At 57.4% G+C, this 140721-nt stretch overlaps 1 protein-coding gene and 1 long non-coding RNA gene across 17 annotated transcripts; one reads left to right on the top strand and one right to left on the bottom strand.

Annotated features, from left to right (window-relative positions):
* Positions 1-43535: 43535 nt before the first annotated feature.
* SCARB1 (scavenger receptor class B member 1) lies at positions 43536-116608 on the bottom strand. Of its 16 annotated transcripts, none has more exons than XM_058281232.2 (16): positions 115276-116608; positions 114036-114686; positions 113661-113730; positions 113220-113318; positions 70258-70415; positions 69373-69514; positions 67655-67858; positions 66227-66322; positions 63402-63517; positions 61403-61569; positions 55896-56014; positions 54347-54420; positions 52585-52636; positions 51589-51735; positions 44891-44938; positions 43536-44441 (listed from the first exon to the last, which is right to left on the bottom strand). In XM_058281232.2, exons 4-16 carry the CDS (start codon positions 113241-113243, stop codon positions 44322-44324), a joined length of 1467 nt encoding a protein of 488 aa, XP_058137215.1. In that variant the 5' UTR covers positions 113244-113318; positions 113661-113730; positions 114036-114686; positions 115276-116608; the 3' UTR covers positions 43536-44321. The 16 variants fall into 16 exon arrangements, with proteins under 16 accessions (XP_058137215.1, XP_071065852.1, XP_058137217.1 ...); XM_071209751.1 differs by lacking the exon at positions 44891-44938 and adding an exon at positions 47662-47790 and having other exon boundaries at positions 115276-116604; XM_058281234.2 differs by lacking the exon at positions 44891-44938 and having other exon boundaries at positions 114036-114334; positions 114588-114686; positions 115276-116604.
* LOC139436968 (uncharacterized) lies at positions 79839-81423 on the top strand. Its single transcript, XR_011646468.1, has 2 exons — positions 79839-80026; positions 80318-81423. It is a non-coding gene; the product is annotated as an uncharacterized lncRNA (long non-coding RNA).
* Positions 116609-140721: the final 24113 nt, after the last annotated feature.

The raw sequence follows: 140721 nt of genomic DNA, 5'->3' as shown, positions 1-140721 counted from the left end.
AGAATGCCAGAACCAGAGCTGTAGCTGACTTAAAATGAAAAAAAAAACCAAAAAAAAGCAAAAAACAGATGTCAGGAATCTTTCTTGCAAGCCAGTGCAAATCAAACTGGCTTAAGCAGAAAGAGGGGTTTATTGGCACAAGCAACAAATCTCAGGAATAGGTTCCTCTTCAGTCACAGCTAGGTCCAGGAATTTAGATCGGGCATCAGGCCTGGGGTTCTCTCCCCCTCTGGCCTCTCCTCCTCCATGTCGGCTGCACCCACAGATGCCACGTGGTGATAAAATGGCTGCCAGGAGTTTCATGCTCCATCTCCCAGGTCCAAGTCGAAGTCCGGCAAGACAGAGATGCTGCGTCAGGGCCCCGCGGCCAAGGCTCCAGGACCAGGCCTGACTGACTGGCATCCTGAACGAAGCCCGAGCCCAGAGGAACGCAGTGTGCCGACTGCTTAGGCCAGATCAAGGTGCCGGGTGCTGGAGGTACCACGTGCAGACTGAGAGCAGAGGTGGCCCAGACCCCCAGGGAAAACGAGGAGAAGGGGAAGGGAGCTGTGGCGGCAGGAAGCGTTCACCACACCAGGAAACGACCGGGCCACCCCGGGAGCTGGCACCCGCCGTTTGCCCCGCCAGGTCACTCGCCCCCTTGCTCCACCCTGCAGAAGCAGGGGAGGTCCCTGAGGGCGACCTCGCCTCAAGGTGGCCTCGCGAGGCCCCGTCCTCCTGGGCTCCTCCTCCCTCGGGCCCAGGGGTGGTAGCAGCTGCTTGGCCTCTCGCTCCAGTCCCCCCGTCCCTGCCCACACCCTGTGCACAGCCCTCTTGTTAAACCTTCCTGGAATTACCCACGCGTGACTGTAAGGCCATTTCCCTGAAGGAAGTCCAGTCCTAGTGGGGTCCCTGGCTGCTCCCTCGACCTTCCAGCTCCACCCCTGCCCAAGGTGCAGCCCCTGCCTTTAGGCGAGTCTTATAAGCCATGAGCACAGCTCTCCCTCCGGATTACCCCCAGAGATTCGCTCAGAGGCATTTGGCAAGGAAGACGTGCCGTTCAAATCAATGCCGCATTGATTCATTTTTCATGTGGGAGAACAAGGACACAGGCTAATTTCTTTCCAGCGCGTCTGAACTTCTGTTGCTCTCGGGGCCTCTGGTACAGAAGTGATGCAAGCCATTTCCGCAGCACACAGGGCGATGCTTCAGCGCCCCAGTCGGGGTGGGCAGGGAGAAAGGCGCTTGGCAAGCACCACCTGGCTGGGACCCACTCGGGGGCAGAGAGGACGAGGCCCGAGCAGACGCCGAGTTCCTCTTTCCAGCGCAGGAAATGAGTCACGCTGCCAGCGCTCTCCCAACGGTCGCCGTTCCTCCTGCAGGCTGGAAAGGCCCCGGTGTGGGCAAGTCAGGGGTGATTCCTGGGGCTGGGAGAGACTGGTCTGGAGGGCAGAGAGCAGGCCCCGCGTGAGGACAGACGGGGCGGCCTGCCCGTGCGAAGCTGCCCTCCAGGTCAGCACTGGCCGGGGACAAGACGACGGAGCCACCCGCGAAATTTAAACTCTCCTGGTGGCCACGTGAGAAAAATCCATTAGGTGATTAATTTTAATAAAGTTTCTTTTAGCCCAACCAATCTAAAATATAATCAATATAAAAAATTACCAAGGAGCCATTTACATTCTTCTCTTCATAGTAAGGCTCTGCAGTCCACTGTGTATTTTACACACACAGCCCATCCCAATCTGGAAGCCACGTTTTCATTGGAAATACCTGATCTATGTTTACACTTCAAAGAGTATGCAGTTCACCTACTCAAGCTGTTCCAGGGATTTCAAAGTTTCCCAGTGCCTGAACTGAGTATCAAAACTCATGCTCCTTACTCTTCATGTCCCACTGTGAAAACTGCTTTAGTTTTTAAGGCTAAGGTAATTCAAGTAAAATACAGTTGAAAATCCCGCCCCTCGGTCCCAAGGGCCGTGTTTCAGCTGCCGGAGCGGCCGCCGCACTGGACACGCAGTTTCAGAGGCAGAGAGAGTTGCTGGGGCATATGCAGGGAACCGGAAGGCAGGGACTCTCTTTTTTGATGTTTGTTGTTGTTCAGGCCAGTTGGCTTCTTCATTCCCCGCAATTATTTTGCGCCTCACGGGTGCCGGGGTGCGTGTCCACAGTGCATCCTCTCCCCGCTGAGCGGCAGCGGTCCTCGTGTGGACAGGCCACCCCGTTCTCAGGCCTTCTCGTGTTCATGGGTCGTGACCACAAAGAAGGCTGCTCTGCACATCTGTGCACATGCCTCCGTCATTGCTCCCTCGGGCCGACACCCAGGAGCAGGGCTGCTGAGGTCTCTGGTGGGCGTCTGACTCACTTCTTAAGAAATGGGCTGTTTCCCAAAGGAGCTGCGCCTTCTGCAGCCCGCCCAGCGGGCACCGGATGGCCGGTGCCTCCACGTGCGCTGCCACGCTGCCTTGGCCATCTTGGTCACTCCAGCTGGCGCGGAGAGGTGTCTCATGGTGATCTGGGGCTACGAGGTCTTTGTGGTCCAGAATATTCACTCGTGCGGTCAACAAACATCTGCCGAGCGCCCACACAGCCCCGGGCTCGCACCGGGCCGAGCCATGCAGAGCCTGGCACCACCGCTGCTCCGGTGGTGCTCCGCTGGGCATAGGAGGTCAGCTGGCATTTACCAACTGTGGACCTCCAGGGGACAGAGGAGCCTGGCAGGGGAGGCCTGACCCAGGCTTGGTGGGAGGGGACAGGCGAGTCCTCCGAGGAAGCGGCACATGCGCTGACCTCTCCAGACCGGGAAGAACGACCGCGGGGGGAGGCAGGTGCAGATGAGGCAGGCTAGATCAGGGAGTGAAAAGACAAACTGGGACTGGCAGAGGGGCACGGCCAGGAAGCAGGCCGAGGGAAGGACCCACCCGACTGCTGGAAGGGCCTCCCGGGAATTCCTCACTTGGAACAGGATTTCCTACAGGGTCAAGAAAGAGGCCCAGCTATTCTCAAGAGGCCCTGCCATTGGGCCCCCCGGGGAAGTGACGGGTGGGGTAACCCATCAAAACAGCACAGAGCTGGGACTCCTCCCCAAGCATTAACAGGGGCGGGGCAACTGGTGCTTTAAAAGCCAGTGCACGGTTGTCGGGGTACTCGGAACCCAGCAGCAGAGCCTGGAGCGGCGGGGGACGGCTGCCCCGCGAGGCGAGCGCGTTCGCAGCACTGCCTGGGGCTGGGTCCTGGAGCGCAGTTCACAGCGCTGCCTGGGGCTGGGTCCCGGAGCGCGTTCACAGCGCTGCCTGGGGCTGGGTCCCGGAGCGCGTTCACAGCGCTGCCTGGGGCTGGGTCCCGGAGCGCGTTCACAGCGCTGCCTGGGGCTGGGTCCCGGAGCGCGTTCACAGCGCTGCCTGGGGCTGGGTCCCGGAGCGCGTTCACAGCGCTGCCTGGGGCTGAGTGCGTTCACAGCGCTGCCTGGGGCTGGGTCCCGGAGCGCGTTCACAGCGCTGCCTGGGGCTGAGCGCGTTCACAGCGCTGCCTGGGGCTGGGTCCCGGAGCGCGTTCACAGCGCTGCCTGGGGCTGAGCGCGTTCACAGCGCTGCCTGGGGCTGGGTCCTGGCTTCTGGGTTCCTGACCGCGCTCGGCCTCAGTACCATCTGCTGAACTGTGGAGCGCGTCTTCGCCTCCCCGAGCTAAAGGCTGCCCATTGTACAATGACAGCAAGGACGTCTGCTCTGTTTTTGCCTTCCCCGAGGGCATCAGTGCGGCCCGGCAGGCGGGGCCCAGGCCCAGCTGGGACCTCGCGCCTGGTGGCTTGCAGGAAAAACAACCTGTTTGACCACACCACATACCAGAGCCGCGCCTTGAGGTCCGCCTGAGCGCTCAGCTGTAGTCAGCCCCAAATCGGCGGGCGGCATGTAAGCTCAAGGGTGCACTTATCTCGTCTAGCTGAGTAGTTGTTTGTTTTCTTATCTTCACAAATACGACGTTTCTCGTTCAGGGCATGGGGCATCAGCAGGCCCCGCACCTGTGGGCACCTTACACGTCTAACGGACCGAAGTACTGGGTGGGACCTGGACCGAAGTACTGGGTGGGCCAGGTCTGGGGAGGGACGGCCACATGAAGGTCCCGAGGACATACAGGAGGTGGCTGGGGAACAGCCCCGTTCCCGGAAGTGCGCTCTGCTGACCTCGGCCCGCGGTGCTTGTGCTTCGTCCGCCTCCCCCAGGGGTTAACTATGAGGACCACAAACCATTTTTTTTTAATGTTGGAAAGAGAGTCTTAACTAAGGATGTGTCCTAGCAAAGAGCATAAACCAAGGAAGAAGAGAAGGGAGTCAGGCAATAAAGGCCCCAGCCCAGGAAGCAGTGAGGGGAAGTCTCAGGAGGACAGCTGAGTGGCAGGCTGGGCGGCCCCGAAGCAGGGGACAGGAACTGCTGTGACCATCAGGCTTCATTACCAGTCATTCCATTTCACTTAGTGCTCTCACCTTCTACACAAACGGACAAATACTGTGTGACTGCGTTACTATGAATCTAATATATTGTGTAGCACACTGTATGATTTTTTAAAAATTTATTATGTATCCAGTACATTTAATTGAGAAATATATGTTTTTATTCAACTGTGGGGGTGGGGAAATGAAAGCCAGTGCAGAAGCTACACTAGCCCTTTTATTTTTCCCCTTCTTTCCCGTTTTGCCCTGCCTTTCCCTGCCCGGACCAGCATGCAGTACCTGGGGACTCCACTCTGTAATGGAGACCTGCACTCTGTAAATCTGCTCTTTTTAGCCCTTTTCCTCTCTCTGCCTGGACCAGCCCACAAATATATCTGTGACCCTTAATCTGTTATTTTCTCCCATTTCTTTTCTTTCATTTTCTTAATATACTGGCCTAACTAAACTGGCACGTATTTAAAATTCTTTTTTTTTTTTTTGGTCGCATAGCCAAGAACCTTGAAAAACCCGGCAACATAAAGGCCTTTGAACGAGTCGGAGTTTTGGTTACAGGTACGAGCTGTGAGGACATTCACTGACCTGATGTGATAGTGAGCCTGGAGAGGGGCAGTTTGAGGGTGACTCCAGCTCCACAATATAATCAAGAACCTAGGAGTGCCCAGCTTTCTGTGCCGTCCTCGGTGGCCAGCCACGTTTTGTCGTAGGGTGGGGGCTGTGGCTCCAGGCAACACGTGCTCACAGGCCCGGGGACCTAGCAGGAGGGAAGGGAGGCAGCGGAAGGAGCGTTCTCTCTAGACGCTCCCCTAACATTTGTTGGCTAGAGCTGGGCCTCATGCCCACCCAAAACCAACGAGAAAGAGGATTTCCTTAAATCTACCTCGATTAACACCTCAGGACAGGGCAACGTACCCCCTCCCCCTAAAATCCAGGTTCTGTTGGAAGAAACACAGGGCAGGGGTGCTGGCCAGCTGAGCCCCAGGGCCTGCAGGCCTGCCTGCAGGTGACTGTGGAACTGACTGGCCGTCTTCGCAAGGTCCAGACTGCGTGCCGGCAAGCGGCCACTCGAGGTGACGTGGCAGAAGTGGAGGCCCTGGCCAGGCGGCCTCATCTCAGACACCAAGACTGAGATGGCAAACGTCCCCCAGGCCCCCACAGAGCCAGCGGGGCCACAGCTGGGGCAAAGGCTGAGCTGCAGGAGCTTGCCCTGCGGCTTTCAGGGGAGGCTCCCGGCCTCCCTCCCCACCGCCCGCCTCGACATCTGGCCTGGGGGGGAGGCTGGAGGCTGGCGGAGCGCCGTGCCGCCTTGGCACCGCCATGGCACCGCCCAGCCGCAGCCCAGGCAGCCTCTGGCCTCCACTCAGTTCTCTCTCTTGCAAAACTGTTCTGCTGTTTCACTTCCCTGTGGGAAACATCTCAGCAATTCCAGAAAGCAGCCCTGCAGAGAAAGGTCAGCCTGGAAGAGGACTGGATGCCCGCCCCACCCCGCCCCCTCCTCCAGCCCTGGGGAGCACAGATGGGCCTGCGGGGCGGGGGGTCGGGGTGGTGAGCGGAGGCTCGAGAGCAGGGGAGGGGCGAGCCCCGTGCGGCCACCTGCATGGCTCAGCCAAGGGGACGAGGGCCGCCCCGCTTAGCTCCTCTCTTCCCGAGAACAGAGTGGGGAGCAACTCCCTGCACTCACGGGGCTTCTCTTCTCCCGGGAAGAGAGAGACAAGCTATAAGAAACCCCAACCGCCGGCCAGGGATGGGTTTGACTCCTCTACCCAAGAGACCAGAGAAAGCCTCTTAGCAGCTGACACTGGAGCTGAGAGCTGCCCAGGAGCCAGCTGGCAGAGCTCTCGGGGAGGAACTGCAAGGCGAAGGTCTGCGTGGGAACAAGCCACGTGGACCCACCCACGCGGGGGGAGCGGGCCTCGGAGGCGACCCGAGGGGGTGTGTGAGAAGGAGGGGCGCAGTTCCTTAGGGCACTCTAACTTGATCTGACGCGGGAGGTGCCATGGGAGGGCCGGGAGTAGGGGAGGGGGCCTGACCGAGTGCTCACCTGAGAAGCACCCCACTGGCTGCTTTGTGGAGAAGGGATTTTTCTGGAAAGCCCAGAGGCAGGCAATCACTCAAGAGGCTGTCTTTAGCTCTGGGGCTGGATGAAGAATTAGAACCCTGGGGTTTTTGGTTTTGTGGGGGGAGGCGGGGGGCGGCAGCATGTGCCCGGAAGAGCTCCATCTCGCAGCCTCCCTTGCAGACAGAGGGTCAGCGAGTGACAGCAGGAGTCAGGCAGGGCTCCTCGGAAGGCAATCCTCCTAAAGGGCAGACTCACTGAGATTCACTTTATCTAGAGGACTCAGTGGCATTCCTGCTGACCTTGAAACTTTCTGGAATTTTACATCTTGGACATCGGTGAACCCTACACATCAAGATCTCCCCATGCCCCCAATGATTTGGAAGTCCCCAGTTGACACATTTTACCTTTTTAAGAACACCTATGAGTGCTGACAATGCCTGGAGCCATATCGGAGCCCAACCACTAGTCAAGACAGAGAACTGTTCCCCCACCCTGTCGCCCTGAAAATTCGCTCCAGGCTCCTCTGCAGTCAACCCCCCTCCGCCACTGCTGTCCCTCTAGCTTACCTCTTCCAGAATGTCATATGAATGAAATCATATAGCACAGCCTTTTCAGTCTGGCTTCTTTCACTTAGCAAAATATACTTGAAATTTATCCACGTTGTTGCAGGTATCACTAACCGATTCCTGTTTCTTGCTGAGCAGCACTTCTTTACACAGACATACCACAGCTTATTTATCCACCCACCTGCTGGACAGTACTGGGGTTATTTCCCCCTGGAAAGCTTCTAAAGGAGTCCGTCTCGGCTGGAAGATGCCCTTCAGCCCTTGCCTCTTTCCCCTCCTTCTTGCTTGCACGCAGATACGATGGCTGGAGCTACAGCAGCTAACTTATAACCGTAAGACAAGCCTACAAGCCACACTAAGTCACGTTAAGGACACAAGCGCCAGCTGACAGGAGGAGCCGGAGTTCCTGCAAACGGCAGCCTTCAACGACCTACCTGCCTCCAGACTTCTTTCAGCAGCAGCAAAGTAACTGCTCTTTTATTTAATCAATTCTTAGACGAGCTTTCTTTCACTCACAGCCAAATCTAATCTTGAAACACTGGACAAAATCTGAACTTCCTTCCTCTCTCTCCTACAGATTTCCTCAGAAGGACTGCGGGGTGCAAGGCTGTTAAGCGAGACAGATCCAAGGGGCCGCGGGACAAAAGGCCCTCCAAGCTGAGGGCCCTCCCTTCCTCCCTCACTCTAAGCTGGGAGTCACTCAATGCCCGACAAAGCAAAACCACTGAGGAAACAGCCTCCAGAGGCTGCCCCACCACGAGCAGCCACGTGGGCGAGGGCCATGGCTGGGGGGCCAGGAGCTGCAGGGTGCTGCACAGGTCTACAGAAGCAAGGTACTTCCTCAGGGAGGACCCCATTTCACAGGGAGGAAATGGCAGCCCAAGCTCAGGCAGCTCAGGAGACGTGGAATGGTAAGAAAACCCAAGCTTCCCCATGCCCCCCAACACTCTTTCCAGCTACCTTGGAGCTGGGTGCGAATTCTCCCTCCACTCCTGTAGAGAACAAAATGGTTGCTGTCTGGGCTTCCCAGCACTCATTCCCCTCCTTCCTAGGAGCAAAACCCTGCATTCCCTCACCTGTCAGAGTCCAGGGTGTTCAGGGGGGCCGCCACCCCCTCAGAGGGCGGAGCCTGTGGCCTAGGCCTGGCCAATCAGAGCACGGCTCATCACATGATTGGCTCAGAGATGGGCGCCTGACACAAGCCGCGGGAGCCAATCAGAGCGACTGCTAGGATAAAGCAGCCTATTTCTTCCACTAGACTTGAACCGAGGGAGATGCGAGCGGATCGCCTGAGCGCTGGGGAGGTCAGTAGTCCCGACGAGTCTCCCTGGCCCAGAGCAGGGAGTCAGCAGGGCTGGGCTCCTTCCTGGAGGCTCAAGGCGAGAATCCATTTCCGTGGCTCTTCCAGCTTCTAGAAGATCCTGCATTCCTGGGCTCTGGTCCTTCCAGCAATGACGTCGCCCTGAACTCTGCTTCCACTGCCACATCTCCTCTGCCTCTGGCCTCTTACAAGCACCCCTGTGGTTATATTACCCCCGGAGAATCTCCCCAGCAAGAGCCTTAGTCTAACCACAGGCACACATGGTCACGGGGCCCCTGGGGCCAGAGGACTGGGCCTCTTTGCGGGCTAAAACCATGGAAAGTAAGGTGCTGAGAATGAAAGAAACACCATCCTGGCAAATGTGGGGAGTCCCTAGATCAAGCTGCACCTGAAACTATGTATTTACTTGTCAATTACATGACGACCATAAAATTTCCTTTTTGCCTAAGCTAGTTTGAAGGTTTTCATTGCTGTTTTGTTTACTACTCACAAACAAAAGGCCTGGCCAATACAACTCCTAACCCGTAACAATTTCACAGTGAGTCACCATGTCTCCCTCACCCGGGCTGGGAGGTCTTGAAGGCTGGGACAAAACCTTCTTTAGCGTGGCGTCAGTAGCGAGCAGAGCGGCCGGCACACGGAGCTGGGGAACGACGCCGCTGACTGACCGACCACCTGCTGGCTGAATGGCTGAGCACACGCCACCCCACGTGCCGCACTCACCAGCCTCACTGGAAAAAGAGGGCAGAGGAGAGCCTCAGCCTGATCTCGCAGGGGCGAATTGCAGGCCCATCATCTCCCCTCTTGCGGGGAGCTTCCTCAAAGTGAGGCCCCGAGAGTGACCCTGCCCAAAAACGCAGAGAAGGCCTGGCCTCCACGGTCAGCCAGCGCCCCCACCGGCCTGAGACAGCACTTCCAAATTCATCCCGGGCTGGCGGCTGCAGCCTCCACGGACAAAGTCATCTGAGTCATCTCTGGTCAGGAAGAGCCGTGCTCCTCATGAGTCACTGCGGGCCCCTCTGCACACCCAGGAAGGTAGGCTCGGGGCTTGGACGGGTCATGGAGAGGAGCTGCGTGCCTGTGTAGCTCGGTCCCCACACCGGGCTGTCATTTCCAGCAGCAAGCCCCCACGTCTGAGGAGCGGGCCCAGAGGGAGGCTACCGCTCCCTCCTGTGCAGCCCTCTGGATACACCGGCCCTTTCCCTTCCCGCCTCGGCTTGAAGGCTTGTGTTCATCCTCTGTGGACCCCAAAGGGCAGGGCTCAGCCTTTGCCGGATCTGTCCCGTGCGCTGCACGCAGCTCTCCATGCCTTCAGGTGCAATAATAATGCAGGCCTTTGCACATACTCTTCCCTCTGCCTGGAACACTGTTCCCCACACTGTTTTGACTTTGCCCGGCTACTCTCTGCCACTGATGACCAAAGACTAGGCAGAAACGGCACTTTCCTTCATTTATTCAACCAGTAATAATCAATGGCACTCATCTGGCACTAACAGTGTATCATAACATAATTTTCCTGATTGTCACCGAGCCTGTGAAGTGAGGCGTCCAAGGCACAGCTAAGCGGCAGAACCAGGGTCTGGACCCAGACGGCGCTGTCCTAGGCTGGGTGCTCAAGCACGGAGCTGCACGGCGCTGGAGGCTCGTGCCTGCCCTCCGGGGGCCGCCGGCTTTGGGGAAGACTGCCTGCCCTCCCGGGCTTCAGCTGCGCCCCCCGGGGCCACGGGGATGGGGCTGCCTCGGCCACCTCTGGCCCCACGCGGGCCCAAGGCCGAACGCGTCCCGGCGTGGAATACATAAACGGGTGAATAAACGAGCGTGTGGCCCACCGTGTGACCTTGGGCGCGTAACCTTTCTGTGCCTTAGTTTCTCATTTGTGAAATGGGGGTACGAATGGCACCCACCTTGGTAAGGGTGTATCTGAGCCTCTCTCCTGAGGAGCATGAGTGAGGGATGGGGGGGGGGGGAGACTCAAAACACACGGCAGTGACTGAGGTCGAGCGGCCCCGGGGATGCCCAGGCAGGGGTGGCACTGTGAATGTTTAGCAACCTGGGTGGCCTGGCACCCCCGCGTCAGGGAGCCCAGTCATGAACACAGGGACAGGGGTCCCGGTGTGGAACCAGGTGAGCGTGCCCCCGGGCACCCGCCGCCGTGCGGCTCTGCCAGGCCCGGCGCTGTGGGCCCCCGACAAGCCCACACCTGCCTTTGGGGGTGAGCCAGGGTGAGCTCACAGGAGCGGGCAGGGTGCCCGGGCCGCGTGAGTCACCGGGCCCGTTCGCAGATGACAGGGAGGGCAGCCAACCTGGAGAAACGGCCGGGAGCAGCTCGACGCCTTCCCACCAGGCTCCCCAGGGGCGGGCAGGCTCCCAGACCTGCGGCCTGTAGCGCCCCTCGTTTCCGGCTTCTGTCCCCCGGGGCCTCCCCCCAAGGCGGGCAGTGGGTGTGTGGGTAGCAAGGGGGCTCCTGTGCGCTATTTAAAAGCCGAGCTCAGGGCTGTGCAGGGAGCTGGGCTCAGAGGCCCTGAGAACCCACGTCTCCTGCTTCTCTGCTTGACAAAGACAGGCCAGGGCGCAGGGCCGCCCCCCACGGCTCGCTTCTGCTAGAGAAGCCGTGTCGGATCCCAGCGAGTACTAGCCAGGGAGCTGCGCGCTGCCTCTGGGGGCAGAAGGCCATTTCAGGCTGGCCCCGGTGGCAGCCAGCTTCCCCTTACACGCCTCCAGGGACGGTTTGCTTACTACCCCCGCGTGGGAGCGGGACTCGGGGTCACGGTCCGGGCTTGCCCACGCCGAGGGGCCCCCGCCTGGCCCTGCCCCTCCCTCCAGCTCTGCCCACACAGTCCAGCATGTCTGCACTTTGTCGGGGTCACGGATGGTGCCCTGCCCTGCAGCTGCTGACACCCCCAAATTGCCAGGAAACCTAGACCCCACTCCCCCAGGGCTTTCCTTCTCTGGGGAGCACATAATCAAATAAACAAATATGTAACTACAAATGGCAGTAAGCGCCAAGAAGAGAAATGACAGGCAAAGGATATGGGCGACTTCTGTGTGCGATTTTTGACACTGAAACATTTAGGATTTCTAGGATATTTCCTGGGTTTGGGGAAACAAGGGTATTGTTACAGGAAAGAAAAAGAGAGGGAGCGAGGGAGGGAGAAATAAGGAAAGGAATGAAAAAGAAAGACGTGAAAGGGAAGGAAGGAAAGAAAGAAAAGGGGCATTTAGTCCCCATAACTATGGCCTAATCCAGGGGTTCTCAAACTAAGGCTTATTGGCCAAATCCAGCCTTCAGCCTGCTTCTGTACAACCTGTGAGCTAAGAATGGCTTTTGCAGTGTTGAAGGGTTGTCAACACACAGGCACACAGAAGAAAATGCAAAAGAGCCCTCATCTTCCGTCACAGAGCTCGAGTGCCACCTCTGGACCCAGCTTCTAGCTCAGCGCCGCTTCCCTGGCCGTGGCCAGCTGCAAGAGACAGAGAGAAAGGACAGACCCCGGGGCCGAGAATTTCCATTTCTGCCGTGAGGCCAAGCTCCAGCCGCCGTAAATCTTTAAAAGCAGAGGCCCAGAAGGTTAAGTGATTTCTGCTCCAGCTCAGTGAGGCGAGGGCAGGGGCAGGCGAGAGAATGAATGTCCTCTCACGGCAAAGGGGCAGGAGTCCCTGGGCGGGCTGTCTGCTTAGCCATTTCTCACCAGCTTTTTAGAAAGCCGGGAGAGCCACTTTCTCCGCTCCGCGTGAGGGAGTGGGATTTCTGTTTTGGGAGCTGAAGGGAGAGGAAAGGCCTATTTACGGGTCGGGGCTCTTGGCTGCAGGTGACAACAAATCCCAATTCAAGTGGCTGAAGCTACAACGAGAGCGTGCTGGCTCACGTTCCTGAGGAGTCGAGAAGTAGGGCTACTTTCAGGCCCAGCTGCATCCAGCGGCTGAAAACGGAGCGCCAGGGCACATTTTCTCCATTTCTTCCGGGTCAGGCTCATTCTCAGGCAGGCTCTCGGCTGCCAAGTTCTCCCCTGAGGGTTTCAAGAAACTCACCTGGGTCACGTGACCCCCTGAACTAACCATGTGGTCAGGGAATGGGAGTCCCTGATTGGCTGACCTTGGTCATGTGCTCCTCCAGGAGTGAGGAGGGAGGGGTCGGCCACACCTGAATGGCAAGACTGAGTGGAAAGAAAAGAAGGCTTTCCCCCAGCAAGTTCAGGCACTGTTGTGGAAGGAGGAAGAGATGCTGAGCTGTCAGAAGCAACAGCTGTCCCCTGCAAGTGCCCTGGATGTCTCACTGTCACCCATTTTACAGTGGAGCAGACAGAGGGGCTGGAAGTGAAGTCAGTCCCTCAAAGTCCCAAACACAGTCCGGGCTGGAGGCAGCATTCTAATTTTGACCTGGGTCTGAGTCATAACCCTGCTGCCCACACTGCCCACCAGCCATCTCTAACCCCTCCCTCCACAGTCAGTGCACAAGAAATGTCACCAGCCTGGTCGCTGCTGAGTGTGGGCTCCCCCGGACCATGAGGGCAGAATCCAGGCCTGCCTTCTTCACTGCATTTCAAGCACCTTGTGCACAGCAGGTGCTTCACAAATACCTGGCAGAGGAATGAAGGCAGCCCTAGCGTAGAGTAGGTGCTCTGCAAATATTTGCTAAACAGGGAAACGGACTTGGCCCAGTGGTTAGGGCGTCCGCCTACCACATGGGAGGTCCACGGTTCAAACCCCGGGCCTCCTTGACCTGTGGGGAGCTGGCCCATTTGCAGTGCTGATGCGTGCAGGGAGTGCCCTGCCACACAGGGGTGTCCCCCGCGTAGGGGAGCCCCACGCGCAAGGAGTGCGCCCCGTAAGGAGAGCCGCCCAGCGCAAAACAAAGTGCAGCCTGCCCAGGAATGGCGCCGCCCACACTTCCCGTGCTGCTGACGACAACAGAAGAGGACAAAGAAAGAAGACGCAGCAAATAGACACAGAGAACAGACAACTGGGGGAGGGGGGGAATTAAATAAATAAATAAATCTTTAAAAAATATATATATTTGGTAAACATGTATAGCTGCATCACAAACAGCTGGCAAATGAATGAACATATCCTTTGTGCCTACACATAGTAGGTGCTCGACAAACATTTGGTGAATGAAAATAAATGAATAAATCTCAGCTGGGAAGCAGATTTGGCTCAACTGATAGAACGTCCACCTACCACATGGGAGGTCCAGGGTTCAAACCCAGGGCCTCCTGGCCCGTGTGGTGAGCTGGCCCATGCACAGTGCTGATGTGCGCAAGGAGTGCCCTGCCATGCAGGGGTGTCCCCCATGTAGGGGAGTTCCACGCACAAGGAGTGCGCCCCATAAGGAGAGCCGCCCAGCACGAAGAAAAAAAGCGCAGCCTGCCCAGGAGTGGAGCCACACACACGGAGAGCTGACACAGCAAGATGATGCAACAAAAAGAGACAGAGATTGCCAGTGCTGCTGACAAGAATGCAAGTGGACACAGAAGAACAAACAGCAAACAGACACAGAACAGACAACTGGGGGGGGGGGGGAGAGAAGGGCAGAAAAATAAATAAAAAATAAATCTTAAAAAAAATCTCAATGAGAGTCATACTACCTGGCTTCAGATCATTAACAAGATGGTAAACTAGACAGATAGACAGGTAGATAGATTGATCGATCGATAGATAGATAGATAGATAAGATATAGAAAATAAAGATAGATGATAGATGATAGATACAGAAAGAAGATAGAGAAATAGAGATAGATAGATAAAGATGGATGGATGATGGGTAGGTAGGTAGATGACAGACAAAGAGAAGGACAAGCAGAGACAGGAGGAGAGGGGAAAGCAGAGCTGCCTAACAGAACCCTTTCCCAGAACTTGAAGCAAAGAAGAGGGCCTGTGGCGCTGGGGGAAGGTCCGAGAAAGCGACAGCCTCTAGGCTGCTTGGAGAGTAAAACCCGCGTTGGAAAAGGGGCGCCGAGCCAGGATGGGCGGCGACCAGGGCCTGGGAGCAGAGGCAGGAGCGAGTCAGGCCGGCCAGGGCTCGCTGACCCGCTGGGCGGGGCCACTGCACGCCCCTGCCCCTGACCTTGCCTCCGCCAGGCAGGCATGCATTGTAAATGGGTAACTGGGATCCGGCGCATCCCCTTCCCGGCTGGGGGTAGAAGCAAAGGGAAACACAATCTGTTTTCTATTTGTCATGGCTGCCAAGACGGCGACTCCCGCCCCCACCCCCATCCGCCCAGCTGTGCCACAGCCCCCTGACATTCCTTGGCCTGGGCTGAGTGCGAATTAGTGCTGCCCGCCCAGGCAAGCTAACCCGGGAGAAACGACCTTACGAAAAGCTGAAAGCAGCCTCGCCCTGCCTTGTTCATATCCTCACCTTCAGGCAGCCACAGGTACAGCCCTAACTGGAGTACCTCAACCCAAAGGAAGGGCTCACCTCGACTCCTCTTAGCTGTGTGAGCTTGCGGCAGTCACTCAACCTCTCTGTGCCTATTTCCTCCTGTGCAAAACAGGACACCAGCAAACAAGGCTGACTCTAAGTGCTTAGGTTCACTGCAAGCTGGGCACGCAGGAGCTGCTCAACAGTCGCAGCAACCACTCCTAATTTCTGAGCTAGGGGGGTTCTGAGGAAAGGTGGACAGCTCCGGGGGCCAGGGTGTGGGGACAGCAGGACCCCAACCCTGCCTTCTAAGAATAAACTGAACGCAGCAGGAACGGCCGGCGTTTGCTCCGCGTCAACCTCGAGGGCACCAGGGTGCCTTTCGCCACCCAGGGGGGCTGTTTTATATGTTTACTTGCTCACCCATTTCTTTTTAAATTAATTACCTGTTGACTCTCGCGGACACTCACGAAGCGGCCTGCGAGGCAGCCCTGGGTCCCCGCCTCCCCCCAGAAGCGACCGCCCTTCCTCGAGGTCACCAGCACTTACTCTGCCCTCGCTCTGGTGGCTCTCCTAGGCTAGGCCTCCTGGTGTGTGCCTGTGTGTCCCAGCAGGGGTCCCGGGCTGCAGCGTGCACAGAAGGCCCAGCGCATCCGGGGTGGCGCCCAGGGGACGCGGGTGCTGCTGGCCGGGGGCCCCGCTTTGAGAACCGCCGCTCCCAACAGCGCACTGCGGAGTCGGCTTTCGTCTCAACCCTCGTGACAAGGAGTCGCGTTCTACGGGGGCTTTCTGGGGCTAGACCTGTTTCACACCCACAAGTGAGTCCCAGCCAGAGGTGACTCTGACCCCTGGGGGCAGGTGGCGTCTGGAGACACGCCTGGCTGCCATGGGGGGGGGCTCCCGGCAGCGGGGTGAGACCAGGGATGTCCCGGAAACTCACAGAGCAGCGCCCCCCAGCCAAGAACGATCTGGCCCAGAACGTCAGCCGTCCCCAGGGAAGGAAGACGTCGGACCACGGGAAAAGGCGAGCACGACGTCAGAGCAGCTGTAATCCTGAGAGCCCCAAGAGGACGCCGCCAGGGAGGCGGGCCGACACGGCGCGGCCTCTCCACACGCTGCGGGAGCATCCGGCCGTGAAAGGGATGGGGTGCCGACGCGTCACACCAGCAAGAGGGACCTGCCACTAAAGGACACACAGAGCAGGGCTCCCCTTGTGTGAGCTGTTCAGAACAGGCAAAGCCAGACAGACGGACGGAAAGGTCGGAGGCGGGAAGGGCCGCGGGGAGCAGGGAGGACGGCAACGGGGAGCGGGCGTTGCTGTGGGTGATGGAATGTTCTAAAGTGGACTGTGGTGGCGGTCGCCCAGCCCTGTATGTGAAAATCCACTGACCGTACACTTCAAATGCGCAAATTCCATGGTAAGTGATTACGTCTTAAAGCTGTGATTTTAAAAAACGAGGAAAGGAGAGCAGAGCTCGAGACAGCCTGCTGTGTGCTGTCACCAGGCTCCACCCACGCGGAGGCCCGCGGCTGGCATTTGTGCTTTTTAACTGCTGTATAATAGCCCATTGTGTGACTGCACCACAATTAATTTTTCCATCTTTGCACTGATGGTATTTGGGTTGGTTCCAGGTTTTGTTGCAGTGAACAGCTCATCCATGCTGCCAGGAGCACACATGCAAGAGTTTTGCTTTGGCATGAACCTAAAAGAAAAATTACTGAGTAGCAAGGAATAGGGAAGTTCAACTTTAGAAGAGCATGCCTGCATTCTTTTGAGCACTTACTACTTAGGTCAGGCACTGTTCTAAACTACCTCCCGACTTTCTCATTGAATTGTCCCGGCAGTGGTATCATTTGGCCCATTTTAGAGGCGAGGAAACTGAAGCTGAGAACAGTGAAGGACTGCCTGGCCCACAAGTGGCAGAACCAGACTTTCTGGCTCAGAGCCCAAGCTCTTAGCCCCCCGGCCTCCAGTCAATGCTCCTTCCAGCCGAAGAGGCAAGTCCCCAGACATGTCACCACGAGGAGGGGGGAGGTGACTCGCACAGGAACCAAGGGCCTCAGATGAGTGATCTCTGGATAATGCACCAGCCTTTTCCAGCTGAGGCTGGGGTGGAGGAGAGGAGAGCAGGTGACGCCCGTTCAGGAAACAGCCCATTCCTTCTGAGACGTCGTATGTATGAGCCTCCAGGAAGCTTCCCAGGGTAGGACCTGCTGAACTTTCCGGAGTGGTCTGCAAACCTACATGACATCAAAACTATTTCCTCAGGCCCCCACAGCCCCTGACCACCCCAGTTCCTCCTCCTTCCCCTGGATCCAAACCCCAAACGGTGCTTACAAAGCAGTGCAGGGCAGCAGTGATGCATGTGGCAGCTGCAAACTGCAGGCCAGGCTCCAAATCCACTTGCTGTGTGACTGCAGGGGAGCCCCCTGACCTCTCTGGGCCCCAGTCTACTCACTTACAAAGACATCAGTGCAGCAAGGAGAAACCCCAGGCCACAATAAGGCCTACTAGAAAAACGCACTTTTTTTTCTGGACAACTGAGGCTGATGTCAAGCTTTCGTCCTACCAGGATGATGGAAAATTCCACTTCAGGCTCCAGACTGGGGCTCCGCCATGCTGGATCAAAGCCAAATGCCCGGGAGGTCCCTTAGGTCACTGGTTCCCTCTGGGGACCCCCGAGACGCTCAGGATCCAGGCCGATGTGGTTCCTTCTGGTGGGAAATTCTTCGAGGTCTGCATCTTCCTGGGGCGCCTGTGCTCGGGGAGGCCCTTCCCGTGCCTGCCGGTGCCGGCCAGGGCGGGCCGCAGGGTGGGGTCCCCAGGCCTGCCCCTCTGCCTCCTCCACCCAGGACGGGGGCGCCTCGCTCCTTTCCCTGCTCCCCTCCAGAACTAATCACAACTCAGTGAGTCCAGGCATGGGAGACGTGTAGGTCCCCAAAATACGTGCGACTCTTGTTCCACAGGAGTAAAATTTTAGCTGGGCATGTGGCCGCTGAGCCAGAGGCACCATTTCCTGCCTCCCTTGCTCCCAGGAGAAAGAGAATGGAAATGATTCGTGCAACGTCTCCACCACCTGCTGCCTTAGTTGGCCGCGGGCTGCCGATGCAAAGCACCAGAAATGGTTGGCTTTTATAATGGGAACCTTATTCAGGCACTATCTTCCAGAAGATACTGGAAGATAGCTTTGGCTACTTCAGAGGGTAGTTTCCAGGCCTGCAGGGTTAAAGCACGGCCAAGCCCACAGTAACTGGCAAATGATCCCGGGAGGCCGCACTGAGCACTGTCACCTAGAGCACTGTGACGTGAGCCTGGCTTGGCGGAGGGTCCGACCTTGGATGCTTCTCAGGGTGTGTGATGTTGGGCAAGTCATTTCACAATTGCAACAGCAAATTATTGAGCACTCCCTGTGTGCCAGGCACGGCTCCAGAGGCTAGAAATACAGTGGGGGCTGAGTGAAACCCGCTCCCCCCACTCTGAGCAGGTCTGGCTCTCTCAAGGGGCTGGCCGGCTTTGATCCTTGATGTTCGCAGCAGATGGACTGATGTGGCAAAGGCAGCGCGGAGCACGATGAACCCCGCAGGGAAGCACGGAGTGGATTAGAGTCAGGTGATTAGCACCCCCGGGAGGGAAGAGAAAAAGCCCTGGCTCCTCCGATGGCTCAGCAGAACTGCTCTGGTTTTCCTGCTGCCAATCGTGTGGCATGATTTCTCTTCTCCCTCCTACTTGCCCATCCCCCCACCCCCACCCCAGAAGCTCGGTGTGCCCACGTGACCAGCCTGGACGTGGAATGTGAGCAGAAGTTATGTAAGCTGCTTCTGAGGAGAAACTTTAAGAAGGAATGCACAATTTGCCCCACGCCTGATGACAACGCGTGAAGTGGAGCCTCCATCAGCAGGGGTCCAAGAAGCCCCAGCCAAGCCACAGTGGACGTGCGGCATACGTGAGGAAAGAACTTGGATTCCTTCAACCTGAGGTTTGGGGGCTGTTTGTTACTGCAACGTATCTGAACCTACACTGCCTGATCCATCTCCACTTCACAGAGGAGGAAACAAAGTCTCAGAGAGATCACGTAGGTTGCCCAAAGTCGAATTCGGAGCAGAGGCACAGACAAGACTCTAATCCAGGCCTGCCCGTTGCTGTGACCTTCCCAGAGGTGGGGTGCCTTCCACGCTGAACAAACCCAGCCAAGCCCCTCACTGCTAACCCCTTCAATTAAAGCCAATTTCAAGGTCTCCTGGTTTCTAAATGAACAGCCCTGCTCATGTTCGTTATAGGCCCTGTCTGCTCCGGCTGCTCATTTTTATCAGAAGCCGCCAACAAGATAAATGGCCCTGTAACTTATTGTTCTGCTGCAAAGCACCTCACGGCGAGTGGCAGCACAGATGCCAGGAATAAATCACATCTGATCTTCCGGGAGCCGGGCAGAGCTCCCACCAGGAATGTCCGAGGGGGGAGGCCTGGGGGACTTCGCAGAGCTCCTGGGGGCTCTGTGCCAGGACCCCAGAGGCCGGGAGTGACCGTTGGCTGTTTTCTCTGCCCAGCACCACTTCCCCTTCCTCCTATGCTTTAGCAGCACCCCATTTTTCCTTGAGAAAACCATCCCCCCTCTGCTCTTGGTCCATGTGGGTCAGATGATGGACACATGATCTGGCCAATCAGAGCCTCCCATCCAATCACTCCAGCGACTGCTTCGGGTGGGTGTGAGATGGCCCCTGGGCCGACAGGACCCAATTCTGTGACTTAGTGGAAACCCTAGGAAAGGAGAAGTTCTCTTTTAACTAGGGTGGCTCATAGAAGGAATGTCTCATTCTTTGTGCTGTCTCTAGCTTCTAGCTCAATTACTGGCACATAGTAGGTACTCAATAAAAAAGTTCTCAATGAATGAATAAGCTAGCTGGAGTCAAGAGAATTGGTTCTTGTCTAGGCTTAGCTGCATTATTCTGTAAATTCAAGCAGCTCTCTTCACCTCTGAGCCTCCATTTTCTATAGTATTGAGTTAAAAATAACAACTGTCAGTAGCTGACTGTATCAGTTAGCTATTGCCACCAACATGCTGTGTGACAAAGCCCCCCCCCCCAAACTCAGTGATTTAAAACAACAGTCATGGCGGCGGCCTTGGCCCAGTGGTTAGAGCATCCGTCTACCACATGGGAGGTCCGCAGTTTAAACCCCAGGCCTCCTTGATCCATGTGGAGCTGGCCCATGCATAGTGCTGATGCGCTGCAAGGAGTGCCGTGCCATGCAGGGGTGTCCCCCCCCATGGGAGCCCCACACGCAAGGAGTGCGCCCCATAAGGAGAGAGCCGCCCAGCGCGAAAGAAAGTGCAGTCTGCCCAGGAATGGCGCCGCACACATGGAGAGCTGACACAAGAAGACACAACAAAAAGAAACACAGATTCCCGTGCCGCTGACGACAACAGAAGCGGACAAAGAAGATGCAGTAAACAGACAGAGAACAGACAACTGGGGGTGGGGGGGGGGAAGGAGGGAGAAATAAATAAATAAACCTTTAAAAAAATAAAAAAATAAAACAGTCACATGTTATCGTTTATGCGTCTGCCGTTTGGCTGGGGATGAGCTGGTCAGCTCCGCCCCACGCCTCTGTGGACCTGGCTCTGCCCCACCCACCTGGAATCCTCCGAGGACCAGAACGCCAAGGCAGGGCACCTTTTCCCCACGCAATGCAGAGGCGCAGAAAGTACGAGGCCTCTTAAGACCAGGTCGGAACCAGCACAGCATCACTGCCCCTCATCCCGGTGGCCAAAGTCAGCCATAGGCAGACGGGAGGTGGGAAAACGCATCCACGCCTCTGGGGGGAAGAGGTGCCAAGCCCTAGGCAGAGGGCAGAGGTGCAGGGAGGGGAGAACAGGCCACGCGTGCGCTCTCCCACGCAGACGCTGCCTTGTTTAGCGGCTGTGAAGGGACCTTCATCTGCTCTGGCCACTGCTGTATCCCCAGCACCTACAACGGGGCTGGAGACAGAGGAGATGCTCATCAAGCAGCTGCTGACCCACTGGGTGGCTGCCCACCTCCCCACCGGTCGTGAGGACTAAACCCGGCCCTGCAGGAGCGCGGCCTTGGGAGTTACAGCAGCTGCGGAGTTGGGATTGTGACACCCACACTGGTCCTGGAGCCTCCAGGGCGGGCGGTGCCCCTGCCCTCTCCCCTGAGAAACAGCTAGCTGGTGGGATCTGCCCAGGAAGTTGTCACAGCTGGAGGCGACCTCCTGCCTGGCTCTAGCACGCGCCGGCCCCATCCGGGTGACTCTCACCCATCCCCTCTGGCTCTCGCCCGTCCCCTCGGAGCAGGAGCTGCAGGGTCCCTGCCAGTGTCGCAGCACCCACCTCTGAAGGCAGGAGGAACAGCTGGCCCGGCCATGGGCATGGCAGAGCTGGGGGCCCCATCTCCGCCCAGCGGTTGCTCTGTGCCCCCACTCTCCTGTCTCTTGAAAACCCAATCACAGAGCTCCCCCGTAGCCCCCCTTGCCCCCCTTCCCTGGAGGCTGCCCCCCACCCACGCCCACCTGGGCCTCTGCAAAGCGGTTCCTCCCGTGGCCCATGCCCCTCCTCCAGGGCTCAGGAAACCTCCCCAGCCTGCCCCCGCACCCTACACCTCAGCACAAAGCCTTCCCGCTGCCCAGGCCCCACCCGAAAGAACCAAATGTTCCTCTATTATGCAAGCTCATTTCTCTCTTCCCGCAGTGGCCAAAATTGCAATCCGTGCGGGAGGGAAAAGAAGGCGACGGCTGGGCCAGGGCAGCCTCTGCGTCGGGGGCTGAACATCCGCGTGGGACCCTGCCCTCCCTGCCACGCGCCACGCTGCGTGAGCACGGGGGGCACCCACCCGCGGCACTGAGAACTCTGTGGCAGAGACGCTAACCCAGACTTCCCCGGGGAGTGCCTGAGGAGGAGACACTCAGAATATCCTCGTAGAGGAAAGCACCCCCAGTCGCTCCTCGGCTCCTTTACTGCCATCCTCAGTGGGCTGGGGGCAGCCTCAAGGGCAGAGGGCATCAGACAAGACCTCTGCGTGAACCTGCACGCAGCGCTGATTGATGGAATGCCGACTCTGTGCCCTGCACTGCTCTAAGCACCTTGCTCATTCAATCCTCAGACTTGAGGAATAGAGGCTATTGTTATTCCCGTTTTACAGAGGAGGAAACTGAGGCTCAGAGCAAGTGACTCAAGGGAGAACACCCAATTAGAAGGCAGCACAGGGGACTGGATGTGGCTCAAGTGGCTGAGCGCCTGCTTCCCACATGGGAGGTCCTGGGCTCAGTTTCCAGTGTCTCCTAAAAAAACAAAAACCACAAACAAGAAAACCAACTGATGGGAGCCGATATGGCTCAGTGGTTGAGCACTGGCTTCCTACTTACAAGGTCCCAGGTTCAATCCCCAGTCCCCCAGTACCTCCAGGAAAAAAAAAAAGGGCAGCAGAGTTGGGATTCAGATCAAGTGGTGTGACCTCAGAGCTTGCCCAATTCACTGCTGCTCCGCCAAATGCGTGGCAAGTGTTTAGGCTGAAAAGTACACTGCCGTCGTCACCAGGAGGGGCGCAGCAGCCACACATCATGGCACGTGGTCGCCGCCAGGTGCGTGCTCTTGGCTATTTGGTGGTTCATTTAAACTCTGCGAGACGCCTTGTCGCGGGCAGGCTACAGGTTTCCGCCTGTCCCCTGGCTCCCCTGCCGTCACCGCAGAGCACGTCCAAGCCAGCCGGCTGTTGGAGGCAACGTGGAGCCAGACTGCCCGGGACCCTCCAGGTCAGCCAGCAGCAGCTACCCCCGGCGCGGGGTGGCCACCCCTGCCTGGCCCTGCCTGCGGGGCTGACCTGCAGGCCCCTGAGCAAATGAGCGCGCAGGTTTGTTTCTGGGCCTAACAGCTTCATCCAGATGTAAGTCACATTTAGATACAATTCAGTCGTTTCAAGGCTGAAGGTCAATGGCTTATCGTCTGAGGTCACTGATATTTGGGGTGACTTGTTGTGCAGCATTACTTTGCCAACAGATAGGTGACACAGACTCCCCTCAAAGGCTTCCATCCATGCATTTGTGCACTCAGCGGTTCAGATACTGACTGACTGGACATCACTGTGCCCAGGGACAGACCTGGGGGAAGGCCTTGGCTCCACGGCTCAGCAGGGCGGCAGACAAGGAGCCTGCCGCTGACGGAAGGTGGTGACGTGCAGTGGAGCCTAAGTGCGGGGGCTGTGAGAGAAGCGCGCGGGGAGGGCACAGCCCCAGGCTCAGGGGGTCCGGAAGGCTGCCTGGAGGAGGTGCTGCCAGACTGGAGACCTGAAGACAAGTGAAGGACAGCCGGGCTGGAGGCATGGAGCAGGACAGGGGAGGTGCTCAGGTGGAGGGACGGCGGTAAAGGCTGATTTGGGGAGCTGCGGGGAAGCTGGAAGGTTCTGCTGGGGGGTCTGTCCTGAGGTCCTGGGGGTTTCCACCGACAAGGTCAGGCTTACACTTGAGAAAGCTCACGCCGGGCAGCAGCAGCAGGAGGATGTCACCGAGCACGCGACTCTGCAAGGCCACGGGACTCGGTCCGCTGGCTCAGGAGCCGGGCTCTGGCCGTCCCCGCTGCCCGCTGCGTGCCGGCTTCCTCACGGGCAGCGAGGCAGAAACCAAGGTTGTCCAAGGGCACGCCGCTCCATCGTCAGCCCAGCTCCCGAGGACAGACGCGGGGGCAGGGGGGAGGCTCTCGGCCCAGCCGCCACCCGCTCCCCGCCCGATCCGCTGGTCGCCGCCAGCTGCGGAGAACTCCCTGCGCAGTGGGAAGGTGGGGCACCCCGAGGGCCACCTTCGGCGCGTTGGCATGGAGCGAACATGCCGATCCTGGGCCGTGGCAGAGGCCAGCTGGGACCCACCTGCCGACCCCATCAAAATGTCACCGCCTGGCCGGCAGCCGGCACCCCTGCCCTGGCCGGCCTTCCTCGCCCCGGCAGGACCCCACAGCCATCAGACAGACTCACGCACTGGCATCCGTCACTCAGGAGAAGAGAAATAAAGACATGGCCATATCGTTGTCCCGGGATTAATGTCCCTGCTTTGGAAACAAACGTCGCGTCTTCCGCCAACATTTATTTTTGATAAATGCTGTGACTTTGCCTTGACATTTCAGAAGCAGCGGGAGACCATTACCCGGTGACAATGTTCTATTCCACTGACATTATCTCTTAATTATAATATGCAAGTAATGCTGGAAAAAATGGCCCATAAATAGCTCATTTGGAGTTGCTGCATTCTGCCCTGTCAGGGAAACACGCAACGATTTCATTCAGCGCTTGCAAATGAGGGGAGACAAATGGGTGTCGGGGGCGCTGTGTGTAGCCTGCATCCTCAGTGACAAAGCTCAGCGTGGTGGCAGGGGGGTGGCGAGGACTTCATGGCATCGGCGAGGCTTCCGTGCTTCCCGTCCCCCGAAGCAGAGGGCACTAACCCGTCGCCCACTGCCAGCCTGCCAGCCCCAGTCCTGCAAAACTACCGCGCCACTGCTCAATGCAGAGGGCGCAGGCACCGATTTTTTTTTTCTTTAGGAAATTAATTCTATTAAGGGGCAGGGAGGTTGAGCAAAGGGCTGCCTGGGGAGCCCCATTTGGGAACTCCTCTGGATCTTAAGAGGGGAAGAAACAGTCCCCAAGGTTCTGAGGGAGCACATTCTGGAAGGGGGTCTCGGGGGCAAGGCCGACAGAGGCTTTGGGGTGGCTCGCGAAGGAAATGAGGACACCCCCTTGGAGCTTGCAGAGAAGGAAAACAGCTTTCAGAGACTCACAGAACCACCAGTCAGGCTCATGCAATGAACAGTTCTGGGCCTGTCGCTGGGGGGCGGGTTCCGCTTTGACAAGCCCGGCGGCTCCAAACACGGCCAGCGAAAGCCACAACTCCAACCAGGCTGCTCGGCGGGGCGATTCGCCTCCCGCAGACACTGGGTCGTTTCGGGAGACCTTTCTGACTGGCACCACTTGGGTTTGTTGATCCTGGCATCCAGGGCAGAGGCCAGGGAGTCTCCAACACCCTCCGGCGCACGGGACACCACCCCCAGCCCCGGCCCCGGTGGAGGATCACCCCAGGATCACTCGGGTCCAAGCAGCCGTCGCGCTGAGGCTGGGAAACCGTGGTCTAAACAGTTACCCGATTGAAGGGGGCTTGGGGGCAGCTGGAGAAGGCCAGGAGCCCTGACATAGTTGAGAAGATTCCAGAACTCCTGCAGAGCTGTCAACTTCGTAGGGAAAATGTCTAAGTATGCAGCTTAAAAACACAAGGACAACCACCCAAGGAACTGAGCACGCACACGAGCCCCGCTTTCCAGAGGGCAGGGAAGGAGAAGGTAGCGTGAACTGACCCTGTGCCGGGCTTTCCCGCCAACAGAAGACCAGGAGGGGGCGACAGCCTCGCGCCGGCGCTCTGCGGCGTTATTTTCTTCATTGTACAGACAGGGAACTGAGGCTCTGGGAGGTGTGCGTGCCTGGCAGGGGAGTGCAGAGGGGACAGGGGCGGCCTCGGGGGCAGAGCCGAGCTCGTGGTCACTGGCTGGGCCGCTGGGGGTGGGCAGCTGGACCTCCTCGCGGGGCCTTTGCCTCCTCGTCTGTACGTGTCACGAGGCGCTGGAGGGATGAGACCACAAGTGTACCTCGAGCAGGAAGCACGAGCAGCTGAGCGGTGCCAGGGACTTCAATGACAGCAACAGCTGGCAGAGACGCGGAACCGTCGGGGGTGCTGCAGCACACGGGACTGCGACGGGGGAAGCTGTTTCCATCCACGCCGTGACGGGAGCCGTGGTGGACGAATGGCCACGGCCAAGCCCCCGGGAGTGGGCTCGGGGGCCTCTCTCCTGCCACCTCCCACCAGTGCCTCCCTCGGCTGAACCCAGGCGGCTGCCGGGGGCTGAGGGCAGTGGCGGGGTCAGCCTCCCAGGGCTGGGGCCGGGGGGACGGACAGAGGCGCAGGTGGAACAGGCCAGCAGTGAGAGCAAGAAGGCCCCGAGGCCCCTGGCAATGAGGAGCCTCTGCACTTGTGTCCCAAGACGAAGGGCGGATCAGAAGCCAGCCGCCCCGGTGCAACCCACACTGAACCCCTCCTGGCTGTGTGACCTGAGGCAAGTGGCTCACCCTTTCTGTGCCTCAGCTTTCTCCTCTGTTGAATGGGACAAGAATAGTGCCTCCTTTACAGGTTACGATGACCACCTGCGTTCACGTATGGAGAGGCCACAGGCAAGCAAAGTGTCCTGCCAGCTGCACAGATGCATGCTAGCTCTCCTCACCAGTGGCAGTGGCAGCACAGCCTCCCATGGCCACTGCAGCAGTCACCACAGACGCGCGGCCTGAAGCACCGCACACTGGCCCGCCCGGAGGTCGGAGGCTGCCACCTGGCGCGGGGCTGGCTCCTTGGGAAGCCTCTCCTGCTGCCAGAGCGGCTGCATTCCAAGCGCAGCCTCCGGCGGCCCGAGTCCCGTCTCCCTCCAGGTGATGACCTGGGGCTCACCTGGACGCCCCGGACACTTCCACCTCGTGGCCTCACGTCAGCACGCCTGCCACGCCCCTTCTGCTGCGTAAGGTCACGGGGTGAGGTCGCTGTCCTCGGGCTCGGGGGTGGGACGGGGGCTTTGGGGCCGTCCTCCGGGCAGCCGGCTTACTGACGCACGTATTCCCCGCGGTTCCATCTGGCCTGCGCTCCGTGATGCCTGTCGAGGCAGACACCTGAGCCCCCGGGGACCGCTCTCAAATGGCAGCAGGGTGCGCACAGGGCCCCGGGCTGCGGGACAGCAGGGCCCCATGCACGCCGGCGGCTCTTCGCCGCCAGGACAGCCAGGCTTCTGGGAGTTCCAGCTCAGCTCCAGGTCCACCCGGGCTGGCCCGAGTGGTGACGCACAGAGAGTACGTCCCTCCTCAGGAGCACGGCCAGCTCCCAGGCGCGAGTGAGGCCCAATGTGACCAGAGCTTCCCACTTTGCAAAAGAAGCTGGAAGGCAAATTTTTATACAAAATCCCTTGATTCTTACATATCGGCCACTAATTCAGGTACTTTCTCTCCTTTAAACGCATCATACGTCAAAGGAAACAGGCTGTTGGCCACTGGCTCACCCTCTGGTCTGACTCAGGCCAAGTCTGGAGATGACCCCACCCCAGCCTACAGTTACCCCAGGCCTTACCCTGCCACCAGGCCACGGCCAGGGACATGGGCCAACTGGCCCTCGAGGAAAGGGCACCCAAAGCTCACTGACCTTTCACCTGCCCCAGACCCCTCTTGGCACAGAAGTGTCTTCACGGAGCCACCCCGTGCCAGCTGACCACCCAGCTCAGGCGCTGCAGCTCTCGGGGCCCAGCCGCCTCGCCTGTGAAATGGGGAGGTGTGCACGGCCTCTGCGGGCCATGGTGAGTGTGAACTGAGGGCGCACAGGCGGAGCGCTCAGGGCCAGGCCGATGGTCACGTCTCAGTAAAGGGAGCAAAAACCACCAAAACCAGTGAGAGAGTAAGATTGCCTCAGCTGGGGGTCCCCGGGAGAAGGGCCCAGGATGTACCTTAATCCGGTCTGAACTTTTCCTCTCATTCACAAGAGTATCACGAGACACCAGCACAGGGACACACACAAGATGTGGTGGCAGAAGACCTGGGTTTGAATCCCAGCTGCCTTACCACCGTGCTGTGCAGCCTTTAGCAGGTCACTCGACCTCTCTGAGCCTCAGTTTCCTCACCGTAATGTGGGGCTAATCCTCCTTGTAGAAATTTTGTGGGAAGCGGACTTGGCCCAGTGGTTAGGGCGTCCATCTACCACATGGGAGGTCCGTGGTTCAGACCCCAGGCCTCCTTGACCTGTGTGCAGCTGGCCCACGCACAGCGCTGATGCATGCAAGGAGTGCCGTGCCACGTAGGGGTGTCCCCCGCATAGAGGATCCCCACGTGCAAGGAGTGCGCCCCGTAAGGAGAGCCGCCCAGCGCGAAAGAAAGTGCAGCCTGCCCGGGAATGGCGCCGCACACACGGAGAGCTGACACAACAAGATGACGCAACAAAAAGAAACACAGATTCCCGTGCCACTGACAACAACAGAAGCAGACAAAGAAGACGACACAGCAAATAGACACAGAGAACAGACAACCGGGGCATGGGGGTGGAGGAAGGGGAGAGAAATAAATAAATAAATAAATAAATCTTTTTTAAAAAAAGAAATTTTGTAGGAACTGAAAAGCTTAATGAATAGCAAGCACAGAACACATAAAAAGTCACCTGCAAAAGGTTAGCATGCTTTTAGAAAGTGCTGACGCTTTCTTTTCACTGCAGCTCCTGGTTCAGGCATGCCGGGGGTGCTTTTGAGTGGAAACCTTCACCCCTACAGGTGTTCAGAGCCGGGGCTGACTTCCCCCAGCCCTGGTGCTGCAGGTCTTGCACCAAGGTCTGTTCACATGCTCCCCAGGTAAAGTCGACACTGGCCTCTGCCCCAGGACGGGCTCAATCACTGTCGTCGCCATGGGCGGTCTGGAAAGTTCATGGTCTCCACCATCTGCGCACTCGTCCCTGAAAGGGAGGGTACCCCCAACTCCTATCTGTCCACTGTCGATGGCGCCCGCAGACTTGCTTTCCATCCACTAGTGGCCCCGGGACGCGGGGCCCAGCTCCGTTTCCCCAGCGCAGACGGCTGCGGAAGAAGGTCAGCTACCTGTCGCGGGAGTGAGAGCCCTGTGAGGGCAAGGACGGGGGTCGGTTTTGTTCACTGCTGTATCCCAAGTGCCCAGAACAGGGCCTGGCAAGGAACAGGCACTCAATAAACATCTGTTGAATGAATAAGAATCTCCGACTTACTGAGTGCTTGTTACGTGCCAGTTACTAAGCCAATTCAATGCATTACCTCGTTATAGGCCCACTCCATGCCCAGAAGGAGGGTTGTGTAAGTCAGGATGGCCTAGGTTATGCTGCAGTAACAAAAAACCCACAAAATCTAACAAAGGTTTACTTCTTGCTCATACTACAAAAGGCAGCTTGAGGCTCTGCTCTCTGCAGTCCGCATTCTGGGAGCCAAGCTGAGGGAGCCGCTGCCATCTGAGACGGCCTCCAGTGAATGCTCCGCCTGGGAGGGAGCCACGCCACTCCACTCTCAGCTCCTGGGCAAGACGAGCCAGGTGGCCCACCCGGCCACAGGAAGGGCCATCCTCCCAGGAGCCCAGACATGGGACTCAAAAAGGTTCGATGGACAGACTCCTAAAAGCCTCCACAATTATCTGTATTATCCCCGTTTTCACCAATGAGGAGGGCATTAGCCAAGGCTGTGCTGGTGCAAAATACCAGAAATTGATTGGTTTTTATAAAGGGTATTTATTTGGGGTAGAAGCTTGCAGTCACCAGGCCATAAAGCACAAGCTACCTCCCTCACCAAAGTCTCCTGCCACGTGTTGGAGCAGGATGGCTGCCCACGTCTGCCAGGGCTCAGGCTTCCTGGGCTCCTCCCTTCCCAGGCTTGCCTCTCCCTGGACTCAGCTGCTCTGCTCGCTCCACAAGGCCAGCTGTAGGCTATTAGGCAAACGGCTTGCTTCTCTTCCCAGGGCCTTCTCTCTTCCTCACAGCCAAGCTTCCCTGTGTGCTTACTTCCCAGGGCTCCAGCTCAAGACTCCCACCTCCCTTCTCTGCGGTGCAGTTTCTCTGTGAGTCCCTGCACACCAAGGGGATGGGGAGTCAACAGCCTACTGATGTGGCCCAATCAAAGCCTTAATCACTATTTGATCAAGTAAAAGTAAAACCTCTGAATCTGATATATTCTAATATGCCCAGAGGAGAAGGCCAGTTTACAAACATAATCCAATCTTTCTTTTTGGAATTCATCAATAATATCACACTGCTACAAGGAAGCTGAGGCTCAGAGAGGTAAAGTGACTTGCACAAAGTCACACAGCCAATAAATAGCAGAGTTGATATTCAAACCCAGTGGTGTCTGGCTCTAGAAGCTCTTAGCCGTTACCTCGCTTAGACCCCAAAGTAGGATCTGCTGAACACTGTTTATGCATAAGAGAAATACGCTTGGGAATCAGCACAATGAACGACACCCCCTCACACACAGAAAAGTGGGGGGCTGGAGAGACAACTGTACCATTTTAACTTAAGCAACCAACAAGCAGAGGCAAATACTGCTCAAATCAACAGACTAAGTCCTGTCTGAGACATGTTCCATTTGGTCCACATAGAATTTTTTTTAATGGAATTTGTTGTCAATAATTAAAATCCAGGAGACTTCACATTTTAAAAGCCCAGTTTCCATCCTCTCTTGATAGAGGAAAAGGCAGGCCTGGCTGCACTGGACTGCCTTCCTGCAGGGAGAGCCAGCCTCCAAGGTCACGGAGGCAGCCTGGCCTGGCGCCAGGAGGGGGCGGCACTGCACAGAGCCACGCACAGAACGCCGCGTCCTTGACCATGGGCCTCACAGCCGCACCGCCACACTGCGTCTTAACAATAACAGCGTGGGAAGCGGATCTGGCCCACCTAATAGAGCGTCTGCCTACCACATGGGAGGTCCAGGGTTCAAATCCCGGGCCTCCTGTCCCATGTGGAGCTGGCCCATGCACAGTGCTGATGCGCGCAAGGAGTGCCGTGCCATGCAGGGGTGTCCCCCACGTAGGGGAGCTCCACACAGAAGGAGTGCACCCCACAAGGAGAGCCACCCTGTGCGAAAAAAGCGCAGCCCACCCAGGAGTGGCACTGCACACACGGAGAGCTGATGCAGCAAGATGATGCAAAACAAGGCACAGATTCTGGGTGTGCTGACAAGTGGACGCAGAAGAATACACAGTGAATGCACACAGAGAGCAGACAAGGAAGAGAAATAATTAAAAAATAAATCTTTAAAAAAAAAAGTATATGAGTAAAACGTATCAAAGTATAAGTAGGAGGGTTACCTGGTTAGGACGCTCAGGGGGTATGGTCTGATGCGGGACGGACTCCGGAGGGAATAGCTGAAGGCTCATTTTGCCAAGGTGGGTTCTACCATTGGGTGGGGTGGACCCATATCCTGGGGAAGACTAATGCCGTTGAATAGAGAGAACTGTATCTCTCGCGAGAAAGGACGGCTCCCAGGGTATTAGATTGGCAGGCGTTGTGGGCCCTAAGGGGAGGGGAAAATGGATGTGGAATGGATGGAACAAAGGTAAATAAGGGGGCAAAAGAGGAGTTATGTGAGAGTACACGAGGATGAATATAAAACAGCTAATATTACACCAAAAACATATAGGGGATGACAGACTAATAATGAAAACCATAAGACAAAACATAGGATAACTAAAAAATTTAGAAAACTGTACAGCCTAAAATATGGACCACATAGTAAGCACAAATATCACCTTGTTTGAAAACTATAGTGTTGGAATCTGTACATCAGTTTCAGGAAATATGATATGAATAAGTTAAAAGATTATTGCTGTGCAAGGGGAAAGGTTTTATGGTGGATCTGGGGAAATACTATATATTGTATATATGAATTTCGGTGATCTAAGACTCTTCTGAAGCTGACATTATGTTGGGATTCACTTTACGGGAAGTTTTGGATCACAGAGTGGTTCAACAATTGCAGCGGAGGAATACTGATATGGGATGTTATTGACAGGATATATATGGTTGACAGGGAGTTATACAGGGCATATGCCCAGGGTATATGGTAATGTCTATATATACTCATAGTGGAAACAAAAACAACAGCTGGGGGGGTACTGGGCTCCTGGCCGGGGGGTCACTGTTGTGGGCCCTGGGAGAGCAGCGGCAATCCTCCAGGTGCAACGGCAAGAACCAGGAAGGAAGGAGGGCCCAACAGTGGGCTCGTGATACTAATGGTTACACTTTTGAGCCTATACACCTGCAATAAGAACAAGGCCTAGAGTAGCATTGTGCCTGGGGATTTCCTCCTGACAGCCTGCATGTTACTCAAATGTGGCCACTCTCACAGCCAAACTCAGCGTGTAGATGCGATGCATTCCCCCCAGCGTGGGACATGACACCCGGGGATGAGCCTCCCTGGCACCGAGGGATCACTACCACATACCAGCTGAAGAAGCAACTAGAAAATGACCTTGAATTAAAGATTCAATGCGGAACAGCAGAATATACCTGTCTACATATAATGACATGACTTCGGGAAGCTGTTTGACCTAATGTAAGGGGGAAATGGAAAGGAGAAATGAGATTATAAGGCTGTGAGTCTCTAAAAAAGAGTCTGGAGGTTGTCAGAAGGAATACCCCTATGTACAACTGAACAGAGTCTAAGAGACAGATAAGGTAGATACAACCCCAGGTATTGGTTCTTTTGAGGGATAAAGAGACCCACGGGTTCTATGGTCATGGCAGAAGGGGTTCACTGCCATGACAGATAGCCCTTCTTTGGAGCTGGTGTTTCTGCGTGATGGAATTGGACTCAGAGGGGATCTCTTTTCACAAGACTTGCATGCTACTTTATTGGAATTGTAGTCGGTGCTGGGTTTAAGATATATGTAGGGGATTCGAATCTCTGGACTGATAATATGACACCCAGGCCCAGAGCCTCAACAGACTTCAGCTCCTACACTTTGACTTATTGGACTTACCCCACTCAGCTAACATGGAGTGGAAGAAGATCAACCACCACAACATGGAGCCTAGAGTGTCTACAACTGGAAGCGGGAGGAGTGCATCCAGTACCCATATGGAATCTAAGCCCTCACTTGACATAGATGTGCAATGGACACAACCAATCCAATGTCCACAGAGAAAATGTGGAATGGGTGTGGGAACGGTAGCCATGGGGGCTGCTGGGTGTGGGGAACGGGAGGAAGAGATGAGATGTGGAGGCGTTTTCGGGACGTGGAGTTGTCCTGGATAGTGCTTCACAGACAATTACGGGACATTATAGATCCCCCCAGGGCCCACTGGATGGAACGTGAGAGAGTCTGGGCTATGATGTGGACCATTGACTATGGGGTGCAGTGATGCTCAGAGATGAACTTACCAGGTGCAATGGATGTGTCATGATGATGGGAGAGAGTGTTGCTGTGGGGGGAGTGGGGGGCGGGGGCGGTGGGGTTGAATGGGACCTCATATTTTTCATAATGTAATTTAAAAAAATAATAATAAATAAATAATTAAAAAATTTAAAAAAATTTAAAAAAATCAGTTGAGTCAAAAAAAAAAAAAAAAGTATAACAAGGAAGCTTCCAAAGTGCTCAAAGGGTGCCCTTTGGGGAGGCGAGGCCTCAGCCACCCGCCCCACGCCCACTGGCCTCATGCTCTGGGGCAGGGCACTCAGGGCACAGACACCGGGGCTGCTGGCCCTGTGACGCTGCCTGCCTCCCCCGTGCGCAGGGGAACTTGCCTCCGCTGACCTGCTGACCTCCAGGCATCTCCCCCTCCCAAGAAGCTAGCGTCGCACAACGCCAGGCCGGCCACATGGGGATGCCCGTGCTGTGCTGACAGCAGCAACTCCTGGTGACGTGTGGCATTACAGCTCAGCTCAGCTAGACCTGAAAAATACTTCAGCTAAACCCTGGGTGTTCAGGTTTGTTCCCAGAGTACTTGGTGACACAGATGACAGCAGGTTTCAGCCTGCAGTCCATGAAGCGTCTTTCTTTATGAACCTCGCCAGGACTCTGTGCAGTAGACAGGGCAGGAACGGGGATGCCTGGGGACAGAGGCGGGCACGGCACGGAGGCACCAGGTGGCTGGCACACGGGAACGCAGGGACTCCAGCCCCCTCGGCAGACAGCCCAAGCTCCTGAACCCTGCTGCCTGCCCAGCTGCCAAGCTGATAGCGTGACGGAAAACCACGTCCTTCCCCCCGGGCAGCTCCTGCCGCCAGGGCCGGAGACCACAGGCTCAGCACAGCACGAGCAGGCGGGGCGGCTGGCGTCCAGACGGGGAACCCCGCACCCTCGGACCGAAGAAATTCCTGCGGCTCTGGGAAGAGCAGAGGGAAGGTCCCGGGACCAGAAGGGTGCTGCTCGGTTCCGGAAAGCCACCACAGGCCTGGCCACTTGAACGCCTTCCACACCGCGCCGCTCCAGTCCAGCTGCCGCGAGGCTTTCCCAGCGGAGGGGAAGCGGCATTTCGTAATGGAAGGCGTGGAGGTAAATGAGAGCTCGTTTGCAGAAATGTGCACCGTGGCCAATGCTGCGCAAACATCTGTTTCCCTGAAGCAGAAAACAAACAGCCCCATCGTAAAGGCCTCCCTTCTGCCGCGCCGAGGACTTCTGAATGTTGTCAGATTTGCTTCATGGCAAATGTGACAGGAAATCTGGAAGCACTCATCGCGCCAGACTCCAAAGCTGGAGCCATGTGGCTCAGCGTTTCGCCCTCAAGAAAGAGCCCGAGGCCTCGGGACCTCCAGCTTGACTCCCGCGGCTCAGGGGGGAAGTCGGAGAAACGGGGGCCTGGGCCTCCCACCCGCCAAACCTCCTGGGCCGCCCCCGCCCGCTCTCCAGCCTCTCTTGCGAGTTCTGACGCAGGTTTGGAGAGCCAAGCACTATTTTTAGAAATGTTTCTTCTTACGCGGCTTCCCCTCCCGTTCTCAACCTCTCTGGAATGGGCCTGGCTGTTCCCCGCTGGGGGCCCTTCCGGAGTGGTTAGGCACATGGCTGGTGTACTGAGCCTCTTTCTAGATGGAGCTGGGATTGGGGTTTGGGAGAAATGAGCCTTGCAACCTCCTTTCCTCTGCCCGTCTGCTGGGATTCTCTAGAGTCAGGACCCACCAGGATTTGCTGCCTTGGGCGGGCGGAAACAATGTTCCTAGAAGCTGGGTCCCCAAAAGTGACTTCAGAAGGGGTAACAGAAGCCAGGAGTCTCTGGTTGGCAGCAAGAGCAAGGGGTCCTGCTTCACTGGACAAGAGAGGAGAGTCGTGGTTACGGGGCGTGCCCGGGCCAGGCTGCCCAAGTTCAAATCCAGCCTCAGAGTCCTCGCCTTAGACTGCGGACAGCTCACCTCTCTGTGCCATCTGTGAAGTGAGGAGGCTAATAGTAGCACTTACCCGGGTTATAATGAGGACAAAATGAGCCACGGGTTTCAAACAGTGCCTGGTACAAAATGAGTGCGTAATTCATGTCAGCGACACCCTGACGGGGCGTCTTAGGAGAGGAAGTCAGGCACGGGCTCAGCCTGACTGGGCCGGGCGCGGCCAGCATCGGAGACACCTGCTGGTGCTGATCAAGACCGGGGCCATCCTGGGGACTAGGGGACCACCTGGCCTGGGCCCCACCTTCACCGGAGCACCGGGAGTGGATCTGGCCCCTGGCCCCTGAGGAGCCTAGCGTGCCTACAAGAGGATGGCCCCTGCAGTGGCTTCCCATCACCACATCCGGCCCTCCCCGGACACAGAGCTCCTATTTTTACAAGTCCCACAACTTCAAACACGTTGCTCATCAGGCATTTGGTGTACGGAAACGGCTAACTTGTTAACTGTAAACATAGACTAATAAAACTGGTTTTGCAGCCCTGGTTCACCAAATTTTCACTTCTACTTTTAATACAGCCGAAGTCTCAAAATAGAGATGCGGCTCAGTCCCTCGGCCGCCCCAGGCCCAGCGAGCACGAGGCCCCTCGCCGGGGGCTGCCCCGCGGCAGGTGGGCCCACAGCGCGCCCTGGTGGCCAAGGCCTGCACGCCAGCCTCCGGCTGGGCCTGGGCTGGGCCCCAACCAAGGAAACCGATTCTGGAAAGGAGGCTGGTCCTCTCTCCTCCAGCAGGTCCCGCTCCTAACCCCACTAGCGCCCCCGATCATGTGCTCACTTATTCAGCAAATACTGACTTGCACACACCCCAGGCCCCAGAGCAGGCCAGGCCCTGGGGAGGCAGCGTGGACCACACAGCCCCCGCACCTGCCCGCAGCGCTGAGAGTCTAGAGAGGAGACAGGAGGAGGCACTTACACACAAAGCCAGGCCCAGCCGCAGAGCGGGCAGGGCCAGGAAACGCAGCCTCCTCTACAGGGACCACTCAGGAAGTGAGAAGAAACAAGAGGCAAAAAACAAGCCTCAGTTTCCTCACCTGTAAAATGGGCCTCACCCTCCCGCTCCAGATGTCTCAGGTGCTCCGGAGGTCCCATGGCAAAAGCAGGGACAAGCAGTGAGGAGAGGCAGAAGGCGCTAGGACAAACAACCGGAGCGCCACGACGGCCCTCGCCCCCTCCATCTCATTTCCTCTCCTGGGAAACGGGACCACGGAGAGTTCCTACTGCAGGGGGCTGGCAAGGGCTGGCTGCGCTGATGACGGATGATGATGACACGGGCGGAGCTGTTTGGAAGCCCTGCCTAACGTGGTTGTGGCCTTCGCTATTTCTGCGATTCGGGGGCGCTCTCTGCTCCTCACACTCCAGCACCTGGGGGACAGGGCAGCACGAGAACCCCTGGGCCCTCACCCCGCCTGTGCGCAGCCTGCCTGGGGACCGCCCAGCCTCCTCTGGGCAGCCGTTCAACAAGCACCCACTGGGAGGCTCCCGGCCTCCTTCCCCGCGCCTCCCTCCTCGGCTCACGGCTCCATCTTCTCCTGGGCGACCACGGCGGAGACCTGGGGGCCTTGTCCCTCACTCCACCCCAACTTAACACTGTGTTCTATTAGCACCAACCGCCAAAGTATGCCCCCATCTGTCCTCTCCTCACCCAGGCCCACCCAGTCCCACCCCGGCCCCGGCCGCCACCACCTCTCACCTGGAGGAGGCCACAGCCCCCTGCCAGGCCCCGCGGCCTGCTGGCCAGCCCCCAGAGCAGGAGTGCGGAGGCTTCGGCGGGTAAACCTGATCACGTCCCTCGTCAGATTAACCCCCCCAATGGTTTCCCATTGACCTTGGATCCAAACTCCAAGTCCCGCCTGGCCTTCCCCGTCTGCCTCTCCAAGCTCACCTCCCGCCAATCTTGACCACCTGCCCAGGCCTGCTGTGCTGCGGCCGCAGGGCACGCACTGCAGGCCATCTCTTTTTCCTGAAACACTCTTTCCCTGGCTCTTCATGTCTTTCAGGAATCATAATAAATGGCATCTTCTCAAGGGCAACTTCCACAAATGCTCTCATCTAAATACACACACACACTTACTCTTCCTTCCTGCTCTTGTCTCTTTCCTGACACCCGGCACTCTCTGGAGTTGACACTCCTTCACTGTTCGCCGCCCCCTCCGACGGAATGTGAGCACACAGTGACAGGGTCCTCTCCTGCTTTGTCTGTCACAGTATCTCTAAGACCAGCAGCGTCCGTGCTGCACCCCGACCCCCAGAGCACCCTGGGTATCCGTGTGCTTTCCGGTCCAAAGTCCAGGACCTGTGGCCCTCTCTGGGAGAACTGCCCCCGGGCTGCTGCAGCCCTCCTTGTCCTCCTGGGACACCCCTTGCCGGGGACGGTGGGCTGTGGGAGCATGCCACAAGGCTCCCTTGCCTTGGCCGGGCAGGCATCCTGAGGCAGTCGCGCTGCAGAGTCCCACACGGGATGAGGCCGGGGCCACCGTCCTCAGGGCTGCGCCTGGGCTCCCGCCCCCTTCTGCGTCCCCGTCCTCCCCCACGGACCCTGGGGTGCTGCCTCAACCACCTGACTGGGCCTCTGTCTCAGTGCTTCCTCCCGGGGAGCCCAACCCGAGACGGCGCCCGCCACACGCGGCGCCAGACGCGCGGTGGACACCCGACATTTGTGGAACGAATGAACACGCCTGCAGCCATCTCAGAGCTTGATTTTCTTTCAGGACCCAACAAGTGCTCAGCAGCCAGCAGGTATCTAGTAAATGCTGGCTGGAGACTCTTTCCTCATAGTTCCCACAGGGAACTCTCCCAACCCATTTCTACTGAGCCTCAAAGGGCTCTCAGCCGCTGCATAGCAGGTACCGCCACTCCCGTTTCCCGGTAGGAAACCCGAAGCTCAAGAGGTCAGGGGCTGCTCCAAAGCCACCCAGCTACCTGAGCAGGATGGGGACTGGCAGCAGGCAGTCTACAAGCCCAGGGCCCTCCTGCTGCATGGTAAGAGCAAACCCTGAGTAGCCCCGGCTTTTGCTTTAGGGCTGCCACACTTCAGCGGCTTCGAAAGGTCAGCAATCCCTTTGAAAATCTGAAGTCTATCAGGAAACATTTCCCAGGAAAAAATACCCAGCCACATACATAAAATACAACTTCTTAGGGCTCAGGGGTTCCCAAAGACAGGCTGTGAGTTCCAGAAAAAGAGCCCCCGTTTAAAATCAGTTCACTCAAGAAACAGTGGGGTGATCTGGAACCTCAGCCCGCTGGCCTCTGAACAATGTGTGTGCACAGCTCGCCCCCCAGTGGCCAGTCTCAGAATTGCCCATGAGCCCAACACTGCAGCCAACTTTTCCCAGCTGCCCTGGAGAGGGGGGACTTTATCCTGAGGAAGGCGAAAAGCTCCCCACAAGTTTAGGCAAGGCATGAACCCTGTGATAGATTTACATTTCAGAAAGGCCTCTGGAGCCACTGCATGGAGAACGGGCTGATCAGGACCCACACAGAAGCCGGGAGACCCGTGGCCAGGTTGGCAAAGCCGAGGGCCAGTGAGACACAGAGCGCCAGGACCAGAATCACTCCAGGGCACGGCGCTTGAACCCAGAGTCCCAGTCGGGACACGGCACATGGGGCTCCCAACTCTTGAGCTCCACGCTGACCCTGCAAGGCAGGTATTGCAGTATTCTCATCTTCTCAGATAAGGAAAACCACCTCTCAGCGGACATTTACAACACCCTGCAAAGCAGACTGTGCTCACTCCCTTTTAAAGGGGAAAAAGGGGCTCGAGCTAGAAAGTGGCAGGACTGGAAAGCTGCTTGAGAGAAGGTGCCATGTCTGTCTTTCCCACGATGGCGGGCCCAGCACAGAGTACTTGACAAGTACTTGTGGACTGAACGAACACAGAGTCACTGAACAAACACAGGAGAGTGGAAGCAAGCACCTTAGCTAAGCTGATTAAAATTGCCGGCACAACGCCAGGCTCCCAGGGTTACCTTACAAGCGTTACCTTACAGGCCCTCGGGTTTCAAGCTACAGCAACTGGAATTAAGGCTTCCTGAGATAAAAGATATTTTAGTATCAACTGAGGGACACACCGAGTGCCCCAGGAGTTCCAAGACAGGGAAAAGCCGTGTGGTCAGGGAGGCGTCCTGCAAGAGGGGGCATGGCTGGAATTGAGCCTTTTGATGATGACCAGGACTGAGTAAGACAGAGAAGAGAGAAACCATCCCTGCAGGGGTCATACTTACTCCACTGGACAGAAGGTAGGGGTAGGGGTGGCAGGGTGGGGGGAGACATCGCACGGGGCGGTGCAGAGCTCAGGGACTAGGGCATCTCCAGTGCTGACTGAATGAACACCTTTGGACTTTAATAGTTATGTCTTCATTTTAATGGGCAGGACCCGTAATTTCACAGATACAACTGTTTTCCCTCAAAATTCTTTAAGTAAAAAAAAGTGCATCAACTTAAAATATTAGGTAATGGAGTCACAAGGTAGGTGGGAGCTGGGGTATGAAATTAGGACATAAGAAGAGAGTTTCATAAAGTCAAAGACACCCGTGGAAATGCCTTAGGGCCACGCCCATTTAAGGCTATCCTGAAAGGGTCCACACGGCCCATCCTTCCACCAGGGGGCAGGTGGCAGTTCCCCCTGAGTCCCAGATGAAGTACCTGGCTGGGACCAAATTAGAGACCAAGGTTGTACCAAAATCCAACTCAGTTAAAACCTTAGAAAGACACAAGCAAGAGGTTCATACCAGAGACACAAGGGGGGCAAATTCACTTCCCCTCCCCTCTTCCCTTGGGACACACGCACACACAGTAGAATTCTGCTTTAGTTCCCCAGCTGCTAAAACAAACACCCTTCAAGGGGTCGCCCTAACAAGAGGAAGTGACTGGCTCACGGTTTCAGAGGCTGGAAGGCAGGCGTCCACCCGGGTCTGTGGCCTCTACCTGGCAGCCATCTTGGCGGTTCCTTGGTTCTTCCACCACATGGCAATGCACACTGCAGCATCTTCTCCTTTCTCTTCAGGTTCTGCTGATTTCCCGAGGCTTCCCATTCTGGGGCCTTCCCTATAAGGCCTCCAGTAACAGGAGTAAGACCCGCCCTTATCAGCTGGGCCACGCCTTAACTGGAGGAACTTCAGCCAAAGGGCCTACCGACCAAGGCTCACTCCCACGGAAATGGGCTAAGACTCTGTTCTTCTGGAGTACGTAACTTCAAGCCGCCCCAACTGCTTTAGGGGAACTTCTTTTTTTTCTCCTTTTTTATGAGCAGGTAGAGAGCTAAAGGCAAAAGTTACAAGTATCTGGGATGTGGCTCAAATGTAGATGAATCAAAAATCCTTAACATGGTTACCAAACAACTCAAGTTGAGGACGCACAGCTTGACTGTCCAAGGGAACAGGCATGGGAAGTCTTAAGGGAACCATCTTCACACTTCTGGGCCTTGACTCCCACATTTGCTGTTGCCCTTCAGGCCCCCAGAGCGCTGCCCAGGCTCATGGCTGCTCCCCCAGCCTCTTCACCAGGCCCTCCGTCCACCCTGCCGCGGGCAGGCGGAGCCCTCCCAGCACCCGACACCCACCGGAGAGCAGACAGTCTTGTCAGCTGACAGAGTAGAAAACATACTTTTTGATGACAGATCACCACATGATATTTGCTCACTGCTCAGGAGTTTTAAAGAATTGAGGGGCACTGCTATGAAGACCTTCCTTTCACTGGCAGATGCTATTTATGTAACCAAGGCCTCTCTGCATTTTTATCTACAAAATAAGAATGACGACAAAAATCAGTCTCATTATAATAAGCAATAGTCATAAAACATAGATGTTATTCTTATCATATGAGTACCTATTGTGGACTGGCAATCTGGACCAAAAACTCTAACCTTTACAATCACAGAAATAATAAATGGATTTATGTCGCAAAGAAGTGCAACACGGTGGTCCAGAAGCATAAACTAGATAACGGATAAAATGCTAAAGGGGAAAAACGGGAAACACAAAATCAAGGGGGGACAAAAACATACAATTCCTGCCACTAAAGAGCTAGCTTGTTCATTTTGAATGTTTGATGACGAGTATCTACCTCCCGTCGGGCACATTCAAAGCAGCTCGGGGGAGCGGACGTAGCAGCTCAAGTGGCTGAGCGCCTGCTTCGCACTTCGGAGGTTCCAGGTTCCCAACAAACATGAAAAAAAATAACTCGGGAGAGCCGGTGTAGTTCAGTGGTCGAGGGCCAGCTTCCCACCCTCGAGGTCCCGCGGCCAGTCCCCGGCCCCGGTACCTCAAAATAATTAAAAAAAAAAAAAAGGATGAAACGGCTTTATTTTCATAAAAGGGAAATTGCAACTATTTAAACTTGTAAAACGACTTTTGGCAGTCAACGTCAGCGAGTGAGCATGCAAGGACTTCTACGAAGCTCCGGGGCCGAGAGACATGCGCACAGGAGCGGGAAGGCCCGCGGCGGGGCCCAGGCCCACACCCCGCGGCCTCGGCCCCTGAGCGCCGGAACTGGACGGCCAGGCTTCCGGCGCCGAGACCTGACGTCATCACGGCGCCCGGCGGCGTCGCGGCGCCTCGGATCTGGACCGCCGCGTCTCTGGACCTCCCAGGGAATCGCCCCAGCATCGCTGAGCTTTTCGCCCCGAATTTCGGGCGCCTGCGCGCACCGAGGCCCAGGACGAGCGGCTACAGCCGCCGAAGCGCCCCCCGAGGGCGGACACGGAGCGGGCCGCCGGGGAAGTCGAGGCACCGGCCTGCGCCCCCGCCTCCGCGCCCCGGCCCCTAGGCCGGGCCCTGGCGGGGCCTTGGAGGGACCGTCCTGGGCCCCTTCCTCCATAAAAAATGGTAAAAGTGATATTTTCAACTGCATTGGTACAAAGATCGAATATTAATATAGATCGAAACATGTTCCTAAACCTAAACGCTCATTTTTTCTTCTGATTTTGGAAGAAATTTGGGTCCCTGAACGTACTGTGGGTTCTGTGCCAGCGGTGCCTGGTGGAGCAGGGGAAATCCCATCTGTCATGGCCAGTTGGGATCCCACCCACCCACTAGCCACGCACGCCCCACGAGGCTGAGGCAGGCGGGCCTCGGGAGGGCCACTGACAGTGTCCAGCAAGGCTGAAAACCAGTGGTCCGCTCATTCCACCTCCCTTACCCACCCTGGAGAAACTCATCCAAGGAAGCAAGTGTAGGGATGTTTAGCTCACGGCGCCATCCCAGCCCCTGGAGTATTCGCCTGGCACAGAGGCTGCCTGATATTCAACCAAGGAAGAAAAGAATGTAGACCAGGGGTTCTTAACCTTTTTTGTGCCATGGACCCCTCTGCCAGTCAGGTGAAATCCACGGACCCCTTACTAAGCCCACACTATACTGTGTATTATTTAATGTATCACACCTGCACCAACGCGTCCCCACACAAGAATGTTTTCGATTTCAATTCAAGCTCACAGACCCCTTAAGAACCCCTGACGTAGGCTGAAGCTGTTTGCAATAGGGGAAAACTGGAAGCAGCTCATGCATCCACCGGTAGGGGGCGAGGCAAATCAGCTGTGATAAACAGTAGCTGGGAATTCTACACAGCTGCTATAAAGAATGGAATGGAGGACACTGTCGAAAACAGCATAAGTAGGAAAAATCAAGTTGAGGATGATACATCACAGTAGATAATAACAGTAATGACAGCAAACTCATACAGGACTTACCATGTGCCAGCTGTGTTCTAAAAGCATTTCACGTATTAACTCGATGCCTCACAATTCCACTTGCGGAGGCATGTAGCAGTCTGATATTATTTATGAATTCCAAAACAAAGGATTGTTTGTCAATTGGTCTGTTCCTCTGGGTGTGAGCCCCTTTGATTGTGTTAGGTTCACCTGAGATGTCTTTGATTAAATTACCTGTCTTTGATTAAATTAGGGTTTAGATTTGACCTGTCAGTAGGGCGTGATGCAGGGCTGAGTCCCCACTCCCTTGATGGGCTGAAAAAAAGACACCCACTGAAGAAGACACATGGAAGAGAGAGCTCCATAGACACAGCAGAGAAGTTTGATCCTGTAGCCCCAAAAAAGAGAGAGAAGCCATTTGCCTGATACTTTGCAGCCTACAGCTGAGGAGGCCGGGAAAGAAACAAGCCCTAGGCTGGCCTGTAGCTGAGAGAGGAAGGCTGACCCCTCACAGAGATCAGCATTCATCCTGCTTCAACACGTGGCAGCTGCCTTTGGTGAGAAACCACTCTTGAGTTGGACTCTTTAGGGCCTTGTATCTAAGCTTTTACCCCAAATAAATACCCTTTATAAAAGCCAGCAGATTTCTGGTACTTTGCATCAGCACCCCTTTGCTGACTAATCCAAGGGAAATGCTATTATCCCCATTTAAGGGTGGGGAAACAGGCACAGAGCGGTCGAACAACTTGGCTGAGGTCAAAGACCTAGTAAGCCGCAGAGCCCACTCCAAACCACTTTTCTTTCTTGCCAGTTATGTAACAAAAGCCCAGAACAATATTACATATGCCTCACAGGCCTATGTATATAAAAACACAGAAATCAGTGTGTGCAGGCGGGGGTGGGGCTCACCACCAGTGAGGGTTGTGGGGGCAGCAGGGGACACCCTGCCAAAATGGCCGTGGTACTCACGCCCAGGGGTCGGGGACTGTGAGTGGTAAGAGGGGCTGGTACCCTTCTTCTCTGAAACTAGGGCTGTACTAATATAAACGTACACCAAGTGGAAATTTTAAAACAAAAGAATGGCAAGTTGGCCACCCAGCCCCAGTGAGAGATGTTCTTGGCAGCGGCCAGAAAGCTACCGACCAAGAGAAGAATCCGGAACTCCCCTGGAAGCCCACTCCCCCCAACCCAGCAAACAAGCTGTCTCGGACTCAAGCACTTGCTTTTTGAGAGGATTTATTATTTCAATAGTGTATTGTTTTTAAAAGACAATAAAATTCATTTCTCTTCCAGTAGAAAAGAGGCAGAGGCTTGCCAGACACACAGGCCTCCCCGCCTCTGCCCCAGCACCTAAAAGCTGAGGGGCCCCAGGGGGAGGGGCAGCTTGGGCAGAGCCCACCTCCAGCCCGGCCAGGGTGGGGCCTGCTCGGTGGGATGATGTCAGTTAGGCTGGAGGAAAAGGACTGAGACACCAAAACACAGTGCCCACGTGGACATCGCGGAGATGGCCACTCCTGCTTGGATGAGACCATCGGAGGGGCGGCACACCCAGCTGGCGCTTGTCTGCTGAGGCCTGTCTGCAGGTGCTCTGCCCTCGGCCCGGGCATGGGCACACGGGCTGCAGCTTTTGGCCCGGGCCCACCTGCCTGGGCTCAGGAAGCCTGCGCGCCGAGCCTGGCATTTCAGGACAGCGGCTGGCCTGTGAGAGCGAAAGCCCCGTCCTAGAGCTACCAAGCAGGGGGCTGCAGCATGTGGTGCCTGATAGGGAGGGACCCCGGGGAGGGCGGCGGGCATCACCAGGAGCCGGGCCCCACGACTGAACCCACGGGAGGGAAGGCAGGGCCCCCGTCGCCCGGGAGCCAGAAGAGTCCTTGTCGATGAGCCCCCCCCTCTCCCCGAGTCCCCTCAGCAGCAGCTCCATCCCTGAGTGTGTCTGCACCACCTGTGTACGTGCATGGACACGTGCTGGGGCAGGTGTGCAGACACGCGTGTGGACGCCGGGGGCTCAGGCTTTGAGACTGGCGGGCTGTCCGCCGAGAGAGTCCTGGAGCAGCGGGGCGTGCGGGCCGGGGTGCTGGTCTGGCGGAGCGGCCAGGCTATGCTGGCCCGTGGCGTCTCCAGGGCCCTGTGGGGAGAGGGGACGCTGCATCGCCCGGCTCAACCACCAGGCCCCGCCATCCCAGGCCGTACCCTGACCCCTGCACCCCACCCCGGCATGGGAACCACCCGGAAAAGGCTGGAGGGAGCGACAGGCTCCCGCAGCTGGCAAGGCCTCATGTCACCAGCCACCGCCCCGCCCGCCCCCCTCCCGTATTAGGGATGGGGAAACAGGTCCAAAGAGGCTTGCCTAATAGAGCAAAGCCGGGAAACAGGGCGTCCAGGCCTGATGTGAAACACTGATAACACAGCAAAACGGGCAACACCCTAACACGGGCCGAAGGAGAAGGTGTCTTTAAGACACGGTGCTGGGTGGCATTTGACACGGGCAGCTCTCATGCAGAAGCTGCGGAGGGGAAAGCCAGCTGCAGGCTGATGCATGTGACGTGAGCACCTACTGCCCAGGGGTACACTTACACAGGTGGAGGAGGGGGCCCTGAACCTCAAATCCACCACAATGCTTGCCTGGGGGCGGGGCGGGGGGATGGAGAGGGACAGAGGGCACAGGGAAAAGAGAGAAGGCCAAGGTTAGCATGGGGGGGGGGGTCATGGTGACTTATCTCACACTGTAAAAAATGCAGACACTGATGATAAGCCCTGTCCCCCTAACGCCCCTGCCTCCCTCTCCCCAGAGGCTCCCTTGTCCCAGCAGCTGTGGTTGGAAAACCCCCCAGTGCAAACCCCACGGGCCTGCTTGCCCCCACAGTGGAAATCCCACCTGGCCCTCTGGGCTGGACAGCGGAGCCAGGCTCCACTGGGACGGAGCAAGTGCCCAGGGCCGAGCCCGTTCAAGCTAGGGGGACCCCTCAGGCTGGCCCCCGGCCCCACGGCCACAGCAGGGGACGGTCAGGGTAACCAGAGCCTCAGTCACTTGGGCCCAAAGAGCCAGAACCTGAGAAAGTCTCACCCAAAAGTAAAACAGGCTGTGAAAGGGATCCTGGTCTTCCCAAAGACCAGAGCACTTGGTGACCCCCCAAGGGCCCGAGGGTGAAGCGAAGGCCTCCTCTCCCTTCCCTTCCAGGTCTAAGTGCGGAAAGGACTGGGATGGGAGAGGGCGCCAGGGAGCAGGGAAGGAGGGCCTGGGCTCGGCCAAGGCGGCCAAACCCGGCTCCCGCCTTCTGTCTGCCAAGCCCTCTGCCATTCCGGGCCTGAGACCACCCTGGGGGGCCTCCAGTGAGGCACGCTGCCCGGGCCGGGGGCCTCGGGACCACCCACCCCCATGCGGGGCAAGTCGTGGGGCCTCCCCCAGGGCCCCAGGCCCAGGCTGGAGGCTGCCCTGCCACAGCCCTGCTCCCCACCTCCCGGGCACCCGCCAAGACAGGGCGCTGCCTCCCCCAAGCGCGGGGGGCTGGGGGTTGGGATGGAGCCATCTTAGAGAAGGCAGAGCAGCAGGAGCTCTGACGTTGAAATACTTCCCTGATAACTTGAAAACTGAAGTCTGTTGGCAAAATGGCTGGTTTTTAGGGAGGTGGGGGGCTAACAGGGCCCCCCAGGGAGGGCAGGGAGACAGGCCTGGGGGCTCCTGGCTCGGATCCACAGCCACCAGCTCCATCTGTGCTCAAAGCGGCTCTGGGCTTTCCCAGCGCCCACCCCCTCCCCACCTAATGGCTGACAGATGAGAATTTCCCTTCTCCATGCCGAGGAGCCCCCACCCCTGCACCCCAAGCATGCCAAGCACCTTCCTGCAGAGGTGACTCTGGGCTGGAAGGGGGCATGGGGTGCCAATGGAGCCCAGCTGTCGACAACGACAAGGCATCCCAGAGGAATCTGGCGGGACAGGAAGGAAAGGGGGTGGTGTCTCTGGCCAGGACACCCCGCCCCCAAGCCTGACGGGGTCCTCGGGAGGACACCCCTGAGCGCTCAGCCCCAAAGCGCCCGGCTGCCCCCTCCTCCACGTCCCGGGGCAGGTGGCAGCCTGCTGACCCAGAGCGCTGCCGCCCACCGCTGTCTGGCTCGTGTTCCCCTTCGTTCCCTTCTCCCGTCTGGCAGAGTGGAAGCAGAGCGGGAAGAGACACGCGGCCTCACACCCTCACTCTGCAGCTCCCCAGAAAGCTGCTTCAACCCGCGGCAGGCCCAGCCGCGAGCGGCACACTTTGCAGAGACTAAAATAACAGCTACTATCAGAGGCACGCTGGAGTGGTGACTCATCCTTCCCTTCCCAGCCCCAGACCGTGGGGCCTGCAGCTCTGGTGTCACCTCCCCTGGGAGGACACCGCCACCCCTGAACACTGCTCTCCTGAGACCTCAGGACCTGAAGAAGCATGGCCGAGGACATGGAGACGCCCCCGAGGTCCCTGGCTGGCACCTACTCTTCTCTCTCAGGTTATGATGTCAGATAAAACCAGGGTACCCGGGTAAATCTGAATTTCAGGTAAACAACAAAAAGGTTTTAGGGTGGGCAAGTTCCATGCAATATCCAGGGCATCCTTATACTAAAATTTATTCATGGGTAGCGGGTGTAGCTCAGTGGTTGAGCGCCTGCTTCCCATGTACGAGGTCCTGGGTTCAATCCCTGCTACCTCCTAAAAAACCAAACAAGCAAAGTATTCACTGTTTATCTGAAATACAAATTTAATTGGGCATGCTTTTTCATTGCTCTTTGCTTGTTCTCGTCAAATCTGGCAGCCTGACTCTCAGGTCAAGTCCTGGGTAGACAGTTGGTGCTCAGTTAATGCCTAAATTCTTTTTGCTTGGCCAGGCATCCCAGATGTAGACCCATGTTTCTCTGGGGGGGGGGGGAGTGTGGATCCTCTACATTGGCACCTCCTGAGGGACCCATTAATCACAGATCTCAGCCCCCGCCCCCCGCCCCCGATTCTCTCCCTGGAAGTCTAGAAGAGGCCCCAGGAATCTGTGCTTTCAGCAAACTCTCCCCGGAGCGGAGCGCCTATTATTCCCAAGGCTGGTCTGGATCTTGACCCCTCCCTTTCCACTACCACCCTGCAAACAAGACACCAGCCCACACAGCATTAGTTGCCCTTTATCTCCAGGACTGAAAAAAACTGCCGTTCACTCTGAGTGCAATACGGGCAGTCTCTCCCAAAGCAAAGCACGCAGCTGGGTATTTTAAGGCTGCAGGCACTCCAGGAGAAGTTGAAGCTGAAGCTACGGGCAGAATCCCAAGTGCTCCGAGCAGCAGGGTCCTACTCGCTACGGGGGGGGGGGGGGGCGCGTTACCTGGTACCCACCTACAGTCTTGCTTCTTGCAGCACTGTGCCCTTGGGAGCTGAGGTCATCAGGGATTCAGAATAGGCCTGAGCAGCCTCCTTATCCTTTGAGCCCTTTTTACTACTACTCCAAAATAAATAGCATTTCTCCTAGAAGATAACCAAGCTAATTTATAGTTGCCGTTGCAGCCAAGCACCAAAGGGTTGACACAGCTCTTCAATTTTCAAAAAGCAAAGAGGACGGGGGGGGGGGGGCGCAGTTTAGAATCTGAGAGTCCAACGACAGAGAACGACTGGGGTTGCCTGAGACTGGGGGACACTGACCTTCACCCAAGGCAGAAATAAAATCACCTTCGGGAAGCACGCATGGACAGTCAAGCCAAGTTTAAAAGGGGGCGTCCACCCACTAGTGGGCTTTAGAGAGGAAATGGGGGGGGACACGGGCCCGCCAGGCAGGGCTGGCTGCCAAGCATCAGAGGGGTGGGGCGGGCAGCATTCTAAATCAACCAGAAACTGAGTTTTCTGTTTAAAAAAAAATTTTTTTTTGGAAGAATGGCTTGAACAGAAAAGGAATTAAAACACGTTGATTTACCAACATGCAGTTACTATCATTATTCAGTACAAATTCACCCGAGCGCGTGAGGCCTAACCCTGTGAAACCAAAGAGCACAGAACGGGACAAAAGGCAGTCGCTTTGCCTCCAGCAGGATGAGCGGGAGGCGAGCTTCAGCCGCGCCGTCCACAGCCACGGCAACGGGTCGGATCCCAGGGTGCCTCGCTGACTTGGGGGGAGGCAGGGGAAGCGGAAGCTAGAGGCGTTCTCACATTTTGTACCCCCTCCCCCCTTCTCCCCCCCTCTCTCAAGCAAGCCTGTCTTGGCCGTCCCTCCTCTGGCCCAGGCCCCCCCCAGCCAGCCCCACCTGTCCTCAGAGCAGCCCACATAGCTGCTCTGCCTGTGCTTCTGGACCCTTCCACCCCCTTCCTGACTGGAGTCCAGCCCCGCCCTGCCCAGCCCTAACGGGGGCAGCTGCAGAGAAGGGGGTTCCCGGCCAGGCTGCTGACACCCCCCAGTCATCAGGGACCCAAGCACTAGGGCAGGGGCTCTTAACCTTGTTTGTTCCACGGACCCCTTTGCCTGCCAAGAGAAAACCACAGGCCCCGTCTCAGAACGTAGCGGCAGAGAGTTAATGACGCTCAGCGTCGGGGGGTCGGAGAAAAGAAAGATAGCAAAAGTTGATGTTTTTCAATTCGAGCTCACGGACCCCTGAGATCCAAGAGGGCCGTGGACCCCTGGTTAAGAAGCCCTGCGCTAGAGGACAGCCAGCGGCGGGGAGCCCCTAGGGAGCCCCTGGGAACCCCGCACCAGGGACGCCCTCTCCCCCGAGGGGCAGAGGCACGTGGAAGGGGAGCTGGGCCAGGGTCTGAGCTGAAGGCACCGGCCGAGAAGGGCTTCCCATCACCCCAGCAAGCAAGCAGGTGCACAGAGCACCCTCGAGAAAGAAGGGAAAGACGAGCAGCCGCAGGAGAAGCAGGAGAGTCGGCTTCGAAGGGGGCCCAAAGCCAGCAGGGGGCCTCGAGCCGGGGCCGGGGGGGCCCCTGGGAGGGTTTCTGAACCGGCCGGCCCCTCCCCCAGGCAGCCCCGGATCAGGGCCCTTGTTCTCATGAGGCTGCAATCACCTCCTCAAAATCCTCTCGCCCACTGGTCTCCATGTTCTAGGCATTTCTGTAGCCCCCAATTTTTCAGTGCCTTAGACAGTAACCTGCCTGGCCAACGACTCTCAGGGAATGGCACAAACGAACGACTTCACACGAGAAGGGGTACCTGTCGCCGCCCCTCTACGTCCATCTTCAGAGCCCTTCTCCAGCTATGCTCCCCCCACCCCAAAATAAAGCCGCCTCCGTGGTCACGATTCCAAATTCAGCTCTCCAGCCCTGACTGCTACACTGAATTCCAACTCGAACGTCCACCTGCCTGCTGCTTCTCTCCCCCCGAGGTCCCACCTGCAGGGTGCCCCAGCAGCCTCGGGGGCGGGGGGTCCTGCCGGCTCCTGGGTATGGCGTCTCGTTTCCCAGGGCCACGACAAGCACGTGGCCTGTCCCTACCCGGAAATAACCAGAACACCGCCACTCGAAGCCGAAGGCCCCACGGGGGAAACGGACGCCCCACGGGAGAAGCGAACGCCCCCAGTGCTCGCCTGGCATTCGGGCAACAGGGTCGGCCTTCCTGGGGCCCCTGCGGGATCCAGGGCCCCGAATGTGCTGGTGCAGCCTGCGCCCAGTCCACCAGCAGCGGCAGCCAGGCCCGTGTGGCCTGGGGTAGGGTGGGGGTCGGCCAGGAGGCAGCCTGGGTGGGGGCAGGCACCGTCCCCCTGGGGGCCGAGGAAGAACAAGAACAAGCCTCCCAGCGGCTCCAAAAGTGGACCTCGGGCTGGAATCCACGGGCACGGGATTTGTTTCTGGGAACAGAGCGCCAGGCTGCCTCGCAGGTCCCGGATGAAGAATTCTGTCCACGGAGCCTGCGGGTCCCGCGTGGAAGTGGGGGCGCTGCCCGGGCTCCTGCACCGTCCACGCCGCCCCACGCCGCCCACCCACCTGCCACCACCTTGGCCAAGGGGCTCACGCCTTCTGCCCAGGCCATCAGGCCACACACCCCAGGGCTCCCTCGGAGTGGAGCCCCCGCCCCTCCCGTCACCAAAAGTAGGGCCTGTGGAAGACCCCCCAGGGAGACCCAAGCTCCAGTCCTCACCACCCCTGGGCCCCCCAGGTCTCCCTGCTTCTGCTGCTCCCGAGCACAGAGCTGATCCTGATTCTCCTCTCCTTAGAAGCCTCCGCCCGCTTCCTGCCGCTCCGGGAATCACCTCCAAGCCCCTCACCGTGCCGCGCAGGGTGACTTTCCCCCCCGCTTCTCAGGTCCCCCTCTGCCCCTCTCCCCCACATTCATGCCACTCCAGTCACCCTGGCTCTGTAGGATCCCCCAACCTGCCACACCCACGCCTGCCCCAGGGCCTTTGCACAGGCCATGCCCACTGCCTGGAGCACTCTCTCTGTGCCTCCTTAGCCTTCACACCTAAACTAAAACTGTACCTCTTAGTCCTAGAGTTGGCCCCAACCCCTCAGGCCCCCATTGCCCATTCTGACAGCCAGGAGGCACCTCTGACTACCGAGGCCTCCTGAAGGGGCTCCAAACGGAGATGTGCTGCGACCGTAAAATGCACACCGGGTTTCAAAGACCCAACATGAAAAAAGAGGGCAAATATCTCGTTTATACTTTTTAAATTGGTTACACGTTGACATTATATTTTGGAAGTATGAGGTTAAATAAAATACAGGATTAAAACTTATTTCACCTGTTTCTTTTTCCTTTTTTAATATGGCTCCCGGGAGATTTTAATCACCCTTGTGGCTCACACTGTATTTCCATCGGCCAGCGCTGCTCTAACCCGTCACGTGGCCACTCGTCCTCAGTATCGGTGAAATTAGCCTTTCTGCATAGTTACTTGTTTCGACTGGTCTCCCGGCTAGACTGCAGGCCCTGCCCTCCCCCACTCCCAGGAGGGCCTGTGTCTGTCTTAGTCACTGCTGTGCCCCTGGCACCCGGCAGGTGCTAACTTGAACACAAGATACAAATACCAGGTCTCATTATCCAAGACCCAAAGGGGGAGGTGGCCCGGGCCATCCAGAACAAGCAGAGCAGCTCAGCGCAGGAAGCAGGAGCAGGAGCAGGTGGCATCTGGCTCCCAAGGCAGAAGCCGGGGGTCCCCGAGCAGCCAGAGGCCCAGGGCGGCAGAGCGGCAAGGAGGCACCCCCCGCGCAGAGCCCAGGGCAGGTGCACTGGCCGGGCGTGGGTGCAGACAGCAGGAGGGGTGGCTGGGGGTGGGAGCTCGGCTGCCCCCTCCTGGAGGCTCGCCGGGGCTGCCGCGCCCAGGCCACGCTCCGGCTGCCACCTACTTGGCTCCGGAGCTGGCAGGCGATGGAGACGAGCAGCAGGACGCAGCCCAGGGCGAGCAGGACGTACTGGGCGTACTGCAGCACCTTGGGCAGCAGCACCAGCTGGGTGTAAAACGTCTGGAGCGTCTGTCCCTCCATCTCCCCGCTCTGGGGACGCAGAAAAGAACGACAAGCCGGTGAGCTGGGGCGGCAGGCGGCGGCGACGCCCCCCACCCGGCCCCCGGCCCTCCCTCACGCCCGCCCCCATCTCGAGCTCCCAGGCCGAGGCCTGCGAGAGACACAGCCAGGGCCTCCTTTTCTGCCAGACACGCAGTGAGACTGCCCTTCCCGGGCTCCCCAGCAGCCTGGCGGGGCCATGGGGCCGCCTACTGGCGGGTGGGAACTGGGCGCAGCGCCACACACCATTTCCCAGCTTGGCCCTTGGGCCTCTCCCTTTCTTTACCCCGGAGCAGAGATGGATGCTGGGGACGTGGGGCACAAGCGGGAAGGGGCCTGGGCGCCCCCGAGGGACCCGGTGGGCAGACCCCACCTCCCCCAAGCCCCATCTGATGGATGTGAACAGGGAGAAAACCCAGGGAGGAAACCGAGATTCCCAGCCCGTGTCGGCTGTTAGCTCAGCCTGACTTAACAGCGAGCCGGGCCGGAAGGAACCCCGAAACACTGGGGAGAGGAATGGCCAAGTGAAAGCTGACACCTGAGGACCAATTCCACCTGTCTCAGCAGAAGCGGCCACGAGCAGAATCTACCTGCGAGGCCCGGGGCCGCTTCACGCTGCTTTGTCTCCCGCTCCTGAGGCATCCCGGCAACCCAGCGGGCTCCCCAGCATAAAGCGCCGGGGCCGAGCGAGAAGCTCCCAAGACGTCGTTCACCATGGCAGTCCGGTGGCCGGCCTTGACCTTGCCCCCCGCCCCCACCCCAGACGGCCGGGGTTCTTCCCCGTGGTCGCCAGTGCCAGCCCAAGGACACGCTGGGGAAGGGAGAGGGACGCAGTCTCACCTCTTCAAACCACAGCAGGGGCAGGACCACGGGCTCGATGCTCCCTGTTTGTCTGCAAAGAGGCGAGACGAAGCAGCGCATCACGGGCCTGCGCTTCTGTCGCCGCGGTGGGCATCGGGCGGCCTTGGCCGTGCGGTCGTGAGCGCTGGGATCGGGCAGGCTTTGACTGCGCAGCTCGTTAGCAGCGGAGGGCTCGGGAAACAGGTATTTGGAGGTGAAAACTGGGAGAGTTTGTGCTACAGGCCAGAGGCCAGCTCCGTTTGAACGAGAAGATGTGGCTGCAGCTGGCCAGCGCTGGCCCTGGCTCCAGCCTGCCCGGCTCCTCCGCTGGTCACCTGCCCGGGCCTGGTGGCACCTGAGCGTGCAAGCAGGTGCCACACAACTGTGGGCATGAGTTAGCGCCCGGGCTGCAGTCTTCCCTTGCAGCTTCACTGCACAACGAAAGGCCGGGCTGGGAGTGCAGGAAACGCGTTTACGGTTTTCCTCCCCCACCGTTCTCTGTTATCCTCGCAAGCTGAGGGGCGTTTCACAGAGCTGAAGAGACACACCGCTGTGATTCTTTCCATGGGAGATGGTTTTTAGTGACTTTCAGATACGCTAAGAAGCGCGGACACTGACGTGCAGAGCTGACGAACCCCTCAGCCAGCTCTAGCGAAATGCAAGGCTAGCAGCAAACGGTGAGGGCGTGCAGAATCTGGAATCCTCATACGCCGGGATTATAAAACAGTGCAGCCACGTTGGAAAACAGTGTGGCAGAGCCTCAAAAAGTTAAACCTCAAGTTACCCTGGGGAGCAATTCCACCCCAAGAAATGAAAACGTGAACACGCAAAACTATGTACACGGTGGTACACAGCTCCGCTAGCCACAAGAGCCAAAAGGTAGAAAGAGCCCGAGTGCCCGTCCACTGAGGATGGACAAACGAAACGCGGCCTGTCCACAGGGCACGATACCGAGCAGGCGTCCGAGGCTGCGACGGCGTGGAGGCCAGGGACGGTGGCACACAGAGCTAGCGAGCCGGACCTGGGCTCCGTGGGGTCTGATTTTGTCTGTATGAAATGCCCAGGTGATGGGCAACAGCCCAGCCCGAAAGTTCACAAGAACAAAGGAGGGGCGGTTACATCAAGAGACAAGGAAGGGGAAGCGGACTTGGCCCAGTGGTTAGGGCGTCCGTCTACCACATGGGAGGTCCCCGGTTCAAACCCCGGGCCTCCTTGACCCGTGTGGAGCTGGCCATGCGCAGTGCTGATGCGCGCAAGGAGTGCCGTGCCACGCAAGGGTGTCCCCCGCATAGGGGAGCCCCAGGCGCAAGGAGTGCGCCCCGTAAGAAGAGCCGCCCAGCGTGAAAGAAAGTGCAGCCTGCCCAGGAATGGCACCACACACACGGAGAGCTGACACAACAAGATGACGCAACAAAAAGAAACACAGATTCCCGTGCCACTGACAACAGAAGCGGACAAAGATGACACAGCAAATAGACACAGAGAACAGACAACCAGGGCAGGGGGGAAGGGGAGAAAAATAAATAAAAATTTTTAAAAATTAAAATCTTTAAAAAAAAAAGAGAGACAAGGAAGGATTTGGGGGCAGGAAGAAGAGGGGAGGGGCCTGCGGCCCAGACCCCCCAGGAGAAGCCCGCGGGCACTGGACCTCGCACGCACTGGGCCATCCCCCTCCTGATGCCCTTGCCCCCCGGGGGGGTCCCTGGAGCCACGGCCCTGACATCCGTGAGCCGCGCTGCCCAGCCCCGAGCCCCCCACTCACCCGATGCCTTTGACGGCCTTGATGTAGAGGCTCAGCTGCAGCTTCACGGAGCAGTTCATGGGGATTCCTGTGACCTGCACCCACGAGCACACACGGTGAGGGGGCCTCCCGCGGCGGCCGGGCCACCGCCAATCCGCCCCCCCTGGCTCCTGCCCGGCTTCCTGGGCCCGGCAGGGCTGCTTTCCCTGCCCTAGAACAAAGCACCGGCTTGGCTCAGAAACGGAGCGCACATGCACCCAGGCCTGTGATTCGGCAACATGTCCCAGGGCCCGCGGCCTCGCTGGCGCCTTCTCCAAACCAGAACGGAGGCTCTGCCGGGCCTGGGCAGGCCTGCGAGATGGTCCCGCTCCCTGGGGTGGCCTCGGGGACCCCGACACGATCCACCAATCCTTTCCCCCCCAAGAACAGCTCTCCATGTTCTGGGGTCTCCCTTAGGCCACCTCCTTTGCCCAGGAGTTTGGCCCACCCCTCCTGGCCACCTGTGCACAGGGCCCCCCCCCCCATCCCACAACCCCAAGAACAAGGGCATGGCTCTACGTGCCCACCCAGGCCGTCCAATCCCGGTTTCAGGAGCAGGAGAGTGGCTGCCACGCAGAGGGGGCTTCCGAGGGCCACAAGGTTTCAGGGTCACTGGTTCCGGCAGCTCATGGCTCCCAGGCTGGCCCTCCCCGAAGAGCCTCAATCCACAGCAAAAGAAACTCAAAGGCACTTCCTCTCCCACCCGCCTCAAGCTGACCCGGACGCAGAGAAGCCCAAAGAGCCCACTTAACTCCCCGTTTCCCGACTTGGGGGAACAAGAGATCCACGCACTAAAATAACAGCGAGAGCAGGGACAAGTCGAGGTGGCATTCCCTGGAAGCCAACAGAGTGGCAGTAAAATAAACTAGTCCCAAAGGGAGGAGGAGGCAGGCCAGGAGGCCGGGAGGAGGTGGTTCAGAGTGCCTGGTGGCGGCAGGGGGACACGGGGTCAGACAGCATCCTGCAGGGGTTCTCTGTCCGGGGACAAAACGCTGCCGGCGTCCACCAGGAAACAGGCCCCCACGGAGTATCTAATCGGTAGAAGTGACTGACTCCGACTGATGGCATTTTACCGGCAGGACACAGCGATGCAGAAAGGGGGCACGCCGGGGAGGGCCACACGTCGGGCCCGATGCCCTCCCACCGCCCCTGGAGATGGACTGCCACGGGGGCAATTCCCCCACCCTCCTTATCGACAAGACGTCCCAGGCTCTCCTGGCCTCCTGGCACGGACAGAGGGCTGCTTCTGGCTAATCTGCAGGTGATACACCCAGCAGATAACTCCTAATTAATTTACTGTCTTAGGGCCCTTTTATAGAGTCAAGCTTCTTATAAAGGGATAATAAAAATACTTGAACTATGGAGTCAGGGTAAAGTAGGTACCGTGCATGGCTCGATATTCTAGAAGCCATTGGCGCCAAAGAAAGCCAGGCTTCCCTCCAGCCCAGCCCTCGAGTGGCTCTGTGCCCAGGGCCAAGGGGGCTCGGGTGTGCCACCCAGACGCCCCTTCCCCCAGGCAGCAGGGACTCACCGGGTGCAGGTCCAGGAACAAGGCATGCTCCGCCGGGCTGGGGTGTAGGCCGAGCACCGCCTCCGCCAGGACCGGGTCGGCGTTGTAGAAGTGAGGGTGGGACAGGAAAAGGGGTGCACCTGGAAGGGGAGGCGTGGGGAAGGGGCGTGAGGCGAGGGGCGCCCACGAGCTCGTCCAGGCAACGGAGGCGCCGTCGCCTGCAGAGCACCCCGTGGGGGGGCTGGCGCGTGCGGCCCCCTCGCTCATTCTGTGAACACTGCTCGAGCGCCCTGGAGATGCCAGGCACTGGGGACACAGTGAGGGACGAGGCCGCAGGAACGGTGACATGGGAGCCCTTGATTCTGGCGGGAGAGAGCAAAGGAAGGAAGAGAAGACGGACTCCGAGAGATGCCAGGCAGAGGTCAAGGGACGGCATTCCAGGAGGGAGGGCCAGCGGCAGCCAAGGGGGGGAGACGTCGGTGGCGCACTGGGCGGGTGAGGAGTGAGAGGAGTTGAGGCCGGAAAGGGGAGTCGAGGCCAGGGGTGAACCTGGGGGAGGAGGGGAGCCGCCTCTTAAGCGCCAGGCCGAGCGGCTGAACTGTCCCCTGCAGGCCACGGTCCAAGATGCTCGGAGGGCACCTGCCGTCCAGCCGCCCTAGCGCCCGGGAGAGAGGAAGACACGCCTGCTCTGCTCCTCCTCTCCCAGAAGCCCGTTTGCTGGACGGACGCCGACGGGGGTGAGCCGGGAGCGGCTGAGACCCTTCTGAGGGAGAAAGGCAGGCTCAGGCCCCGAGGCCCACCCTCTCCAACAGCAGCCCAAACGAAGGCAGCGCCTAACGGGCCCCCGCCAGCCCCGGACCAAGCACGGCACGGAAAAGGGCGACCCCCTTCCCGCAGCCCACGAGGATTCAGGACGGGCAAATCCACAGGGCCCGGGAGCAGACCACTGGCTGCCAGGGCGGGGGAGGGGGCAGGCGGAGGGACGGCTTGGGGGGTCCGGGTCTCTTTTGGGGTGACGGAAATGCTCTGGAACTAGACGGGGTGGCAGTTGTAACCCTGTCAATGTCCTAAACGCCACTGACCTGTTCCCTTTTAAAATGGTTTCATGTCACACGAATTGCATGCTTAAAAATAAACTAAACTAAAAATCCCTAAAAGCCCTCCTTTGCCACCAGTCAGGGGGTGGGTGTGCCTGCTTAAGTGTCGGGCAACCTCAAGTTTCTGGATTCTGGATTATTTCTGCATCTTTCCAAAGCCAAGCAATGGTTTGCCGAAAAGTCTGCCTTGGTTTTCCCAGAGTCCTTTTCCGTCCCCGGCCTTCAGGGGCGTCAATGCCAGGACCCCTGCAAGTCTGCCACGTCTGGATGCTCCCTGCACCGCTATAGAAGGTGCTTCTGGAAGTCAACTGCCACCACTTTGCTTCAGTAACTATTTTTTTAAAGGGAACTTTCTATTGTTCCCATAACTGCCGCCACTAGACAGTAAGTAGGTGAGTAAACACAATGGAAACCGAGAAATGCCCTAAATTCTAACTAGAGGCGGTTACTGCTCCGGGCACCTGAGAGGGGCGCCTTCTCTTTCTTGACAGAGGGAAGAGGGCGCTGTCTCTCAGCACTGACGGGCAGTTTCTCTCGGAAGTGAGCAGGAGGGAAAGCGAATGGAAAAGGAAAGCCTCTCGCCCTCAAAGCCCAGGTTGTTACGGCCACCTCCCGGGACTCTTGAATCCGTCTCGAGCACCCCAGGGGGCAGTACCACACTTGGGAAAACTGTGTTCCCCTCCTGCCATCTCAATGGTGAAAGGATATAAACATGAAGGTGACGAAGCTCTGGAGCCCCTCGGTAAAGCAGGCAGCCCCTTGAAGGGGGAGAACCCCAACAAGCCCCGTCACCCCCAGACCGGACTGGCTGGCCAACACCTGCCCTTGCTTCAGACAAAGCCTGCTTGGTGTTTTCCTGGCATGCACGCACGCATAATTTTCTCTCCACTTCACTTCCAAAGTGATAGAGACCTGCCCAAGCAATAAGTGGTAATTGATTTATAGCTTTATGGCATATCTAATCACCCGGGATCATCACATACTATGATCAACGGCCCTCCTGGGCACATCTGAGGCGTCTACTCGGCAGGAGGGTTGATGCAAGAGAGTTCTCTGTTCCTGGGAAGTGTTCAGAGCTCAGAAAGGGCACGTGTGGACATTTCTTAGCTTCAGATAAGACATCTCAGAAATAGAAACAAGTGTGCACCGAAAGACATGGACATGGAGGGTCCCACCAGCATGACAGAAACAGCCAAAGCACAGAAGCTCAGCCGCCGTGAAGAGCAGGAGGGGAAAGTAAATCAGGCGGTGGTCTCACAACACAGCCCACCGCCCACGACAGCAAGGGGAGTGCCAAAAACATGGTAGCAGACGAGGGAAGTCAGAAGAAAGTCCCACTTACGCACTGACCCCAAACAGGCGACGCTTCACCTGCAGAGCTCAGGAGAGCGGCCAGGAGGGGAGCATGGGGGCCTGGGGAGGCCCGTCACAGTCTGTTTCTTAATCTGGGAGCTAGTTCCACGGTGTGCTCGGTTTGTGAAAATTCACACTGCACAAGTGATGCGGGCCCTTCTCTGAACGGAAGTTTATATGGAGAGTTTGTGTGTGTGTGTGTATGCGTGTATCTACACCACGTATGTGCACCTATTAATTATACAAACTTGAAGCCTTAATTAAATAACTATTTTTTAAATCCCTAGCAGACTAATCCTTTTTGGCAGCTGTGCTACGGCAGTTCAAACCTCATCCCAAGTCCTCTGTAATGAATGGAAATGTGCTGCTTCTGCCAGCCCGGCACCCGCCCCCTTCTGGCACCTCCGATTTTGGCCCTCCCCTACTCTTAGCCACCTGCTTTAAGTACTCCAGCCCTCCCTATGGAGCCAGGAGCTGAGCATGTGACCCAACCTTGGCCAATCAGCATATCCCGTCCTTGGGTGCAGTGATTGGTCCACAGCTGGGCATGTGACACAAGGCAGGCCAATCAAAGTGAACCCCGGGACTCTGGCGTGCAGGAAGTGGATTGAGGTGCTCCTTTGTGCCGGCTCAGAGGTGGGAGGCTCGTGCGTGGAGCCGCTGCGGCAGACACGAGGGAGAGCCCCGAGCAGCGAAGCCAGCTCCGAGGGAAACCAAGCTGGGACATGCAGGAGGATGGCTCTGGACCACCTGAGCTCTGGTCCCCTGCCCTGGACCCTTCGTGAAAGAGCCAAGAAGGGCCCTTGCCTGAGTCAAGTCGAGTCTGGCATCCGCCAGTTTCCACAAAAACCATCCTAACACGCTAGCTGCCGGGTATGCGCATCCGCCCCCAGCCCCCATCCTGCAGGCAGCCATTCCTGTGGATGCCAGTGAGGAAAGAAGGACAGAAACAGAGGACAAGAACGGGGGGGCGGGCAAACAAGGCGGGAGGTGGGCACTTCCAGGCCCATCTCCAAAGCCCTGTGCTCACAGAGGAAACCGCCCAATCTGCTGGAGTCCATCCCCCAGTCCCTGCCACAAACCAGTCCTCCAACCGCCATCTGCTGCTGGAGGACACGACTGCAACCAAGAGGCTCCAAAGGCAAACAGAGGGGGTGTGACACAGAACACTGGCTCTAGCTCACCCGTCCTGGGACCCCGCTCAGGACACCCGTCCTGGGAGCCTCGGGCCTCAATTCCCTAAACAGACTGTGCTCGTGCAGTCACATGTTCCACTATTTGACGAGTCGCACGACATGCTGGGCACAGCTCGACAAGCTGAAGGCAAAGAGAGAGACAAGGTGACCCAGCCCTGCCTTACAGTGTGACAGTCCAGGGCAAGGGACAACAAGAGAGAAACAAGTATAATGAGGTTCACGGTCAGTGATTTCAGGTCGTGACAAGTGCCAAGAAGATGGTGAAAAGATGACGCCAGGACTTCAGAGCCAACTTCTTGAGGGACATGACATTTCAGCTGAGCATGAAAGAGAATGATCCACGTGGACACCTGGGGAGAGGGCTGTCCAGGCAGGGGGAAATCGCCAATGTAAAGGCTCCAAGGTGGGACTGAACTTGACATACTCGAGAAACAGGAAGAAGGCAGAGGAGCTGAGGAAGAGGGAGTGGGGGGCGTGGGAAAAACAACCTTAGAGCAGCCGGCAGGCTCAAGGCCACGGCAGGAAATTTGCGCTTCCCTATAAATGCGGGAGCTGTAAGACCTTTTCAGCAAAGGCTAAGAAGACAATCAAAGATCCCTGGGGCTACTGCGTGAAGCAGCCCTGCTCAACAGAACTTTCTAGAAGCTGAAAGAAGAGTCCCCCTCTGCACTGTCCAGTCGGGCAGGCGCTGGGTGCACGTGGCTACTGAGCACTTAAAATGGGTCCAATCCAACTGAGGAACTGCACTATTGGACTTAATGTAAACCAACTTCGATTGGAAAAGCCACACGAGGCCAAAGTGACATGCAGATTAGTGTGGGGAAGACCACGCAACGGTGAGACTGACAGGGTCAGGGACGCAGTCGCCAAGGTGGCAGCAGGGGCAGGAGGAACGACGCAGGACTGACGTGAGAAGTGGAGCCGGCGGGGGCCTGTGGACAGGATGGCCGAGGGCGTGTGGCGGGGGATCTGCTAACACCCAAGCGCGCAAACGGAGCAGCCAGGCAAAGGCGTCCAAAGAACGCAGACGCCCGTGGAGACCCGGCCGGCGCCATCGCCCCCCACCACGAAGCCCGCCCCACCGACAAGAGGGTTTCACGCAGCGACCGGACCACCACCAAGGTCTGTCCCAGGATGGGGGGAAGGGCCACATACCACAGTGCAGTGGGCAGAGCAACGCCCCCCACCCCGCAGAGGCCCACGTCCTCGTCCCAGAACCTGTGAACATGTTAGGTCACGTGGCAAGGGGGAACGAAGGTGGAGAAGGGGTTGACCTTGAAGGAGGGAGAGTGGCCTCAACTACCTGGGTGGGCCCAATGTAATCACAAGGGTCCTTAAAAGGGAAAGGGGGAGGGGAGCGGGTGTGGCTCAGTGGTTGAGCACCTGCTTCGTACGTACGAGGTCCAGGGTTCAATTCCTGGTATCTCTTTAAAAATAAAATAAATAAATGGGAAAGGGGAGGGGGGCCGAGAAGGAGATGTGAGGACAGAAGCGGGATCAGAGAAGTGCAGGAGGGCTGGCTTGGGAGGCAGAGGAAGGGGCCCCGAGTCAAGGCTTCCCTGAGAAGCTGGAAAAGGCCCGGAAACGCTGGCCCCCAGAGCCTCCAGGAGGAGCACGGCCCCGCCGACACCTTGGCCCAGCAAGACCTGGAAGGTCGTCCGTCTGTGCTGTTCTAACCAACCAAATCAGCGGCAGCTCCCTCCGGCAGCAGTGGACGCGCCGGGCCTTTCTCCCCCTCCAGTGATCCTCCTCTGCCCTCGTTATCTCCAGCCCCACGGGATTATCAAGAGTTCAGAGGCTAGAGATGAAGCAGCCAGGGCTGGACAGATAAGCCTCCCGTCTCGCCCGCCCTCCGCCCTCCGCGCCGTGGGGTGGCACGTACTGAACCGGCAGGTGCTGACGTTCTGAATTCCCGACTCCATGCAGGGGCAGAAGCCTTCGTTGGGCGGGTAGACGGACCCATTGGCAAACAGGGTGTTGGGTGCCACGAAGCGATAGGTGGGAATGCCTTCGAACACCCCCGCCTCCTTGTAGATCAGCTTCATGGACCTGCGGGGAGAGCGGAGGTGAGGGGCGCCACCCCGAGCCGGGCCCACCTGCGCCGCCGCCTCCCGGCCACGAGCCGCCGTCATCTCTGCCCCCAGCAGCCTCCCGACGGGTCTCCCTGCCTCTCCTCGGCCTCGCCGTCTCCGTTCTCCTCCACCAGAAGGATCTTTAAGCCAGGAATAGGATACTTCCCTCCCGTCTAAAGCCCTGCAGTCGGCGCTGTCCCCAACAGCCGAGGGGGGCAACAGCCCCCGCGTCCATCAACAGGGGAGCTGTGGTCTCCCCACGCGGTGCACGAGGATTCAGCCGTGGAAAGGAAGGATGCGCGGAAACAGGCAAAAGGTGGACGAACCCACAAGGGAGGACGCGGGACAAAAGAGGCTAGCCACCAAGGACTGATGGAATGATCCCACTTAGCGAAATGCCTAGAATGAGCGAATTCAGCAACAGAGCGGACAAGAGGCCGCTGGGGGCTGGCGGGGGGGATGCGGAGCTCCTGCTTAACCGGGACAGAGTTTCTGTTTGGGTGATGGAAAAGTTCTGTGATGAGTGGTGGTGATATAAGGAATGGAAATACGCCCTTAAAAATGGTTCCAACGGAACATTTGTTGTTATCCATATATACTACCACAAGAGTATTTTAAAAAATGGGCAGCTGTGGCTCAATCAGTTGCGCTCCGTCTACCACATGGGAGGCCCTGGGTTCGCGTCCCGGGGTCTCCTTGTGAAGGCAGGCTCGCCCGCACCCTGCAGAGAGCCGACGGCCTGCAAGCGCTGCGGAAAGCCGACTCAGCAAGGTGACGCAACAAGAAGGAAGATAAGGAAAAAACACAGAAGAACGCGCAGCGAATGGACACAGAGAGCAAATAGCAAGCAAGCCGCAAGGGGGAGAATGAATAAAAATAAATAGACACAGAAGAAGGCACAGTGAATGGACAGAGGAGACGGCGAGCAAAAGAAAAAAAAAGTCACAAAGGGGTGATTGAAAAAAAACAGCTTAAGTAATATTCCATTAAAAACAATAAAACCCCGTCCAGTCCCTCCAGCCGCGCCTCCAGGGATGCCGGCGTCCTCGCCAGGGCTCACGGAGGCCTATGGGTCCAGCCCTGCAGCTCGTGCCTGCTCATTTCCCTTTGAAGGTCTTTGCCGGGGTGACCGGAGCAGGACAGAAGATACGGCCACACCCAGAGAAGTGGCCGAGCTACCCCTGTCCTCTCTCGGCCCGCAGGGACCACGGGGACGGCAGTCCCCCGAGGAGCCCACGACGCTTGGGAGCTGGTGAGCGAGGCGGCCGCGGGACGCCGGGCTGGCGCTCTCCCTGCAACTCCCGTCCCTGGGCTGCAAGACGAGCAGGGGCTGCTCTCAGCCACGGCGTGGTCCTCTGCTAGGGGGTGGGCCATATACCCCCACGGGGGGCCTTCATCATCGCCAGGGAGCCCGAAGCAGAAGGGAAAGGAGACAGCGTCGCCGCGACACCCCTGGCAGCCTGCGCCGGAACGTCACCAGCTCTGAGGAGAAAGCGTCGCCTCGTGGACGCCTCAGAACCCATCATTTAGACCAACCCATTGGACGTAACGTCCCTGTCAGCCTGGCAGGCCATGACACGTCCAGAACGCCCCAGGGCAGCAGGGAGGGCCAGGAGCCCAAACCGGCGTCACCGCCCGCCCGCCGGGGCCCACGCCGCTGCCAGCGGCCCCTCTTTGGGCCTCCCCAGAACATCGGCAGCTGGAGTTCGGCTCTTCTTGAAGTCACAGAAGAGAATTCAGGACCGTGCCGGAAGGGCCGGCGCGCCACCCTCGTGCCGCCCGGGCAGCGGGTCCCGCCGAGGCCATTACCGGCAGGCCTCGGGGCTGTAGAACTCCAGCGGGGACTCAGGCGTCATGAAGGGCGGCCACATCTGCCCCGAAGTGCCGTTGATCATGTTGCACTGGTCCGAGTGCCAGTAGCTGACCTGCGGGAAGGTCCAGACACGCCGGTTAGGGCGCCCACCGTCTCCCACAACACACCCCCAGGCGCCCCACGAGGGACGCGGGGCCTGGCGGGAGCATCTCCGCTCGCTCCCCGGCGCTCTCCCTCAAGAGAAGCCAGGCCACTCGGGCAGGCGGCGGGCGGGGAGCAGGCTGCGTGGCCCGACTGCAGCACCCCGCGCCCCACTCGGCGGTGCCGGGCCGTGGCACCCTGCTGAGGCCGGCAGCTGCACCTGGGAAGTGGGCGGGGAGCCCCCCTCTCCCTCTGACTAGAGCAAGGAAGGCAGCAAGCAGGCGGCGAGAGGCTGGACCCCGATACCCTCGACCTTCACGGCGGAACTCAACAGACGTTCCCTAAACGCAGATAAAGTCAGGGAACGGCGCAGGAAGTAAACTATCATTGACACGTGGCCACCGGAAGACCTCGGGACAGAAACTGGCAGAGGAGCTGCTCCTGCAGAATGACACCCGGAGGAGACACGACGGACTCGTCCCTCTCTGTCCTTCTGTCCACTGGCTTTTTTTAAGAACCACGTGCATGTGTGTGCTTTAATATTTTTAACACCAGCCAAAAAGAACCGACAGGTGAATGGACGAACGTGGTACATCCAGCCGCCGCCTGCGGGACGGGCGGCTTCTCGGGCCGCGGAGCAGAGTCCTCCCCGCGGCCCGCTGCCTTCGCCCCTCACCTGCACCTTGGCCTGGACAGCGCTGCTGGGTGGAGGGCCGGCCCTCGCCAGGAGGCGATGTCACCAGGCCTGAGCGCCCCGGGGCAAAGGTGACGTTCGATTGCCAGCCCTGAGCCAGGGCGCCAGGACTCGGGGCAGCGGGCGATCCCGCAGGAGCCCGGGGTTTGGGGGGCCTCCAGTCGAAGGGCAGGGGCGGGACCCCCGGGGGTGACGGGCGGTTCTGGAGGCCCCTGCTAACGGCCACCTCTCATAGGGGACATTTTTAACCTCGTGCAGCAAACGGACTCCCGAGATGTCATCTGCATCAACATGAGAAATGGGCGGCTCCTTAAAATCACCCTAGACACGTCCCCCAAACAAAACCCACGGAATTTAACCAGGCGACCGGCCATCCGGCTCGAGGCCTTGACCCCAGAGAGTGGAAAACGCGCTCCAGCAGGTGCTCGTGGGCCCATGCTCACAGCAGCAGCCTTCCCAATGCCCGGCGCTGCCAACCACCGAGTGTCGGCGGGCGAACGGGCAAACAAAAGGCGCTCCCTGCTTGCACCAGAACGTGACTCAGTCTTAAAGGAGACGAGGTTCTGGGACAGGCCGCCCACGACGGGCTTGGAGACGTGGGGCCGAGGGAGAGGAGCCAGGCCACGAGGACGGGCGCCGGGCGCCGCCACCCACGTGAGACGCCCACAACAGGCAACGCCAGGGGCAGGAAGCGGATCAGAGGGTCCGCGGGCTGGGGGGCGGGGCTACTGCTTAGGGGGCGGGGCTTCTGCTGGTGACGAATCCGCCTTGGGAGCGGAGGGTGGGAGGGCGGCACAGCAGGACTGTAGTTCACCACCCCCGAGTGGCACACTGAGAAACGGCTGAAATGGCAGTTTTATGTCATATGTTATATTTTCATTATGGTTATCATAGAAAAATATTTTACATTACCATAATTTTTTAAAATATAAAAAAACAAAGAAAGAACCTAAGCACCCAGGATTTTAACGGTGTCCACCAGAATGGTTACTAACGGCTCTGGGCGCTCGCCCCGGCCCTCCAGGTCTCTCCACACCTGGGCAGCAGTTCCCATGGTGTGAGCGACACCACCGTACCCCCTCCTTCATGCGAATTTTTAAAAAGGCTACTATGGTGGGAAAAACACAAATTGCAAACTGAGACACATAATTTCATTATGTTCAAAGAAGCAAAAATAAAATTTTTAACATCATATTTCTACATGTGTAACTGGACAAAAATAAACAGGAAGAGGGAAGCAGAAGTGGCTCAACCAGTTGGGTGCCTGCCTACCACACGGGAGGTCTCGGGTGCGGTTTCCTGTGCCTCCTAAAGAAGACAAGCAGATGCCCACACCCGCCGTAACAAGCAGACGTCGCAACGAGCAGACGCCACAAGCCAGTAGACGCCGCAGCCCATGGGGAGCAGATGTGGCTCAGGCCGTTGGGCACTCGCCTCCCACATGGGAGGTCCCGGGTTCGGTTCCCGGTGCCTCCTGGAGAAGGCGAGCAACCAAGGAGCAGACGGATGAGAGAACCATCTGGCGGGGGAGGGATAAACTTTAAAAAACAAACACAGTAAATCAATAAATCTTTAAAAATATTTAAGTTTGGACTAGGGGTTTTTCCTTGTTTGAAATTTGATGATGAAATTTCATAAATGGAATCATTACCCCCAACCCCCCAACCCCCCCCAAAAAAAATAGGAAGAACAGATCCAAAGCTGCTAACCAGGGGTTTCCTCTGTGGCCGGCGCTGGGAGCGGCGCGAGGAGGGGCCTGCACTTGATGCTCATCTTGACTGCTGCAGATGCTCTTTAGCATCAGCCACTCTGAGTTTCTAGCACCCTCCTTTCAAACCATTGCTCTAGAGCGAGACCCAAAGGCAGAGCTGAGCTCTCGGCACTCGCTCGGCGCCCCCTCAGAGCGTTCCCACTCCCCACGCACTCCAGGGCTGCGTGGAGACCGGGAGGACCCGGCCTGAGCGCGGGGCGGCCGGCCCGCCTCACCTTGCTGAGGCCGTTCCACTTGTCCACGAGGTGGATCCTGCTGATGTTCTGGACCCCGGTGAAGACGGTGAAGAGCCCGGAGTTGGAGTCGTTGAGCTGCAGGTGACAGCAGAGAGCGGCACCCCTGAAGGCCCGGGCCGGGGGCCGGGGACCCAGGCCCACCCCAGCCCTGCCTGTCCAGGTCCAGGCTGTGCTCCCCGTCCCCAGGAGGCGGGGGCCCCGCGGTCCTGTTCACTGCCGCACCCCCGGTGTCTGGGGGGGTCTCGGGGGCTTCCTGGGAGGGACACTGTGCTGATGGAGCACCCCACTCGCCCTTCCGCACACACGCAGAGTCTGGTTCTCCTCCCAGACACGTGGGAGGGCCAGCTCCCCCACAACTCAAAACAAAGCGTGGCCACGCGACCGCGTTGGTCAATGAGAAAGCAGCCGGAGTGGCACTTCACTTCCGGCGGAAGCATCAGGAGCCAGTGAGCAATTCACCAGGTGTGTGTGGAAGTGCGAGTCAGGACAGACTCTCCCTGGGCCTGGGTCCCTCGGTCCACTGGGCATGCAGTGTGAGAAAGAAAGAAGCCTGGCTGATCTAAGCCACGGAGATTCCAGGGCCACTTGTCACAGCAGCATAACCTGGCCTATCCTAACCGATACAGCACCCAGTATTAACTGAGCATTCTCTAGATCACACGCTCCAGGCTTTGGCACTCTCAGGGTATTTCCTAGATATGGTGGTTTCCAGTTCACAGCAAAGACAGGCAGATCATACCAAACCGTGGTGACTACTAGATGAGATCTAGAAGTGCTGTATGATGTAAGGTGCAGCACCCAAAGACAGGGCAGAGCTGGAGCAAGCTGGAGGGCCCGTTAAAACCTGTGACCGAGGGAGCCTATGCCAGGGGTCAGAGGTCCCTTACGTGGACTGGATATTGGCTCAGAGGCCCAATAATGACCTATCAGGTTATCTGGGGTCAGGGTTAGGGAAGAGGAGGGGTCAGAGGTCAAGGGCCCAACCTTACATGGACTGGATATTGGCTCAGGAGCCCAAGAACTGACCTACCAGGTTACTTGGGGTCAGGGATGGAAAGAGGAGCCTGGTGTAGTCCTGTAGGTGACATCGGGGATCTGTCTCCCCAGCATCCATTCCCCCTTCTTCTAGCAGCACCCTCTGATTTTCTAAGCCATGCCCCGACACATCGCTTGAACCCTGGATCAAGCTGCGCCTGAATCTATCCTAGAGTGTCCAGTCACACGAGCCAAAAACCTCCCTATTTTGCTCAAGGTGGTATGAGTTAGGTTTCCTGCCATTTCCAACCCCCGGTGCCCGGCCCCCCGCCCCCTGCCAGCTCCAACGAGCCGGTAACGAGGCTGCAGGCCGTGCCCACGGAGGACAGGACGCAGGCGTGAACCGCCGGCTCCTCGCCAGCCCACACTCACCTCAGCAAACAGCCCGAACTTGCCCTTGAAGGGGATCATGTCCGGGAAATACTTGTTGATGAGGTCCACGAGGGGGTCCTCGTAGCCCCACATGATGTCGGCGACGGTGCGGTTCATGAAGGCGCGCTCGCCGAGCGTGCTGAACGCCAGGGTCATGAGCAGCTTCAGGCTCATGGGCCTGTCCTCCATCATCACGGCTGAGCCCTGCAGACGGAGGCGGGCGCCACGCTGGGGGCCGGCACGGGGGGGCCCGTCCCCCTGCCCGCGAGCCGGGGCCCCCCAGCACGGACACGGGGGGGTCGGGGGCGTCTGGAACCATCCCCTGGTCCTCTGCCAAGGGGATCGCCATCGGCTCGCGCGCGCCACCCGCACCCGCCCCCCGCGAGTCAGGGTTAAGTCGCTCCTGCCCCGGGGGCACGGGGGCCCAGCCTGGCCGGCAGAAGCCTGCCTCCTCCCCCCGGCTGCAGGGACTGGCTTAGGAAGGTGCCCAATGGGAGCCGAGCAGCTACGCGGGGCTGTGCTGCCGGGGCTGGGGGGAAGCGGCAGGCAGCTCCCTCCGCTGGCCTTGAACCAGGAGTGGGAGGGAGACAGAGGGCGGGGGTGGGGGCGTGCGCCGCCACAGCCTCCACGGAGGGCGGGTTCTCCGGAGAATGGAACCAACCCAGATCCAGGTGATCCTGTTTGCAGCCTGGATGAAGCCATACCTGAAACTAGCGCGTCCCTGCCCATAAATTCCCTTCTGGCTTAAGCCAATTTGGAGCAGGTTTTATTGTCACTTGTAACCAAAAGTCTTTTTTTTTTTGGAGGTACCAGGGCCGGGGATTGAACCCGGGACCCTATATGTGGGAAGCTGGTGCTCAACCACTGAGCTACACCGGCTCCCCCCAAAAGAGTCTTAATGGAGACTCGACTCCACTTCCTTATCTCCTCCCCAAACTCCAAACGCCCATTCTACCCAGCATCTGGGTGTCGGGAATAGAGTGAAATCTTTTTTTAAATTTATTTCCTCTGGAGACGCTGCGTTGACACTTGTCTGTTTTAAAGGCAACGCACCCAAAAGCCGCCCGCCACCTGCAGAAGTGAGCACCGCCAGGTTCCGGGAACGCGGGCTGTGAAGGCTCAGCTCCACGGGACTTACAGAGTCTCCTCATCAGTTTTCAAAAAGGAGTAAGCACGTGTGTGTGTGTTTAAAGGCATAAAAGGACATGAAATAATGCCTCGCCCCTCTCCGGCCTCCGCCCCCTCTCTCCCTGTCCTCCTCCCACGAAGCAGCACCTGCTAACGGTTCTCCTTCCAGATCTGTCTACACCAGGGGAGGGCAAACGACAGCCACGGCCAAGGCTGGCCCGTGATGGGCACCACGACACGGTGAGCCCCGGGGGTCCCGCTAGCGAGCCAGCGAACTTGGGGTGGTCCCGGGGACCTGCGCCCCGTCACCACGACCCCCAACTGCTCGGGACAGGGGCCTTGTCCACAGCCCCCGCCACGTGGGGCAGGCACTGACGCGGCTCGGGGGTGTCCGAGCCAGTCCCCCCGGCTTGGGGACTTGCTTTCGGAGACGGCGGATTGGGAAGCCAAGGACAGTGACACCGGCAGAGACAGCCCGGGGCAGCAGAGGGAGCACTGGACGGGGAGTCCGGGTCCCGGGGAGCCTCCCGCCGCGGGCACGAGAGAGACGGGGCGGCGAGGGGGCGGGGGTGCACAGAGGGCGGCCTCACCAGGACCAGGATGTTGGGCATGACGATGTAGTCGCTCTCCAGGCCGCGGGACTTGGCGGGCTCGAAGCGGAAGGTGCGGTACTCGAGGAAGGACACCGTGTCGTTGCCGTTGAAGGTGATGTTCCTCTTCTGCCGGAACTCCCTGTGGGCGAGGACGCCGGCGGGAGCTGCCCGGCTCGGGGCCGCCGCGCCGCCCGCACCACCCGGGGGGGCCCCTGGGCGTCGGCGGGCATCTCCGGCCCGGAGGCGTGGCGCCGAGCTCGGCCGCCTCCCCGAGCGCGTCCCCCCTGCCGTCTGCCCATCGCCCATCAGCACCCATCTCTCTGCGAGTTTCAGGGCCCCCTCCGAAGAGGACCCCAACCTCCCAGCGCTCCCCGCTCCACCACCGCCGCCGAGCGCCACCGTCCCTCGCTGAGACGGGGTGACCCGCGTGCCCTTTCATGGGGAGGCAGTGCGGTGCAGTGGTTGGGGCATGGACTCTAGCACCAGGTGACCAAGGAGCACAGGCTGCCTCGGGCGCTTACTACCGCGCTTCAGTGTTCCCGTCCATGACACCCGTTAGCAAGCCGCAAGTATTGAGCGCTTACTGCATGCCGGGCACCGGGCTAAGGGCTTCACACTCACTGTCTTGTTCAAGCCTCAGAACCACCCCACGGTGGGTCCTGTTAGCTCCGCTTCACAGATGGGGAAACTGAGGCCCAGGATCAGAACGCTGGTGAGTGGCAAAGCCACCTTTCAAACCCGGTGGTCACTCTCCAGACTCCACGGTCCCAACCACCGAGCACGGCTCGGGAGAAGACGTGTGACCTTCGGCAAGCCCCTCCCCCCGTCCAGGCCCTCAGCGCACTCGGGGCCCCCCCGCCAGGGCCGCCCGCCAGGCCTCACCTGTACACGTAGGGCCCGCGCTCCTCCACCTGCGGCTTCGCGCCCTTCAGGATCTCGCTGGGGTTCACGATGCTGAAGAAGTAGACGGAGAGGTGGAACGGGACGGGGATGTCCTTCCACATGTTGAAGGACAGGCTGCTGGGGTCGATGCGCACGTTCTGCAGGGGCGAGGCCGGCACGCCTGTGAGGGGCGCACGGGCCCCCCCAAAAACATCTTAAAGAAGCGCGAAGCCGGAGGACCCTCCCTTCCGGACTTTAAGTCATCTTGCCTAGCCACAGTGGTAAAAACAGCATGGTGCTGGCATGAAGACAGATGCACAGACCAAGGGAACCCAACCGATGGCTCAGAAACAGACCCTCGCATCTACGGCCGCGTGGCTGTTCACCAGCCTGTCAAGCCCTCCCAGCCGGGGCAGAAGAGCCCATTGGACAAACGTTGCTGGGAGAACTGGATATCCACAGCCAAAAGAAAGAAACAGGACTCCTATCTCCACCTTATATAAAAACCAACTCAAAATGGATCAAAGACCTAAATATGAAAGTAAGAACCATAAAACTCCTCGAAGAAAACATGGGGAAACATCTTCAAGTCCTGGCAGTAGGTAGTGGTTTCTTAAACCTTACACCAAAAGCACGAGCAACAGAAGAAAACATGGATAAATGGGACCTCTTCAAACTATAAACACTTTCGTGCTGCAAAGGACTGTGTCAAGAAGGTGAAAAGAGGGAAGCAGACGTGGCCCAGTGGTTAGGGCGTCTGTCTACCACATGGGAGGTCCACGGTTCAAACCCCGGGCCTCCTTGACCCGTGTGGAGCTGGCCCATGTGCAGTGCTGATGTGCCCAAGGAGTGCCCTGCCACGCAGGAGTGCGCCCCGTAAGGAGAGCTGCCCAGAGCGAAAGATAGTGCAGCTGCTCAGGAATGGCGCCGCCCACACAGAGAGCTGACACAGCAAGATGACACAGCAAAAAGAGGCACAGATTCCCGTGCCGCTGACAACAACAGAAGGAGACAAAGAAGACAACGCGGCGAATGGACACAGAGAACAGACAACCGGGGCGGGGAGTGGGGGGGAAGGGGAGAGAAATAAATAAATAATAAATCTTTTAAAAAAAAAAAAAAAAAGGTGAAAAGACAACCCAAAAGACAACCCACTCAACGGAAGAAAATATTTGGAAACCACATATCTGATAAGGATTTGATTTCCATGCTATATAAAGAGATCCTACAACTCAACAATAAAAGAACAAGCAATTCTATTTTTTAAATGGGCAACAGACTTAAATAGACAATTCTCCAAAGAGGAAATACAAATGGTGAAGAAGCACATAAAAAAGTGTTCAATATCACTAGCTATTAGGGAAATGCAAATCAAAACTACAATGAGATATCATCTCACACTGCACAGAATAGCCATTAATTAAAAAACGGAAAACGATAAGTGCTGGAGCAGATGTGGAGAAATAGGAACACTCTTTCACTGTTGGTGGGAATGGTACAGGCTCTGTGCAAGGCAGCTTGGCAGTTCCTCAGGAAGGAAAATATAGAACTGCCTTATGATCCAGCAATTTCTCCACTAGGAATATATCCAGAAGAACTGAAAATAGCGACACAAACAGACATCTGCACACCGATGTCCAGAGCGGCATTATTCACAATTGCCAAAAGCTGGAAAAAAACCCAAGTGTCCATCAACCAATGGATGGATAAACAAAACATGGTATGTACAAAGGATGGAATACTATGCTGCAGTAAGAAGAAATGAAATTGGGACACACATGGCAATGTGGATGGATCTTGAAGGCATTACGCTGAGTAAAGTAAGCCAGACACAAAAGGACAAATATTGCATGGTCTCACTAATATGAACTAAGTACGAAGAATAAAAGCATGGACTTAAAACCTAGAATACAGGTTATCAAGAGATAAGAGGAGAGCTGAAGAGGACTACTGATGCTTAGTGTATATAGAACTGCTGGTGTTTTTTGTTTTTTCTTCTTTATTTTCTTTTAGATGTTACATTCAAAAAATATGAGGTCCCCAAATACCCCCCACCCCACCCACATCATCATCACGGCACATCCACTGCACCTGGCAATACATTCTGGAGCACTGCTGCACCACATGGACAGTGGTTTACATTGTAGTTTTCACTCTCCCCCAGTCCGCCCAGTGGGCCATGGCAGGTCACACAATGTCCAGCATCTGTCCCTACAGCACCACCCAGGACAACTCCAAATCCTGAAAATGTGCCCACACCATATCTCTTCTTCCCTCTCCCGACCATCAGTAGCCACCATGGCCACTTTCTCCACAGCAATGCTGCAATTTCTTCCCTTACTAATCACAATAGTTCCACAGTAGAATATCAGTAAGTCCACTCTAGTCCATACCCTATTCCTCCATCCTGTGGACCCTGGGATGGTGATGTCCACTCCCCCTCTACATCCAGAGGGGGCTTAGATAGACGTTTTAATTAGCCTGACTGTAAAAGTGGGGAAATGGATAGAGTGGAGGGTAACATAGTAAAGCGAATATAATGAACACAGCTGCTTTCTAAATGGGATTACGGCCGCCAGGGGGGGTCTAAGGACATAATGTCAGCTGAAAGAAAGCTAGAGAATAATCTAGGGACTGACTGGCACACTGACCCTCGAGGTGGATAACGACTGCTGTCAACAGTACAAATACAAGAACGATCTTCTATGAACTAGAACAAATGTATGTCACTATTACAAGGTGTAAGAATGTAGTGAAACATGGGAAAAATACAATTAATATGACTTAAGGACTGTAGTTAACAGCAGTATTATAACATTCTTGCATCAATGTCAAAGAAGGTGCTATATCAACGCTAAGGGTCAATAATGGGGGAATGGGACTTTTTCTTTTGACCTAAGGAAAATGTTCAAAGGTTTACTGGGGCAATGACCACACAATTCTGCGATGAAAGTGAGAGCCGCTGAGCGTGCACTTTGGATAGACTGGACAAGGCATGGGGCTGTATCACAGTGAGTCACGTCGTGGAAGGTGGACTGTGATTAACAGTACAAACATGAGCGTGTTCTCTCATGAGCTATAACAAACGTAGAACACTAATACGTGGTGTTAGTCATAGAGGGTGTATGGAAAAATATACCAAGTGTTAACTAAGGATCATAGTAGGAATAGTCTGGTTCTTTCAAAATCTGTAACAAACGTTTCACAGCAGTGTAAGGTGTTGGTGGAGGAGTGACATATGGGAATTCTGTACATTATGCATGATTGCTTTGTAAGCTCACAACGTCCCTAATTTAAAAAATACACATAGGAACTATTACAACCCAATAATCAAAAGGCAAATATTCCAAGTTACAATGGGCAAAGGACTTGAATAGACATTTCTCCAAAGTAAATACACAAGTACATGAAAAGAGGTTCAACAACTTTAGCCATCAGGAAAATGCAAACCCAAACCCCAGCGATACACGGCGTCCCACACACTAAGATGACCACAATAAAAGAGAAAATAAAAAGTGTCGGTGGGGATGTGGGAACATTGGAGCCCTCACCCACGCCTGGGAGGAACAGAAGATGTGCGGGCCCCCCAGAAAACAGCCTGGCAGTTCCACAAACAGTTAAACGTGGACTCACCATGTGATTCAGCAACTGCCCTCCTACGTATTTACCCAAGAGAAGCAAAACCTGGGGAGCGGATGTAGCTCAAGTGGTTGAGCACCTGCTTCCCATGTACGAGATCCCAGGTTCGAGCCCCAGTACCTCCTAAAAATTAACAAACAAAAAACTAACTCTCACTGGGGAGAAGATGTGGCTCAGTGGTTGAGCACCCACTTCCCATTTATGAGGTCCTGGTTCAACCCCTGGTGCCTCCTAAAGAGAAAAAAAAAATGAAAAGGTCTCTCAAAAACCTGTACACAAATGTTCACAGCAATATTATTTACAACAGCCAACAGGAGGAACAAGCCACATGTCCACTGTGACAAATGGATCCCCAGCCTGTGGTATGACCATACAGTGGGGATATTACGGGGCAACACAAAGGAACGGGGTACTGAAGCGTGCGACAACATGGTGAACCTTGGAGACCAGCTCAGCGACAGGGGCCAGGCACAAGGTGCCTCACGTGCGACTGTTACTATGAAATGTTCAGAATAGGCAAGTCTTACAGTCAGAGAGCGAAGCGGATTTGGCCAGCAGCTAGGGCGTCCGTCTACCACATGGGAGGTCCAGGGTTCAAGCCCCGGGCCTCCTGACCCGTGTGGAGCTGGCCCATGTGCAGTGCTGATGCGCACAAAGAGTGCCCTCCCACGCAGGGGTGTCCCCCGCGTAGGGGAGCCCCACGTGCAAGGAGTGCACCCCGTAAGGAGAGCCGCCCAGCGCGAAAGAAAGTGCAGCCTGCCCAGGAGTGGTGCTGCCCACACGGAGAAATGACGCAGCAAGATGGCGCAACAAAAAGAAACACAGATTCCCGGTGCCGGTGACAAGAACACAAGCGGACACAGAAGAACAAACAGCAAGTGGACACAGAGAGCAGACAACTTGGGGGGGAGGGGGACTAAAAAATAAATAAATCTTTAAAAAAAAAAAAAAGAAAAGTCAGAGAGAAGACGCCAGGCTGCCGGGCGCGGCAGGGGCGGGAGCGGGGAGCAGGGGGTGGGGGCGGAGTCCGCGGCTAAGGGTGGCTGGTTTCCATGGAGACATATGAAGAGTCTCTAAAAGCGACTCCGGCCACAGCTGCGCACCTCTGTGAACACACGAAACCAACTGAACGGGGCACTTGAAACGGGGGAAGGGTGTGATATGTGAACTCTATCTCAGGAACCTGTTACAAGCAGGGGAAAACGTCACGCTAACAGGTGCGGTGGCCGCGCCGCGGCACCCAGGCCCTCACTCAAACACGACTCCAGGGGCTGCGTGCGGGGGCCCTGGGGACTGGTCTGCGTCTGCACCCACTGCCGTGAAGGAAAGGCGACTCCCCCGACAACGTGGCGGCCATCCCCTCCCTCGAGAGGCCGCAGGTTCAAATCCCGAGGCCTCTCAGGGAGGAAGTCCTGCCTGGCGACGAGAGCGTGGAGCCCACCCGCGTGTCCCGTCCCCTCCCCGCAGGCCTCAGGCGGGCCGGCCCATGACCACCCACGCGCAAGTCCTTACACTAAAACAGCAGCAGGGGCCACAGAAACGGGGGCGGGGCGAGACCCCACCTGAGGGAGTGGCTGCCGAGCTGCGGGGGCATATAGTACCACACAGGGACAGGCGCCTGGTGCAGCCAAACGAAGTCATTCATTCGCTCGTTCATTCAACCAACGCTTATTGAGCACCTACTGCACGCCAGGCCCCGTTCTAAGAACCGAGAAGAGGACTGTGAAGAAGACAGACCCCAATCCTCAGCTCCGAGAGGCTTATATGCTAGCGGGAGCAAGTCATGTATCAAAGAGCTAAGGTAAAATCGGTGCCATGGAGAAAGCACAGCAGGGGTGGGGAAGGGGATTGCAGGTTTAAAGAGGACAGTCAGAAAGGAAAGGTGAAATGGAAAAAAAGAAAACGAACCAAAATAAAAACAAAAGGCAGTGAGGGAGAGAACCAGGTAGAGTCTAAGAGAGCTGAGATCCACGTAAGGAATAGCCAGTGCAAAGGCCCTGAGGCCACACTGATGTGGGCTATGGGCGGAAGGCTCTGTCTATTCCAAGATAACCTTAACCTAAGCTGTCTGTCCTGACTTGTGGGTGTGGGATGATGAAAAGCTGCAGCCCTGCCCTTAGTAACCACGGCAACACCTCCAGTCCCAGGTAACAGTTTATCAGTGCAAACTCTATAAACTTTAAATATTCAGGGAAAATGCAAACCAAATGTGCTAAAAGCTTATCTAGAATGCCTGAAGACCATGCTAAAAACTTACCTAGGAGGTGGAAGATATATACTAATTCAAGCCTACTGAGAACTGAAACAAAAGAACCATTTGGCCTTTCCTCTCTGTATAAAAGGGACTCAAAACTCTTGTTCGGGGCTTGGGATTGAAACAGAAAGCTCCCGAGTCCAGCCGGCCGTCAATAAACCATTTTTCCTTCTCAAAATCATTCCTAGTCCTGGCCTTTCCATACACAAATAATTGAACCTCTCTCAACTTCTACAACCACACGACAGAGCGCTAGCTCTGAAAAGGCGTGAAGCTCTGCCTCCTTCTACCCCACGGGTGAACCTCGAAGCCATCAGGCTGAGTGAAGCATGCCAGGCACAAAGGACAGAGACCACAGGACTCCACGGGCAGGAAGGATCTAGACTAGGCAAACACAGTAAAGGGCACCGGGCGGGCGGGGGCAGCGGGGAGCGGCCGCAGCGGCCGCAGAGCTGCCTGGGGCGAGGAGGGCCTCGGCCATGGACGGTGGTGGCGACGGCAGACCCTGGGAGCGCGGCGGCCGTCACTGAGCTGCACACGTGCAAGTGGCTGGGATGGGAAACCCGGTGCTGCATATACGTTACCAGAATGAAAATTAAAACCAAAAAAGGCAGAGAGCTGCTGAGAGTGTGCAGCACAGCCGGAGGCCCAGTGGGGCCAGGGCAGAGGCAGAGGAGGCAGGTCCCACGGAGAGCGGGCACCTGTGCCAACTCGCCCCATTTATCAAGTTTGGCAACCGCTTCGTTTTCCCAAAAGGCCCAAAGAAGCCCGCCCGACGGGCCTGCCCCCAACCCCGCCTCCTCCTTCAGCTCCGCAGGGACGTTCCCACCCCACCACCCCACCCCACCCTCAGCCCACGTCCTTGGCAGCCCAGGCCCAGGGGAGCGGCCGATCCCGCCAAACGCCCGCAGCCCGATGTCGCAAGGCCGGCGGGCCGGCTCCCGTCACCTCCCCCTTCTCGGAACACGGCCCTCCAGGACAAGGACAGCCACCCCCAGGCCCCAGAACAGCCAGAACCAGCGGGCAGCCCCGGGAGGGGGCCGGGGCAAGGGCGCAGCTGTGGCCGGGTGGCCTGCCACGTCGTCAAAGAAGAGTCGAATTCGTTGCCAAGAACTACAAATTGGGCGATGGAATAAAAACCCCGATCGGTGGGTTCTCTTGAACACAATCAAGGATCGGGTTGTACCTGCTGCTCGTTCCCAGCAGCACACCTTCCTCCCCGGGGCGGCCGCCAGGGTCAGTTCATCTTCCCAAGCCAGGCATCCTGGGTGCAAACAAACAGCGCCAATAAACACAGGAGTGACAACAAAGCAGCCGCACGGGCCCTGCCCGGGCACACAGCATGCCGGGCGCTGGTCCAGAACCTGCGCCTGCACCAGCGGCTCACCAACCTCTCTGAGGTAGCCACTGCTGTTTTTTGTTATCCCCACATAACAGATTAGGAAACTGAGGCACAAAGCTCCACGCTGGGGAGACATGGTGCCGATAAGCCATTGAAGGGCCTCGAGCGGGTCTGGGAAGGCTTCCTGGAGGAGGAGCTGGGGGAGCCGGGCCCAGAACAGCCCCGCCCCCTCTCTTGATAAGGAGTGCGTGACTCCACTGACGTGAAATACCTAGAAAAAGCAAATTGGCAGAGTCATGGCCTCAGAGGTGGGGGAAGGGGGGAGGGGAGCTGCTGGGTGGTGGGTTGGGGTTTCTCTGGGTGGTGAAAAAGCTCTGGTCCTGGCCAGTGGCCACGTAGCGCAACACCGTGAGTGGGATAAACACTACTGGACTGCACACTGAGAGCTCACAGAGGGCGGAGCTCAGTGGTTGAGCACCTGCTTCCCACGTAGGAGGTCCTGGGTTCGACCCCTTGTACCCCCAGCACATGCCACCCAGTAGCCATTTTTAAAGCACCAGAACGTCCCCTGGGCCACCCGCCTCCCCAGCCCCGTGTCTTGCGAGGGGCCCAGCATCCACCGGCGCCGTCCTCCTGCCCGGCTGCTCGCCCTCCCCTCGGGATGAGCCCAGCTAAGCCGGCGAGGCGCCAGATAAAGCCACGCGCCCGTCTGTCCTTCCCCCGGAAGGGACTTCGGGGCTGCGGGTAGCGCCGATCTGCCCCATATGTTCAGCGCCCACCCACGGGGAACCTCCGGGACCCTCCCGGGGTCCTCAGCTGTAAAACAGGCGTGACGGGTGGGCGTGAGGCTGAAGGGCCGCCTGGGTGGAGCCCGGCCCGGAGCCCTGCGGAGCCTGGCGGCTGGGAGGGCGGCCCTGCAGCCGCGGGCGTGAACCGCCTCCCGCTGTCCTCTCGGCACCCAGTCCCGTGGGGGTGGACTTTGCTCCGCTTTTGAGCCTTCTGATCGCAGGATGACTGTTTTTCCGTCAAAACCAAACCAAGCCGCTGATTAGATACGAGCTCTGAAGCTCTGAAGCTCAGGGCCCTGCGCCTAACGCAGAAGACTCCGTACCCCACCCCCAGCCCACCCCAAGGTCAAAGATCCAAGGCCACGGCCCTGGAGCGCAGAGATAGCGAGAGAGGGGGTAGGGGAAGCTGGCCGCCAAGATGCACACACAGCCCGTTTATGTGGCCTTCTGGGAAGAGCAGAACCACAGGGACCCAGGCAGGCTGTGATGGCCAGGGGCTGGGAATCATCAAGGAACTGTCTGGGGGGCTGAAAATGGGCCCCATCCCAGCCCAAGTGCCTCAGCGGCTGAGCGCGGTCCAGCCTCACGACGGTCTAGCACGCGGCCACAGAAGGAGCGGCGCTGTGGCGCAGGTTACCACGCCGAGCAGCCTGGAAACACGGCGCTGAGGGGGAGAATCGAACAGAAGAGGACACCTACGACCTGATTCCACGGAAGAGAAATACCTAGGAGAGGCAAATCCACAACACAGAAAGTAATGAGGGAAGCAGGCGTGGCTATAACTGCTGGAGCATCCGCCTACCATATGGAGGGTCCAGGGTTCAAACCCCGGGCCTCCTTGACCCGTGTGGAGCTGACCCACGCACAGTGCTGATGCGCACAAGGAGTGCCGTGCCACGCAGGGGTGTCCCCCACGTAGGGGAGCGCCACCTGCAAGGAGTGCGCCCCATAAGGAGAGCCACCCAGCGTGAAAGGAAGTGCAGCCTGCCCAGGAATGGCGCCACACACACGGAGAGCTGACGCAGCAAGATGATGCAACAAAAAGAGACACAGACTCCCGGTGCTGCTGACAAGAATGCAAATAGACACAGAAGAACACACGGCAAATGGACACAGAGGGCAGACAATGGGGGGCAATGGGGGGAAAAGGGTGGAGGGTGGGGAAGGGAAGAGAAATAAATAAATAAATGAACCTAAAAAAAAAGAAAAGAAAAGAAAGTAATGAGAAGTGACCAGAGTCCAGGGACAGGAGGTGGGAGACGGGGAGTTATTGCCTAATGGGGACAGTTTCTGTCTGGGGAGGCTAAAAATGCTGGTAATGGCTGGCAGTGAACGCCACAGAATTGCACACTTAAAAATGGTCACAAGGGCAAACATCACGTCATGTACGTTACCACAGTCATTTGTTTTTGTTTTTTTAAGTATCGCCACAGCGCCGCAGGGCAGGGGGCGGGCGGCTCCTCGGTCAGCGCTGCGCGCGGCAGCTGCACGTACACCGCTGACCGCTGCACGTACACCGCGCTCGACGAGCTCAACCTCCTCGGGCGGGTGACAAGGGCAGGGGCGGGGACAAAGGCTGCCGAAAGGTACGTTCCCACTGGCCTGTCGAGGAGCCGCCGTCCACGGCACAGAGCCCTGATTCTGCTTCCAGAGACGAACCCCTGTGGAAACGCAGCAAAGCATTCAGGGCAGCCAAACTCAGGAACCTCCAAGCCACCTCAGGAGAGGCCGGCAGGGGCGACCCGGGTAAGGCTTAAGCTGCTTCGTAACATTTTATTTCTTGAAAATAAAATTAACGTAAAAGCCACTGCCTTAACACTGGCCTCTAAATGAACAATATTTATCAAGAGTCCACTACTTGTCAGGCTCCATTTTAGGGCTGGAGACTACAGCAGTGAACAAAATGGACAAAAGACCATCCTTTCCAAAGCCGCCCTTCCCCCAGAACAGTCTATCCATCAACCCGTTTTAACTTGCGGGATACCAATATCTGAAATTCTTACGTATTTGTTCATGGGTCTCCCTTTCTGCTTCCAGGAATGCAGTCATGATGGACAGAGCTAAAGCAGCCACCGTGGGCCATGAGGCAGCCTTGAGACTGGAAGCCAGATGCAAAGGATGGTAGGAAAACCGGAAGACTGGCTCTCTAAGGGACTACATGGAGTCACCTAACCAGCCCTTGGGTGGCCTGGTCATCAGAGAAATGTTCTTTATTTTTTTTTTTTAAGATTTATTTTTATTTATTTAATTCCCCCCCTCCCCCAGTTGTCTGTTCTCCGTGTCTGTTTGCTGCATCTTGTTTCTTTGTCCGCTTCTGTTGTCATCAGCGGCACGGGAAGTGTGGGCAGCGCCATTCCTCGGCAGGCTGCTCTTTCTTTCGCGCGGGGCGGCTCTCCTTACGGGCGCACTACTTGCGCGTGGGGCTCCCCTATGCGGGGGACATCCCTGTGTGGCAGGGCACTCCTTGCGCACATCAGCACTGCACATGGGCCAGCTCCACACGGGTCAAGGAGGTCCGGGGTTTGAACCGCGGACCTCCCATGTGGTAGACGGACGCCCTAACCACTGGGCCAAAGTCCGTTTCCCGAGAAATGTTCTTTAAATCCACAACAGAATGAATAACATGAAAACGATCAACAATGCCAAACGCTGGAGAGGATGTGACACACACTGCTAGCGGGCACGGAAGTTGGTACGATCCCATTGGAAAGCTGGCATCATCGACAGAAGACAAGCAAGTGTCCCTACAATGTAACAGCCCCACTCCTAATAGTTATCCCAGAGAAACGGACATACGTCCACACCAAGACAGCACACACGTGCTAACACGAGCTGCCCTTGGAATAACCCCACACTCTACGCAATACAGAGATCCGTGAACAAGTGAACGGAAAATACACGGCGGCACGTTCCCAACGCAGGATCTACTCCGCCAGGCAAGGGAGCGAGCCGCCGAGTGACACCAGGACACAACGAGCCGCAGGCGTAAGGCTGAGCACACGCCGGGAGTCCATTCGCGCGATGTTCAAGGGAGCAGGCAAAGCTACTGGACGGTGACGGGTGGGAGCGGTGGCCCCTGGGGGAGCTCTGTGTACCTGGGTCCAGGCGTGCCCCGGCGTGCGCCCCTGTACAAACCCCGCGGACCGGGCATCCTGTCGCGACGCTGTGAAAACCCTCGCTGCGGGGCGGGCGCCTTCGAAGAAGCTGGGCACGTCCTGCAGGCCCAGGAGCCTCTGCCAGGAGGGCACCCGGGGTCCCAGCAGATCTGCATTTCTGAAAGCCCTTCTCCTGTCCCAAGGAGCGGGGAGACTCGCCAGGAGACCGCCGGCCGCCCGGGGGAGAGGCCAAGGGGGTATGGCCCCGTCGCCACGTAGCAGCGGCTGCCACGACGTCCTGTGCCTCGGTTTCCTCAGCTGTGAAACGGGGACCGACACAGGCCCTACCTCGACCCCGATGAGCCACACCGATGGCAGGCCCCCCGAGACACGACGAGGCGGCGGCAGGCCCAGCTGAGGTCTCGGGCACCGGCCGGGGCCTCCCCCAGGCCGGCCGGGGCCCCAAAACCAAAACCGGAGGGGCCTAAGGGGACGACAGCCAAGCGGAACGCGGGCTGCGCGACGGGAGCTGGCCAGCGGGGAGGCGCTCAGGAAATCGGGAGAAACCAGACCACGGGCTTCGGTTCACGACAACGTGTCCCTCGTGGGTCACTCATTGTCACGGGTAAAAGCAACGCAAGACGTCACCTGCAGGGGCCTGGCTTCGGGGTAGCGGGGAGCTCCGTACTAGCTGCACCGTTGTTCTGTAGATCTAAAACTCTTCTAAAAAATAAGGTTAGGGCGACCGTGGGGCTCAAATCAGCACTGAGTTGAGTTATAAAAGAGCTAAAGGGAAAAGAAGAAACGGGCACCCCGTACGCACGTATTCCACTGGGAACAGTATGCAGCTGAAAAACTACCGGAAAACATATGTGCGTGGAAAGTGACATTATATTTAGGTTTAAATATTTTATTTACCCCAAACCAGAATTTATTCTAATTCCACTTCCCCGGTTGTGATGGAAGCGAGTTCCCTTCAGCGGCCGTAACTGTGGCCTTGACCAACACAAACCTTCCCTCGCGGTTCTAGGGGTCAGAAGTCCGGATGGGCTACCATCGAGGCGTGGGCAGGCCGCGCTCCTTCCGGCAGCTCGCGGGGTCAAGCGCGTCTCGCCTTTTCCATCTTCGAGGGCCGCCCGTTCCCCGGCCCGCGGCCCAGCATCCCGCTGCCTCTGCTTCCAGCGCACGCCGCCTCCTCGGCCTCGCCCTCCCGCCTCCTGTTCACCAGGGACCCCCTGGCCCTCCAGGCCGCTCCCCAGCACAGGACCCCTGGCCGAACTGCTCTGCCAAGTCCCTTTGCCACGGGAGGCCACATAGTGACTCAGAGAGGCTGGGGTCCTGTCCACACAGCCCCCTCCACACCCGGCGGCACCCCACCCCGGGCCCTTCCCAGGCAGGGCCCCGCCCGGCCGCCACACCGGGCCACCCAGCCCGGGGAGCCCGAGGAGCTGCAGGGGAGCAGCCGGGGCGGGCCACCGGTGCTGAGGCCCCGCCGTCCCGTCTGACGACAGGCCCGCGCTCAGGTGGCTCCGTCGTGAGCTCCTCTCTATTTGCAGCCTGAACCGTCCCTCGCAGGGACATCCCGCCATGCAGGCCGCTCCCCAGAGGGCCTCCTTGAAGTGGCATGGCGGGGGGCCTGGAGAGGAGGGGGCCTGCCGTCCAAGAGCAAAGAAAACCCCGACTGGACGGGGACACGAGGGTGTGGGAAACACACCTGAGTCGCGCCCTAAAAGAGGTTCGTCCTCGGCCACAGAGGAGGGAAAATGCCAGGAGCCACCAGCGGGCAGGCACGGCCCCGGGCAGGCACCACGGGCGGCTGCAGAGCCCCAGAGGGCCAGCCTCGCGACACGGGGACAGCAGGAACCCACCCGAGGCCACAAGTGCAGATCCACCCAACACGTCGACGCGCCAACAGCACAAAAGCAGGGGCTCAGGCTCCCGCAGGCCAGCGTCGCCGCGGCATCGTTCACAGCAGCCGGATGGTTCTGGAAGCCACCCCAGAGTCCGTCAGCTGGCGAATGGATAAACGCAGCATCGGCCACACAGACAACGGAATGCAACCCGACCAGGAGACGAAGGACGTTCCGCTCGGGCTGCCACGTGGGAAGCGCCTCCGTCAACAGCCAGACGAAAAGGGAGGCATGCCGTGGCATCCCCCTGACGTGAAACATCCAGAACAGGCAGGCGCGTAGAGACAGGGAGACCAGAGGCTGCTACCCCGGGCAGAGCTTCTGCTCAAGGTGATGAGAAAGCTCTGGAAAGAACGGTGATGATGGCCCAACATCGTGGATGTACTTACTGTGCTGTCCTGTTTACTTTAAAAAGGTTACTGCGATGCATTTTAGGTTAAGGGTATTTTACCCTGTAGCAGTCTGGCATTGTTTATGAATTCCAAAGGGAGTGACTGGATTAGGTTTGTGAACTGGTCTTTTCCCCTGGGCACAGGAGATGCTACTAGAGTCAAAGGTTTACTTGATTAAACACCGATCAAGGCTTTGACTGGGCCACGGCAGTGGGGCACTGCATCCCCAGCCCGTGGAGACACAGAGAAAACGGCGTGGCACAGGAGTTAGCTGGAGTTTTGAGCTGGAGCCTGGGAAGTGAGCACACAGAAGGACACAGAGAAACAGGCAGCTCCTCAGACACCCCCTACAGGCCCCTGACGTGGTTTAGCACCGGGCAGAAGGCCCTAAAGCTCAGGGACTCTAGGCCAGGAGCAGACCTGTGACCCTGCTCTGGTCAATGGGAAGGAAGGGGAAATTCTTCCAATAAAAGAGGGAGACTTGGACGGGTCCCTCCCATGCACCAGCCCTCCCTTCTGGATTTGAATGATGTTGCAGCAAAGTGTGATGGCCAGTGCTGTGGCAGTCGTATTGGGGCCATGAGGGCAAGGCCAAGTGAGTCACAGAGAGACTGACCCATACGCTGACATTTTGAACTCTTGAAAAAGTCTGGAAACACGTATCACCCCCAGTCTTTTATTAAGCACAACAACGAATGTTTAATATACAAGCCACTTAAAGGCAGGTTTTATGTTACTTGCAGCCCAAAGCATCCCATCTGAAACAATGCTTTCTTTTACTTATCCCTAACAATCACTCTTGGAGACAGATACTATCAGTATCATTTCATAGACGAGGAGACTGAGGCAGAGAGAAATTAAAGCATTGTCCAGATTAAACCCCAAAGCCTTTGCTCTCACCGCTGTCTTCTTCTGCTTCAGCGAAGGCTGCTGCATGGGCAAAGAGGCGCGCGTCACAGGGAGGTGGGCAGGCGGTTGACTGGCACAAGCAGGGCCATTCCATGTCCCCAAGACCTATCCAGCACAACGGCACCCCCCCTCCGGCGGGGCCCCCAGCCACGCCTCCGTGATGCACCGCCAGGCACGCTCTTTTGCAAGCGCAGTCTCCGCCACGAAGGTCAAACCCTGCTTGGCCACACAAGTCAGAGGGAACGGAGCCCTCCCTCCAAACACCTTCCCGTCATCCCCAAACAACAGAGCTGCCTGTTTCCAACAAGAACATTATTCTCCAGCTCTCAGTCTGGATCCCCGCAAACCGCGGCCCCGGGCCATACCCAGCCCGGCTGCTGCAGAGCCCGCAACCGTTTTGAAGTGCTTGGAAAACTCTAAAGAACATTCTACCATGGTACGTGCAAGTGAGATGGAATTCCCACGTCAGCGTCCATAAGCGGTTTCCGTGATGCACGGCCGCGCCCTCGGCTTCCATTGTGTGTAGCCGTTTGGCGCCATGGTGGCACGGCCGCGCGGCTGAGTCATAACCTACGTGGCCCACGAGGCCAAGAGTGTTTACACTCTTCTCTTTATAGAGGAAGTCTGCCAATGCCTGCCCTGGACATTCAAAAATTCTGCAAGAGCCGTCCCCACCCCCCAACCCCCGCCCCCAGCGGCCTGAAGTCAAACAAGAGGGCTCCAAGAGAGACAGCCCTGCGCGCTGCTCACTCCCTCCACTCCACCACGGTCTCCTCGCCTGCCACGTGGGGCACGAATCCCCCTCCTATCTGGGGTTGCAGAGAGAAACAAGGGCGAGGAGCTGGGGCTGCCCGGTGGGCTGGCAGCCTCACCCACAAACTCACGGCCACGGCCTCCCGCCTCTCAGGTGAAACCCAGCCAGGGAAATCGGATTTGGCTCAACTGATAGGGAGTCCACCTACCACGTGGGAGGTCCAGGGTTCAAACCCAGGGCCTCCTGACCCATGTGGAGCTGGCCCATGCAGTGCTAATGGGTGCAAGGAGTGCCGTGCCACGCAGGGGTGTCCCCCGCATAGGGGAGCCCCACGTGCAAGGAGTGCGCCCTGTATGGAGAGCTGCCCAGCCCGAAAACTGTGCAGCCTGCCCAGAAGTGGGGCTGCATACATGGAGAGCTGACACAGCAAGATGATGCAGCAAAAAGAGACACAGATTCCCAGTGCTGCTGACAAGAAGGCAAGTGGACACAGAAGGACACATAGTGAATGGACACGGAGAGCAGACAATGCCGGGGGGGGAGGGGAGAGAAATAAATAAAAAATAAATCTTAAAAAAAAAAAAAAACCCGGCTGGGAAGTTAAGACAGGGTTTCCGTCCCCCACTCCCCATCTGCCCTCACTGCCCGCCCTTCCCGTTCTGCTTCCGTCTTGGAGAAAGGCCTCTTGCCCCCACGTTCCCCCCCGAAACCGAAGCCCCATCCTGGGTTGGCGCCCGCCCTCACCGCACCCCCAGCCTGCCCCCAGCCACCCCACTGTCTCTCCCCAAATCGCCCCCTGCTTCCTGTTCCCGCTGCCCCACGCGGGTCCAGGCGTCATCCTCTCCAGCACGGGCAGCCGCCTCCTCCCAGGTCCCGCGTCCACCCGGGCTCCACAACCACCCTTCATCCCACGGCCACGGGACGCGCGCACGACCAGAGCCCGGCTCTGCCCTGCTCAGGACCTGCCAGGGGCCCCCGCCCACAGACCTGGCGGTCAACACCAAACCCACCGTGCCTGGACCCCGGCCCGCCTCCCCCCGGCCCGCCGGCCCCGCCCACCCGCTCCCTCTGACCCACGCTGCCCGCCGCAGGGCCTTTGCGCTTGCTGCCTCCCTGGCCGTAGCGCCGTTCCCGCCCCTCACCCCTCCTGGCTCAAACGGACCCCCCCCCCCGCTGAGGTCTTTCCAAACCACCGCGCCGGTCACCAGTCGTCCGTCAAGCCGCCGTGCCCTTCCCTTCCCGGTGCCGACGCTCCTGTCACGCGCCTGGTGGCTTGACCCCCCTGCTAGGACGCCAGCCGCGGTGAGCAAGCCCTGACCTGCGCCATCCCAAGGCACGAGGAGGTTGGCCCGTGCCGCTGGCAGGTGCACAGGCAGAGCCGCCTGCGCTGCCCTGCTGAGCCTCCCCCCACCGGGTGCCACCCGAAAAGCGGAGACAACGACCAGCCGCCGCCCAGGGGCGAGGCAGAGGCCACAGCAGTGGGCGCCGAGAGCTCGGGCTCGTGCCTGCCGTGCGGGGACACCACCCTGCCCGGCCACGTGAGGCGGGCCCACCCCGCGGGGACAGCCAGGCCGCGAGCCGAAGGCCAAGACGCTGCGGAAAGCAAGGCCGTCTTGTAATAACGTCCCTGGGCACTGGAGGGTCAAGGACCCCCCCACACCCCCACAGGGCTGGAGGGAATCTCACTCTTCACCGCGCTGTCCCTGGCCCCGCCGCCGGCCTTCCCTCCCTCCCCACCAAGGACGCCGGCGCTCCGGCGCTCTCATCGCACTCCAGGGCACGTATCGGGGCAGTGGAGCTGAAGGAAGGGAGTGCGGAGATCAGCGAAAGGTCCCCAGGAGCTCCCATCTCCCTGGGTCACGCTGGGTTTGTGCCCTCCTGCTCGAGGCTCCCTGGGCATGTCCTCTGCCACCACCGTCACCTCGTGGCCGACCCGGGCACCACGGAGCCAAGGGCAGCTCCCTCACCGGCACTTCACTCACTGGACCCCCACCGCGGCCCCGCGAGGCCCACGTTGACGTCACCCCGCCCGACGGGGGTCGCCACCCAAGGTCAGGCCGTATGCACGGCAGGTGCTGGCGTCATCCGCTTTACAGACGGGGAAACTGAGGCTCAGGGAGGTCAGAGCCTGAGGTCACGACAGCCTGCAAAGTGGACTCTGGCCCCATCTGCCTTGTGGAGGGGGAAACCGAGGCTCAGAGAGGTCACTGCCGAAGGTGAGGACAATCCGTGAAGGGGACGCCAATATCACGCCCCTTATAGAGGGGAAACTGAGGCTGCGAGGAGCGGTAGGTGGCCTCCCCGAAGCACGGCGAGGCACTGGGCCTGTTCCAGGCACACCCCCCGCGCTGCACACACACTGAAATAGTCACAGCGACACACGTATTCCAGCCCTCTCGCTGCTACCTCCTTGATAAGGTAGAAAGAGCAGGTGGTGTCACAGATGAGGAAACTGAGGCAAGGGTTTTCCCATGTGGCTTCCTCCGGGCTCCCTCGGCCTGGAACTCTCCCCCACTGCCCCGGACCCCAGGCCCCCGCACCGTCCCTGAACTTCTCCCGGCAAAGAGGGGATTAGCAGCCACCTCGCCCGCCCCAGGCCAGCCCCCGCCCCAGGCCAGCCCCCGCCCCAGGCCAGCCCCCGCCCCGGGACCGTCCCACCCACCCGCAACGCCACAGCTCTTACGCCCATGTTCCAGGCGAGGAAACCGAGGCACGGAGAAGCCCGGAGCGTCCTCGTGGTGAGGAGGGGCCGGCTGGAGAACGGGGCCCTACCAGGGCAGCCGTGCAGACGTCCAAGGGCCCAGGGGCCCGGAAAGCCAGGTCGGGGTGAAGTCCGCTCACCTTGCCGTGCTGGCAGCGCAGATGCACAGGGCGTGCACGGGCGCCGGCAGTATACACACACAGGGCGTGCGCAGGCGCCGGCAGTACACACACACAGGGCGTGCGCGCGCGCCGGCAGTATACACGCACAGGGCGTGCGCGGGCGCCGGCAGGGTACAGGCACAGGGCGTGCATGAGTGCCGGCAGGGTACAGGTGCGGGGCGTGAGTGCTGGCAGTGTACACACACGGGGCATGCGCGGGCGCCGGCAGTATACACACATGGGGCGTGGGTGCTGGCAGTGTACACGCAGGGCGTGCACGGGTGCCGGCAGTGTATGCACACGGGGCATGCACAGGCGCTGGCAGTGTACACAGGCGGGGAGTGAGTGCCGGCAGCATACACACGCGGGGAGTTGAGTGCCAGCAGTGTACAGGCGCGGGGCGTGCATGAGCGCCAGCAGTGTACACACACGGGGCGTGCGTGAGCGCCGGCAGTGTACACGCACAGGGCGTGCGCGTGTGCTCTGGGTGTCCACCTCCTGGAGAAGGCCCACTTTATTCTCAAGAGGAGCAACAGGTGCAAGAACTGGGAGACCCTCTCCAAATACCTCCCGGGTCGCACAGGGGCCACCACGCAGCCCTTTGGGGCCGTGGGGTCACTTTCACAAGTCCTCCGCCCCAGGAAGCCCCCCGCTGGCCCTTGGCTGCTTTTCTAGCAGAGCCTGCCCTGCCGGCGGGCTCTGAGCGCCTGACACACCTTCCTCTTTTCCACCAGATTTTCTGGAACCAAGGGGCTTTTCTTCTTGGTTCTTCTGCCATCTTTCCAACGCTGCAGCGACTCTTCATATATAGAGAGAGATTTTAAAATAGCAGCATGAGCCAAACAAAACCCATCTCCAGCCCGGCCTGGGCAAGCGGGCAGCCAGGCCGCAGCCTCGGGACAACAGCGAGGAGCCAAGGTCCTGCTCCAGGCTCCGCTGCCCTCAGCAGCTGTGTGACCTGGGGCCAGTACCTTACCCTCTCTGAGCCTCCATGCCTTCTCCCGGAAACAAGGATCCCTGCACCTCGTGGGGCGGCTGTGAGCATCGGGAGACTCAAGCCTGGGCCGCGCTCCAAGCGCGTGCTCAAGCCACGCTGGTGGCTCTTGTCACATCACCCCTCCTGTAATGGCCTAACTGGAGGCCCCAAAAGACATGCCCCCCCAGAACCTGTGAAATGACCTTATTTAGAAAAAGGGTCTCTGCGGATGGGGAGATGGGGTTTAGGATCTCGAGATCGCCCCCGAATCGGGGAGGTCCTCAGAAGAGAGGACACGGAGACACCGGGTCTGCAGGGAACAGCCCCGAGTCAAGGGTCGCCTGAGCCGCCAGGAGCTGGGGGCAGCAAACCAAGATGCTCCCCCCAAGGACACCTGAGCCTCAGACCATCAGCCCCCAAAACCGAGAGAAGCTATTTTTGTTGTCTCAAACCACCCACAGGTGGTCACGTGCTACCTGGGAAACTGACAACCCCCGAGAACGCTCCGGAAGACACGCGTGCGTTTCCAGGGGGCGGTTTTCCTGGACCGGCCCGGCCTGCAGCACCTGCTCTGGGCTGCGCCGGACACCCCTCTCCTCGAGGTGCTCTGCCCACAGGGCCCGCAGGGAGGGGAGGGGGCTGACGGGGGCCTGAGGATGGGGCTGACGAGCCGGAAGGAAGGGTTCTGAGCTGGACCCCACGGCTGCCGGGAGGTGCAGGATGGGCACGGCGGCACGCAACCATTTTTTCCAGAAGAATCTATTGGACACTGTTAAAACCAGGTTCCCGCAGAACCCAAGCGCCCGGATTGGAAGTTGGAATTCTGTGGGTCCAAGCGTCCCGCTGGAGCTTCAGATGGGATTTACGCGGACACAGGGTCTTCGAGATGGAATGAGGCGAGGACCTGGGGACGCCCCTGGATTTGGGCCGGCCCGAAAGCCAACGCCAGTGTCCTCGGAAGAGATGAGGACAGAGATGCACAAGGAGGCGGCCCCGGAAGAGGGGCAGAGGCTGGAGGGCTGCGGCCGGCAGTCCCGAGACGCCCAGGACCTGGGAGAGAGCACGCGGCAGTCTCCCCACAGCTTCCGGAAGGAGCCGACCCTGCTGACCCCTTGATCCCAGGCTTCTGGCCCCCAGGGGGTGGAATATCTGTCCAGTCGCCCGGACTGTGGCCACTCGTTACAGCAGCCACTGGAACTCACACCCGCCCGTGCCGGTACCCAGCAAGGGGCAGAAGGGACCACCAAGCCAACTCCCGGGGAGGGGGGACAGACGGGCCAGCCACCCCCAGCCCCCGGGGCAGACCTCCCGTGCTCAGGGCTGCCGGCCAAGGAAGGACGCGCACACCCGCTCCCCCGGCCACCCCTCCTCCCTCAGCGGCCAGAGGTGCTCCCCCAAGTGCAACTGTGCCCCTGTAAAGAAAGCAAATTCACCACCCGTGACAGCTAGCTCATTCCAGCAGCCTTACCAAAAACCAGCACCGTCCAGCGCCCACGGCACGCTGGAGGCTGCCGATCCCAGCGGCCCCGGCACGTGAACGGGTAACGAGCGGCAGTCCAGCCACACAACGGAGCGCCATTCCACTGTAGACAGGACGACGTGCTAACGCAGCGACACACCGTGGACAAACCTCGACGACATGAGGCTCGGAGCCACCAAAGGGCAAACAGCGTAGATTCCACTCACACAAAATATCTAGAAAGACCGAATACCTAGAGCAGGGCTGGGGGGAGGGAGGGGAGTTACTGCTTAACGGGCGCAGAGTTTCGGTTTGGGTGATGGGTGGTGGCGACGCCAGGACAACACTGGATGCCACCCACGCTAGTAAACCTTCTGTATGGCTAAAATGGCGCATTGTTATGTCATGTCCACTTTACCAGTGTAAATCAAACAAAAAAACAGCACCTATCTACTCTCCCTCCCGTTTTTTTCCTCCATGGAAAATTCTTCCGCGGCTGCCCACGTCTTTCTCCTTCTCTTCGCTGGGTGCGCTGCCTCCGCTGCGGCTTGCTGCGGCCCTGTCCGCGGCCGGGCCCTGGAATCCACGTCGATAAGCCGGGGCCAAAGTCTAATCAGACTTTCCGTTCTCTGTGAGGTACTGTTTTCCTGGGAATGCTGTCACGCTGAACTCTTGTTTTGCCTTTTCCTTTATTTTTAATTGTGGCAAAACATATAACATAGTTTTATGCATTTTAATCATTTTCAAGTGGATAATGCAGCAGCCTACAGTAAGAGTTGTCATGTTTTACAACCATCACCGCTCTCCAGTTCCAAAACTTGGGCCAAAAAACTGTTTAAGTTTTTATCGTGGTAACTAGCACATGCGCAAGGCAAAATTTCCCACTTTCACCGCTTCTATGTGTATTACTCAGCAACACAATTACATTCACAATATATCTTTTTAAGATTTTACTTTTGTATTGTTTTATTTATCTCTCCCCGCCCCCCTCCACTGTCTGCTGTGTGTTCTGTGTGTTCACTGTGTGTTCTTCTGTGTCGGCCTGCATTCTTGTCAGCAGAACCAGGAATCTGTGTCTCGTTTTGCTGCATCATCTTGCTGCATCAGCTCTCCATGTGTGCAGCTCCACTCCTGCGCCGGCCGCGCTTTTTGCTCAGGGCGGCTCTCCATACGGGGAGCACTTCTTGCCTGTGGGGCTCCCCTATGCAGGGGACACCCCTGCGTGGCACGGCACTCCTTGCGCACATCAGCACTGCGCGTGGGCCAGCTCCACACGGGTCAAGGAGGCCCGGGGTTTGAACCCTGGACCTCCCATGTGGTAGGCGGACGCTCGATCAGTTGAGCCAAATCCGCTTCCCCACATCCACAATATTGTGCCACCATCACAAGTTTCCATCGCCCCAAACAGAAACCCCGCACCCCCTAAGCAAGGACTGCCCACGCCCCGCTCCCTGGCCCCGTCACCTCTTCCCTACTTTCTGACTCTGAGAATTTGTTTATTCTAGGTATTTCATGTCAACAGAAACAAACGACATCTGTTCTCTGTGCCCGGCTTCTCTCGGCGCGATGTCCTCCGGGTTCACCCGCGTGTAGCATGTATCAGCAGAGTGCCCCTTTTCGTGGCTGAAGGACGGTCCACCATAGGATTTTACTCATCTGTTCATCCGCTGATGGACACGTGGGGCTTCGACAGGCCAGAGATTCTGATGAAAGCCAACCTGAGCCCCGATGTGCACCGTGACCTCACTCACGCCCCCCGAGCCTCAGATTTACACACACACGGTCCCGCCAGCACCAGGAAAGGACGATGGCTCACACGCAGGACTGAGAAACACCAAGCAAAACAAGCCACGGCACTCGCCCACAGGAACCACGGACGTTCCAGAAGGCCAGGCCACGCACGGGAGAGGATGTGGGGCGGAGGAGACCGTCAACAGCACCGGCCCTTCTGGAAAGCAGAGCGAGCGGCCTGAGGCTCCCCGGTGCCCTCCGACCCAGCAGTGCCGCTCCCAGCACATCCTGAGGAAATTCTTGAGAACCACGGGCGTTTCCAGGATGCTCCCCACCGAGGCAGGAGGCGAACACAATCCAGGGATCTGCCACCACGGGAAAAAATAAAACGTGACGAAGGCAGAAAGGTGGGCGGGGGCGCAACGAGCAGGCACGCGGGCAGCAAGCAGAGCGGGCCGCGGGGTTACGCTCGTGGGGGCTGCGCTTGAGGTCTGGGGGTGGCTGGACCTGCTCTGCAGGTGACGTATCAGAGCCCAGAGCTTGGAGCCGCTTCTCAGGGTCCCGCGGTGACAGGACTTGAACCCACGCCCGCGTCCTCTCGGCCCCTGCTGTGTGTGGACTTCCAGCAGGACGTGTGGCTCAGGGACCCGTTCATGGTCAACGACCCCCAGGGGTGGGGAGCTAGAGCGAGGAGGGCTGGAGCCAGGGGGTGACGAGGGGACCATCTGCCGAAACCAGGAAGTCAGCCCCGTGCCGAGGCTTGAGGGGGACAAAAGGCACCATCGGGGCAGCTGCTGAGCCAGCGTGCGTCACGTGCCAGGCTTGGGTTTAAGCACTGGGGAGTCCACTGCCCCACGGGGGCGGCAGGTCTACAGACAAGCAGGCCAGGGCATGAGGTCATTTCAGAGCAACCGTTACTGGAAATGTGGAAGTAAGACGGGGAGGCACGCGGATGCTGGAGCCGCAACCAGGATGGCAGAAGTAATGCAGGCACGTGCTGCGGGAAGGCTGTTCCACCCGGAACAGCCAATGCAAAGGCTTGGAGGTGGGGCGGAGCTTTGGCACCCAAGGAGGGAGAGAGACCTGTGTGGCTGGAGCATGGGGAGGGGAGGGGAGTGGGCAAGGGAGGGGCATGGGGGGGGCAGCTATGGCGTGAGATGCGGGTGGCGTGAAGTGGGCACGAGGGGGCGATGACCAGAGTTGAGGACTAGTCTAGAAGCTGAAATGACCGGCCTTGCCGGACCCAAGACGCAGGGCGGAGGACGCCAGGGCAGGCCCTGGGCGTGGGGCCCGCGCGACGTGGCAATCGGGGTGTCACTCGCTGGGGGAGGGGCAGGTGTGCCAAACGAGAACCCCGACAACTCAAGGAAAACATCGAGAAGAGAGGGTGCAGGAGCTCACAAGAAGGTGGCAGCTTCCTCGTCAGGACCCGGAAATGAAACCACGGGGCACACCGCTGCGCCCACCAGGCCGGCCAAGCTGCCCAAGCCCGGCAAAGGACCTTTCCAGCCAGAGGTCAAGGCAGGCCCCCAAACCTTCCAAGTGTTGACACCGACTCTCGAAACTGAGTGGCGGAGTGAAAACCGCCGCGGCGCCTGGGAAACAGCCTGGTACCTCCTGGTAAAGTTACACGTGTACACAGCAGGACCAGCAGCTCCTACTTATAAACCCTGGGGGGATTCAGACACACGGACGTGGGAGTGGAGATACAGGAACATTCAGAACCCAGAGCTGGACCCCAACAGGAGGGACGAGCCAGGAGAGCCGCGGGAACGTTACGCAGCCGTGAAAATGAGGACAGCCTACTGCGGCAACGAGGTGAACCCCACAACCACGGGACAACAGCAGCAAGGCCAGAAAACAGTCACAGCACAGTAAAGTGCAGAGACAGGCGACCCCAAAGCCCAGTGCTCGGGGCCGGACGCAGACCCGGCGACGCGCAAGGCCAGGCCAGGGGGCACGGCTTCGTGGCAGGGCCCCTGGCCGGTGGACCCGGCTCTGTATTTTCATCTGAGGGTGGACGAGGTCTCGTCTTTATACGGGTGGTGATTACAGGGTGCTCGTTTTAGTTGTATCCACAAGTGCCTTATACACCTTACTCAGAGAGGGCAATATTTAACAATAAAAAGAAATCAGAGACGCCACGTTAAGAACGAGTGGCGTGGGATTGCGGCGGGGGGCGCTGGAGGCCTGGAAACACGAGGCAGGGGTTCCGCAGGCTGGAAGCCGCACGGCCCACGCTGACCTGGCGCGGACGTAACGCAGGGCTGAGCAGGACGGGGAGGGGGAGGCAAAGTGGGAGAAGACCCCCGTCCCTCCGGCACCCCAAGGGCGCCCAGGATCTTTCCAGCCCAGAGGTCAAGGCAGGCCCCCAACGCGGCCCCCAGACCCACCCCCGCGCTCCCACGGCGCTGCAGCTAATCCTGAGACGGGGAGGGCGTGGGAGGCACATGAGCACAGGCGGGGGATGGGGGCTGAGGGCAGGAGGAGGAGTGGCCGCAGGCGGGACCAGGAGGCGTGGGGGTCCCAGCCTGCGGGGGCGAAGGGCGGCCAGGCCGGGGTCGGGCTCGCCGGGGGCGTGCGCCTCCGGCCCGCACAAGGAGGTTTTTGTGTAAGAGGCCGCTGGAAGAAAAGGTGCCGTCAGGAGGAAACAATCGGACAAATCCACAGGGGCGCCCTGCCAGCCGCCCGGCCCCACTTCACAAGTACCAGGGCCGTGGAAGGGCGCCTTTGACAAAGGGGGGACAGTTCTGGAGTCAAAGAGGATAAAGCGACACAACCAAGCGCAGCGCGTCAGGCCAGACTTAAAAGCCCAAATAAAGAGCCACTAGTGGGGCACGCTCGGACGAGGGGCATCGGACCCAAGAGCAGTGGGCTGCCAACTCTCCGAGAGGGCTCACGGCCCAAGGTCGCCAGGCCGTCCTCGTTCCACCGCACGCTCGCTGAAGGGCTGCGCGGTGTGACACCACGGATGCCACAAGGAGCCCGGGACGGCTCAGCACCCGAGACGGACGGTGCAGCGGTGAGGGGCGGCGATGGGCGGCACCAGGAGAGGCACTGGGGGCTCGCCGCGCTGGTCTCGCAACGTTTCCAGGAGAAAAACTCAGGACGGACAAAGGACACGGCTGGCTGCTCCCTGGACTGCTTCCCAGGCCTGAAAGCGCCTGGCAGGAACGGCTAGATTCCAGACCCCGGACACAGCGGGGGGCCCGGGGCCACTGCGCCGGCCATCAGCGGGGCCGGGCGACGGGAAGGTTTCGGCCCGAGTGCCGAGTGAGGAAGCAAGACGCGGGAAAGCGGGCAGGGCGCCGCCCTCGTTTGGTAAACTGGAGACAGAAGTCTCCCTTGCGTGGCTGTGTCTAGAGGGTGCCAAGGGCAAAGTGGAAACGCAGCCCCGCTCGTCCGAGGGCTCCCGCGGCCCAGCCCCTCTGCCCTGCATCGGCCGACCCGGGGAACGCCCTTATAATCCCATTCTACAGGTGAGGAGACAGGCACAGAGAGGTTGCCGCTCTTGCCCAAAGGCACACACTGGTAAGTGGCAGAGCCACGATCCAAACGCGGGGCGCCTGGTGCCAAAGTCCCTGCGCTCGGAACCACCTGGATTCCCGGAGCCGAGCCCCACGCTGGATGGAGGGAGCCGGGGAGTGTGCGGGCTCGCGCTGACCTGTGACGCCGGGCGCCCTTTCGGTGGCACCTTCAGCCCCCCTGTGCTCCGGCCTGGCCCACGCCTCCCGCCCAGGTGGGAGGGGACCCCCGTGGGCACCTAGGGCACCCTCCCAGCCCAGCTGGCCTGGCGGACGCCACCCCATGCTCCCGAAGGGGCAGCTGTGGCCCCCGCGTGGTCCAGGACGAGGAGGACCCCGCCCAGGGCTGGTGGCGAGGGCCAGCAGGCCGACGCGCCGCGGACGTTGGTGGCGCTGCCAGCGGTGGGCCCGGGAGGAACATGCCCTCGGGACGCGTTTCCAGACCGACTCGTCCACCCCTGCCCTCGGGCAGATGCTGGCAAAGGCCGCAGAGCCCCGCGGGCCCCGCCCCGTGCAGGGCCTTCAACTGGGGTGGACAGAACCTGACCTCCGGCACACCCCGGTCCTGAGAACTCGCCCAGTTTATTAGAAAACGCTTCCTGCAGGCCAGCCGCCAGGGCGCGGGCGGGCCGCGGGGACCTTCAGCCTGCGGGGCGCTCGTCGACGGCTTCCTCCTGCACCTGCCGGGGCCCTTCCGGCCCTGCTGCCCTGGGCTTCCTGGCCCCCTCCCAGCACCCCACTGCCCGTGAGCCTGGAGCAGGCTGCCCTGCCATCTCCCACTGCCAACTAGGTGGCGGACCTTGAGTTACTGTTCCCGCGAAGGGAAAATCAAAGATGGAGTCCCAGAGCTAATCATCTGAGAGGTTATAAACCCTCCCCCAAGAAAAAAAACGATTAAACTGAAAGGTACCATCCACCTCCTCAAGAAGCATTGGGTACACATCCCAACAAAATCATCTCTAATACTGTAACAGAGACGGAGAGAGGCAGTGAGAGGCAGCATGGGGGTCCAGCGGGGACGAAGAGGCCCGTCCTGGTTTCTGCTGCCCGTCACCTTCTCCCCCTTCTGCTAACAGCCCCTCCGTTTTCTTTGAGGGAAATAGCTCAACCTTGGTCCCGGTGGTGGAGGGGAGACTTTCCATCCCCAGCTCCAGGGGCGAGCATGTTGAGACCAAGCCTGACCATTCACAGCGGTCCAGTCCTCGAATGACAGTGATTGGCTCGAGGATGAGCATACAACCGGGGCCAGCAAATCAGAGCCAAGAAGCCTTCCTGCACCGGGTTTCCCCTCTGATGACCCTACAGCCTCCTCGGACGGTTCATTTTGTAGCTCTCTTGGGAAATCCAAAGCAGCCCGCTTCCCCCAACGTGGCGCAAATGGCCACATATGTCCACCTGGTGACCGAGGTGACGCTGTCGGCAAACGATGCAGACGCAGATACGGAAAACCACGAGTCTTTCCCCCCGGTGGCATCTGGCCCGGAGCGACACGCCATCATGGGACCCGGCCGAGGAACGCAGGTCACGGGAAGGGCTCGCGCCACGCCCGGCCCCGCTCTCCGGGACGACGCGTGGGGAGCTAGCCTTGCAGTGTCACTGCTGTTTTTTCCTTTTTTTTAATTGCACGCGTATGAACGGCTCGAATGCACGTCTGCTACACCTTGCCAAGCCTACCGGCAGTCAAACCACAGCAGGGCGGCCCGCGGTCATGCACTAGAGCCGCCCGTGGTCACGCACTACAGAGCGTACTGTTGCTGCGGGTGAGGATAAGAGAGTGCAGCGATGGTTCTCCTTTGAGTGCTGACCTCAAGCGTCCAGGCGGCAAGGAGAGACACCTCCCCGCGGGGCCAGGCTGGCCGGCTGGGACCAAGATGCTGGCACCAGGATCCCCGCTTCAGCTTCGGCCCACTGGCCGAGCTGGGGCAGGAACCAGCCTCACACCCGCCCCGGCCCCTCCACCAGGGCAGCTGCAGCTGTCTTGACCCACCACCCACAGGCAGCCCTGAGAACGTCACCCGAAACCCCCGCCCCCTCGGCCCGGCCGCCCCACCTTCGTGTCGGGGTGGGGAAGGGGTCGAGCAGGAGACACTGGTGCTTAAGCAGGGGAGACACCGGTCACTGGGCTCGGAGAGACGTCGCTGGGGCAGGGACCGGCAGGGGAGGAGGAGCAACGGAGGGAACGCGGGCTGGAAACCTCAGAATCATCTCCTTTCTCTTTGTTCCCTATAAATGACAAATCATCAAGACCTGTTAGGGAGTGGATGTAGCTCAACTGATAGAGCGTCCGCCTACCATATGGGGGGGTCCAGGGTTCGATACCCAGGGCCTCCTGACCCATGTGGTGGGCTGGCCCACGCGCAGAGCTGCCGCAGGCAAGGAGGGCCCTGCCGCGCAGGGGCTCCCCCCGGTGGGGGTGCCCCACGCTCAAGGAGTGCGCCCTGCAAGGACAGCCACACAGTGTGAAAAAAGCGCAGCCTACCCAGGAGTGGTGCCACACACATGGAGAACTGATGCAGCAAGATGATGCAACTAAAAAGAGACAGTTTCCTGGTGCCGCCAAGGGCGCAAGCAGACAAGAACACATGGAGTGGACACAGGGAACTGACAATGGCGGAAGAGGGGGGAGAGAAATAAATAAAATAAATCTTAAAAAAAAAAAAAGAAAGAAACGTCGCTGGGACGCAGACCTCAGTGAGACCGCGGCCCTGAACCCGTGACCTGAGGGGTTCCATGCTCCTGTCGCAGAAGCCGGGGGCGGCTGGGCCAGGATCCCTGTGGGGGGGGGAGCAGGCCACCGCGTGCCGCTGGCCCCAGAGCCCCCTGTGAAACTGCCCTTGTCCTTTCAGCACCCGGCGGCCAGGATGTGAGGACCTGCCATCACGTCCCAGGCATTGTTCCAGAAGCTGGGAACAGAGCAGAGGCCCCCACCCTCACCACCCTGTCGTTTTCACGGGGAGGAGGAGACGCAAAACAAACAGGAGCACACGACCTCAGGACCACTGGGCACGGGCGTTCCCAGCTGCGTTACTCATCACGACTGAAGGGCGGAAGCCGCCCAGATGCCCATCAATTGACGGATGAAGACACACGACGCGGTCTGTCCATGCAACGGAAAAAGCCGTAAAAAAGGAATGAAGCCTTGAGACCCGTGACAACGCAACGAGCCTCGAGAGCATAAACTCTAAGGAAAAACAGCCAGGCCCGTGAGGACAAAGAGCATAACGACTCCACTTAGAGGAAATGCCTAGAACAGGCCGATTCGTGGAGTCAGGAAGTAGACGTGAGCTTGCCAGGCTGGGAGGAGAGGAGACGGGGCAGTTCCCTGGGGGCGGTTTGTTGGGGGCGATGGACAAGTCTTGGTGACAGATGGTGGCACAGCACCTGGAATGCCTTAATGCTCTGGAATTGGACGCTCAGGGTGGTTACGACGGGAAACTTTACATAGTGTCTGTAAGCACGATAAAACCGAACCAAAAAGGGGAGTAAGTTCTGATACACGCTGCCGCACGGCCCAGCCTTGAAACCCTGACGCTAAGAGAAGCCAGTCACAAGGGACCATTTATGTGAAATATCCAGAAAAGTCCAGATACAGAAAACAGTTGCTGGTGGTCTCGGGTGGGGAGGGGGGTCGAGGACATTGGGGCTAAAGGGTACAAGGTTCTTTGGGGCTTCATGAAAATGTGCTAAAATTGATAGTGGTGCTGGGCCCGATTCTGACAGACTAAAATCTACGGAATCGTCCATCTTAAATGGGTGAATCGTGGTATGTCTCAAAAAGCTGTTAGGGAAAAAAAAAACAATAAGCATGATACATAAGTAAATTACCTGGTGTCTTAGAGGGTGATAAGGGCTACAGAAAAAAGAAAGCCGGGCAAGGAGAGCTGGGAGTGCAGGGGGTGGGAAACCCAGGTCAGCTGACAGGGAGGTGAGGATGGCCAGCCCGCACACCAGGGAGCCGAGAGCGCCTACAGCTGCAAGCAGGAGAATCCATCACCAGCCACGTGGGATCTGAGCCCCCTCTGGATTTAGAGGTGGAGGGGACATCACCACCCCAGGGTACTCAGGATGGAGGAATGAAATAAGGATTAGAGTGGATGTACTGGTATTCTACTATAAAACTACTGTGACCAGTTATAGAAGAAACTAGCATTGATCAGGAGACAAGACAGTGGCCACGGTAGTTGCTGAGGACAGGGAGAGGGAAAAAGAGATGTGATAGGGGGCATTTTCAGGATTTTGAGTTGTCCTAAATGATACTGCAGGGTCAGATGCTGGACATTATATATCCTGCCATAAGCCACTGAATGGCCTGGGGAAGAGTGCAAACTACAATGTCAACTATAATCCATGCAGTGCAGCAGGCCTCCAAAACGTATTCACCAAATGTAATGAATGTGCCGCACTGATGAAGAGGTTGATGTGGGAGGAGTGGGGGGTGGGGAGTGGGGTATATGGGAACCTCTTATATTTTTTAATGTAACATTTTGTGTGATCCATGTATCCTTAAAAAATAATAATAGGCAGTGGACTTGGCCCAGTGGTTAGGGCATCCGGCTACCACATGGGAGGTCCGCGGTTCAAACCCCAGGCCTCCTTGATCCGTGTGGAGCTGGCCCATGCGCAGTGCTGATGCACGCAAGGAGCGCCGTGCCACACAGGGGTGTCCCCCGCGTAGGGGAGCCCCACGCGCAAGGAGTGTGCCCAGTAAGGAGAGCCGCCCAGTGCGAAAGAAAGCGCAGCCTGCCCAGGAATGGCACGGCGCACACAGAGAGCTGACACAACAAGATGACGCAACAAAAAGAAACACAGATTCCCGGTGCCGCTGATAAGGATAGAAGCGGTCACAGAAGAACACACAGCGAATGGACACAGAAAGCAGACAACTGGGGGTGGGGGCGGGAGAAGGGGAGAGAAATAAATAAAAAATAAATAAATCTTCAAAATAATAACAATAAAAATTTTTTTAAAAGGACAATGAATAAAAGGTTAAAGAGTACAGTAAATTAAAAAAAAAAGAAAAGCGGGTGCTCAGGGTGGGCCTCAGTGCTCAGCGAGCAGGCGAGGTCTGAAGAGAGCCCCAGGAGGTGGGAGTCACAGCCTGTGGGGGAAGGGCGAGGAGAGGGTGCTGCAAGGGCCCTGCTCAGGCTGAGACGGTGGGGGCAAGGGCGAGGCTGGACGGCAGCGGGGGACAGCAGGGGACTGGAAGGCCCCACTGCGGGCCTCCCTCTCCTGCCGTTTTGACGGGAGCCCGTGGGCTGTGGCCTTACGACACCCTCCCAGGAAGCAGGGTGGCCGCAGGGGGCCAGCAAGGAGCAGCAGCAGGAACCCAGGTGGGACCGGGGCGCCCCACCGGCAGTGGCGGGGACGTGCACACTAGGGACGGATTCTGGCCTCTACTTCCAAGACGGGGCTGTACGACCCGAGCGCTGGACACGAGACGGACAGAGGGCCTCCCGGCCTGGGGCCGCGGCGCGGACGCGCAGGCGCCTGCCCGGTGGGCCCGGGAAGCGGGGGTCCAGGCTGGAAGTGGGCCCCTGGACGCTGGAGACCACGGGAGACCAGGAGCGGCCAGGATGGGACGAGATCACCCGGGAGAGGTCCGAGGCCAGGCCTGGGACCTGCCAGGAGGTCAGCAAGGGAAGGGGCAGCGGCCGAGCGCACGGAGGCGGGTGCCCGGGTGGGGGGGGCGGGGCAAGCGTCCCCAGAGCCGCCTCCCACCTCCCAGGGGGTGGAAGGAACCTGACCCCAATGCCAGGAAGTAAACAAGGGTGGGCCGCCCGTTCCTTCCCCCTCCCCAGCTGCCGGCCCCCACGCCCCCACCCCCCACCAGGAGCAGGCTGGGGGGAGGGAGGAGCCAGCCTCGGGCAGGTGAGGGCAGGGGAGGGGCGGGGCGGGAGGGCCCCCAGTCTTCCCAGGGGCAGAGGAGCGAGATCAACCCCCATTTGCAGCCCATAAATTTCCAGCTCGGAAGGCAAGGGTGAGCCTTTCCGGCGGTTTTTGTTTCTCTCTGTAATTCAGCTCCAGCCTCCCACTCCCCGGCCAGGGAGGCCAAGGTCAGGTTTGAACAGAGACGGAAAGAGCAGGCTTCCCTGTGTGTCCATCTGTCTCCCCGGGCCTCCGGCTGAGGTCCCTGCACGGTGGCCGTGCACTGCGCCGCAGCAGGCCCCCGAAGCCTGGAGCAAAGACACCTGAACTGGCCCCTCCAGCTCCAAGGTCAGGGACCCGAACCCACCCCCCAGCCGGGCTGAGTCTCGTGGCGGAGCCCCGTGGCAACGTCCCAAGCGCCCCCGGCCCTGGGCGCAGCGGCCCTCAGCCCCTGGGCATGGTGGGCCCCGGAAGGACCCGGAGAAGCAGGGCCCAGCTCCCGGGGCAGCTCTCCAGCCAGACCACGATGCCGCCAAGGAAAAAGCCTCTGCTCGGCCAGTGCCCCCGCAGCCCGCCCCTCCCCCAGCTGGAAGTGAAGAGGTGCCCGCGGTCATGCCAGGCAGCCGCGCTTCTGCGTGGTCGCGCGCCGGCTCAGCCAGGCAGATGTCTCGGCGGAGGCACGGCCAGTGCCCAGCATTCCAGGAAGGTCGGGAGGGCCGGGCAGCAGAGCGGGCATGTCGACACGCGCACGCACACATGCGCACACAACCCCACACACGTGCACACACAGCCCCGCACGTGCATGCATACACATCCACACGCACGCACACACACGTGTACACACAGCCCCACACACGCGTGCACACACAGCCCCGCATGGGCACGCAGACGTGCAAACACAGCCCGCGTGCACACACATGCACACGCACAGCCCCGCACGTGCGTGCACAGTGCACACACACACAGCCCCACATGCACACGCGTGCACACACAAAGCTGGAGAGAAGCAAGTCCCCTAAGAGCAAAGAGGGGAGAAGGGAAAGCTCCCACGACCCGCGGAAGGGTTCACCAGGGAATTGCTGCTTCTGAACTTGTTCCAGGTCCAGGCAGGCCAAGGTCACCTTCTAAAACAGTCAGTCAATGGCAGGGAGGGGGGATGGGATACTAGACAGGAGGAGGAATTCGCACATGCACACACACTCAAGGTCAGGAGCAAATAACGTTAAATCAAGGTCATAGATTTGGTTAGTATTCAGGACTCAACACTTTAAATTGCTGAATTGAGACTGTGGTGTCTGGACTGGGCAGAAATACCCGAAACTGTTAGAAGTTATTACCTCTGCGAAATGGAGGGATGAGTGAGGAGGAATGGAGAAGAGGTTTACTTTTTATTTTATTGCTAATTTTTTTTATCGTATGTTGCTTTGCGATTTTTTTAAAAAGGTAACTGGCAAGAATATGGAATCTTTAAACTTAATAAACTTTAAAACTTTAATAAAAAAAAAAAAAGAGCGAAGAGGGAAGCAAAAATGAACCAGGCTCAGGAACCTCAAAATAGCCCCATGTTTCTCTGCTGGGAGCGCGGCACTGCTGAGGCGAGCCCTCTCTCGTGGCGGGGGACGGAAGTCAGAGGACAGGAAGGAGGACGAGAAGCGAAACGGAGCCAGGCCCACACCTGCGGTCCGGGCCGCGGGCTGGGGAGCCCCCACGCGGCGCTGCCCGCTGCCCGGCCCGGGGCTTCCGGGAGCAACGACGGCGGGGGAGCAAGCGGCCACCCGGGAGGCCGTGCCACCCCCTGAGAGTCGACCGGGGGGCTTTCTCGAGCCCGGGGGTCGGGCACGGGCGGGAAAGGGCCTAGCTGGGCTGCACGTGGCGCCTGCGATCACGGAACGCACCCCTGGCTCTACCAAATGGCACCCAGGAAAGCAGACGGCGAGTGGACTCTGCCCCCGCCACTGGGAAGAGGTGAGTACGAGAGAAAGGGCCTGCAGGGACCCGCTGGCCGAGGAGGAGCAGGAGAAAAGGGGAGGCCGCCCGAGAAGAGGATCCGGAAAGGGCCCGGCCCTGCCTCCGGGTATCGAGGAGAGCTGCTAGGAAACGGGGAGCGCAGGAGGGCATCGCGGCCGAGGGGTGGGCCAGCCGGAGCCTCGGGGTCTGGCCCGAGTTCAGGTCCTGGTGCCCTCAGCTCTGAGCCGTGTGACCGGGGCAATCACCTAGCACCTAACACCTCTCTGGACTTCCATTTCAAACACCCGAAGCCACAGCAGCCACTTGGATTCGCAATTAAACGGCAATACGTGCAGAACAGAACAGTTCTCCATTAGCGATCATCGGCCCCCACCTTCTCTCTCTTTTAATTATTTTTCTTTTTAAGGACGCTTTCGAGTACATAGCACCCATCCTTCAACTGACAGGCAAAGACGTGCCCGAGGACATAAAGCAATGGGGACAGCGGCTGAGGCCACTATGTGGATTGGGGCGGGGGCAGGGGAGGCAGGGAAGGGTAAAGAAATGACCCTGGGAAACAGACATGGCTCAACCAATTGGGCTCCTGTCTACCATGTAGGAGGTGCAGGGTTCGATGCCCAGGGCCTCCTGGTGAAGGCAAGCTGGCCCACGCGGTGAGGTGGCCCACGCAGAGTGCCGGCACACACAGGGAATGCAGCGCCGCGCAGGAGTGCCGGCCGATGCCGAGCGCTGGCGCAGCAAGATGACGCAACAAGAGACACAGCGGAGAGAGAATAAGAAGACGTAGAAGAACAGGGAGCTGAGGTGGTGCAAGAGAGTAATTGCCTCTCTCCCACTCCGGAATGTCCCAGGATCAGTTCCCGGAGCTGCCTAAGGAGAAAACAAGCAGACACAGAAGAATGCACAGCGAATGGACACAGAGTGTAGAGGCAGGCACGGCCACCCTCTCTGGGGGAGGGTCCTTCCTGGCCTCGACGAGCTTCTAGGGTGGCTGGCCTTCCCTGGCCTTCCCTTGCCTTCCTTGCAGGGGAGAAATAAATAAAAAAATTTAAAAAAAGAAACAACCCTATCTCTAAGCACTCACCGTCCATTTCGTTCCGCCACCCTGCTGCTAGCAGTCGAGGGTCTGCCCTGGCTCCTGGGAACACTGCAGTGACCAGGACAAATAAAGCCCCCCCAGTGGGCATTCCCCTCATGAGGGAGAACAAGAATGGACAAAGAAACAGGCCGTGGTGCAGGGCGACATCCAGGGAAGTGGGAGCCTCCGTCCAGGCGGAGGGGAAGCAGGCCGGAGACCCTGAACGGGGAGTGGGCGCGGTGAGCTCGGGGAGTCGAGGAAACCAGCAAGGCCGAGAGGGAGCAAGCAGGGGAGCTGAGGAGGTCGGGGAGACAGCACGCGGGGCAGCTCGAGGGGCTCTGAGGCCACCGAGAGGACCCTAGTGTCCACTCAGAGCAAGACGGGGAAGCTGAAGGGTTTGGAGCAGGAGGTGGGGTACATGATTCAACTAGTGTTTCCACAAGGAAAACCACCACGGAGAACAGAACTTAGGGGGCTGGAAAGAGGCAGGAGAGCTGAGAAGAGGCTACTGCAACCGTCCAAGCAGGAGGCGGGCATGTCTGTGGCAGTGGAGATGCTGAGAAGGGGTCAGATTCAAGATATGCAGGACGCGGACCTGGCCCAGTGGATAGGGAGTCCGCCTACCATATGGGAGGTATGCAATACAAATCCCAGGCCTCCTTGACCTATTTGGAGCTGACCCATGCGCAGTGCTGATGCATGCAAGGAGGGCCCTGCCACGCAGGGGTGTCCCCCGCATAGGGGAGCCCCACGTGCAAGGAGTGCTCCCCATAAGAAGAGCCACCCAGCGCGAAAGAAAGTGCAGCCTGCCCAGGAATGGTGCCACCCACACAGAGAGCTGACGCAGCAAGATGACGCAACAAAAGGAAACACAGATTCCTGGTCCCGCTGATAAGGATAGAAGCGGTCACAGAATAACACACAGCGAATGGACACAGAGAGCAGACAACTGGCGGGGGGTGGTGGGAGAAATTTTAAAAATAAAGATATGCTGTGAGGCAAGAGCAAGCAAGACCTGCCGACGGACTAGCCATTGGGGTAGCAGGAAAGGTGTGCAGACAAGGGTGGCCCAAGGTTGCCCCCTCTACACCTGGGTCCACAGACAGAGGCGCCGTTTATGGAGACGGGGATCGCAGGTGGGAGGACGCCTTCAGAAAAACTAGTGGAGGATGCCCGAGGCGGAATCCAACCTGGGCAACCTGGGCAGAGGGGACAGGTCCCCCCGACGGGGAAGGCCCACGTGGACCCACCACCGTGCGCGGCGGCCGTGCCCTGGACTCCAGCCTCTGCAGGGAGGGGCCTCGGCCACTGGTGACGACCGGACCTCCCCTGGTGGCCAGAGGCCCGCTGAAACCTCAGAGCGTCCCCGGCCTGTTAGCCATTCAAATCCTCGAGGGCCGTGCGTGCCAGGCTCCGTGCCAGGTGGCAGACCCCAGAGCGCCTTCCTCGGGGGGCTGGCCTCGGGACAGCTTCACACACACCCCCGCAGGGTCACTGCTGTCTCCTCAACGGTCCGTGACAATGAGACGGCGAGACGTGTCACGGGACCAAACAAGATGCCCTTCGAAAGGCGTAAGACGCCCCGCCTGGCACGCCGTGAGCCCCTCGCCAACGGCCAACGTGAAGTTCACAATCACGCCCCTCGGCTCCTTTAGCCTGAACGCCTCTCAGCCAATCTGACCCCCTGGGGGAAGGAGAAGAAATCAGTTTCTTGGTTTCTTCCCCAAGACCTCAAACCCAGGGGTGCCTCCCCTGGAGTCCAGCTCATTGGACGGGTCTCTGGGGGAACGCTGTGTCTTCCCATGACTCATTTTTAGTTGCGCACACGGTAGTGGGTTGAAGTGTGGAAGCCCCAAGCCCAGGTACGTGCGAAGGCGACCTTATTTGGAATTAGGGTCTTTGAGATGTAATCAAGTTAAGATGATGTCTTCCTAGATTAGGAGGGTCCTAAGTCCACTAACAGTGTCCTCGTGAGAAGAGGTGGCACGGGGGAAGGGCCAGGAGAGAGGGAGGTGGACACTGTAGTGACGCAGCCACCGGCCAGGAAGGAAGGCCAGGGAAGGCCGGGGAAGGCCAGGGAAGGCCGAGGAAGGCCGAGGAAGGCCAGGGAAGGCCAAGGAAGGCCGGGGAAGGCCGGGGAAGGCTAAGGAAGGCCAGGGAAGGCTAAGGAAGGCCAGGGAAGGCTAGGGAAGGCTAAGGAAGGCTGGGGAAGGCCAGGGAAGGCTAAGGAAGGCCAGGGAAGGCTAAGGAAGGCCAGGGAAGGCTAAGGAAGGCCGGGGAAGGCCGGGGAAGGCTAAGGAAGGCCAGGGAAGGCTAAGGAAGGCCAGGGAAGGCTAAGGAAGGCCAGGGAAGGCTAAGGAAGGCCAGGGAAGGCCGGGGAAGGCCAGGGAAGGCCGAGGAAGGCCGAGGAAGGCCAGGGAAGGCCAAGGAAGGCCAGGGAAGGCCGGGGAAGGCTAAGGAAGGCCGGGGAAGGCCAGGGAAGGCTAAGGAAGGCCAGGGAAGGCTAAGGAAGGCCAGGGAAGGCTAGGGAAGGCTAAGGAAGGCTGGGGAAGGCCAGGGAAGGCTAAGGAAGGCCAGGGAAGGCTAAGGAAGGCCAGGGAAGGCTAAGGAAGGCCGGGGAAGGCCGGGGAAGGCTAAGGAAGGCCAGGGAAGGCTAAGGAAGGCCAGGGAAGGCTAAGGAAGGCCAGGGAAGGCCGGGGAAGGCCAGCCACTCCAGAAGCCCATTGAAGCCAGGTAGGACCCTCCCCCAGAGTCTTCCCACACCTAGATCTTCTGGCCTCGAGAACTGAGAGGGAATAAATTTCTGTGGTTTTAACCCATGTAGTTGGTGGTACTTGTTAGAGTAGTTGTAGGAAACCAATACACAGGTAATACAGAATCTATCCTCTTCATTTAAAAAAAAAAAAAGAAAATAGGAGCATCACAGATAAAGTCTCCCTTTGGCCAGGACCCCAGGCCCCTGCCCCCTCCTCTCGGACTATCCACTTTTGCCAGTCTGGTGCACATCCTTCCACATCTTTTTCTGTGCTTTTACCAGCACACTGAAAATACCTACATTATAAGTAGCACTACAGCTTTTGTCACTCAGTAATGTGTTTTGCAACCTCTCGGTGCTAAAACATACACACATCTAGTTCCTTGTCCAGAAAGCCGTCAGATGAAGCGCTCCACTTTATTTCCCATCCCCTTCTTGATGGGAACCGAGGTGTGTCCCACCATCTCGAGGCTGCTTCCGCACTTGCTCTCAGGCAGGGTCTGTCAAACCCCAGATCCCCCCCTTCGGTGGGTCATGAAATCAATGTAGAGGGCTGTCCTCAAAGAGAAATCCCCCAGAGGTCCCGAGGCCTGCAGACACACTTGCAGACGGTGGAGAGGAGGAGGGAACCCACCTAAACAGCCAGCCACCGGTTTTAAGTTCTGCCACCCCCTGGCACACATGCCCCAGCCCAGCCCGAAAAGCACAAGGAAGGAGAGGCCGCCACAGAGGTCAGAGCAAGAGCCTCACACACACACACACACACACACACACACACTACAAGCCAGGAGCACACCCCCAGGCCTCTCAACCCCACGGGCAAAACTCAGAGATCAGAAACCAATCCCAGAGCCCCACCGGGCCTGCTGATCTGCTTCCTGCACCTCGACGCGGGCGCCGGGAAAACGGGGTAACGATTTCAGCAGCAACCTCAAAAGGCCGGGAAGTCAGGCGGGATCGCCCGGGAAGGCGCAGGGTCACCCCTCAGTCCAGGTCGGTGGCCCCTGTAGTTGCTGTTCCCGAGCTGGTCTACGGTGCCAGGCAGCCCAGACCAGGGTCAGGCATCGGGACTCCGGCCCAGCCCTGCCAAAGCCGTGTAAGCCTGGGCCAGCTGCCCGCTCCGCTGTGCCTCAGTTTCCTTATCCATAGGAAGGAAACACCACTGCCTCGGCCTATTCCGCGCCCCCGGTGTCGGGTTCCAGGGAGAACCGTGGCCGACCCGTGGCCTTGTGCCCCCCCGGGGAATCTCCTCCTACCTTCTAACCCCGCAGGAGGTCACCAGGGCTCACCCCCGGTCTAGAACGGAAGAAACGGCAGCTGGGAGAGGAATCGCAGCTGCCCGAGACCCTCAGCAAGCAAAGGGCACAGGCAGGCCCAGAACCCGCGGCTCCCAGAAACGGACACGGGTTTCGAAATGAATCACGGCCTCCCACCTGGTCAGCACCCTGAGAAATGTAAATCAAAGCCGTCGGGCTAACAAAAAAGTCACAACCCCGGTGACGGGCACGACGTGGGGAAGTGGGCATTTTCATACGCTGGTGGTGAAAGTGTAAGCGGTTGAGCTTTCCAGACGGGCCAGTTGGTGATATTTATCCAAATTCAAGCCCAGCAGAAGAAGCTCCACTCCTAGAAATCGGCCCAAGAGAAGTAGCCACCACTTAAGCACACAAAGATGATGAGAAAATTGTCAGTCAAGCAAAAAACAGTTAAATAAATAAGGCTACAGAAGCTGGGGGGGAATGTATGTTCTCAGGTGGGAAAAATCACCCAAGCTATTCACTGAATTGAAAGCTAACTGCAGGATATTTATATATGGTAGACTTCAATGTATGTAAATACATATTAATACTACCCATATGTGCTCATGACGTATTAAAAAAGGTCTAAAAAATACATGCTAATGCCAGTTGTGACATCTGAAGAGGAAATACAGTGGGAGGGAAGTTTCTCTTTTTTCCTCTGTTTAAACTTTTTCACACAAGCCAAAAGTCATGTCTTTTATATATACAGACCTTTCCAATGAACCAAAAAAGCCTACAAAAATGAACCTAAAAAAAAGCAATTACAATAAGCAAATTCATAGAGTCTCGGTCTAGAATACAGGTTACCAGGGGACGGGGCGGAGGGGGGGGGTCCAGGGCTCCTGTTGGGAATGATGGAAATGTTTTGGTAATGGATGGCGGTGACAGCTACGCAACCCTGTGGACGCTTTTAATGGCACTGAAATGTACCTCGGAATGTGACTAAAAGGGAAAATATCAGATTGTCTATATGGTAACAGAATAAACTTTTTAAAAATCCATGGAACTACCCTACACAGTAAACCCCAAGTTAAACCATGGGCTTGAATTAATAGCACAGTGATAACAAGGTGCTCTCACCAACTGTAACGAAGGTCCCACACCAAGCAGGGTGGCGGGGAGGCGGCGAGGGGAATCCTGCAGTTGATGCCTGATGGTTCTTGAACCCACAGCTGCCCCAGTAAAGGGGAAAGATGAATAAAGAAGCACAAGCCTCCCATTCAAGTTGCACATGGGTGCGTGCAGCCAAAGAAAATGCCGGCGGGCGGTCCTGCGCTACCGCTCCCACGCCGGAGCCAGGGCGGCTCGGGCCCCTCAACACAGGCGGAATTCTTCCTCAGGAAGGCACGTGGCCAGGGACCCGGCCGGGCCGCCCTAGGAACGGTGGGTTTGGGCAGGGCAGTCTTCCTGCTTCCACGCCACCCAGCCCGCGCCTGCGTTACTAACAAAGAGTGCTAGGAGGCTCTCGCTCCACTTCAAAGCCAGAGATCCCAGCTCCAGGATAACCGGGGACAAAGTGGTTTTCCCAGAGTGGGAAATCAGGTGGCATGTACACACATGCATACACACACATATGCATACACACACACATGCATACACACACACGCGGACACACAAACACCACCGACATCCTTCACCTGATGAACAGCCTTAGAAATAAAACACCCCGAAATAAGTCCAAGAATTACTGGGCTGACAACACTCTTCATCTAGTGCAAGTCTCACCTACTCCCACACCCCGCAAGACACAAGCGGTTCTTTGCACAGAGCCACCAGCGAAGTGACAGCTTCTCCGAGATGCCATGAGAGAGCCAGCATGGGGCTGTGTGCGCACGGCTTTACCGAAACCACAACAGCAGCAGGCGTTCTGGAAAGACTTTCACTGAGCTAAAGCTGTCCCGGTTGACTCTGCAAAGCGTAACAGAAACACTCCTTAGCCTCCCTGGGACAGGAAGACCAGCTCTGCCACCCTTAGGGGTGGCTTCTCTGCCACCGGGAGGAACGTGGTGTCAGCCTCAGCCGACCTCCTCGCAGCCCGATTACAGGATTTAACAGGACAAAATGTGGAAAAACAAAAATCTAGGAATGACAGCACGTGGTCGAGATAGATGACTCACCCGGAGACCCTGAGAAATGCCAAACACTGCCCCATCCGTAAAGCCCACCGCGTCCCAAGACGTCGGGACCAAGCAGATGCACCCTTCATTCGTTCACTCATTCATTCATTCATTCCCCGAGCCTTGTGCTGGGCATGGGAGCAGGGACAGACAATGGGGACAAGTCCCTACAATTAAGAAAAAAAAAAAAAAAAGAAGCAGAGGTAGGGGAAACAGAGTGACAAGGCCCCCATCTCCATTCCTGGCCGGTTACGACAGGACCTTGGGCAAAGGCAAGCCTCGGTTTCCCCTCGGGGACACTGCAGGGTGCTGGCTCAATGGCAAGCAGGCCACCCCGCCAGACGGGGCAGGGGAGGTCTGGGGGTCTGGGGGTCAGCTGAAGGCCTTCATCGGTCCCCAGGTTAAAAGAGCAAACGGAACAGAGACAGAGGGCCCTTGGCTCAAAAGGCTCGAAAGGATTCCGAGGGCCATGGGGTGTCGCCTCCGGCTGGCGCTCGCCAGAGTGCTCAAGGGGAGAAAAGCAGTTTGGCGCTTCCAACGTGCGCCAGGAAGCACCTTTCTGTCTTGGGGGTTCCGGACGCCTGGGGCACTCGCTGAAGCACATGTATGGAAAGTTCGGTCCTCGCAGGGCCCACAGGAACTGGCACCCGCAGCCCCCACCTGGGCAGACCCTGCTGCGGGTGCGGCAGGAGCGAGGCGTGCCGGCCGGTCCCGGCTCCTCCGGGCCCCGCGCGGCCGGGTGCCCTCGCCCCGGCGCGTCCTGGGCCCCGGACCCTCCAGCGGGCGCGCAGGGGTCGGGCCTCCCTCCGCCGCCGCGGGGGGCGCCCCCAGCCGGGCCCCTCACCCACCTTGAGGACCATCTTCGTGATGATCTCGGGCACGGCCACGATCATGACGGCGCCCAGCACGGCGCACAGCAGCCCGGTGAGCCCCAGCGCCGCGGCCGCGCAGCGGGCTCGGGCGCGGCTGCCCATGTCTGCGCGCCCCGGCGGCCGGGGAGGGGACGGCGGCGGTGACGCGGGCGGCTCCGGCGGCTCCGGACACGCAGGCGGCGGCGGCGGCGGCGCGCGGAGAAGCGGCCCGGCTGGCGGCCCGCGGCTTTATGCGCCATCGCCCCCGCGGCCGCACCGCCCCCGCGCCGCCCCGGGCAGGCGGAACCGCGCGGGCGCCAAGGGCGGGGGCGGGGGCCTGGGGCGGGGGCGGGGCCTGGGCGGGGCGGGGCCTGGGCGCGGGCGGGGCCGGGGCGGGGCCTGGGGGAGAGGGGCGGATCCTGGGAAAGGGTGGTGGGGGCGGGGCCTGGGAGCAGGGTGGGCGGGGGAGGTGGGCGGGTCCTGGACGAGGGCGGCGGGGAGGGGCGGGGCCACGCCCGCCCGGACACGCCCCCCAGGCCGCCCCAGGCCCCACGTCCAGGTTTCCTCTCCTGGCTTGGCTGCGCGCCCCCTCCTTGGCCCCTCTTTTCCCTCTTTCTCCCCTCCCCCTCCTCTCCAGGTCCACCTCTTCCTCCTCCTCCCCTGCCGAGATCCCCTTCCCTCTTCCCTGTTCTAGAACGCCTCCCCGCCTCGCCGCGAGGTCCCCAGACCTGGAACACGGCCTGGCAGCTAGTGGCCTCTTCGCAGTAACTGTTTTAGAATGAATGACTGTGGAGCTTCTTGGAGCCGGGCCAAATACTTTGTACTCAAATAAGGAAAACTGAGGCACGGAGGGATGAAGGTCAACCAAACCAAATCCCTGCTTTGTGAAGGAGATGAGAGAAGATGAACAAGCCTGGCAAGTCCGCAGCGGGGTGATGGCAGTGACGAAGTACGGGAGAACTCAAGTCAGGGGGCGGCCCTGAGCGCGCACGCGCCCGGCTGGCTTCCACGGGCGCCTGCCCAGCGGCGCTCCTCCACCACCCCCACTGCCCACCTCCCCCCACGTCCGAGTTTTCAGCCCACAGTATAGGCCAATGTTCTCATTTTCTAGATGGGGCTGCTGAGAGGACGAGGGACGCACCCTGGCCACACGGGCTCAGGTGTCCTGGCTTTGCCCCCGGGCTCAGGTAAGCCGGGCCAGTCCTTGAGGGCTGAGAAGGGGGCCTCTGAAACGCTTATTCAACCCCCGCAGGAAGCGGCATTCTCCAGGCCCATCCTGAAGCTACGGGCTCGGGCCCGGATCACTCTTTATTGAGCACCTACTATGTGCGGCCAGCCTGCCCTGCCCGGCACTGTCCAGTGGGCCCAGGTGTGGGGGCCCCAATATCTGACCTGGATCAGGGTGCGTGGCAGCATGGCGGTGGCGTCTGAAGCATCCTAGTGAGCTCCTCTAAAGCGGGGGTCATGAGAAGAACCTCTCTCCACGGTGTGCTGTGAGGGTGGAGAAATGGGACGGCACCTGAGGAGCACTGCCCGGAGTGTGGCCAGCATTCCTGGCGTTGGTGGATTCTACTTGCGGGAGCCGGCCCCAGCCCACCTCTCGGCCCCACCTGCCCCCTGCGCCTCTGCTCCCAGCCTGCAGGGCCTTCTCGCTGTTCCTTGGACATCCCCGGCTCTGTCCTGCCTCTGAGCCTTTGCACTTGCTGTTCCCCTGCCTGGGATGCTCTTCCCCAGATCCTCCCATCACTGGCTCCTCCCCTTTCAGACCTCAGCCCAAAGCCCCTCCTCAGAAAGCCCCTCCCGTTTAACCCAGGGCCCCATCGTCTCGTTTACCTGTCACCTGTTGGTCTCCCGAAGCATCCCAGAGACGGAGGCTGGCCTGTTTTTGCTCAATGACGTATGCCTAGCACACAGTAGGTCCTCCGTGAATACTTTAATCAGCTAATTAATTCGTCAGTCCTTTGATTCCTGCCGTTTCGCTGTGCTCCCTCAGGCCCTCACCGGTCTTGAGCTCTGGGGAGGGTCCTGCTGGACCTGGCGTTTCCGGTATTTGGAGATGACCCAAGAGAGGGAACACGGGCCTGGCGTCTCCCCCTTCCTCGGCCCCCCACCCCCGCCCCCTGCAAGGACCCGCTGGCCCTGACCATCACCCCACCTAACTTCCACTGCTTACCAAGCCTTCAAGGTCCAAATGTAAGCAGTGTTTACCCAAAAGAGCCCCAAGGCCGTGCGGAGTGCCCTTGGGCCAGTCCACGTCGCCGCTTGACCAGAGGAGAGCGGAGATGAAAGACCGGGCCACGGAGATGAAAGACCGGGCCACGGCGACCTTGCCGAGGTGCGTCACTGCCGGGGCGGCCTCGGGAGAAGGGCGGCCGGCGCCCCGCAGAGGCCTCGGTGGAGGGAGGCGAGGCAAGCCCCAGGCGGGAAAGGTCATTGACGAGAATTGCGAACCTCCTGAAGTTTCTAATGTAACATTTTGGGTGGTCTATGAATCTTTTAAAAATAAACTAAAAATGATGTGAAGAAAAAATTTCCATGTTATCGGCACAGGTGATAAGCACGTCCGATCAGGTCTCCCACCCAGACCCTCCTGATCAAAAGGACAGATGATGACAGGGGTGGGCGAAGATGGGGAGACCCTGGCCCCTGGGGTCCTGCTGGGGGCACAGCATGGGGGCTCCTCCAAAGGCTCAACGCAAGTACCCGGCGGCCCCCAGCCCTCTCCTAGGTGCAGCCCCAAGAGAAAAGGGTTCTGTCCACCTGGAAACCAGGCCCCGGAGTCCACAGCAGCCGGGAGGTGGCGGTGGTGACAGCTGGGGAGCAAACTGTGGGCTAGTCGCCTGACGAACAGCGTTCAGCCTAAAAGGAGGGAGGCCAGGGCGGCGGAGGTGGCTCAGGGGATTGGGCCCCCGCCTACCATACGGGAGGTCCCAGGTTCAATTCCCAGAGCCTCCTGGTGCAGGTGAGCTGGCCCACGCCGTGGGGAGCTGACGGCCCACACTACGGAGAGCTGACAGATAGCAAACGCCAACAAGGGGTGGGCGGAATAAATAAATGAAGTCAAAAGTAAATCTGAAAAAAAAAAAGGAAGCTCGTGGAGCCAGTGTGGCTCATGGGTTAAGCACCGGCTTCCCGCAGATGAGGTCGGGGGTTCTGGCCCCAGCACCACAAGAAAAACAGAAATGGAGTGAAACTCTGAGACAGGCTATATGTGGACGAAACTTGAAAAATGCTAAGTGAGATAAACCAGACACAAGGGACCACTTCTAGTGTTTATATAAAATATCTGGTACTGGCCAATCTGTCACAAGGGGCTACCAGCAGAGGGGTGGTGGGAACGGGGAGGAACTGCTGAGGGGTCTGAGCTTTCTTTTGGGGGTGATGAAAATGCCCTAAAATTGATTTTTTTTTTAAAGATTTTTTTTTTCTCTCCGTCCTCCCCCCTCACCAGTTGTCTGCTCTCTGTGTCCATTCTCTGTGTGTTCTTCTGTGACTCCTTGTATCCTTATCAGCGGCACGGGAATCTGTGTTTCTTTTTGTTGTGTCATCTTACTGTGTCAGCTCTCCATGTGTGCGGTGCCATTCCTGAGCAGGCTGCACTTTCTTTCGCGCTGGGCGGCTCTCCTTACGGGGTGCACTCCTTGCGCGTGGGGCTCCCCTACGCGGGGGACACCCCTGCGTGGCAGGGCACTCCTTGCGCGCATCAGCACTGCGCATGGCCAGCTCCACACGGGTCAGGGAGGCCCGGGGTTAAGCCTCCCATGATGCCTACCTCACCTGGAGGAGGAGTCAAAGCCCCCCCGTGCCCACGAGGCCTCCGCCCCCCGCCTGCCCTCGCAGCCCCTGTCCCTGCCGCCAACTGGCTTGCTCTCCGTTCCTCCAAGGCCTGCCCCAGGTCACTCGCTTCGCCAGGCCCTCCCCCCGCCCACCCCTCTAACAGGACGAGCCCAGCCCGCGCCCGCCTCCTCCCCTGCTTTATTTTCTCCCCCGCACTTACCACCGTCCAACACTCTGCACCGTCCACACGTGCGTCTTACTCCCTCCCATCCCCCCGGGAAGAAAACAGCTCTCTCTTGCGCACGGCTGAACCCCCGGCTCCTAGCGCACAGGAGGCCCTCAACCAACATGAGCTGATGATGGCGTGAGCCCCTGCAGCCGCCCCGCTGTGTGGCCTCAGGCAAGTGGCTTCACCTCTCCGTGCCTCAGCGTTCTCATCTGTGAAATGGAGATGGCATGAAGAGGGCCTGCCTCGAGAGGTTGTCAGGGGGAGCGGGTTACTTGGCAAGGAGCCTGGCCCGGGGTTCCATGCTCCATAAAGGCTGGACGGGGCCTTCTCCACAGGCGGGCACCCAACCCGGGGGTCAGCCGAGACGTCGCGTGGAAGCTGCCGGAGCTGATTAGAGGCAGCGCGGGGAGAGCAGGGGCCGGAACCAGGTCAGCTCCGAGCGCGAGCTAGACCGCGGGTGTCCTTGCTGCTTGCTGGGAGACAGGACAAACCTGGAGACGGGGCAAAGAGGAAGGAAGCAGAGAGAACGGAAGAGGGGGCAGGGGGACGCGGGGGAAGGAGGAGGCCAAGCGCCCTGGGAGGAACTAAGGGGTTTCGCCGTCTGCTGGTCTGCTGCCGGCTGGCCTGCACCGTGGGAACAGGCCGGGGCGCACGTGTGCTCTTACGTTCACTCCACCCGTGTTGAACTGAGTGCCTACTGTGCGCCAGGCGCTGCGCAGGGCACCGTGGGCGCAGCGGGGGACGTGCCTGCGTGGCTTGGCCTGTCGGAACCCAAGGAGGGAAACGGACTTGGCCCAGTGGTTAGGGCGTCCATCTACCATATGGGAGGTCCACGGTTCAAACCCCGGGCCCCCTTGACCCGTGTGGAGCTGGCCCATGCGCAGTGCTGATGCGCGCAAGGAGTGCCGTGCCACGCAGGGGTGTCCCCCGCGTAGGGGAGCCCCACGCGCAAGGAGTGCGCCCGTAAGGAGAGCCGCCCAGCGCGAAAGAAAGTGCAGCCTGCCCAGGAATGGTGCCACACACACGGAGAGCTGACGCAGCAAGATGACGCAGCAAAAAGAAACAGATTCCCGGTGCCGCTGATAAGGATAAAAGCGGTCACAGAAGAGCACACAGCGAATGGACACGGAGAGCAGACAATGGGGCGGGGGGGGGGGAGAAATAAGTAAAAAATAAATCTTTAAAAAATAAAAAATAAAAAAAAAGAGCTCAAGGAAAGCGACGGCAGCTGGAGCTAGGGGAATGGGGAGGGGGTGCCAGGATGGGGAAGGCGGCAGGGGGCTTCTGAGGGGCCGTGGAGTCGTGCTGGGGAGACTGGATTGGACTCCGGGGCTTCCAGAAGGCCGCTGCAGGGTTTTAAGCCTGGCGATGGCATGCGCCGCCCCCCCAGCTCCCTGCACAGCGGGCACCTTATCCAGTAAAGCCCCGGCGGGGCCTGGGCCAGGAACGACGCTAATACCTAGTTCAACCAAGGCCACGACTTACGGACCTCGAGGAGCCAGGCCTCGTGCTGCACCGGGAGCCGGCAGGGGACGTCACCGCGGCCCCTGCCCCTGTGGATCTCCCATCCTCAGGGACAAACAGCAACGACAAACAATAAGCCCCATCCCTGACAAATTCTGCAAGCCGCTGGCCCCGCGCTGTCCAGGGCACCAGCCACAGGTCACAGGTGGCCGAGCCCGGGAGCCGGGGCTCGCCCCGAGGGCGACGTGCTGTGAGCGCGAAAGGCCCGCTGAGTTTCAGAGACTTCCAACAAAACCGGGACGAGAAAGAGCTCGCTGATAGTTTTTTATATTGACGACATGTCGGAATGATACTATTTTGGATTTATCAGATCAAGTTAAATATGTTATTAAAATTAATTCATGCATTTTACTATACGTGTGTTGTTTGTGTATGTTGATGTATGAATGATATGCTTCAATAAAATTTTACTTGAAAAATTAATTTCGCCAGTTCCTTTTTGCTTTGGGGGGAGCCACTAGAAAATGTTAAGTGGCGTCTGTGGCTGCCATGTACTTCTGTGGCACGGCGTGTGTCAGTGGATGATACAGGCTCGAGGAGGAAATAGAATGTGGTAAAGCCTCCAGGGGCAGGGGTTACAGCGCCAACCTGGTGTTCTGGGAAGGCCTCTCTGAGAAGCTGGCGTGGGAGCAAGGGCCTAAAGGAAGTACAGGGAGAAGCCAAGCAGACACTTCAGGAAGAGAATTCCAGGCAGAGAGATTAGCCAGGGCAAAGGCCCTGGGGCAGGCTTAAATTTTCTTTAATTGTATCATGGAACCATACAGAGAGAGAGAGAGATGATAGATAGATAGATAGATAAATAGATAGATAAATAGATAGATAGATGGTAGATAGATAATAAAATTTACCATTTTAACCGTTTCTCAGTGTGCCACTCGGGGGTGATGAACTACAGTCCTGCTGTGCCGCCCTCCCACCCTCCGCTCCCAAGGCGGATTCGTCACCAGCAGAAGCCCCGCCCCCTAAGCAGTAGCCCCGCCCCCCAAGCCCCCGGACCCTCTGATCCGCTTCCTGCCCCTGGCGTTGCCTGTTGTGGGCGTCTCACGTGGGTGGCGGCGCCCGGCGCCCGTCCTCGTGGCCTGGCTCCTCTCCCTCGGCCCCACGTCTCCAAGCCCGTCGTGGGCGGCCTGTCCCAGAACCTCGTCTCCTTTAAGACTGAGTCACGTTCTGGTGCAAGCAGGGAGCGCCTTTTGTTTGCCCGTTCGCCCGCCGACACTCGGTGGTTGGCAGCGCCGGGCATTGGGAAGGCTGCTGCTGTGAGCACGGGCCCACGAGCACCTGCTGGAGCGCGTTTTCCACTCTCTGGGGTCAAGGCCTCGAGCCGGATGGCCGGTCGCCTGGTTAAATTCCGTGGGTTTTGTTTGGGGGACGTGTCTAGGGTGATTTTAAGGAGCCGCCCATTTCTCATGTTTATGCAGATGACATCTCGGGAGTCCGTTTGCTGCACGAGGTTAAAAATGTCCCCTATGAGAGGTGGCCGTTAGCAGGGGACTCCAGAACCGCCCGTCACCCCCGGGGGTCCCGCTCCTGCCCTTCGACTGGAGGCCCCCCAAACCCCGGGCTCCTGCGGGATCGCCCGCCGCCCCGAGTCCTGGCGCCCTGGCTCAGGGCTGGCAATCGAACGTCACCTTTGCCCCGGGGCGCTCAGGCCTGGTGACATCGCCTCCTGGCGAGGGCCGGCCCTCCACCCAGCAGCGCTGTCCAGGCCAAGGTGCAGGTGAGGGGCGAAGGCAGCGGGCCGCGGGGAGGACTCTGCTCCGGCGCCCGAGAAGCCGCCTGTCCCGCAGGCGGCGGCTGGAGACGTGAGGATGGTTCTGGTGCCGGGACCCGGAAGGCCCCTCCGAGGTCAACTGGCTTGACCCTGCCTGCTCCTGCAAGAGACAAATGCCTTCATGCTCATTCATGTAGCAAAGCTTTGCCAAGTGCTCACGTATGAGCCAGGCCTCCCGTGTGCTAGGGGCTGGGAGAGAAAGGCGAACAAGACAGGCAGGGCCCTCGGACCTGGCCTCTCTCTTTAGTCGGGAAGAGAGATTAAAAAATATATAAACAATAATCTTTTACTAAAACAGACTAATGACTTAAGAAACTCTGTCATTTAACAGAAAAGAACCAACTTTTAATTTTGCATCAGTGTACAGTTTGATACTGTCTTTTAAAACATTATATTATAGACCTATTAAATCTTTCCTAACTTTGACTACAAAATTTCCTTTTTTGTGAATCATCTGCCAGTTTTGTATTCTTTCAGGTTTTATTCCCAATCTTTCTTAATAAAATTTTGGGATAAAACTCATTTTTCAATAGTAATAATAAAAAGCAAAATCTATATACCTTAAAAAAAAAAAAAATATATATATATATATATATATATATATATATATAAAAACAGGGAAACGGACTTGGCCCAGTGGTTAGGGCGTCCGGCTACCACATGGGAGGTCCGCGGTTCAAACCCCAGGCCTCCTTGACCCGTGTGGAGCTGGCCCATGCACAGTGCTGATGCGCGCAAGGAGTGCCGTGCCACGCAGGGGTGTCCCCCGCACAGGGGAGCCCCACGCGCAAGGAGTGCGCCCCGTAAGGAGAGCCGCCCAGCGCAAAAGAAAGTGCAGACTGCCCAGGAATGGTGCTGCCCACACTTCCTGTGCTGCTGACCACAACAGAAGCAGACAAAGAAACAAGACACAGCAAATAGACACAGAGAACAGACAACTGGGGGAGGGGGGGAATTAAATAAATAAATCTTTAAATAAATAAATAAATAAATAAATAATGAAAATATATATATATATAAGCAAACAAACAAGGATTTCAGGAGATGCTGAGTGCCAATGATAGATATGAATGAGGAAATGCCAGGGAGAGATGGGGATGGGAGGGATATAGACCTGAAGGATGAGCGCGGGGGAAGGGCATTTCCAGCCCAGGAAGAGCAAGCGCAAAGGCACTGTGGCAGAGAGATATTTGGTTTGCTCAAAGAATACATAAGCAGGGACCAGGCCACGAAGAGCCCTTTAGATGGGGTGACTGTCCCAGTTGATGCCTCTTGACACAGTGTAATTATTCATAGCACCCCCTTTTACTCTCAAAGTTTGGACAAGAAACCATAAAGCCATCCTTTCCTTGGAAAAGGATTCTGTTCTTCACCCTGGAGGGCTTGGGACAGAGAGTAGCCTGATCTGATTGAGGTTTGCAAAACAGATTTCAATTACGCGTGATTTCATAAAGGGTAAAAACATGATGACAGCATCGTGGTTATGAAGACAAGTCCACGTTTTTCACAGGTGCACACAGAAGGCTTTGGGGAGACAGGGCTCAATGAACGAGATTTGCTTCAAAAGAATTCACTAGGGAAGCAGACTTGGCCCAGTGGTTAGGGCGTCCACCTACCACATGGGAGGTCCGCGGTTCAAACCCCGGGCCTCCTTGACCCGTGTGCAGCTGGCCCACGTGCAGTGCTGATGCGTGCAAGGAGCGCCCTGCCACGCAGGGGTGTCCCCCGCGTAGGGGAGCCCCACGTGCAAGGAGTGCGCCTCGTAAGGAGAGCCGCCCAGCGTGGAAGAAAGTGCAGCCTGCCCAGGAATGGTGCCGCACACACAGAGAACTGACACAAGATGACGCAACGAAAAGAAACACAATTCCCAAGTCGCTGACAACAGAAGCGGACAAAGAAGAACACACAGTGAATAGACACAGAGAACAGACAACTGGGGGGGGGGGAAGGGAAGAGAAATAAATTTTAAAAATTAATTAAAAGACACATTTTTTAAAAAAAGAATTCACTAAAAGATAAACAGAGAAAAAGCCACATGAAGCAAATGTGGCCAAAAACTTGCTCATTGTAGAATCTGGAAGATGGATGTATGGAGGTTCATGATACTGTGAACTTCTGCATGTGTTTTGGGTTTTTTAGACTATATATCTCTTTACGTAGGCACAACATTGTGAAGGCACTTAATGCCATTGAACAGTACTCTTAAAAACGGTTAAAATGGCAAATTTTCTGTTACATATTTGGGGGCAAGAGTCAAATTGAGGCATGTTTCAGATGAATTGCAGGCTATCCCCCCCAGGAACCATCCTCTGCTTCTTCACCCACCCTCTTCCCCAGGAAGGGCCCCTCAGGCTCCTGAGCCCTCTGGTTTTAGTTGGATTTGGCCAGTGGGAGATTCCAGGAAGGTGGGAGAGGGGAAGACAGACGCCGATTCTCCAGCTTCCTCCCTGGGGTATTCCCTCGCTATGGTAGAGTAAGGACAGCTCATACTCCTCTGCCTTCCTCCCCTTGACTCTGTCTCAAGCAATAGAAAGTAGCAGAAGTAGCCCTGTGCGACCTCAAGCTGCCTCAAGGGGGCAGCAGCTTCTGCCCTTTCCTCCTGGGCTGCGCCTGCTGGAACTCGGTCGCCCTGTTGTGAGGGAGCCCAAGCAGCCACGTGGAGAACAAGGGAAGACCGCGGCCTTGGCCAATGTCGCCGTAAGCTCAGCTGTTCCCAACAGAGGGGCCAGCCGATCCGGCACCGCGAAGGAGAAGCGCAGCTCGCGGGGAGAAGGTGACTTAATGCGAGTGCGCAAGCAAGGAAGTGGGAATCTTCCCCAAACCAATTCAAAGTGAGAATGGGAGCCTCAGTTTTTATAGGTGCAGGAGAGGGGTATGGGAGAAGGAAAACAAGTGATGCCAGGGGTCTTGTGAGGAGGGGACGTGCAATTTCTCAGTCCTGCCTCGTCTCAAGCGCATTCCACTTTGTCCTTGGTGTCGGTGGCTAATAAACCGCAGGTGCGACCCTCGTGGCTCCCTTGTAGTCCTCCCGGGGAGGGCATCACCGACTTCCTGAGCTATCGGTCTCTCCTGATGCTGGCCTGCGGGCTGTGCTTTGAGATGTTATTTCATTCCTCTAAACAGAACTGAGAGGGAAACGGACTTTGGCCCAGTGGTTAGGGCGTCCGTCTACCATATGGGAGGTCCACGGTTCAAACCCCGGGCCTCCTCGACCTGTGTGGAGCTGGCCATGCGCAGTGCTGATGCGCGCAAGGAGTGCCGTGCCACGCAAGGGTGTCCCCCGCGTGGGGGAGCCCCACGCGCAAGGAGTGCGCCCGTGAGGAAAGCCGCCCAGCGTGAAAAGAAAGTGCAGCCTGCCCAGGAATGGCGCCGCCCACACTTCCCGTGCCGCTGACAACAACAGAAGCGGACAAAGAAACAAAAGCAGACAAAGAAACAAGACGCAACAAATGGACACCAAGAACAGACAACCAGGGGAGGGGGGGAAATTAAAATAAATAAATAAATCTTTAAAAAAAATAAAAATAAAAAAAAATAAACAGAACTGAGAAGTGCTGCAGGGAACTAAATTCAAAGAGTAAACTTCTATAATAGATGAAAAGAAAATTAGCTGAATCAGTGTATTAGAGTTTTCAGAGCTGCTTAAGGGAAGAAATGGTCAGTAAGCCCCCTGGGACCTTCCAGTCATCCCAGCATCCTACCAACCTGAGCAACACCCCATGGGGTGCTTGGAGCCACTGCGCCTTGGAGTGACATGTGACATAGTAACAGATAAGTGAGCCCCTAGGTTGGGCTGTGCCCTTGACCAAAGGTCATGGCTGCTGGCCAGCGGGCCCTCTCTCCACCCTTCTCCCCTCCAGGCTCCTGACCTCACGCCCTGCCCTCCTGCCCTCCTCCCCGAGGCCCAGAAGTGGGACGGCTCCAGCATCGCTTTTGTGTTCCCCACCGCTTTGTAAATCATCTATCAAATGCTCTTATTGGGGAGTGTGCCGCCCACCTTCTGCCAGGACCCTGACGGGTAGAGGAGCTGATTCCGTGGAGGGGTGGGAGGCAGGCTTTCCTGAAGGTAGAAGAGGGGTTAATTCAGAGGAAGGGCGGCTTAGGGCAGCCGTCCAGGGCGGGGGGATGGCTGGGGCAGGTGCCTCGCGGAGAGAAGGCACAGCTTCGGGGCGCAGCTCCCTGCTCTCCCTTGCCTGACCTCGTGCACCTCGATTTTCCCATCTGTCAACTGGCACTGTTGCTAGCCAGGTCGGAGCGCTGCAGTGCAGCCCAGGTGAGGCCGCGCCTGTGAGGCCCTCAGAGCTGGTTAGATGGAGCAAGCAACCCCAAGGCACCTGGCAGGTGGCAGTGGGGGGGTGCCAAAGGCCGGTGGCCCCCGAGGCTAGAGGGGAGCAAAGGCTCGGCTGGGCGGGGCCCAGGGGGACTCTGCAACCCCAAAACTCCCAGAGCAGACGGGTCCTTAAGCTCTTCAGCAGAGCAGCGAGATCTACTAGAGTCACCCCGTCCCCTGTCCCAAGCGCACCTCCCTGTCTCCGCGGCTGTCCCTGGAGTGTCACAAAGTAAGAAAAAAGAGCTGATGTTCACCGAGCCCTCCTGCAGCCGGACACCCCTAGGCGCTCCGACTGGCCTGTGAGGTGGCATCCTCCTCGCCACCCCAATTCGCAGACAGGAGCGCGGACAGGGGAGGACAGGGCCAGAGTGACGAGGGGCCAGGAGGGCCAGGGGCCTGCGGCAGGACCTAAAAGGGCCGACCGAGGTGGGAGGGAAGAGGGCCCGGCAGAGCGCAGCCAGGCGGCTGCCTGAAGCCTCCCGGGAGCCCGGGCAGCTCCAGCGCTGGTCCTTGGTCAAGTGCGAGGGAGGCAGCAGGGAAGAAGGGGCCAGGGAGGGCCTGGAGGCAGGAGCACCCCCAGGGCCCAGGGGCCTCCTGAGAGGGCTCTGCACACCAGGCAAGCCCACCCCTGGCACTCCTCGCCCCGGAGAAGAAGACTCAGACGTGGCACCTGCCCTGGAGAGAGCAGCCCCTCCCCGGCAAAGGGAGGCAGGGGAAGGGCCGTGGGGCAGGGAGTGTACCCCGGCGTCGGAAAATGGGCCAGGGGGCCTGGGTTTCTGCACAGCCCAGATGCCCCCTCGGAACCCCAGGTTCCGCACTGAGCACCAGGAGCCCCTCCGTAAAATGGGGTTCGGAGGTGCACCAGGGAGGGGCAGCCGGAAGCATCCCCACCGCTGCAGGCAGTGGGGGGTGTGCTGACGCAGGCAGTTTAAAAACTAAAATATAGGGTGGGTTGAGGGAAAATACACCAAATGTAAGATCGGGTCTATAGCTGGTAGTAATATTTTTTTTTTTGGTAGTAATATTTTGATGATGCTTTTGCATAGTTTGTGCAACTGTTTCACAGCAATGCAAAGTGCTGTTTAAGGGGTGATTTATGAGACCCCTGTAAGATGTTATATATGTTTATGTTGTAAGTTCACAGTCTTTACTATACATTTATTTTTATGCATGTTTGTGTATGAATGGTATACTTCAATAAAAAATATATTAATTAAAAAAAAAAAAACTAAAATAAAGCCCACTAGAAATCAGTCTTCTTTTTATTATCACCATGCCCCAGTGGCTCCAACAAGTCTAAAAATATTTTATTGTTCTGAGTTCTAAATTAGAAATTGGCAAAGTGCAGCTCTCAGGCCAAATATGGCCCCCAGATTGCTTTGGTAAATAAAGTTTTATGGGGAAGCGGACTTGGCCCAGGGGATAGGGCATCCATCTACCACATGGGAGGTCCACGGTTCAACCCTTGGGCTTCCTTGACCCGTGTGCAGCTGGCCCATGAGCAGTGCTGATGCGCGCAAGGAGTGCCCTGCCACGCAGGGGTGTCCCCCATATGGGGAGTCCCACGCACAAGGAGTGCCCCCCATAAGGAGAGCCGCCCAGCACGAAAGAAAGTGCAGCCTGCCCAGGAATGGTGCCGCACACAGGGAGAGCTGACACACAAGATGATGCAACAAAAAGAAGCACAGATTCCCGTGCCGCTGACAAAAGCGGACAAAAAAAAGGAACACGCAGCAAATGGACACAGAGAGCAGACAACGGGGGGGTTGGAGGGGAAGGGGAGAGAAATAAATTTTAAAAAAGTTTTATGGGCACCCAGACACACCTATTTGTTTACATGGTGCCTGTGGATGCTTTCATGCTACAAAGGCAGAATTGAGACTGGCTCGCCTGCAAAGCCCGAAATAGTTACTATCTGGCCCTTTACGGGAAAAGGGCCCAGCTTGTACTAAACTATTGTAGGGTTACTGTTCAGTTTTAATAATATGTATATAAACTTCAGGGAAGCAGATGTGGCTCAAGTGATTGAGCTCTCACCTACCACATGGGAGGTCCCGGGTTCAGTTCCCAGTGCCTCCTAAAGAAGATGAGCAAGAAAGCAAGCTGACACAATGGGTACGTCCAGCAAGCTGACACAAGAAAAGACACAAGGAGGAAAACATAATGAGAGATACAACAAAGCAGGGAGCAGAGGTGGCTATAGTGATTAGGCACCCACCTTCCACATGGGAGATCCTGGGTTCAGTTCCTGGTGCCACCTAAAAAGAAAGCCAGTACACAACAAACAGACACAGCAAGTGCAAAGAATGAGGGGGTGGAGAGAAAGAAAGAAATCTTAAAAAAAAAAAACAAAAAAAAAAACTAGCACATTTTGCCACTTACCTTTTTTTTTTTTGAGGTCCAGGGGCCAGGAATTGAACCCAGGACCCCATATGTAGGAAACTGGCACTCAACCACTGAGCTACATTGGCTCCCCTGAGTTAGCTTTTCCATTTGTTTTGCTCGTTTTTAGGAGGCACTAGGAATCCAACCCAGGACCTCCTATGTGGGAGGGAGGCACTTAAATGCTTGAGCCACATCTGCTCCCGCCGCTTACCTTTTAATAAATATTGTATTCTACATAGAAATTAGTTCTGAGAACTCTAGATGCCCCCGACACCCACACAGACTCATTTATAGGATGAGATATTTTGTTAAATTGGAATATTTTCAAATAGTATTTATTCCTTTTTTGTTTGTTTAAAAACTTAAGTAGGAATTAAGAAATTAATGACTATTGCTAATTATCACAATTATTGCTGAAAATAATAGTTCAAATGGGTGCTAAAAAGAGATCCACTCTGTGGTGAAATCCTATGTATGCTGCTGATGGGAACAGGTACTACCTCACAGGGCTACTGAGGAGGAAATCCAATCAGATGTGTGGCGGTGGACACCACCGGTTGCCTTCCCAAATTCCTTCCCTCCAAACCCTTTTTTTCTTGATGCTGGAAGGCCCACTCTCCTGCCAGCGGCCACAGGTGCTCCCCGCTGGGAATACACCCTGATGAGAGCAATCAAGGCAATACCATTCCCCTCACTGCGATTGGTTTAGGGATAGACATGTGACCAAATTCCAGCCAATAAGATGTGGGCAGTGGTGTGCCCCAGGACTTCCGGGCCAGGTTCTCCATTGATAAGAAGGGACACTAGGAGGAGGGTCGTCCTGTCCTGTTAGACACGGAGCCGTAGGGGTGAGATGTCTGGGTCGGCGGCGGCCATATTGTGATGCAGAAAAGCCTGGAGCGGAGAGATGAGCGCGGGCCTCAGTGACGATGCCCACGGCCACTGACGCCGAGAAATTGGAATCTGCCCCATCTCGGGACTTCCCTTAAGTGGAAATACGAGGTGTCCTCATTGGTAATCCTCTCGGGCCGGTGCTTTTGGCCGAAGCATCTTCATGGAGACAGATGTGAGGGAAGAAGGGGGGGGGAGGGAGGGGGAGGGGGAGGCAAAAGGGGAGGGGAGGGGGAGGAGAAGGAAAAAGAAAAAACCTGTCCAGAGCCGCAGCCGCGACCCACAGTTCATGATGTATCCAGCTTAGGAGTGTGACCGCGAGCCTTCTGTGTGCCAGGGCAGTTCCGGGCACCAGGGAAATGCCCCTTCTCTTTGAGGTACGTTCCAGTAGGTGGAGACAGACCAAAAAAACAAGCCCACAGATACTTAAGCAAAATTATTTCAGATAACGTTAAATGAAATAAAACCAAGTGATTTGATAGGGCGTGAGAGTGGAGCTGCTCTGGAAAGAGGACTGAAGGAAGAAGAGTCCGGCAAGTGACAGTCCTGGAGAGAACATTCCAGGCCTTGCACACAGCAAGTGCAAAGGCCCCAGAGTGGAAGGGCTTGAGGGGTGGAGCGTGAGGGTGGCGTGATTATGGGAGGAGCAGTCTGGAAAGCATCTCAAAGGACACAAAAGGCCCACAGTCTGAGTCTTTCTCCTCCCTCGCGCTTGCTGGCTTGCTTTGTTTGGGCTTTTCGGTTCCCAGCCCAAGGATTAGGGGCTCTGCTGGGTTGGAATCTGAGCTGAAGAGAAGTATTCAGGCTTCTCTTCCACTAGAGAACGACTTCACTTCTACCCGTGTGTGGGCCTGAAACGCACTGGGTTTTCTAATTAAGGCCAAGTTTTCACGCTGCAGCCTAACTAGTCTATCCCCAGCGAGCCACGCAGTCTGTTTTGCTATTTTCCCTGCAGAGCAGCATTTTCCATCCTGCTGGAAAACCGCAGATCCTGTCATCAGCCTGTCGCCTCAGAAGGCCTTCTCTGCCGGGGGGCCTCCCGGGAGACCCCTTGAGCAGGACACCCACCGTCCAGCAGACAGAAGGGCATTCCTGAGGCCAAAATCGGCACCAAGAGTCCTTTGGATTAGAAAATATGCTGGCCCTTTTACATTTGACTCAACAGAAGGGCCCCCAGGCTAAGGTGCTTGCAAGAGGAGGCTGAACCCAGGGAAAAGCAGGTTCCAGAACATTCTCTGGAAGGCAAATGACACCTTTCTGGGCACAGTCACAGGCAGGAAACGCGTCTGTGTGGGCAGGGGCAGGCGGTGCCAAGGGGACCGACAACGTTCACGCAACAAGAATCATTTAATTGCTACAACACGGATGAGCCTTGAAAACATGATGCTGACAGAAGCTAGACACAGAAGGACAGATAGTGCATGGACCCACTGATAGGAAATATCTAGAATGGGCAATTTTGTGGAGTCAGAAAGTAGATAAGAGGTTACCAGGGGCGGGGAGAATGGGGAGTTATTGCTTAATGGGCGCAGAGTTTCTTTGGGTGATGGCTGGTGGTGACAGCAGCACGATATTGTGAAAATTAACCCACTGAACTGTATACATGAAAGTGGTTAAAATGGGAAATTTTGTGTTTTCTATCTATGCTACCACAATAATTGTTTTCATATCAGAAAACGTTGTGTGTGTGGTTTATCTTTTTTTTAAAAAAAAAAAAAAGACACTTAAAAAATAAATTAAAAAAAAAAGAAAACATTTGTTCAACCGAAGTTCTGGGCAAGGGGGACACTTTGGAGCATTAGGCGGAGCCCTGCGTGGGGACAAAAACCCTCTTCTAACAAGAGTCTGCAATTCCACCTGAGGAAGAGAGGCCCTGGAGGAGAGGGATGTGCTCGGCTGGGGGAGGCCCAGCACAAGGGGCTCGCGTTACTTCCTGCCCAGACCTGGCGCCCGCGCTTGAGCCCCAGGCCCCCCCCCCCCCCCCCCCCCCCGCCCTCCAGCCGCACCCCGAGACCCGGCCCCGCCACAAGCCCCGGCAGCGCCGCGCTCCCCCCCAGGCCCACACGCCCCGGGGCCTCCTCAAGGCGCCGCTCGGCAGCTCCTCCCAGGGGTCTTGGGACGCGCCTTGCGCCTCTTGCGGCGACGTTTTCCGAGGGGCCTGCTGCGCGCCCGCCGCCTGAGGGTCTGTGGAGAGAGGGAGCCGGGCACGAGGAACTGCCCCCCACCCCAGGGAGGGGTCGGGAGGCTGCTGAAGGGGCGCTGAGGCTGGGGCGACAGTTCAAGGGCGGAGGAGGGCCAGGGACACGGCCCGCCCCTCGTGGCTGCGGGGAAGCGCGCCGAGGCCTGGTGCCTGGAGATACCGACGGAAGCCTGAGCCCCCCTCCCACGCCCCGCCCCTGAACGGGCACGCTCATTGTCGTCTCCAGTCTCTCTTCTGCCTAGGAGAGGGGGAAGGGGGAGCCCAGGCCTGACGAAGCAGCACCCCTAGCCCCAGCAGGCCCCGCTGACAAGGGGGGGCAGGGCAGGGCCCCCGGGTGGGGGTGCACGGCCACCTGCAGGAAGTCCCCGGCTGTCAGCTGACTCGTGCTGGAGTTCCTTCTCGCCTCCTGCCACGAGCCCTTTACACAGGTTAAGGCCTTTCACCGAGACCCCCAGGGCCACCCACCTCACTGGCGTCGCTCGACCCGGTTGACCAGGAGAACCTCCTGGGCTGGGGCTGACCACACGCCCCCGCCTGTGGCCCCTGCCCTGGGGCTTCCGCTCTCCTTGCCTTGGGTGAGCCCAGGGCGGCGTCGCCTCTGACCACCCCTGAGCATGCAGCCTGCACCTGGGCCGAGCACCCGGGACCTCCGGCCCAGTTCTGCAGGCACAACAGCAGCACGCGGCATCATTGGGTAACCTGCTAGAAATGCACACTCCGGGCTGGCGCAGGCCCACTGAGTCAAACACTCAGGGGGGAGAACCCCTGGGCAATGGGAGGAGGGGTCCTCTGGACGGCCCGCGCCTCACGGGAGAGGGACTCCCAAAGGCAGGCCCCGGCGGCCTGGGAACCTTCCTTTCCCTTGAGGCTGCTGAGCTCTGGAGCAACTGCTGGAGCAGATGCCCCTGGGCCCTGGGACCTTGGCCTTGATTTGGGCTCGAAAGCTTCTCCCTCAACTGGAATTAGGGCCATTTGGTGCACAGCTCTGTGGGGAGGGAGGAGGCCTTCGGGGTAGCCTGCCCCCCGGCCCTGCCCCCCGGGAAGGGAGAAAGGCTGGGCAGGGAGTTATTTCAGCACTGTGTTCACCAGGCCCGAGCTATTAGAACAAAGTTCCTGAAACACTATCCTAAGAAACTCATTCAGAGAGGAAAGAGACACCGGCTCCCCAAGCTTCCTGGCTTATGCAACCGCAGGCCAGCTGAGCTAGTTTTCCTTCTTTCGGCTCCCACTCACCCTCCCGCCCCCACTGGATCTCGCGGTTTCTCTTGCCTTGACATTTTCTGGAATCTCTTGGCTTCTGCCACCCACAGCGCCTTAGCTTAGACAGGTGGGTGTCGCACTGGAGGGGGTTTACAGAATCCCCTGGAAGGCCAGTGAAAACGCAGATTGCTAAGCTCCACACACCCAGGGGGTCTGATACAGGAAGTCTGGGGTGAGGCCCGAGAATATGCATTTCTAATGAGTTCTCGGGGGAGGCTGATGCAGTTGCAGGGGACTCCACTTTGAGAACCATCCATCCAAGCCACCACCATCTCTTGCCTGGAGGACAGCTCCAACCCCCGAACTGATTTTCTGGCCTCAGTCCTCTCTTCCCCTCATCCACCCTCCACCTGGCAGGTGGGGCTTTCCAAAACTCACCTCTGGAATGGCCACTCCCCAGCTTGAAAGCTCCAGCCCTCTCTCCCTGCAGGCAGGATAAAGTCCAAAAGCCTTTGGGAGCCACCTGCGCCTAGGCTCCCTGTGTGCACCTGCACCCAGCACCTCCCAACTTGCCCCAGGGCCCAGGAAAAAGGAAGACAGAGAAAGAACTGCTTCCAGGTATTGTTTTCGTTTAACTTATCAAATAATTTTGAGTAGATTATGATAATAGTATCAGCTAATATTGTACTACCTGAGCCCTCTATGCCAGACACCATTCTAAATGATTTACCTCTTCACTCACTGAATCCTCGAACTTTTCAGATGAGGAAACTGAGGCACGGAGCAGGGAAGTGACGTGCGGGAGGTCCCACAGCCGGGGAGGGACTGAGTCCAGATTTGCACCTGGGCCACCAGCTTCCAGAGCCTGAGCGCTGCAAAATTCAAGAGAAACGGAAAGGTGTGTTCAATGAAAAGTAAGTCCCCTAGTCCCCTCCCTCCCCTGTCCCCCACCACCTGCTCCACTCCTATGAAGTTTGAAAAGAATTTGGTATTTAATGTTTTTAAAATGGATCCTGGGAGACTGTGAGAAACTCACCAGAATGCCAGCGGACTCGCCTCACCTACCTCACTGCTCACAGCTTCAGGGGAGGACACCGTGATTTTTTCAGAGCTTAGGAAAGTTGACACGTCAGCCTAAAATGCATGCAAATGCGAACATTCTGGAGTTTCTCTTAATTCTGATTTGTGCTTAAGTTTTTGGCTTTGAAGTATAACAATGGCAGTTGCCTCCTCCAGTATTTGTTAGATGTGTGACAGACTGGTACATGTCACAGTGATGGTTTTATTGTTTAGATTATCACTGTAGGTAGGTTAGTCCTAACCACAAGTGAGTCATTTCTCAAACATGCATTTTCTTTAATGAGCAGATTTTACAGATACATCATAATAAATTGTACTGCTACATTTTTTAAAACTAGGGAATGACGTGGGAGAGGGAGGGTGTAAATGGGAATCCCTTTTAATTTCTATGTAACTTTTCTGTAATCTACAACCTCTTTAAAAATAAATTTTATTGTATTAATAATAATAGGGAAGCGGACTTCGCCCAGTGGTTAGGGCGTCTGTCTACCACATGGGAGATCCGCGGTTCAAACCCCAGGCCTCCTTGACCCGTGTGGAGCTGGCCCATGTGCAGTGCTGATGCGCGCAAGGAGTGCCGTGCCACGCAGGGGTGTCCCCGTGTAGCGGAGCCCCACGTGCAAGGAGTGCGCCCCGGAAGGAGAGCTGCCCAGCATGAAAGAAAATGCAGCCTGCCCAGGAGTGGCGCCGCACACACGGAGAGCCGACACAACAGATGACGCAACAAAAAGAAACACAGATTCCCATTCTGCTGACAACAGAAGCAGACAAAGAAGAACATGCAGCGAATAGACACAGAGAACAGACAACCAGGGTGGGGGGAGAGGGGGACGGGGAGAGAAATAAATAAATAAATAAATCTTTAAAATAATAAAAATAATAATAATAGGATGGATTGGGGAAAAGGTACACCAAATGTAAGATATGGACTAGAGTTAGTAGTAAGATTTTGACGATATTCTTTCATAATTTGTAAAAAATGTCTCACAACAATGCAAGGTGTTCGTGGAGGGCTGATGTATGGGACACCTGTAGGATATTATTGCATGTTTGTTTTGCAAGCTCACAACTTTATTATACACTTATTGTGTATGTTTATTCATTTATGAATGATACACTTCAATAAATTTTTTTGAAAAAAAGGTTCCCTTCCAGACTTGCCCTGACCGCAGAGGTGTACTCAAGAGCCGATCTTCCAGCCCTCCTTCCTGGCTCACAGAACCCCAGTTTTGTCTAGCTGGCTGGTGGCTGCACCTCTGGGAAAGCCAGACCCCTCCCAGGCCTAGCACACTTAGGATATTTTACTACCTTATAATATTTTACCATTACAATATAATACAAAGAACAACTCAAGAAAAATATATGCACTATTATAACTATAGAGAGGTGTCATCAAATATATATGGATTTTTTTTTAAAGCAAGGCAGGGGAACGGATGTGGCTCAAGTGGTTGAGCACCTCCTTCCCACATGAGAGGTCCTGGATTCAGTTCCTGGTGCCTCCTGAAAACAAAAACAAATAACAAGCAAATAAATTTTTAAAAACCAACTCAGGTAACTAAAAGTGTCAAGAGTGGTGAAAATAAAATATGACAGATAAAACTCAAGCAGTCAGGAATAAACTTAACCAACGATCTGAAGCACTTGTATTCAGAAAACTGCAACCCAATGTTAAAACAAAAAAGCCCTAAACAACTGAAGAACATTCTGTGCTCATGGATTGGAACACTAAATATCATTAAAAAGTCAATTCTACTAAAATTGATATACAGATCCAATGCAACCCTGATAAAAATTCCACCAGCATAAAAAAAAAAATTGAAAATACAATTAGCAAATTTATTTGGAAGGGTAAGGAGTCCTGAATAGCCAGAAACATCATAAAAGGAAAAGCAAACCCTCATCTCTGAACTTTAAATCACACTACCAAGCTATATGGTAAAAACAGCATGGTACTGGCATAAAGACAGACACATAGATCAATGGAACCAAACTGATGCCTCAGAAACAGACCCTCACATGTATGGTCAAGTGATTTTTTACTAGCCTGTCAAAGCCACACAGCTCGGGCAGAACAGGCCATTCAGCAAAATGGTGCAGAAAGAACTGGATACCTACAGCCAACAGAAGGAAAGAGGACCTCTATCTCACACCTTATCCAAAAATTAACTCAAAATGGATCAAAAACCTAAAAATAAAAGCAAGAACCATAAAAACTTCCAGAAGAAACTGTAGGAAAATAATCTTCAAGACCTGGTGGTAGGTGGTGGATTCTTAAGGGAGATAAGAGAAGGACTGAAATGGACTACTGATGTTTGAAGTATGTAGAAGTTTTAATTAACTTTACTGTAAAAGAGTGGAAATGTATAGAATGGATAGTAAAAATAGTAATAGCTAGTTTATTAATAGGGATGTGACTGAAAATGGTAGTCTAGGGATGTAAATGCCAATTGACAGAATGCTAGAGAATAATCTAGGGACTGAATAGCACAGTAAACCAAGAGGTGGATGAGAGTTGTGGCTGATGGTACAGATGCAAGAGTGTCCTTTGTGAGCTAGAGCAAATGTACATCACTACTGCAGGGTGTTGGGAACGTATGGGAAAAATACAACTGGAATGACCTGTGGACTGTGGTTAGCAGTAATAATATAATATTCTTGCATCTATGCCAAAGATGTACTGTGTTGATAATGGGGCAGTACGGAAAATGTGTCAAATGTATTCTATGGACATGATAACATTCAGATGATATTATCATCTGTAACAAATGTTCTACCACAGAGTGGTGTGTTGATAGAGGGGTGTTGCTTGGGAATTCTGCACATGTGCATGATTATTTTATAAGTTTACAACTTCCATCATAAAAAATATATTTAAAAAATAATAATAATGTGTGTCAGGGGAAAAGCACACCAAATGTAAGATCAGGACTATAATTAGTAGTAAGATTTTGATAATATTCTTTCGTAATTTGTAACAAACATCTCAGGACAATGCAAGGTGTTGGTGGAGGGTTGATGTATGGGACCCCTGTATGATGTTAGGCATGTCTGCTTTGTAAGTTCACGACTTTTACTATATACTTGTTTATGTATGTTCATATATAAATGACATAAAGATAATAATAATAGGATTGGTTGGGGGAAAATACTTTGGTTAGTAGTAATATTTTGACAATGCTCTTTAATCATTAGTTAAAAAGGTTTAACAACAATGCAAGGTGTTGGTGGTAGGGTGAGTTATGAGAGTCCTGTATGATGTTATGTATGTTTTGTAAGTTCACAACTATTACTATACACTTATTGTTTAGGTATGCTTGTGTGTGGGTGATATATTTCAATAAATTAAAAAAAAAAAACAAAACTCAGGGGAGCCAATGTCACTCCATAGTTGAGTGCCAGCTTCCCATATACAAGGTCCCAGGCTCATTCCTGTGCCCCAGTACCATAAAAATAAAAATTAAAAAAAAAACAAAAAACCAAGAGAATAATAAACCCAGATTTCAGAGGCTTATGGGCCCAGGTGTGGAAAACGGGCTGGGGAGCTGAGTGGGCACCACATGGGGTCACTGTCAAGGCCTTAGTCTTTGTTTGGAGTGATGGATTATTAAAAAATAAAGTAAGCGACCACCATAAAATTCACCCCTTCACAGCACACCATTCAGTGGTGTTTAGTATATTCGCAAAGTTGTGCACCCATCATTACCATCTAATTCCAAACCAAAAAGAAAGGCCCTGCCCACCAGCAGTCACGCCCTCCCCTGCCCTGAGCCCCTGGCACCCACTCATCTGCTTTCCGTCCCGTGGGTTTGCCTGTTCTGGACCTCCCCTATCAATGCATTCCTATAGAGATAGGCAGCAGTGAGCCGTGCCCGGTGACCCAGGGTTAGTTGTCGCTCAATTCTGCGTTCCTGCGGGCAGACAGGAAACCAGGGCGGGGTCCTGGTGGCGAGCAGCTGCTAAAGGGACCCTCCCTGGAGTGGCCTACTTCCACTCCTTGTAGGCGGGGTAATTAAGGCCTCTATTGGCAAAGTCACTTTTGATCGGGGATTTTGCTTCCTTGGCTCCCTACCCCGGCCATTGCCACTCCTCTCCCTGCCAGCCCAGAGTTGTGCACATGCCATTCCCTCTGCATGGAGAACTTCTCCGACCATTCGCCGCTCCCCTCTTCCGCTGACCCACGCCTGCTCGTCCTTCGGAGGACGAGCGTGTGCGCCTTGACGTACTTCGCCAGGGCCCCCTCGATTAGGTCGTCTCCGCTGGTTAGCAACTGCGGCAACGCTGCCGTGTTTGCCCTTGCAGATAACCTTCGCATTCCTGAGCTATCATCCCTTGATCTGGTTAGGATGTTCTCCGTTGCCATTAGCAGAAAATCCAAGCCAGGGTACTGAGTCATGACAAGGTCAGGACGTTGATGTAGAACGGGCTCCCTGATCACCCTGACCTCGTGGTTCTGTCTCCGTTGCTGCTGTGTCCTTCTCTGTGATGGGCTTCCCCTTTAATCTGCTTTCCTCATGGTGGCAAAGTGGCCATAATGGTTCCTGGCTTCACATCAACTTCCTGGGATGCATAGAAGAGTGGAGGAAGTGTGCCTTTCCCAGCATGCCACGCTGGAAACCTGAGGTTCTCCCTCATCGGACCGCTTGGTTACATGCCCACCCCTGGGAGTGGAAAGTGCTGGAACCAAGCAGGACCTGCCCCGGGCTCAGGCTGCAGGAGAAACTACTGCAGCACCTGTCGTGGGCGAACAGCAGCTCCCAAAAGACATACCCAAGTCCTAACCCCGAACCTGTGGATGTGGTCTCATGGTGGGGGGGGAGTCTTTGGTGATATAATTAAGTGAAGCTCTCAAGATAAGGCCACTGGCCCTAAATCCAAAAACTCGGGGTCTTATAGGAAGAGGAGAGGACACAGAGACACAGGAGAGGTGCTGCTAGAAGCCAAGGCATGCCTGGGGTCCAGAAGCTGGAAGAGGCCAGGAGGAGGCCACCAGGGGCCTCCTAGAGCCTTCAGAGAGGGCGTGCTCCTGCCACACCTTGTTCTGGACTTCCAGTTCCAGAACTGAGAGATTACACTGCTGAGGTTTCAAGCCAAGTTTGTGGTGACTTGTTCCAGTAGCCCCAGGAAACCACGATGCACCCTCATCCCGGAGGAGAGAGGACTCTGCCAGGGAGGAGGAAGGGGCGCCGGAGGCTGCGCTGGCAGCCACCGCTGCCGGGACATTTCTACCAGGTTACGCCTCTAGGCTGGGGACCTGCCGGAGCCCAGGTATGTGCTCCTTCCAAGCTGCTCTCCCAAAGAACAGCCCCGCTTGCATTCCCACCATAATGCAGGCAAGTCCCTTTTCCCACCTCCTTGACAACTTGATATTATCAAACTCTCACTTTCTGAAAGCTGGAGAGATGAAAAATTACTTACTTTGCTTCACATTAAGAGCAAGGTAGAGAGAAACGGATTTGGCTCAACTGATAGAGCGTCCGTCTGCCACATGGGAGATCTGCGGTTCAAACCCCGGGCCTCCCTGACCCATGTGGAGCTGGCCCACGCGCAGTGCTGATGCGCGCAGGGAGTGCTGTGCCACGCAGGGGTGTCCCCGCGTAGGGGAGACCCACGCGCAAGGAGTGCACCCCCACAAGGAGAGCCGCCCAGCGCAAAAGAAAGTGCAGCCTGCCCAGGAGTGGCACTGCACACGGAGAGCTGACGCAGCAAGATGACACAACAAAGAGACACAGACTCCCGGTGCTGCTGACAAGAATCCAAGCAGACACAGAGGAACACAAGGGAAAGGACACAGAGAGTAGACAAATGGGGGGGGGTTAAAAAAAAAAGGGGGTCAAATGGAAAGGTGCGGCGAGGCCCTCACGGGAGAAGCCCTGGGAGCTCCACCGAGGGAGTTCGCCCGGATCAGGGGCTGCTGGAGTCTTGGCGTTTGTCCAGTTCCCGGCCCACGGGGAAGCACCTCCCATCCGCATCCAGCATCTGGGCGCTTGGGGACAGCAGCAGAGCAGTTGGGGCCCAGGTCCACAGAGATGAGCAGCCGGGAGCCTCTGGGGCTCTGGGTCTTGCGGTGTGGAGCCTGCGGAGCGAGGAGGCCGCGGCGCGAGCCCCGGAAGAGCTCCCTGCGGGCCTCTTCCCAGCACTCTTCTCGGCTGCTCGCTGGGGACAGGCCACCATCGGGAAGGCGCTGGTGCAGGCTGGCCCTGCCCCTGCCTCCATCAGGGATCACGAAGGGAGCAGCCAGAAACTAGGCTGGAAGCTGGGCTGGGTGGCCTGGAATTTGTCCCTGCGGACACGGCCTGGCCCAGCAGATCAAGGCCGAAGCTGCTGGATTGTGCCCGTGACCTAGTGCGCTCCGGCCGGGGGCGTGCTCTCTGACCTGGTCTGCCCACTCCGTCGTGACTCAAAGCTGAAAGACCCAGCGGCAGGTCAGCACATGCCCAGGGCCAGAGCGGTGCCTCGGCGCGGCGGCGGCCTGTGCGGACACACGCCGGCCTTTGCCTCGGTGCTTCGGCTTTTCTCCACCTGCCTGGCTTCTCCTTTCACACCGGGCAGAGGGTGGTGAGGGGTCGTGGCTGTTTTCACCTCCAGCGTCCGGTGCTCGAGGGAGGGCAGATGCGCAACCTGAACGTCTCCATGACGTGGGGCCCCCCTGCAAGTTCCCTGCCGACTGCTCTCCCTGCTGCGTCGTCGGGGCCGCCCCCGGAAGCTCCGCCTGAACTTAGCAGTGTCTCAGGTCAACCCCGTAAGGTGCCCAGGCATCTGCGGACGCCGCTGGAGACCCTGGTGGTCGAGGAATATAGGTTTCCTGAGAAGCATGTCATATACTTGTCTCCAAGTGCCCATGCCACCTGCCTGAAAGGGCTGGGTCTACGTAACAATCGTTCCTCTGTTACCATCCCTGGCCTCTAGAGGATCTGCTGAGTCCGATGCCAGAAACCCTACAGCACCCGAAAGTGAGAAACGGCAGGGCGAGGGAATCTCAGCTCAGAGCCCCCCTGCCTGCCCTGTGCAGTGGCTCCCAGCTCCGCGTCCTCCTCTTCAGTGACGCCACCTCCGCCCCCAGTGTCGCGATGGTGCTGGCCGCTTAGCAGCGCTCAGGTATCTGACGCTTGGGCGGTGCCCTGTTCCTGCCTAAGCTTCGGGGACTTGGACGAACACGGGTGGAGGAGTGCCACGAATCTGGAACTTGCCCAGTTTGCAGAAGAGGTTGCGAGTGCTAAATCGGGATGACATGATGTTGACTCATCCTCACATGTAGGATTTTCATCACATTAAGTGACCAAAAGGCACAGGAGACCCGGCAGAGATGAGTGGCAGCAGTGGGTAGTAGAGCTGAGGCCAATGGATTTTCCAAATGGACAATGAGGAAATTATCAAAACAAACAGCTCCCAGAACTAACTAGTGGTGAGCCACATTCACTGGGGACAACTGGGGCTCAATTATTCATAAAATCTACATGCGCTGGTTCAAAGAGGACAGTGGCAAGTGTTGACAGGATGTTGAGGCTTAAATAAAATAAGCTTTTCAAACTCCTCTTCTGTTCTACTTTTAAAGTGCCCTTTTCATGTGGCTTTAGTGGATCCTCTACTTTCCACAACAAGCATTTGGGGCAGTTTCCTCTCAAAACTTCCAGTTCCCTCATTTATAGATGTGACATCTCTATCTTCCCTACTCCTGGAATGCAATTGCCTGAAGCCTGAGTTTTTCTGTTGTTTGTGCTTTTGGTGTAAATTCTAGGAATCCATTCCCTCATGGAAGGCTCTGAAGATGTTTCCCCTATGTTTTCATCTAGGAGTTTTATAATTTTAGCTCTTCTATTTAGGTCTTTGATCCATTTTGAGTCATTATTGTAGAGGAAATGACGTTGAGGTTTACTTTCATTCTTCTGTGTGAATAGATTCAGTTTTTCCAGGACCATTTGTTAAAGGGATTATTCTTTTGCCAAATGTCTGTTACCTTTTTAAGGTGAATTTCCTTTGATTATAACATATTTCTGAATTTTAATGCAGTCAAATATATCACTTTTTACTTTATGGAAATGTTATGTTTTGTGAAGACAACTTTACTATCTCATGGCTTAAAACATAGTTACCTATATTTTCAAGTAAAGATTTTAAACTTTTTCCCAGAAAATTATGTTCTAAAATCATGCTAGTTAATTTTACTGTATTGTGAGGTAAAGTTCAAATATTTTCCCACCATCTTTTTCCACCTTCATTTTTTGGTTTATTTTAACTTTCTGCACTGCTGTACAAAATCAACTCTATAATACATCTAAATTTCATGTATCAGGAAATGGACTTGGCTCAGTGGATAGGGCGTCCACCTACTACATGGGAGGTCCGCGGTTCCAACCCCAGGCCTCCTTGACCGGTGTGATGAGCTGGCCCATGCGCAGTGCTGATGCGCGCAAGGAGTGCCCTGCCACACAGGGGTGTCCCCCATGTAGGGGAGCCCCACACGCAAGGAGTGCACCCGTAAGGAGAGCTGCCCAGCACGAAAGAAAGTGCAGCCTGCCCAGGAATGGCACCGCACACACGGAGAGCTGACACAGCAAGATGATGCAACAAAAAGAAACACAGATTCCCGGTGCCGCTGGTAAGGACAGAAGCGGTCACAGAAGAACACACAGCAAATGGACAGAGAGCAGACAGCTGGGGGTGGGGAGCAGGGGAAGGGGAGAGAAATAAATAAAAAATAAATCTTAAAAAAAAAAAAGACAATTGAATGTTTTTTCTCCAGCAAACAACAAACAAAAAAACACTAAGCAAGGCACTAATTATCGTGTATCAGGAAACAGACTTGGCCCAATGGATAGGGCATCCACCTACCACATGGGAGGTCCGCGGTTCAAACCCCGGGCTTCCTTGACCCGTGTGGAGCTGGCCTATGTGCAGCGCTGATGCGCGCAAGGAGTGCTGTGCCACGCACAAAAAAAAACACTAAGCAAGGCACTAATTATCATAGCTGTAAACACTATATATTACCAAGAAAAAGAAAATCTTGGGAAGCAGATGTGACTCAACTGATAGAGCATCTGCCTACCGTAACAAACCCAGGGCCTCCTGGCCTGTGTGGTGAGCTGGCCCACACACAGTGCTGCCACGTGCAAGGAGTGCCATGCCACGCGGGGGTGTCCCCCATGTAGGGGTGCCCCCTGCATAAGGGAGTCCCACGTGCAAGGAGTTCACCCCACATTGAGCTGTCCCACATGAAAAAAAAAAAAGAAAAAAAATCTAACAAAAGATGGGAGGATTTCTACTGGGAAATGGCATAAAAATTGATTAGAAGACATTAAGAAAGATCTAACTAAAGAGATAATCCATGTTACTTGGCAGAAATAATATCATAAACATGTAAATTCTCCTCAGATTGATCTATACATTTAAAGTAATTGCCCTCAAAATCCCAACAAAGGTTCATAGAAGTAGACAAAGCATTTTTCAGTTCTACAGGAATGAGTCAAAAATCAAGCATAACAAGCACTTCTGTAGAAGAATGAGGGG

The sequence above is a fragment of the Dasypus novemcinctus genome, chromosome 19 (genome assembly GCF_030445035.2).
Source record: "Dasypus novemcinctus isolate mDasNov1 chromosome 19, mDasNov1.1.hap2, whole genome shotgun sequence".
Taxonomy (NCBI): Eukaryota; Metazoa; Chordata; class Mammalia; order Cingulata; family Dasypodidae; genus Dasypus; species Dasypus novemcinctus.
Note: the sequence above shows the minus strand (reverse complement) of the source record. Positions and strands in the feature narration are given on the sequence as shown.

Excerpts from the sequence above, each read along its gene's own strand:
- SCARB1 (XM_058281227.1), bottom strand. The coding sequence starts at position 110,092 with ATGTGCAACTTGAATGGGAGGCTTGTGCTTCTTTATTCATCTTTCCCC. Across the intron at positions 69,515-70,257 it reads CGCGGGCCCTACGTGTACAG|GGAGTTCCGGCAGAAGAGGA; the intron begins GTGAGGCCTGGC and ends CCTCGCCCACAG. Across the intron at positions 51,736-52,584 it reads CCCTGCTGTGGTTTGAAGAG|AGCGGGGAGATGGAGGGACA; the intron begins GTGAGACTGCGT and ends CTGCGTCCCCAG.